Genomic DNA, 101,592 nt, shown 5'->3' on the forward strand with positions numbered 1-101,592 from the left:
TATATTCATCTTAATTCTAATAAAATGAGTAAAATATTAGAAAAAAATTGTTATAAAATCGTTTATTTACTTAAAAAAATTTATTTTTTTATTATAGAATAAATCAAAAACTTTAATTTTGCCTTAATTTTTTCTTTATTATTATTGGTCACGTCAATAAAGTTTAACTAAAGATTTCTGTTGAAAGCTAGAATTTAAAAAATAAATACTATATACTATATTTGAAAACAAGTAAAAAGTATATGAATTATTTGACAATTAAGCTCTTCTCTATATACTTTTTACTTTCTTAATACTTAATTGCCAAATAAATTATTTACTTCGAATTTATTTTCAAATCTAGCACATACATTTTTTATTCAAGTTTTTAGTAATTTATTTTTATATTAATTTCAATTTTAACCATTAGCAAATTATCAGTTAAAATTTATTAACCTGACTACAATTCTAACAACAACAAAAAAAATCAGGTAATATTAAAATTATTAATTCATTTCATACAATAAAAATAATATTATTTAAATAACAAACAAATAATATAACAACATATATTATTCTCTAAAATGTCTTACTCATCTTTATCATATATGGGAAGAGAATCTAATATTCTAACTCCTATATCTCTACTTCCATTTTTTCAGTCTTGTACATAAATTTATAGGATTTCAAACAAACATTACAAAAGAAAGTTCTTTTGAAGTGTTTATAAATGAGTTATTGACTTTAATGCTGACTCTACTTTTTTTTAGTACTGAAATTATATCCAAGTAAATAAATTTTAAAAATTTCACTAGAAGTTAAAATTAAAATATAAATTGAAGTATTTTATTAATATTAAAAATAACAAAACCGCATTCTATATTTGAAAATAAATGCAAAAATATAAATTTTTTAAGAAATTAAGCATCCTTTTAATAATTATTAAAAATCACTAACAAAACAGTTTTTTTTTTTAAAATTCATTGTAAAATAAAAGAGATTATGATAATTTTTTCAAATATTTGTATCAATTTAATTTTAGATCAATCTTAAATTAGAGAAATTTATAGATAGATCACCCTAATTAGAATCATTCTTAACTTCAAGTAGAAAAATAACTTATAATGTCATAAGTATATTTTTTATGGAATAATAATATTATATTTAGTTGAAATTTATAAAAAAAAATTATTTTACTTGAGGAAAAAATATAAAATATAAGATAAAATGAAAACGATAAAGTTGAAAGATATATTTTGGTATTATGAAATATATTAATTTACTCACGTGGAATGCATTTGGAAATTCTACCTATTTTATTAGAATTTAGTTTAATTATATTCAATTTCATATAAATTTGATTATGTAGAGTACTAAATTAACTTTTACTATATTTAAAGTATATAAATTTTAAATTTATAAATAAATTTCATAAGTTTTATGAATTTTAATCAAACAAAACACTATATAATAGTATTTTAAAAATATATTATTGTCAAATGTGCAACCTACAATTGTTATTACAAGTTGTTTATTGTATAAAGTTTGTTAATTTAGGGATTAGTTATGCATGTACACGTGGCTTTTTATGATAGAACTGAGTGTAACTGATCAGCCTATAAATACATGTGCATGTACTCTCGTAATACTCTAAGTTCAATAATAATCAGTTTCTTCTTCTCAAAGCTTTTTTTAGTTTCTTGATTGTTCTTCAGTTTATTTCATATGGTATCAGAGCTTTTTGCTCATTCTTTCCGCATTTCAATCTTAATTTTTTCTTTGAAACCAGTTCTTATCTGGGTTTTCTGATTCGTTTATAAGAATATAGTTTCTTTTCTTGTTCTTGCTATTCTTTCGATCAAGATTTGATCTTTGTGCAAGTTTTCTTTAATTCTAAAATGGCTACTGCTACTACAATCATTGATCCTTCTCACATTCTTTACTTACATCCCAATGAAAACCCATCTCTAATTCTAGTTTCTCCTGTGCTTGATGATGGTAACTATCACACTTGGGCGAGAGCCATGATAATGGCTTTGTTATCAAAGAATAAGCTTGCGTTGGTTGATAGTTCTTATGAAATTCCTGATCAATCTGATTCAAAGTTTGCTGCGTGGCAGAGATGTAACACCATGGTGGTATCTTGGCTATTCAATTCTGTCTCTCCTTCAATTCATAAAACTATTATTTAGTTGGATAATGCTTTGGATATTTGGAATGATTTGAGAGAAAGATACTCTCATGGTGATGTATTCAAACTCTTTGATCTTCAACAAGAATTGTACTCTATAGTCCAAGAAAATAAGTCTGTCAATGAATACTATGGAAGCTTAAAGGTGATCTTGGATGAACTATCCAATTTAAAACCCATACCCACTTGTACTTGTGAACCTCGATGTGGTTGTGGTGTTATGAAGACTGCCAAAAAATATCAAGAAGATGATTACGTTATAAAGTTTGTTAAAGGGCTTTGAAGACTCAAGATATTAGTAGGGTTTTTAACCTTGCTCTACAACATGAAAGGGAGTTTAATGCTACTGGAAAAGGAAATCTGACTGATTCAAATGTGTTTCTTGCTAAAAGTTCTTATGTTAGAAATGGCACTGTTAATCAAAATCAGTCTCAAAATGCTCGAAATCAAGGACATAACTTCAATGGTAACACAAATGCTAGTTAGCAGAATCAAAATGGGTTCAAAAGAAACTATCAATCCAATGTCAATATCTGAAAATATGGAAATCAACAGAATCTGAATCGACCTATCTGTACTTTCTGTGGTCTTAATGGTCATACTATTGATTCTTGTTACAAGAAGCATGGTTTCCCACCTGGGTACAAGACTAAAAGACAAAGTTATGTGAATATGATTGAATCAGAATCAATGGAGGGACAAGCAAATGGTAATTATGGAATTCCAGCAGTTAATGATGATTCAAATCTCAAATTCACAAGTAAACAATTGTCAAGATTAATGCAAATGCTTCAACAATCATCATCTTTTTTATCAGAATTCACAACCTCAAGTTAATGCTCTTACTATAAATTTTATGCCTGATACATCTGACAATTCAGGTATGCATTTCATTTCCTGTTCCTTTGTTTCTTATCCTCATGATGATTTATGGATAATAGATTCTGGTGCTACTGATCACATAGTATGAACTACAAAACATTTCTCTTCTTTCAAAATTGTTAATGGTGTGCATGTTAATCTATCAAATCATCAAAAAGTTCTTGTTACATATATTGGTCGTGTTCAATTATCTCCTGTTTTCATTCTTGAAAATGTTTTATGTGTTCTTAGTTCTCCATTTAATCTAATGTCTACTAGTCAATTGACTAAAGATGAACACATATACTTATTTCTTCATTCTAAAAACTGCATTGTTCAGGATCTCAAAACTTTCAAGACAATTGGTTTAGCTAAAGAAAATCAAGGTCTCTATCAACTTGTGATGCCCATAAAGAAATCTGATGACAAAATTTTTGAGAGATGCAATTCTTATGTTCAAACTGTTTCTAGTTCAAATTTATGGCATCTTAGAATGGGTCATTTGTCTAATGAAAGATTAGGAATGTTGAAGATTAATAATCCTAGTATTTCAATTTCTACTGAAGATCATTGTCAAATTTGTCATTTTGCTAAGCAAAAGAAATTACCCTTTCCTGTAAGCAACACTATTGTTAGTAATATTTTTGATTTATTGCATGTTGATATTTGGAGTCCAATGAAACAAGAATCTCTTGCTGGTTATAGATATTTCTTGACGATTGTTGATGATAAATTAAGATATACATGGATATTTTGTATAAAGTTTAAATCTAAAGTTTCCAATTTAATACAAAATTTCATTACATGAAACTCAATTCAATATTAGGGTAAAATGTATTCGTTCTGATAATAGTGAAGAATTTAATTTAGTAAATTTTTATCAGTCAAAAGGTATCCTGCATCAGACTTTTTGCCCGTATACTCCCCAACAAAATAGTACTGTTGAGAGAAAGCATTAACATGTTCTTAATGTAGCAAGAGCTTTAATGTTTCAAGCAAGTCTTCCTCTTAGTTTCTGGTCTGACTGTGTTTTACATGCTGTCTTTCTGATCAATAGAACTCCTTCTCCCATTATCGATAATCTTACACCCTATAAGATTTTATATAATCAAGAACCTAACTTAGCATATATTAAAGTGTTTGGTTGTTTAGCTTATGCTTCAACTATTTCTGAATTAAGAGGAAAGTTTGATCCTAGAGCAATAGCTGCAGTTTTCATTGGTTTTTCTCCTACAACAAAAGGTTTCAAACTTTATAACATGCATACCAAATCTGTCTTTATATCAAGAAATGTCTTTTTTCATGAAAACATCTTTCCCTTCTCAAAAGGTAGTTTGAAACAAAAAGATGTTACTCTTATTCCTACTGTTACTATGGAGAATCATGAGGATTATACTTCTGATAATACTTTAAGTATGCAGGAACAAAACACTGTCATGCCTACTGTAGACAGTAACCCTATCTCAAATCCACAAGAAAACACTTCTCAAACTACTGAACCAAATATCCTACCCAAACCAAACCAAAATTATCAAACCAAATCAGAAAGATCAGTAAAACCTCCTAGTCATCTTCAAAATTATATTTGTACCACTACAAAACAAATACATACATCACCTCATTCTATTGATCGTGTCATTTCTTATAATCACTTGAATAGCAAACACAAAGCTTTTACAAACACCATCACCACAATTACTGAACCAAAGAATTACAATGAAGCAATTAAACATGACTGTTGGAAAGAAGCAATGAAGGCAGAATTAGATGCTTTACAAAGCAACAATACTTGGAGTCTATGTGATTTGCCATAAGGGAAACAAGCTATTGGCTGCAAATGAGTTTTTAGAATCAAATACCACTCTGATGGAACCATTGAGAGATACAAAGCTCGATTAGTTGCTAAAGGATACACCCAGCAGTATGGAGTCGACTTTCTTGATACTTTCTCACCAGTAGACAAAGTAACAACAATTCGAACCATTTTGGCAGTAGCTGCAGCCAAGAATTTAATACTGGCTCAATTGGATATAAACAATGCCTTTCTTCATGAAGATTTAAATGAAGAAGTGTATATGACCCTTCCATAAGGCTTTGAATCATCGAGTTCTAATCAAGTCTGTAAGCTTCAGAAGTCTTTGTATGGCTTGATACAAGCAAGCAAATTTTGATCCTTCTTTGTTTATAAAAAAGAAAGGTACTTCATTCACAACACTTTTAATTTATGTAGATGATGTTATAATTGCCAGCAATGATCCTACTGAAGTAGATCAAATCAAAGCTTATCTTCATGATAAGTTCAAAATAAAAGACCTTGGAAATCTGAAATATTTCCTAGGATTGGAAATTGCGAGAAACTCAGAAGGAATAAATATTTCTCAAAGAAAATATGCTCTTGATATCCTACAAGATATTGGATTTACAGAATCAAGACCTGTTGCTACACCTATGCTTGCAAATCAGAAGTTTAATTCAGAAACAGCTATGCCTTTGAAAGACAATACTTCATACAAAAGATTAATTGGAAGGTTGTTATACCTATGCACCACAAGGCCAGATATTACTTATGTTGTACACTTTTTAAGCCAGTTTCTTGACAAAGCAACAGACGAGCATCTTCAAGTAGCTCATAGAGTTCTAAGGTATATCAAACAAGCACCAGGGCAAGGCTTATTCTTTTCAGCAAAGTCAGATTACAAAATGAAAGCTTTTAGTGATTCCGATTGGGCATCCTGTCCATTCACAAGAAGAAGCACCACAAGATTTTGTATTTTCTTTGGCAATTCTCTAATTTCATGAAAGTCAAGAAAACAAAACACTGTTTCTCGAAGTTCATCAGAAGCCGAATATAGAGCTCTTGCAGCTGTTACTACTGAAATACAATGGCTAAGATCAATGCTTGATGGATTGGAAGTCAGGCAAAATGAACCTACACCTGTGTTTTGTGATAATCAATCCGCAATCTATATTGCTCAAAATCCATGCTTTCATGAAAGGACAAAGCATATAGAAGTGGATTGTCATGTGGTTCGAGAAAAACTTCAAGAACAAGTTATCCACTTACTGCCTATAAGAACTCAACATCAAACAGCTGATTTTCTCATAAAAGCACTGCCTCTGTCGATGTTTTCTTCAGCTATTTCCAAGCTTTGCATACAAAACATATATGCTGCAGCTTGAGGGGGGGGGGGGGGGGGTGTATTACAGGTTATTTATTGTATAAAATTTGTTAATTTAGGGATTAGTTATGCATGTACACGTGGCTTTTTATGATAGGACTGAGTGTAACTGATCAGCCTATAAATACATGTGCATGTACTCTCGTAATACTCTAAGTTCAATAATAATCAGTTTCTTCTTCTCAAAGCTTTCTTTAGTTTCTTGATTGTTCTTCAATTTATTTCATAATTGTTGAGGCGTGTTTGAATTAAGTTTTGAGTTGTCTAAAGCAACAACAATTGTCTGAATGTTGAAATAGAGATCGATGTTAAACTCGTCGCTGATGCAACCCAAGTCGAAATAATTCTGAATTTCTTATGTGGTTTCTAATTGTTTAGAGTTGTGTTAATGTGTCTCTGAGATTTGTAAAAAACCAAGCAAATGCAGTAGCTCATGCTATGGTTACAATTTTTTATTTTTATGCTCGCTTTTATTCATGAGCAAAATTACATGAATTTGTGATTTTTTGCTTCATGATATTATGATTTAAGTTTAATGAAAATTTATTTGATTGATTTAAAAAATAATTTATAATTTACAGGAAAATAAACACAATAAATAATTAAAAAAATACAAGCAAAAGTGGCTTGATATAAATATTTTAACCGCTCAAGGAACAAAACCGAATTGAAATTAAAAATTGAAGATAACTTCATTTGTTTAATTTTGATTTGGTTATTATATCAATTCAGTTTGATATAGTCTGAATTTTTAATCTAAACTATTTTTAGTTCGATTCATATTAAGTATAAATATTTAATAGAATCGAACTAAATTAATTTTATATTTGTTTACTAATATTTTATTATGGTATAAAGTTTAAATCTTTTAAAATAGCTTTTATACAAATTAATGAATTTATAAACAAAGCAAAATAACCCTAAAATAAAAAATAATTGTAATTAAATAATCGGGTTTAATTTGATTTTGATTTTCTACGAAATTCATTTCATTTCGTGTTCGATATTAAGAAAATAAGAGTGACTAATAAAATGGGTAGAATGCATGACCTATTAGTAATACTCCCTCATTCTAAAATTGCCGGTCATCTTGTTTTCACTTTCGCGTTTGTCGTAATCTAACTTATTTTCTTTTAAAATTATTTATTTAATAAATAGATATTAAATAATTATATAGATGGAATTACACTGAACTAATTTTTGTATTGATATTCTAAAATTATAGCTGTTATAAGAATTTACTAAAAGCAGTTTAAAAAATGACAAAAATTGGTAAAATTGAGACTTCGAGATTTTAAAAAATAATTATTAATAATAATTTGAGATTGAGCCAAACTCTTACGAAAATGGTTAGAATTAATTATTGAATTGAATGGAAGTTTTTCTCTGTGGAATCGTCTTAGGTCTAATTCCTATTACAATTAGGTGGTTTGTGGACTTTTGTTGCTCTCCACGGTGCTTATATGCGTAATTACAGGCTCTCTTTATGCCCATGCATGCAGACGCAAAGATGAACAGAAGTACCACCGAAAGGGAGAAGCAAAACATTCAAAATCTTACTATCAAACAAAATCTTACTCTATTTAATATATATATATATATATATATATATATATATATTTAATATATATATATATATATATATATATATATTTCTTTTTCTTTTTCTATACATCCAAATAAAATAATAATATATAAAATAAATATTTTATATTTTAATATTAAATAATTAATATAATTAATAAATATATTTTAATTATTTATAAATTTAATATCTATATAGAGACATGTATGAAATCCAGATGAAGTCTAAATTTCTTGGTATTTGTATTTTACCGACGCAAGATTTTTCGATAAACGTTGATTTTGTTATCTGATTCGGGTCAATTTTGAACCGATCCTACGTTTCTTCTCCATGTTTCGCGCTTTTAATTCATCCGTACATGGGGTTTATCCGACCGTTCAATTCTAAAGAAACAGATAAGGGTGCAGGTTTGGACATTAGACCAACTACCTAATCAAACGACACAAAGTCACGAAACGTCATTGCAGCTTTAAAAAATATAAAAAATAAAAACGAGTCACTTTCGCGGGAAACTGTACCAACTGCTGACCTATTCCATCCGTTCTCTTTTCGTTTTTCTTTTTCTTTAAAAAAAAGAGCAGAAGCAATCATTATAAATAAATATCTAATGAGTTTTCCTGACGCAGAACTTTCCTGAGAAAATTCAATGGAATCAACAACAGCTCAACGTCGCCTGAAAGCAATCCGAGGCCATCTTATATCTTCTACCGTAGACGATCACAGCTCCCCTCTCCAAGCTAACCTCACCGCTTCGGAGTTTGTTCACAGTAAGCAGTAATTTATTTCTCTCTTTATAGTTCGCTAGTTACCTACTTCTTGCATATGATTTTTGAAAGCTGTTGGTTAATTATCACGCAGATCAAACGTACAGCGTTGTTTTACCTGAGAAATTGCAAACTGGAAAATGGAATGTTTACAGGTAATTCATTTATTTTAGGTATAATTTCATATTATACTGTACTGCTTAGCCATTTTTCACTTAATTTATTTCTGGTATATGCACAGGTCTGTGCGATCTCCTCTGAAGCTTGTTAGTAGGTTTCATGATCATCCAGAGATCGCGACATTACACGATAACTTTGTGTGAGTATATTTCTCTGATTTATTTATTCATTTACTTTATAGTTTAAATTGAAAACACTTATTATTAGTTAGGAGATAACAAATGCTTCCTTTAGTCTTCTTACTAATTAATGAGTATTTTTCAGTTTAAACTACTAAATGAAGAGTTCGTTAGTTGACGCTTTCAGTTTTGTGTATATAGGCGTGCTGTTGAAACGTTTCAAGATTACAAATATTTAGGTACACGAATTAGGCAGGATGGAACGGTTGGAGAGTGAGTTATTGATATTAAGGAAGCTTGTTCTGTTTCTTGGTTTTATTCATATATATGGAAAACAATTATGAAAATGAGGTTTTTTCTTTTTAACAAATGAAAAAGGTATACGTGGATGACATATGGAGAAGCAGCCACTGCTAGAGAAGCAATAGGTTCTGGCCTTCGTTATCACGGGATACAAAAGGTTTGTCTCCCTTTAGAAGTGTATTGGGAAAGTCTTAAAATGCAAGATTCAATCCAATTGAATTATTTTTAGTCATTTCACGTGTTTGGAAACTATTTAAAAACTATATTTTAATTCTTTCAAATAAAAAAATAATCATTTTGAAACAAATGAAATCATGCCATAAAACATGATTTCATAAGATTTAACTTATCTAGTTGAACTCTTGCATATGATTTATTCCAAACAAGGTCTAAATAAATTTGCATATGATTTAATTTGTACTACCTCTTGACTGTGCTACTAGGCTCTCCAGTTATACTTTTCAATAATATCTTTTACTTCAATTTGATGTACTCTTGTGAATGTTGTTGCTTCAATTGGTCTCTTTGTGTAACAGGGAGCTTGCGTTGGGATCTTTTTTGTAAATAAACCAGAGTGGCTGATTGTGGATCATGCCTGCGCAGCATATTCTTACATCTCGGTTCCCCTATACGACACCCTCGGTTAGTGTAATAAGCTTATTTCTGGAGGGTTCTTGCATGTTCTTACAGTATTTTATTTTTATTTGCAGGTCCTGATGCTGTTAAGTATGTCGTGAATCATGCTAATGTGCAGGCTATCTTTTGCGTCCCAGAGACTTCGAATGCTGTCAGTTTTATATATGCTTCCTTAATTCTTTCCTTTACTATTTGTGATATGCCAGCTAGGATTATAGCCTTTTATGACAGCATGCCTCTGATTCATGAACATTAACTATATGTTATTATTTTAATGCATGAAGCCGCTATCTGAATGATTCCTTCCAAGTCAAATCTCAACCTTTAGCCCGCCTTGCCATAATCGGGAGTATACGCGAAAAACGTGTCTCAACTACAGCCAACTCTCCTCTTTCCCTGTTGAAAAACCTTTCATTACCCCTCTTTATCTCTATGTGATGCATATTTCCGCAACATTAACAATTCATAATTTTAATATGTACTACCACAAAATTGTTCTGTTATCTATTTTGGGCCTTATAAGATACATATTTTTGTGTGCGAGTCGGTGATGATGTTATGGAATCCATAGAACGTGCATGTTACCCATCTTATGCGATACTTTATTAACAAATATGATGTGTCTTATTTTTCTTTCTTTTAAATTGCAGTTATTAAGCTTCCTGGCTGAGATTCCATCTGTCCAACTTATAGTGGTCTGCGCTTTTGAATCTCTTTAAAAGTTTCTTAATTAATTATGAATGAAGTTGTATTTAGTTCCAGTTCCTTGTTAACTTCTTTTGGTGACAGGTAGTGGGAGCTGTTGATGAACAGTTGCCATCTCTTCCTTCGACGTTTGGAGTCAAGCTCATATCATATATGAAACTGCTTGGCGAGGTAATCATTCTTTTAAAACTTACATTTTCTTATTCAGATATGTAGCACATTGCTTTTTTAAATTTTTACTTTTATGTTGAGCTCATTTAAATTGATAGCATGAGACACATGCACCAGATGGTTAATATGGACTTAGGTGGCTTTTGCTTGGACAGCTAATGAGTCAATTATTTACCTGGTAGAAAAAGAAAATCAAAACTTTACTACTTGTTCATCAATTCGAATGTGGGGCATAAAAACTTATTTTGCTGAAAATTTTCATTTTTTTGTTTTACTTTTGTTTCTTCTGTGCGTGTGGGTTGGGATGCGGGGTTCAGTGTATTTCTTATACAATTACTGGAAATTTTTTTACCATTTTTCAAAATGTTCAGTCAGACTAGCCGAGCTTCAAGTGGAACTTTGCTCAATTCATTACTATTTGCTTTATATGAATTCAATAATAGAAAAACTAATTCTCTTTTCTCTTTTCTATATAAAGTCAGGTAAATAGAAAAACTATTTGAAATGCCTTTCTTGCTTATAAAACATTCTGGTATTGTTTTCTTATTTATTTCATCTGAAGGAAAAAGAAATATAACAAAAGCTGCAAAAAGAAAATATAAGAAAGTTGGTCTGAAAGAATAAAATATAAGAAATAAGTGCTGAAGCGAAACTCTGCACCACCTTACAAACTGTTTTCTTTTAGGGCTGCAGTAACCGGCAGCCTTTCATACCTCCTAAACCTGAGGATGTGGCAACCATATGTTACACCAGTGGTACTACTGGGACACCAAAGGTAGGAAATCTTTTGTTGATTGAAACTCAAATACTCTTGTTCATTTCTTCAGCTAAAGCATTATGTTTATAATTATTTGTCTTTCTTTCTAAAGGGAGTTGTCCTGACACATGGGAGCTTAATTGCCAGTGTTGCTGGCTTCTGTCTAGCAATCAAATTTAATCCCTCAGATATGTAAGTTTTGCATTTAATTTTGTGCACAATGCAAGTTAATTTTACCAAAGTTGATATTAAGACATCTTCCATAAGAAATTTTGCATTTCTTATAAATTATGTTTGCTTTTCACAGTTATATATCCTATCTTCCTCTCGCACACATTTATGAACGAACTAACCAAATGGTGTTAGTTTACTATGGTGTTGCTGTTGGCTTCTATCAGGGGGTATGTGACTCAATTTATTGAGATCTTTAGTTGCTCTTTTGGTGTAAAGACCCTAAATATGTTACATCAATGAATGAATTGGGTGTGAGAATAGTATAATAAATTATAGTGCTTTATTTATTTTTCTTTTCACATTGTCCAAACAGGATTGCTGTGTGGCACCATCTGCTAACCTGATAAATTGATATTTGATAGCCATTGTTGAACTTCTGATTTTATTTTGTCTCTTCTCCATATTCTTCTTCTTCTTCCATTTTCATTGTCAGAACAACTGAATGGAGCATGGGATAATAGCTTGCAGAAAAGTGTTTCCAGAAAAAATTAGACTATAATAGTTTATTCACCATGTATTGATTCAATCAACAGCTTGACCAATAAGTTGTGAAGATTTTTAAAACAATCATTTTAATTTTAGTATCTTTCTTCTCTCCTTTACAGGACAATCTGAAATTGATGGATGATTTGGCTGCTCTAAGACCAACACTATTTTGTAGTGTCCCTAGGTTGTATAACCGTATATATGATGGGTAAGTTTGTAATAAAGGATAGCATGCATTATTTGGTTATAAGTTCTATACTCTACTTAGGCATGCTTAAAGTTGATTGATTATTACAGAATTACAAAAGCTGTCAAGGCTTCTGGGGTTTTGAGGGAGAGGCTATTTAGAGCTGCCTACAACTCAAAAAAGCAAGCCATAATGAGTGGTATATGTCATTGATTAGACTCTAGTTTACATCATGAATTTGGCTATACTTTTATCCTTTGTTGACGCCAGACAATACAAGACTTCTAGTTATGTATTTTAAGAATTCTGGAAGTAGGTAGAAAATGTTTGGATGCATGTTCATTCCTATTTAATCCTCTGCTATTTGTGTTCAATATGATTGTTTTCAGGCCGTAATCCATCACCAATGTGGGACAAATTGGTATTTAATAAAATAAGGGGAAAGCTAGGGGGGCGAGTCCGTTTTATGGGATCAGGTGCCTCACCTTTGTCGCCTGACATAATGGACTTTCTAAGGGTGTAAGTTCATATTGAGTCTAATTTATCATGTCATGTGAATATCTGTCTTCTTTACGTCGTTTTCATATCCGCAAGGGCAGGTGCTTTGGCTGTCAAGTACTCGAGGGATATGGAATGACCGAGACTTCCTGTGTGATAAGTGTCATGGACCTGGGTGACAATTTATCTGGTCATGTTGGGTCCCCCAATGCCGCCTGTGGTCAGTAATTAACTTTGGCTCAGAAATCAATTAAATCTCTTAGTGAATGGTGTATTTGTTGCATGTTATGTGCATGTGGTGACATCAAATTACTGGCAAAGGTTGACAAAAGCAAAATAACCTATAGATATTAGCTTATCTAATTCTTCTTTTTGGCCTGATAATTGCGCATGTTATGTAGAGTTGAATAGCAAGGGGAAACATGTCTAGGCTTGGACTGCACTATTTTATAAACGTATGTAGATATTATCTCTAATTTTGCAGTGCTAAAATGTTATACACTTTTTATGATTATACTTATCTGATACCATTACCTGTACTTTAGGGTTAGGAGTTTAAATATCTATAGCTGTAGTGAAGGGCATTGAGAAAGGGAGAGCTATGGAACTAAGGATGTGAGCCAATTGTAGGTTGCTTTCAAATGAACTATAATTTACTAAGTGAAACCTAGTGATGGAATGAAAAAATTGGCCATAGGCTTGAAGGATTAGTGTGATATAAACACTAGGACAAGAGGAAAGCTTTGTCAGAATTCTTATAAGAAGAGATAAGGATGTCATTATCTCATTTTGATGGAAAAGCTTTTAGTATAGCACCTTTTTACTCTGAGTCTATTGAGGATAGGTTTGTGATCGATTCACTGGCATCAAGCGATTCATGTGAAGGCTTTGTAGATTCACTTTCTGAGTAAACATAGTGCTACTACTTGATCATGTACCTGGTGAACACTTGTCAAGCATTTCAAAACTAAGCAACTAATTGGCTTTGGATACAAAAACAAGATAAAAGTTTCAAGTTTTCATATTGTAACTGCACAGTAGTCTCAGAATACCTCTTGAACCATGAAAATTATTAGTTACAGATTCTACATACTGCGAATATTAATAGAAATTCTTGAATTATGGAATATGCTTACAAGATGATTGAGTTTGATCACTAGTTCTTTCTTATTCTTTGATGGTCGTCTTAATATGATAATTTAGTTTTTATGTTTCCTCTTCAGAAATAAAGCTGGTGGATGTTCCTGAAATGAACTACACCTTAGATGATCAGCCATATCCAAGAGGAGAGATTTGTGTTAGGGGTCCCACCGTCTTCAAAGGCTACTATAAGGATGGTGTCCAGACGTATTAAATTTCATACACTTAGATTCTATAGCCAAAATGTTTCTTTAAACATTCAGTCTACCTAACTGCCTGCTTAATTGGACAGGAGAGAAGTATTTGATGATGATGGTTGGATGCATACTGGAGACATTGGGTTGTGGTTACCTGGAGGACGCCTTAAAATTATCGATAGGTCAGATTATGGATAAACTTCATCTATGAACTCTGACTTCAAGCAACATTGCATTCCTTAAATTTCAATTTGTATCACAAAAATCTTTACATTTTAATTGTATGCACGCTAAGTCCATTAAGCTTGATTTCGAGATTACTGCTAAAATGTGATGTGATATCATGCCAATATGAATTCTCTAAAGTTTAAAAATATTTAATCCATTTCAAGCTGTGAAGCCCTATTGTATTGCCATTGAAATTTTTCTGGAATCAGGCAAAGAGGATCTTAGTGTTACTAAAATTGAAGCACAACATTTTTGTAAGGGACTGCAGCGGGAAATAACTTGAAGTCAGGGACTTTTGGTGAAAGTTTAGTAAATTTACAAAGGAATTGACTAAATGGTTTTTGTTTATGTCAATCTAGTTGCCCGTGTTTTCTTATCCTGGAAGTCTTGTCCTTTGACAATGGCGAGGATATTGCATCAAGTCTTGAAATACTAGAGTTTTATTGATGCTTGATAGTCATTTTTTGACAGGAAAAAGAACATCTTCAAGTTAGCACAAGGCGAGTATATAGCACCAGAGAAGATTGAAAATGTATATAGCAAATGCAGATTTGTCTCCCAATGTTTTATATACGGTAAGGAAGATTGTGTTACTGTCCATATGAATGTTATTAGCTCTAATCTGTTCTCGGATTGGATTTGTTTATAGGTGACAGCTTCAACTCCTTTTTAGTAGCTGTAGTTGCAGTGGACCCAGATGTGTTAAGAGATTGGGCTGTGTCAGAGGGGATCAAGGTGGGTTTATTTATATAATTTTGGTTCTTTGACTGATTTGGTCTTTAGGGAACTCTTTGGTTCAATTACAGTCTTTCAGAAAACTTTTTCAAGCACTTAATTGCAGCAAGTTTGTCGGGATAAAAGCTAAATCCCTTTTTTCTCCTTTTCAAGCAAATTAGAATCACACAAGCTGCATTTGACTTGGTTCATGTGTGAAATAGGATTATTATAACATTAAGCTCTGAAAGACTTAATTTATTCCTTAGGCAGTAGCTATTAATAGCCAACCGTTTATGCCTACACTTGGTTTTCCATTGAGTATTCCTTGTTTAACAGATCAATGACTCGAATATCATACCACAAGATGTGATGTTGCTCACAGATATTGATATATTCAATATCTTATCATCTCAGTTTCATGAGGGTCAGCGTCCAATCTTTTTGAGTGCTTAGTGAGGGTGGCCTTATTCTTTCTTGACTTATTTATATTGAATTTTTGCACCTTGGATTTTTCCCCGTTTATACTTTTTTGAGATCATCGTTAGCCAAAAGAAGTGGTTTTGGCCGCTTTTTTCTTTTTCTCCTTTATGAATTCTTTTTTTTTGCATTTGCAGTATGATGATTTAGGACAATTGTGCAATGATCCAAGAACAAGGGCTGCAGTTCTTGCTGATATGGATGAGGTTGGAAAGGAAGCCCAGGTAAATTCTTCAAGAGGTTTGTTCTCTATCCTGTCACCGTTGAACACCCTTTGTTTATCATTATTTGCTTGTAATTATGCAGTTGCGAGGTTTTGAATTTGCAAAAGCTGTAACCTTGGTGCCTGAACCATTCTCTTTAGAGAATGGCCTACTCACTCCAACATTCAAGGTAATTGTTGCTGAATATTTTAAAATCTGGCCCCATCTTCAAATCTAAGAAGAAAAAATGTCAGGGGTTAAGGGTCCAACTGGAATTAACTGAATTATACATTTATAAGTCCCATGTCAGCATACTAAATATAGTAATTTAATGATAATTATAATTGAAAAATTTAGATCGACATTCTTTTGACAATTTATTTGAATTTTAATGAAACGATAATTTTTATGATGAAAGAAATAGTTAAAACAGGCCCTAAGGTTTAGGTTACTTACACAACCAATTGATTGTCTCCCTCAAATCTCAATCTCGAAAAAGAGGCAAAAGACAAAAAAAGAAGAAGGGGATTTTTGTTAACAAGGGGAATTTTGGCCTTGGTTTAACTTGCAAATCCTCATGAATAGGTTAATTGCTTAGCTATTACCTGGTCTGTTTAAGAGCTATGGGTTTTGGGGGAAAGGGTTTTGAAGGTGATTTAAACTTTCTCTTGGACGGTTTCCTGTTTATCTGGTTCTATTAGCTGGCTAGTGCAGTTTTTGAAGTGATGCCCAACTGCACCAAATTTTAGATCTCTAGATGCAAGGGGAACGTTCTTTATTTTTTTTGCTTTCTATTTTTTGTTTTGTTTCTGATCTGGTAATCTTGCAGATTAAGAGGCCTCGAGCAAAGGAATACTTTGAGAAAGCCATATCAAATATGTATGCTGAGACTGCTACCTTGGATTGAACATAACACATATGTTATGTGCCAGCTACATTGGCAGCACTAAGAGCAGCATCCGTTCCATTTATTGAGTTGTGGCAGTTTAAGCCCGGGAGCTCATTGTTAGTTTTCCAGATGTTCGTTGGGGAGATATTGCTCGTAGGCTTGCTGGCGTGACTGCATTCTATTACAAATTTCAAGTATGTCATTGATCTATTGACCAGAAAAATTCTTTGATGCGGGAACACATATAAACCGCAATATGTGTAAAGTATTTACTTGCCAATCCACGAACATTTCCCACTTCTTTTCAATAGGACATGCTGCTACGGTCCTAGAATTAGCTTAATCAAAAGCTTTTTGCGGATAAGATCTGCAGTCCTGCCACAATCATCAAGTGTGTGCGACATGAACATTACAACCATGCGGATGGTGCTTTCCCTGTTCATTGTTAAAGATCTCAGCTGTGTGGAAGCGAAGGAAGATTTTTCACATATAGAAAACTAACAAAGCTTAGTCCTACTACTTCATGCTGGATCTAATGGGAAGGATATTCCCACGTTAAACCTTGCTAATTTCCATGTCTTTATTTGCTCTCTGGGTACTGGATCAAAGCCATACACAATTTTAACTACACAATTTTAAACAGAAATTCTAAAGGACAAATATAATTCTGTTGAGGGGTATAATATCTACTCTACCTGTACAAATAGTTCGGTGATAGAAAGATTGAACTCAAGGCTCTTTGTTATTTGAAATTATTAGACATACAATAATAACATAAGATCGGAATCACTTTTTGACAAGTGGTCGCGTGTTGTTCCAAAGCCATTGTTGGGCAGGACTGTCAACATCAAGCAGTGGTGAAACCTGTATGATCTTAGGTCAGAATGCAAACTTTTAAATGTGCAATTAGAGACAACCTCAAACATTCATCTACACTAATGCATGTGCAATTTGGACAATCACAAATATAGCAGAGAGTTTGCAACATTGTTACCTTCTCCCAGACTTGTGAATGGTAATCATCAAGCCAATCAATCTCATTCGCAGAGAGCAAGGATAAGTCTACCAATTTAGTCTGCAGTGCAACCAGTAAAAGGTTTATGACTAGAACTATGGCAACATGGACTACAGTTAAATGGGAGTTTGAGAAAATGATTTCCAAGATGGAATTTATACAGTAAAAGAAAGCCACCGAAACTAATAATATATCGTGATTTTGGTTTGCTGAAGAACATCAAAATTCACGAGAAGGTTAGTATTACCAGGCAATTATTAGCATACCTGAATAGGGAGAAAAGTGAGTTTTTCAAAACCCAAATACTCTATTCCTCCAAAGCGATTTGGAGTGTCAGCCTCTTTCACATGCAGGAGATTCTACAAGGGGCAAAAATTAGCCATAAAGCAAGAAAGGACAAAGGCCAAAAGGATAAATGTAAACAAAGATAAGGCAACATCATATTCCAAGTCAATTGCACAAGAGAATGTCAAGTTAAAGACAACTATTCATGTGCCCATACAAAACTCATGCAGTTCGTAATTCGAAGGCTGTACTTAATGGATTAATCAACTAAGGTAAGCCTAGATTCCGTACTACATGAGACAGATCTTCTGAACCCCGAGAGTGTGCCAAGTAAGGATCACAAAATGAAAAACTGATAATTAGAACTCTGAAATTCTTTTCCTTTCCCTTAAAGGACCAAGAAAACTTGGGCAAAGCCAGAATCTCAAATTTAAGGGAGGGAGAATAACACTAATTCTATATTAAAAAATTTGAGACGGGTTTTAAGGGGGCAATCATAATTTTTCCATTAGGTATTATAATGTGATAGAAATTTTCATAATGACGAGGGGTGAATTGCCCTGGTTTTGCCCCTGCATCAAGCTATATAACAAAATTGAGAAGTTCCACAACCATTAAGTACAGATTTCAAATCTAAGAATCATTTAAGAGAGTTTGTAGGAGGGAAAAATGACCAAGAAAATCAAAAGAGAAGTCCTGCTGCCCAAGTATCTTCTCAACATCAAAGGAAATAGTGATTCCTCCAAGCCAGTCCAATAATGTAGAATGCTCGACCAACCACTACACATATAAATTCTCTAATTTCTTCTCATGGCTTCAAGTTTTGTATAGTAGTTGGCCCTCGCTAAAATTTATATGATGGTCCAAAGACTCATCGATGGATTTAATATTATAAGTAAGATGAATATCTTAGTCATTTAGCAGTTACTACAGTACCTCAATCCGAATGCCAAAAGCATGATCTTCATAATACCCTGGTTCATTGCTTACGATCATGCCTTTCTGCAAGGGGGTAGTATTTCCATATCGAAAGCTTATGCTTTGAGGGCCTTCATGAACATTTAATGCAGCTCCGACACCATGTCCAGTTCCTGAAAGATAGATTAGGAAAAGATTGTAGTTAGAACTCTACTAAGCTCTTTAAATAAGTCATCATTTTACGACCTTTGCAAAAAATTCCAATCAGCAATTCGGTCAATAAAAATGCAGGATAAGTACCATGACGATAGTCGAGCCCTATCTTCCACAAAGAAGAACGAGCAAATGCATCCAATACAAAACCAGGTGTATTTTCAGGGAAAACTGCCTGATCAAGAGCTATATGACCCTGCAATTCACAACTCCATCAGAGAACTTTAATATTTTTACCTGTTAACTGCAATAGTTCATACTGAAAAGTAGAACATTCAAGATGTAACCAATTTACATTGCCCACAAACATTAAATGAGAGAGGAATTTAATGGTAAAATATATTCTCCACAAGATCCTTTTTCGTTCAATATCTATAGTATACAAGGCAATCCGACAAAAATCCGGCACCTGCAGAACTCGGGTGAAGCATTCTTTCTCGCGTGGAGTAGGCTCACTAAAGTGCACAGTCCTGGTTATGTCAGTTGTTCCATCAACATATTGAGCTCCACTGTCTAATAGCAATAGCTTTTTCTTATCCACAACACTACAACTATCCGGTTCAGGTTTGTAATGTATGATAGCACCATTTGCACCAGAACCTGTAAGATCATCCCAAAAGTTGATACTGATGTAGCAGACCAGATACAAACAAATAACAATGGTTGTTTTGATAAGTAGTTATTCATAAGAGAGTAATGAGCCTATTTATACCACATATTGTATCAAAGCTAGTATCCACAAAACCAGCCTGCTTCGAACGGAACTCAAGAAGTTTCTCTGAAACATCTACTTCTGTTAGTTTCACATCCTTGTGAATTTCTTCTTCCAACCAGGCCCAGAACTGTGCTAAAGCAGCTGCATCCCTGCATATTAATATCTTAATAAGCCTACATATCATAAAGTTATTAGTCATATTTGCTTTTGCAATCAACAGTATATAGGCAGATATCTTTTCTTTTTCCCTTTTTTAATGAACAATAAGAATAGGTGCAAGTTCAAAATTAAATCCATATAAGCAAAAGAAGCATCAACTAGCTTCATCAAAGCTTTCATGCAAATTCTCAAAACTGCTAAGAAAGAAAAATGGCAATTAGTAAATAAAGCTGTTCTAAACATTACATCTTGACACTTGCAGAGCGTGCATACAGCACGAGACAGATGGTTCAATATTAACATCACAGTCGTGGACATACAATAACACAGAATATAGTCAAAATCATAAAATCAAGCTCTAACAAAGGATTTAGGCACCTTAAGTGGGAATTTCGCATGCCTTCTAGCTCAGCCGGATTCTTCACTGCTTTTGCTAGAGATATAGGTGATGCCCTATAAACTCCAGTAGGTCCCCAGGATTGACAATTGGAGCCATTATATTTATCATTCTTGCTATGATTTTTACTTCCAAAGTCTGCGAGATGTCTATCGCAGGCAGACTTGTAGGTGTTGACTATAGCAGCATTAACAGATGAAGTATCCAACCAAAGTTCAGTCCCTTGTGCAGCCAACCTGAATTAGGAGACCATATCTTAAGAGTATACAGAAAGTAAGTGTACAACTTCATCGGAGAAGGGACAAGCCTAAGGCCACTCCAGAAACAAATAAAAGAGTATCAGAATTTAGAGCAAGCCAGATATCTGTGATTCGGTATGGCATCAATTTGCTTGCTCTGATATATGGCATCGTTCATGTGTCACAGCCTATAATTTCACATACCTTATCCACTTAATTTGACAGTTTAGCCACACCCCACCTACAGAGGTGCAGACGTTTTTGTGCACATGTAAAACTAGGAAACAATGAAAATATGTTCTTTTCCGAGATAAAAAAGTGGAAACTGTAAACTTTTATTTGAGATTATGCAGCAATTTCAGAAAATCTTGCCACTGCTAAAGCATAAAGCTGTTAGACTGACCTTTCTATCTCAGAAAGGATGGTATCATAAGGCTTCAACTCAACACTAGCATTCTTCAAATGATTCAAAACTTCAGGTGTGACTTTAGAATTGTCCACAAATAATTTGGCACCATCAATCTCCACAATTAGGTATGCATACATAACTGGTGAATTAGGTACATCACCACCTCTCTGCAAAACAAAATCCAATTCATGATGTGCGCAAGTAGGATAGATGCTTCCAAATTGCCTTTGTTCTACATTGCTTCTGTTGTAGCAAAATCCCAAAAATATTAAACAGCTTGCTGATAATTTCTTCAATTATTATCTCCATTTCTTTATTTAAGCTAAATCGAAACTGTGCAATGTTGGTCTAAGAATATTACCAAGTTCAGAAGCCAGGCAATCTCATCAAGCATAGAAATAACTATTGCAGATGAACCAGCATCAAGAAGCAGAGACCTGAGGGTAGACAACTTCGAAACTACATCCACTCCAGCGTATTTAATGTCATGCACTCTTATTGGTTTGTTTGGAGGCTTTGGCCTTGGCTCCTTCCAAATTTCATCCACGAGATTTAAATCATACAAGTAAATCAACTTGTGATTCTTCTTAGATATAGCATCCTTCAACTCCTCAGCAGCATCAAAAGAAAAAAGAAACTGCTCCCTTCACAGAGTCAAAGATAAGGTGGCCTCATGAAATTAAAATGGTGACAAATGTCAAAGTAAATGCATATTTATAGTTAAAACTGGTAATTAGATGAAACAAAAGTTTGGGAAACAAGAAAGGGTCTAGGAGGAAAAGAAAGGTGAAAGCAACAAACTATTTAAAAGAAATGACAGAGACACATATTAAATGGGGCAGATGGTCGCAATCATTATTCAAACATATAATTTTTCTGGTAAAGGAACAGAAGAATAAAATAAGGTGCAGCAAGCCAGAGGGGGTTGAGAAATTGCTCACAGGATCAATACCAACTTTTGCTCCAGGAGGCAGTACATCATTGAGCCATTCAATTGTAGTTGGGATTCCTAGATTACCAGCCCGCATAAGGGTCCAGCTAGAGTTCAACTGCTTCTCAGCCTAATCACAATAACAACAACAACAACAACAACAAGAAAATGAACAGATTCATGTCCAGTTAGCTAATGATAATATAATCCCTCCTTTCAATTAACATAATAAAGTCACCGAAGCTTGGTCCTGCAAGAGATCTTTGAGAATGCAAGCCATAAAAGGTAAATTCTTCTCATACCTGAAGAAAATAACGACCATCTGTCCAAAGAGCTGCATTTTCTTTGGTGACAACAGCAGTGCCAGCACTACCAGTAAATCCTGATATATAGGCTCTCCGCATATAACATTCAGCAATGAATTCACTCTATCAACCACAATAAGAAGACATAATTAGAAACTATTAAAAGCTCTATAAAAACTCCAGCAAATAATTCAAATAAACATTACAAGGATATGAGCTTGACTAATAATACTCAAAATCCTTTCCATTATTGCAAGCCAAAAAAAGTGAGCTTTTATTTCTCAAAGAAATGGTGGAAAACAATAACAACTCATCTCAACTAAATTAAACACTAGACTTACCAAAAGAAAACTAAACTTAACCAAATTTACCTGATGAGCATCTTGAGAAGGTATGATATAGGCATCAATGCCAATTCCAGGCTTGGAAAACAGCTCACGAAGAGCACTTAGCTTCTCGTCAGGTTCTGATTTATTGGTGCTACTCCTCCGAACTTGAGAAGAAGGTTTGGCAGTGATAGAACTGCAATTATGTATAAAAAAAGGGTATCTTTTGATATTTGGAGAAAAGGACTTAGAGAGTGAACTAGAAAGAAAACGAGTATAGATAGAGCGAGAAGATTGAGTAAGAGAGAGAGGCTGCATCATCGGCGATGCTAGTGACTGCATAGTAACAAAAACTTATAGGGAAATTAGAGAGAGAAATGGAGAGAGAGAGAGAGAGAGAGGTAAAGATAAGGTCTTTCTTTTTCTTGGAGCAATAAATAAAGTTCAGTACTTTTGCAAAGGAACAAGATGAAACGACGTTTGAAGGAAAATGTAAGTACGCCTATACGATGACGTTTTTAGTAAAGCTTAAAAAGTTAAACCTTTTTTAAATACTCTCTGCGATCTTATGATCCTTTGTTGGATCCATTTTCAAACCTCAAGCCTTCAAAATTTCCAACAATGGCAATTATCACAGAAGAACCAGAACCAGAGCTGAGGCATAGAAAAGCAAAAAAGGAGCAAACTTTGTCACCCAATAAAATTCCAAAACCAAAAACAGAGACTAATACACAAACACCAAACAACCCATTTGTTTTCTGGTTTTACTTTACTCTTTCAGTCTCTTTAATCACTCTCTTAACTATCATTTTATCTTTTCTCTCTTCTTCATCAACAGACCCTAAATCCTTTTTTCTCTCACTTTCAGCTCCTCTGCGCCAACACTACTCTAAAGGACGTACCATCAAAGTCCAACTTGCTCAGAACCAACCACCCACAGAGATTTTCGCTGTAGAAAGTGGGAAGAAAGGTTCTTTGACTGAAAAGGTAGTGATTGTTCATGGGTTGGGTCTTAGTTCATTTTCTTTTAGGAAAGTTATTGACTTTTTGGGTTCTAATGGGATTCATGGGGTTATATTTGATTTGCCTGGAACTGGATTTTCTGATAAATCAATAGAAGTTCATGAAGAAAGAGGAAATGGGGTTTTTGAGAGGTTATTCGATGCTTATAGTTTGATTAAAGAGAAGGGTTTGTTTTGGGCTTTTGATAACATGGTTGAAACTGGTGAGATTCCTTACGAAAAGATTCTATCTCATTATAGTACATTAAAGAGTGTTGCCAAGCCTATTGTACTGGGTGGTGAAGAGGTGGGCAAGGTGCTAGGACAAGTTATTGAAACAATGGGTTTAGCTCCTGTGCATTTGGTTTTGCATGATTCAAGTTTAGGAATGGTAGCAAATTGGGTTTTGGAGAATTCAGAGTTAGTCAGAAGTGTTACTCTTTTGGATACTGGATCAAGGCCAGCCTTGCCTTTGTGGGTTTTGGAAATGCCAATAGTTAGAGAGATTGTTTTAGGGTCAAATTTTGCATTTCAGAGGTTGATCGAATTGTGTTGTTCAAAGGGGATTGGTGGTCTGGATTTGGAGGCACATAGAGTGATTCTGAAAGGTAGGGATGGGAGGAGAGCTGTTGTGGGCACGGGTAAGAAGTTGAATTCTAGCTTTAGTATTCCACAATGGGGTGGTTCGGATGGAATAAGGGGATTGCCAATTCAGGTGATTTGGTCTAATAGTTGGTCAATAGAGTGGAGTGAGGAGGGGCGTAGGGTAGCTGAAGCCCTTCCACATGCCAAATTTGTTTTGCACTCTGGTGGGCGGTGGTCTCAGGTGAGGATATACTATCATCTAATAGACTTTTTATTACAAAATATATGCAGTTTGAAGTGCATTTGGACTGCTTATCTTGGCAAACTTACACAAATTCCATATAACTTGTTATCATAGTACTAATTAGTGAGGTCAACCCATTTTTGAATCGGTTGAGACCCATTAGCAAGTGGGAGTCGACTGTTTTAAAAATGGGATTAAAGCTAGAGTCAGCTTCAGTGACAAAATAACTACTTGGTACTGTGTCTTGAACCAAATTCATGGCTGATCAGGTATAACAGAAAGACTAGGTGTATATATTTGCTTTCATGGTCTAGATGTACTTGCTTGGTAACTTGTTTGCATGTTCTCCATAGTTGATGAGCTGAAAGCAGATTTATATGTGCCTTATCAGTATGATCCTCCATAAATTTCTTTCATTGAACAATCTTCTAGAATTGAGATAATATTGTCATATATGGTCTAATTGTCGTAAAATTTATCCAAATTTATCATTATAAACATTTGAGTTGTTGCTGCCAGATTTAATCAACTGAATATGAACTTTAAGCCATGAATGTTTCCGACTAAAAGCAAGCAGAGATATTTCTGGACTTCAGATGGGAGTTGTTATCAAAGATCTACATTGGCTGAGAGTGGAGTATTTTTTAATCTGTTCATGGCTATATGGGGTTTTGATTTCAAATAGTGTTAGAAAATATTAATCTGACCTTGAAATCTAATTTTCTCATGATCTCAGTGCCTCAGCAGTCTTATTAGTACCCAACTTGACTCCTTTCTTTCACCTTTTTACACTTCCCTTTTATCTTGACCATAGCTTGCTCAAAGAAGAATGGTTGAATTGCGCCACTTAACCCAATATGTTGAAGAGGAAGGGTAATTTTTCTTGCTTGAAATGAAGCCGCAGTACAATAATAAATTTAAGCAAGGGTGTGTTTGATAAGTTTATAGATGTGCTTATATCATATTCTCCTGGGTTTCAATATGTCCAAGATAACTGGATTGATATCTTGTTGAACTAATGATCTTCTTCCCCTATGGGTACAAGGTGGTTTCAGTATAGAATTTATACCTCTTTGCAAAGATGAGAACAGTAGATACTTTTCCTCTTCAAACAATTAGTTGATTTAGTTGTTTCCTTTACATTCATTGCATCGGGGCATCATGTTACTAGCACATAATGTGCTTATATTTCAATAATCAATTTAATTTGTCTAGGCAGTTCCACTTTTTTTATTTGTGAAGAGTTATATTTAGATCACATTCATAGCCAAAACATATTATCGAGTTAATCATAAGGCTAGTATGTTTCTCAATTGCTTCTTGGATTACATAATTCACTCCTAGAATATATATTGAAATTCATCTTTATTCATGTATTCAGGAAGATGCTGCAGATGAGGTAGCTGAGAACATCATCAAGTTTGTATCCTCTTTACCGAAGTCGGATAGGAAAGTTGAAGGAGAATCTATACCAGAGCATATCCAGAAAATGTTTGAAGAAGCAAAAGAGGGTGACCATCACCATCACGGTCATGCCCATCTTCATGCGTCTAGCTACATGGACGCCTACGGCCTTGGCCATGGATGGGGCACTTGATTTATTCTCTTCTTCGCCCTGAAACTGAGATTCTCTATGGGTTCCCAATTAGGAGTGTAATGCAGGCATTTGCAGTATCTCTAGCGCAGCAATGCCCTCAGCTTGTGTGTGTAATATGCATTGTTGAAAGAACATTCTTCTGCAATGACCAACTTTTTGTAATACCAAAGATAGTGTATGCAACTTCATCATTGTGATGACCAGCTTCTATATTTGTCATAACTGAACTAATGTAATTTTATGAAAAATTTTCAGTAAACTTTGGGACATCATATGCATGTGCATAGATGGTGCATCACCAAACCCAAACGACACATACTTTTAATAAACGTCGTATTACCAAAACAAAAACGTCACTTGTTTTATAAAAAACGACAGCGGATACCAAAAGTACAACTGACGTCAATAGCTGGCATCTATATACTGGGGGGACTCAGTGACATCCACCATTCAGCATTTTCTGTTACTTTAACATCCTCCTCACGATCTCTCTATCTTTTTCTTTCTCTCTCTAAAAACGATGGGCTGTTGTGGTGACAAGGACGAAGAAGACGATTCAATTCCTAGTCTCACACGACACCTAAACTCATCCGAGATTTCGGGCGATACAACTACAATCACAATCTCTCCAATGAACTCTCACTTTGCAGCTCTCACTTGCCGAGACACACTCCGGTTAATCTTCGAGAAGCTTCCGGTTGCTGACCTGGCGCGAGCTAGCTGTGTCTGCAGAGTGTGGAAAACGGTGTCGTCTGATAGTGAAATTGTGAAAAATGCGTTTATGAGTCCCTGGAAATTGAAGGGTATAATAGGAGAACCTGTGTCTGGGAGTTTTTGGAGAGATAATGGAATTTGGAAATTTGCTATTTCTCATAAGATTGTTAAAGGTGATACTGTTGCTAGTCTTGCTGTTAAGTATTCTGTTCAGGTATAAAAGCCATTTTCTCTTTTCTTTTTCAACTTCTTAGTTGATTAAAATATGGAGTTTTACCCAATTAAAAAGTAAAAATGAAATCTTTTATCTTATATTTTAAGAGGGTATAGGAATGATTGTTGAGGAGCTTATTTTATACATGTTTTAGTAAAGTTTCAAATTTTAAAGTTTGGGTTTCTATTGGCTGATATGAACTGATTCTTGTAATTATCTTTACTGTCAAATTAGGGATTTTTAGTGGTTTGTACAGCTTTATTTTCTGTTTTATTTGAAGAGATGAGGTTATGCTTGAGGGGCTTACTTTCTACAGCTTTAAGTAGAATTGAAGTTATGAGAATAAGTTTGCTATTGGTGGAGCTTATTGTTACTATGTTTAGTTATTTCAATCTTGTTATCTTCTAATAATGATGAATGCCATGTAAAGAGTTACCGGAGCTGGATATATGCATTTATTGATGTGATTAGGTAGCGAAAACGATTAATAGAAAGTGGGTTGCTAATCAAGATTGGTGTAGGTTTCACATCAAACTGTATGCATTCACTGATTGTGATGTAATATTTGAGCTCCATTTTCTACAGAATTAAGTCTGTTTAGATAAAAGTATGGGCAATGGGGGTAATTGAACTTATGGGATGTTATGAACCTAGGCGTGAAAGGATAAGACACCTGTCTATCCTGTTTTTTCGGTAGATGTATAATTTAATGGTCAACTGGCTGTCAGCAGTATGTTGGTTAGGGAGGAGGATCAGTCTGCATAGCAATTTTAGGTTAGGGTGCTGATTTGTATTCAAAGAAAAGGTGTAGCCCAGCAGCTTATACTGGGGAGATTATATGATCAGCTGAAAGTCTGAGAAACAAATTGTGGGTGACATTAAACTACTCCAGATGTGTTTCCTATTTTTTTCTTTTATTATTTAAATATAAAAAAATTCCTACTTTGATATGGATAATTAACTTGGAAAGGAGGTTTGAAGGTTAGCTTATCAAGGCAATACCACATTAAGAGCTTGGAAAAGCAAAAGTAGCACCGCGAGGAGGGCAGCTGGGGATGAATTAGAGGTTTAATATTGGAGCTCTTTTCCTCTAACACAACCCCATCACAACCTTCTTATTCACTAAACATCCAACTTTCCCCAACATTTCTTTTTCCTTTTTAACTTCGTTTATTGGTAGACTATGAGAAGTTTTTACATTTCATTCATCTCCAAGTTCTGAGAGCAAATGGAGTAACATACATTTTCTTATTGTTTCAGGTTATGGAAATAAAACGATTAAACAACATGATGAGCGACCATGGCATACATTCAAGGGAGAGGTTATTAATCCCTATAAGCAATCCAAACCTTCTCATAAATGGCACGTGCTATGTTGAGCTGGATACCTATGCAAAAAGGGAAGTGGCAGTGCTGTATCTAGAGGGCAACCCTGGTAGAAATCTTAGTTGCTTGTCAAATTGGGGAACCTCAGACCAAGGCAAGAGAAGGATTCTCGACTCTTTAAAAAGAAGTATGCAAGTTGATGATGGAACTGCTCAATACTACTTGTCTATTTCAAATGGTGACCCCCGAGGTGCAATCACTGAGTTCTCTGAAGACCTTAGGTGGGAGAGGCAGGCGGGGTTGAGCTAGGTGAAAAGGGCACTGCTTTGATTCAGGGTTTTCACACTCCTTAAGAACATCTTGTTGAGCGAGCAAAGAGCAAAGTGTTAATATCATATATGTCTTCCTAAAGAAGAGTACACTTTGGTTCAACAGTAAAGCTGTACTCCTGTATACTGATGATGCTGAAGCAAGCCTGGAAATTCCTCCTGACATGGCCAACTTCAACTGCTTCAACTTTTTCCTTTATTGCATCTTAATAATGCCTCAAGCTAAATGTATTATTTGTATTTTGTATGTAAAGCACATAATCGTGGACGGACGGACTTTGAGTCATCTCTGTGGATTTGTATTTTATGAAATGAAAGGTGTCTTTGTCCACTTAGAATGTGTTATCACTAACAATTCTATGCTTGGTTCTCTTGTGTTTTTTAAATGTTTGTTTATTCTGAGTAGATCATCAGCTAGCTGGGTTAGACTCAGCATATATAGTTGTATACCTATTTAGGAATTATAGTTGTAATATTTTTCTATTTATTTCTTGTAATTATTCCTATATAGTTGACTTACATTTCCTGTAATTATTCCTATATAGTTGACTACCTTAAATAGGTCTAGGTATCTTGTATAAATACCTCGAGATATATGGAATAAACATAAGAGTGTTTTTCAGTCAATTGTTATTTTGGTATCAGAGCAAAAGAAAAAATTTTCCGCTGCCTTCTTTTGTTCAAACCCTAGCCGTCATCTAGCTGCAATGTCTACTAAAACTAACAACAAAGAGATTCCTGATAGTAAGAAACTCTTAACGGTGACCATTCATGAGACCTCTTCTCCAATCCATATTAAATTGAATGGTTCTAATTATTGTGTTTGGTCAAAGATTTTAGAGATGCATATTGCTGGTAGGAAGAAGAAGGGTTATATTACTGGAAGAAAGGTTGCACCTACAAAAGATGATCCGGGCTATGATGAATGGGAAGCTGAAGATGCCCTTGTCATGTCTTGGCTTATTAATTCCATGACTGATAATCTAATGTCGCACTTTGTTCAGTGTGGGACATCTAAAGAAGTTTGGGATGCGGCTAAAATGAGCTATCTTGATGTTTCTGACTCTTCCCAAGTATATGAACTGATGAAGAGGTCATTTCAATTTGCGTTAGGGTGGTCGACCTCTCCCAGAATATTTTAATGAGTTAAATTCAATTTTCATGGAGCTTGATTATCGTAGGCTCAATGACATGACATGTGCTGCTGATATTGAAAAACAAAGGAAGCGTATTGCAGAGGATCGCATCTATATGTTTCTTGCAGGTCTTGATCACAGTTTGGATCAAGTTAGCAGTCGTGTTTTGGCTACCTTCCCTTTACCAAGCTTGGAAGAAGCCTACTGTCACGACCCTACCCGTGGGCCCGTGACCGGCACTAGGGAATGGGTAGGCTTAAGGCCACTGAAACCCGTAGTAAGCCTGACACTCACTGATTTAAACAAATCTCATCTCAAATTAATATTATTAAAGCCACAATTTATCTTAACAGCTACATTCTACATAAATACTTCAGTCTGCCAGAAAAACTAGGCGAGACCTGAAACTCAGAAAATTTACAACTGATACATCTACTATTACTACTGCAGAGAATCTAAGATTTACCAATTTACATACCAAATCAAATACATCACCCGATGATGAAGGAGTCGGGTTACTGAATAAGAGTCGCGAGAGGACTAAGTCAAATCGAAAAATAAAAATGAGGTATCGGTCTAGAGTGAGTTAAAATCAAATAATCTGGGGACTATTGCAACCTTCACATGACATATTAATTATTCAAAACAATAAACCAATTTCTGAATGTAATTGCAATCATAATATATAATCATACACCATAATAATAAAATGATAAAAGGAGAGAGAGTAAATAAATAAAGACGTTTTTACTTTCACGGGACGTGTGGCTAAGTAGAACCCTAACCCCAAATTCTAACAGCCATTTTGGCTCTCTTAATCCAATAAGACTGGCGCCCCGAGAGCAATGCTCGACCAGGGACCTTACCTCCGGCAATTTACTCAAATTAGCCTAGAGAGCCATGCTCGACCAGTGCAACCCATAAAAATCTGATTACATGTCCATGATCATTACCGGTGCGCACGCGGTCCTGATGTAACCCATCAGGCGGCATGTTCTACGAAAGCCACATCCCCAAATCGAAATCATCACATATAATAAATATCATTGTATAATGAAATCATTCAACCATATCAAAATAACAATTAACAATTAAGAGTAAGACATCAGGCAACTCATGTGGAAAACTGATTATATTTGGTATTATTATAACATTACTATAATAATACTTATATTATCTTCATTAATTAATAGTCCAGTAAAATTATTTACATTGCGATACTAATAACCAAATTAAGCATAAACTTCCAAAATAGCATATTAAAATCAAACTTAGCAGTAGTGTAATGATTAAATGACTTTAACTCACTGGTTTAGGGCGACCTCCTAGCTCTGCTCCGGTGCCAAGCGAGCCGAACAAACGGACAATCTAGTCACGGAAAATAATTTATCAAAACGCTGAAACAATCGATCATTAATCCTAGGTCTAGACTCCTAGGACTGACTGTCTAAGAATCTTGACTCAGGAGAATTCTACCGAAAATCCGGCAGAACCTCCCCTACAACACGAACATTACCCCCCGTAAAAACGGGTCCAGGACCTGCCAGAAAAATACTCCAAATATCCAACAATTTAAACAACGGGAGTCGGGTCCCCAAACTTCACTATTTCCCGACTCCGCCACACAATACAAAAACACGACTAGGGCAGGCAAACTGACAATTATTTATGACTCAAAAATATCATCAAATACACAATACAATCAATAGACACACAAATTAAATCAAAGAATTTCCAAGATCAACGGCCAGAGAAAATTACCGAGACGCTCGGTCGACTCGCCTCCGGCCGCCGGAGTCCGATCGACGATCTGGACACACCATCGGACTCACAACGACGCGCTGACGATGATTCCCACTTCCGATTTTCGATCGACACCGATCATCGGAGAAATTCTTGACGATCACGACTGGGCCGATTTACAAACGGAGCCCGATCGCCACCAAACCGGTGCCATTGCGAAGCTTGAGCTGAGGAGAGTCGGGATATGTCCTCCGATCGTCCATCCTCCGCCGGAGCTCGCTGAAAAACCTCGGCTGCCTCCATTTTCTCTCTCCACTGGATCTTCCGGTTTCGGCCACCACCGCCGACACCGCCGCCGCCAAAACAAAGCCAAGAGCGAGAGGGGTCGATCGGCACCGAGATCAGCGATCACCGACGGCCGGGCGCCCGCGGCAAGGAAGCTTCGGCCATCTTCCTCCCATGAGCTGCCTTCGCCATTGGGGCCGACGCCTGAGCCTGGCTTGGCCCCCGGCCGTAGCTCCTTCTCTCTCTCCCGACCTCTCTTCTTCCCCGATTTTCTTTCCCTTCAATATCGACATTAGGCCCCCGAAAGTTTCCTTATTACAATTTGGTCCCTCAACTTTCTTAATTACTTACAATTTCATCTAGCAAGATTCCAATTTAACCCCTAAACTTTCCTTTAGCCTTTCAATTAAGCCCTTAACTAATTAATTTGGGCCAAATCCGAATTATTGAAAATACACAATTACAAAAATACCCCTGACCGACATATTTATTTACAAAAATACCAAGCTCACAAATTTCCATTAAAACCCCATAAAAATAACATTATACTTTCAATCCTTATTCCAAAAGAAATTTCCAATTTAGTCCTAACACACAATTAAATTAAATAATCAATTTCTAACTTAAAATTTAATACTACTAATCAATTATAATACCAATTTTCTCAAAATTCTTTTATAAAAACATCCTTTATAATTTCTTCCAAAATTTTTCAATATATAATTTTACTTATATAAATATGCATTTGGGAAAATTTTGAATAACCAAAATATAATCATTTCTCAAATAATTTACTTGAATAATTTCTTAAAATTTCAAACTAATTGGGTATAGAAAATAACTCATTATTAAATATATAAAAATTCTGGGTGTTACACCTACTCTTTAGTTCGTCGTGAAGTGCAGAGACAAGTCACCATGGGAACAGAAAATCATTCTGAGGCTTCAGCTCTAATGATCCAAAAGAGCACCTCTCAGGTGACTCATACATTCTGTGAATTCTCGCTTCAATTCTACACTCATTACAATAGTACCAGGCATACAATAGATGTTTGTTGGAAGAAGTATGGCTATTCGGAGTGGTATAAACTTAAACAAGCTGAGAAGAAAAATAAGAAATATACTCAGATTGTTGTTCCTGACACTTCTCCACCTTTTGCTTCTCATGTCTCTCAAGTATCTCCTCAATAAGGTAATTCTAGTCTGACATATGTTTCTACTGCTTCTAACACTTGGGTTATTGGTTCAGGGGCTACTGACCATATGACTAGTAATTCTTCTATACTTTCCTCTCTAATGTCTTCACCTATTAAGTCTGTACATGTTGCTAATAGGACTTCTATGCCAATTACAGAAGTTGGAAATGTCTCAATTTCTCCTACATTCTCAATGTCATCTGTCTTACTTGCCCCTAATCTTTCTAATAATATTCTTTCCATTAGTAAGATTACCAAAAGTCTTAATTGTTCTGCAATATTTGATTCTACTCATTGTGTCTTTCAGGACCAACGTACGAAGATGACGATTGGCATTAGTAAGGAAAGAGGAGGTCTTTATTACTTAGAAGGGGCTACAGAATTTAAATCTAAACCTAGCCATGGTTTTCAAGTAGAAAGAGAGTCGTTTGATAGAGAGAAGATTCTTTTATGGCATTGTCGTTTGGGGCATCCATCTTTTCCTTATTTAGAGTGTTTATTTCCTAAATTGTTTCACAATGTTGCTATCTCTAGTCTAAGATGTGAACAATGCATTTATGCTAAAAACCATCGTGTTCCTTTCAAAACCAGTTTCAATAAGACTTCTATTCCTTTTTCATGTGTTTATACTGATGTGTGGGGTCCTTTTTCTACTCCATCTGCCTCAGGCCATAAATACTTTGTGTCTTTTATTGATGACTGCACTAGAGTGAGCTGGGTATATTTGATGAAATCTAAAAGTGATGTTATACAGGTGATTCCTCAATTTTACAAAATGATTGTCACACAATTTCATACTCAAGTCCAAGTTTTTCATTCTGATAATGGCCGTGAGTTTGTAAATCAGTCTCTTACCAATTTCTTCCTAGAATATGGCATCCTACACCAAACAACTTGTGCCTACATACCACAACAAAATAGTGTAGCAGAGCGTAAGAATCGTCATATCCTTGAGGTTGCTCGGGCTTTAAGCTTTACTATGCATGTTCCTAAACGTTTTTGGGCTGAGTCTATCATGACTGCTGTCTTTCTTATTAATCGAATGCATGCTCGTATCATTAATTTTCAAACCCCTTTAAGGATGTTATCACAATTTCACTCTATTCTTTCTGCTCTAAATATTTGTCCTAAGATTTTTGGTTGTGTATGTTATGTTCATGTACACTCTATATATAGGGATAAGCTTGATCCACGTGCTCTTAAATGTGTTTTTCTTGGTTACTCTAATTCTCAAAAAGGCTATAAATGTTTTCATCCTCCTACAGGTAAATATTATGTTTCCATGGATGTTCAGTTTTGTGAACAAGTATCTTATTTTTTTGAGGATGTATCTATGATTCCTCTTCAGGGGGAGATTAGTAGTAAGGAAGAGGAACATTTATGGTTAGAAGAGAAGAAGTTGTGGATATCGAGTAAGGGAGAGAATTCAGCTATTATGGAGAATAATGAATCTTTAGATAATACTTGTTCTGTTGAGTTTGAGTCTGAATTTAATGAGAAAAAGGATGAAAGACCAGCTAGGTTATACCAAAACGGTTATACAAGAAGAAAGCAGAATGCCACTGTTATGCCTTCTCCTGACTCTAGTGCCCCTCTTGACGATACTACCATGCCATCGGATGACTCTTCTACTATTAATCCGGAGGTATGTGTTCCCTCTTGTGGAGACATAAAGTAAATATTAAACCCTTTGCTTGGGCATGGAATTAGGTATATAAATATTTTATCAAATATCAGAATACAGAAATAAAATAAGAAAAAGAATAGGGCCAAATAGCTTCATTTGATTATCATGAGATTATTATATCCTAAAACAGCTATAAAATAAACTTTGCAGTTGAATTCTATATATTATATAAGCTTAAATTTATTATATCATTCTTTCATGGTCTAGATTTTCTTAAAAGTAAACCAAATTTAGGTGCAAAGGAAGTTGCTACCTAAGTGCAGCCATCACTTCCATGTATGAATTGGACACTGTTAATCTTTTAGATGGATTCAAAGAAATCTTGGTCAAGTTTTGTCTGGAAGTAAACATCTTCATTTATATGATGAATGATCTCAGAATAAATTCCACATCTAAACTGGGTCCAAAAGAATAACAAAGAAAGTGTCTCACTATGCTGAGAAATGCAACAGTGCCTATTGACCAAGTCTATTTCTCTTACAAATCCTCATATTTCCTCTTATTTAATACATGTTTTAAAATAAATATATGGATTTGAACTAATGATTTTACATGAAATATAGTTTCAATATGCAGTAGCTAAATTAAATCAATTGATCACTTAGTTTGCCCAATTGAAGACTAATTGACTTGGTAGTTAGCTACTAGCTGTGTCTTTAGCAAATAATAATTTTCAAAAGTGTACCAACTTGCAAAAGCTTTTCTTTAATTTGTTTTCATATTTGGTTCAACATGAAAAACAATTATTTTATCAAATTCAAATAATAATTAAAAATTCTTTCAATTCATTTTATTTTTATTTGTTAAGAACACAAATCCTCTTCTTGATGTTCACACTTGTCAAATTCACATGAATTGACTATCACCAACCCTAATTAAATTAGATGAGTATCAGTCTTTTTCTTGGATGGTCAATTTCAATGACTTATGTAGAACAAATTAATAGAAGAATGATTCCCTTTTATCAAGAAAACCCAATGCCTTGTCCAACGCTATAGACCCATTTACAATTGTATACTTTATGCTAGTTTTTGTTCAATTATTACGGTATAATTGTATAACAAAGTATCTAATCAAGCTGTGATTGACTGTCCTAAGCAGGTTTGGTACCATTATATAATTGGGAGATAACCCTAATTTTTTATTATTTTTTTAATAATTTACACCATAGAAGTAAGCAAATTTCACAATATTAATTAATAAATAAATTCCAATACAAAAAAATTTCAACTTCCTATACCTTAATCGCTATATAAATATTATCCGTCGAACGATCCATAAATAAATTTATTTATATAACTTTAGTATTCAATTTTAAAAAAAAATTTAATTGATATTTTGGATCTTAATAAGTGTTATCCATCCATAGAAAGAATTTTAAAAGGGCTACTAGCTCTGTGTTCACATGATTGTTTGAAGAACAATTGCAACTATAGAAAAATTATGAATAGACTTTGTATAATTTATTGTGGCATCAATTCATAAGGTGGTAGATAGTATGAATTAGCATTACCTTTGGTTTGCTATGTCATTTTCAAATTCTAAAATTTTCACCTTGTTTAGTTATCTTTGTTACCAGATTCATATTGTGTTCACATGATGCTATTTACCCATTTACTGATCTGAAACAACTGTTGGCTATGTCCTACAAGGACAAGGACAACTTGGCCCTAATTAAGATCTTTTTTCCTGTTTGTTAGCCATCATTTTTCAGGAAGCAATCAAGCATGCTTCAACGACAACCCTGACTAATGAAGTGTCCTGCCATAGCCCACACATCACAGCAACAAAAGAGCACTTTGCCTTATCACGTGTGTGTCTAACTTTCAAATCACAAATGAAATTTTAATTCCTTTTTCATTTATCTTTTTAACAATTACAATTTTTCTTTTTTTTGGAAGGAGGAAAACGTGTATTTCGAACTTCATACCCATTTAGACCCATCCCATGGTATAAACGTTTTTAGCTAACCGACTGCAAGAGCGCTTTCTACTTCTAATAGACCATGAACTACATCAGAATTATTCTCAACAAGTCCATAATAAGTGATTTTATTTTTTTATTGGGTCCGGATAGAGACCAAAGATTTTGAGCAAGCGATCCGATAGCATAATTCAAAAGATAAAAAAATATAATTAATTTCTTCATATTCATTCCAAGTTCAAAGTACCATTTCTACAAATAAAAACTCTCTTCGTTGCTACATTTCTTTTTCATATAAATAGATATAGAATCTAATTTGATAATTACTTCTTTTCATTTATCGAACTTTCATTATGTCTTAGACTTGGATCATTAATCTAAAAAGAATGAAGTATAGTGTCTGTTTGCATTTGTGTCTTTATTTTTGCAAATGTTCAGTGTTTTCGAGAGATTGTGGTTCATAATTTTTATATTAATTCGTACAGTCCAACAAGAGTGGTGGGTTTCTTGATCATTTCTTGGGGAACATTTGATAGTGGATTTTCTTTATCTACTAAGACTTGCCATAGATGTGATTCTGTGAGGGGGGGGGGGGGGGGGGGGGAAAGGAAAAGAAAGTATCATTTTGTTTTATATTTTATTCAAATATGGACACTCGTTTATTTCTCAAAATACTGAAGAAATTGTAGAAATTCCAGAAGGGCTGCTGAACAAGACTCCCAAGAACAACTATTTCTTGAGATTAGCAGATTCCAGGTGAGAAGTGAAGAATCACAGAAAAATAAAATTAGAAAATAAAATAAATAAATAAAAAGAAACTTATTAACAAATTAGATTATTATTATCTTTTTGTTAATTAAGCTTTTAATCCACTGAATAGTTGACATTCACACATTAAAAAAATAATAATAATTTAAATGATACACAATAATTAATTTATAATATCACAACAATCATATCATAGACTAAATAAATAATCTGTATTAATGAATGAGTGAATTAGTTAATATTTTCATTGTGAAATTCTAAATAATTTGGAATTTGGGTCTTCCATCAATTACCCATATCATGTAATCCTTAATTTATTTAACTTAAAATTGGAGTGGAAGAGGGCAGCAACTTTTGGCACATATTCATGTCGTCTTTCACTTTGGAAAAGAAAGGTAAAATGGGCCGTCCAAAGAAGATTTCTAAATGGAAAACATACTGATTCCCATGGTACATTACCATGAGTGTTACGAGTAGGAGGAAAAAGGAAAGTTTAAAGGGTTAATATGCTTTTCAATTTTTAGAAGGAGAATAAGGAAACATGTTTGCACAAAACTCTTCCAATCAATTATTCATTACATTTCAATCCATCAAGTTAACAAGTTGATTTTATCATTTTCTGAAATGGGTTCATTACAAATTCTGAAATACATCTCAATTTTGAGCGCTCAAAGTTTTTCACATGAAATTGCATATAAGTATTATCTTAACGCAGCAAATTGAGAAAATAAAATATAGATCAATTAAGTAAAGCTTCAAACAAGTGCAATTGAAAGTGAAATACATCAGCCCTGAAATGGAAGGTAATCTATTTTAATGCTGAAGAGGTTCCAGAGAAAATTGAGAAATCATTCTCTCTATAGCTCAAGTAGTAGCTGCACAATCTTATTGAAGCAATTACCATAATTACACCATAATCTCCTATTTTATAATATCTCAATAACTTTCCTATTTCAATTATAATAATTAAATCCTCTATTTTATTTTTATAATATTCCTATATTACTGTAATAGAACCTATCCAATATGAACATTGAAGCTTCTTAGTCAGTGCCACAAACTTGATGCGAACCCCATATGCTCTTTATTTTCTTTTTTCTTTTTTCCTATAAAAACCAAACATAACCCTTCTGAGCTCACATATAACTAAAGCCAATTAAATAACTTTCATTAGTAATAACCACCTCTGCAAAATTTAGATTCTTTGTTTAGCATCTGAAGCAAGGCATCATGTTTCAGAACATAGTTGATGCCATTACTGGTGACAGCAATGGTAACAAGAAGATGAAATGTGTTAGTGGTGACTGCAAAAAGATCAAAGGTACTGTGGTGTTGATGAAGAAGAATGTTTTGGACTTTAATGACTTCAATGCCTCATTTCTTGATGGAATTCATGAGTTGGCTGGCCATGGAGTTTCTCTGCAACTCATTAGTTCTGTTAATAGTGAGCCTGGTGAGTTTCTTTTCTGTCTTTGTTTTCTTGTTGATAAATAGCGAGTTTGAGGTTCCAATTCTGACATTCACTTGGTGGTTGTTTCTTTGATAAAAAAAGAAAATTTCTTGTGTCCATATTAACTACAGTTTTTCCTTTTAATACTTTCATCAGATCCATATTTACTGCTTTCTTTATGGGATATGATTCAGTTTGGCTATAATTTACTGGGTATGTGAAAACCAAGTCAAATCATGTTACTGTAGAAAAGAAAGTAAACTAAGGAAGAAAGGTTGATCTTGTAGTTATCAGGATTTTTCAGTTGAAGAAAAGAGGATCTTGGATAGTTTCTTGGCTTTTGTTTTTATTTATCTGTTCCTTTTTTTTTCTTTCCAGGTTACATATTCATCTGTTTTCTGTTCTTTCTTTAAAATTACTTAAAAAGAGAAAGAACGAGAATTATACCATAAACCTAAAACAATACATTCTTCTTTCAACTTTATCCTCTCCTTCTTTCTTTCACCTTTCTTTGTTCATGAACTGAAAAAGCGAACTCATGTGAGCATCGCAGACACTTGCAGAAAGTGGTGTAGGACCCTCTTATGACGGTGCTGATCTGATTGTATTCATGGTAGGAATAGAAGCTGTGACAACAAAGAAAGTCACAGCCATGTTACTAGGCCACTTTTATTTTTTTAAAGGGAATAATCGAAGAATGTCAGCTGAGGCCCATTATTTTGGCCTTACTCTCAACAATAAGTCAATGACATAAACTTTGCAGTCAATCCATTATTATTTGCATTAGAAAATTCATGGCACAGCATATAATTACTGCATCTCCCTCTATTTTTCCAGTATCACTTTTTGTGTATATATATAATTATCAGATTTATCATTAGTTATTTGGAGTAACTGTTGAAAAGGTATAGTAGTATACCTGCAGTTTATGGTTAGCTTTTATCAGATTTTAATTTCTTATAATAAAGAGTGGGGTATTCGGAGAGACCAGGAAAATAATAATATTTTTCGAGCATGTTTCATTAAAAAAATTACCAATGTTAGCATGTAAAATGATGTCTCAGTTTAGCTTAGGAAGCAAGACATTCATATTCATTCTTCAATTCATTGACACATTCTTGATTGATGTTGACCATGGCAGCCTCTTATTTTTGGCTTTCTTGAAAAACCTGCAATCAATTATGTGTACATGTATATTGTTTCTCTGGTTGCATATCTATCCTGGAGGTACGGCCATATAATTATAATGTTGGAATTGGCATGCCATTTGCAGAGAATGGTCTGCAAGGAAAAGTAGGAGAGCCTGCATTGTTGGAGGATTGGATTACTACATTCACTCCTGCAACACCGGGCGATTCAGCATTCAGAGTTACCTTTGATTGGGATGATGAGATTGGAATTCCAGGAGCATTTATAATAAGAAATAATCATCACAGTGAATTCTACCTGAAAACTCTCACCCTGGAAGATGTTCCTGGCCAAGGCCGAATCCATTTCGTCTGCAACTCATGGGTTTACCCTGCCAAACGTTACAAGAAAGATCGCGTTTTCTTTACTAACAAGGTACCTAGCAACCATTTATGTACTCTGATGATAGTGTTTTTAAGTGGCTAGCTGAGTTGTTGAATATAACAGGCATATCTGCCACACGAGACACCAATGCCGTTGCGCAAGTACCGGGAGGAAGAACTAGTGAGCCTGAGAGGAGATGGAAAAGCTGAGCTCAAGGAATGGGACCGTGTGTATGACTATGCCTGTTACAATGATTTGGCAGATCCTGATAAGGGTCCGAAGTATGACCGCCCAGTTCTTGGAGGCTCTGATGACTACCCTTATCCTCGCAGGGGAAGAACAGGCCGAAAACCTTTAGAATCAGGTAATTGTATTCTCATGAATGCATTTGTCAATAAGAATCAGACCTTATACTGTTTATGACATTCTTGTATGATATTGTCCTAAGCAGATCCCAAGTACGAAAGCAGGCTGTCCCTTCTCCTGAGCTTAAACATATATGTCCCAAGAGATGAAAGATTTGGCCACTTGAAGATGGCTGATTTCCTTGCTTATGCACTGAAATCTATTGCTCAATTCATCAAGCCTGAGCTAGAAGCTGTATTTGACAAGACTCCGAATGAGTTTGACTCCTTCGATGATGTACTAAAACTCTATGAAGGAGGGCTTAAGCTGCCTGAAGGCCCCCTGTTAGATAATATAATAAAAAACATTCCATTGGAGATGCTCAAGGAAATTTTCCGAACTGATGGGGAGCGACTTTTCAAATTCCCAATGCCTCAAGTAATTAAAGGTATGATAAAGTTTCTGCTATGTTGCTGATAACAACATGTTTAAAAAAAAATTATCGTCTTGCAACCTTTCTGATGCCATTTAATTGTGATGTTCTGATTATTGGAGTAGAGAATAAGACTGCTTGGAGGACAGATGAAGAATTTGGCAGAGAAATGCTGGCTGGTGTAAATCCTGTCCTCATTTGTCGTCTTCAGGTACATCCAAGCTCTGTTAAGTTCTACTAATCTCCTATTGCTTGCCAAGAAAGCTGATGACGAATAGAGAAGTTAATCCAAAATGTTGCAATAGATTTTAAATCTTATTTCTTCCTTCTAGTCATCAGTTAGAGCTTGATGGTTTCTGAATTTGCTCATGTCTACTTCTGAACTTGACTGCAGGAGTTCCCTCCTAAAAGCAACCTAGACAGCAAACGTTATGGTGATCAAAACAGTTCAGTAACTGAAGAGCACATAAAGCATAACCTAGATGGACTGACCATACAAGAGGTAATGTTCTTTTCTTTTTCTTTTAAAAATTAAGTTTACAATCAAAATCAACTGTCACTGACCAATATGACAAACATTTTGATTGATAGGCCCTAGAGAACAACAAGCTGTACATTTTAGATCACCATGATACGGTGATGCCATACCTGAGGCAGATAAATGCTACATCTACAAAGACATATGCATCAAGGACATTACTTTTTTTGAAAGAAGATGGAACTTTGAAGCCAGTTGCCATTGAATTAAGCTTGCCTCATCCTGAGGGAGATGAATTTGGAGCCATTAACAAAGTATGCACACCAGCTGAAGATGGCAGTGTTGAAGGTTCCATTTGGCAACTAGCCAAAGCTTATGTGGCTGTAATTGACTCTGGTGTTCACCAACTGATCAGCCACTGGTATGAAACCCCCCTAAAGAGAAACAGGCTATCGGAATGAAAAGATTCATAACTTGAGTAGAGTTTCTGAATGTTTATATTTTCGTTGCAGGTTGCACACTCATGCGGCAATGGAGCCATTTATTATAGCAACAAATAGGCATCTAAGTGTGCTTCATCCGATACACAAACTTCTGCACCCCCACTTCCGTGACACAATGAACATAAATGCAGTTGCTAGACAAATACTCATTAATGCCGGTGGATTGCTCGAGTTTACTGTTTTTCCTGCAAAGTATGCAATGGAAATGACATCCAAAGCTTACAAAAACTGGAATTTCACGGAGCAAGCACTTCCTGAAGATCTAAAGAAAAGGTAAATCTTAGTCTACTGATATATCATAAATGATGTGGAAAGTTGTTTCATTTCAATGACATGTTACCTCTTTGTTATATTCAGAGGAATGGCAGTTGAGGATCCAAACTGTCCACATGGTGTCCGCTTACTGATAAAAGATTACCCTTTTGCTGTTGATGGACTTGAGATATGGTCAGCAATCAGAGAATGGGTGAAAGATTATTGCTCCTTCTACTATGAGACAGATGACATGGTTAAAAAGGATCCTGAACTTCAGTCCTGGTGGAAGGAACTCAGGGAGGTAGGTCATGGCGACAAGAAACACGAGCCCTGGTGGCCTAAGATGCAGACAAGGGAAGAGCTGATAGAATCATGCACCATTATCATATGGACAGCATCTGCTCTTCATGCTGCAATCAACTTCGGCCAATACCCGTACGGAGGCTACCTTCCTAATCGTCCTAGCATAAGCCGCAGGTTCATGCCAGAAAAGGGAACCCCTGAATATGAGGAGCTCAAGACTAATCCTGACAAAGCTTTCTTTAAAACTGTCACTGCCCAGCTGCAGACTGTTCTTGGCATTTCCCTTATTGAAATCTTGTCAAGGCATTCATCAGACGAAGTGTATCTTGGGCAGCGGGACACGCCCGAATGGACAACCGACAGTAAACCACTAGAGGCCTTTAAAAAATTTGGAAAGAAGCTGGAAAAAATCGAGGACAGGATTATAGAGATGAATAAAGATGTGGAACTGAAGAACCGTATTGGTCCAGTTTTAGTGCCATACACCTTGTTAGTTCCTAGCAGCGATGTTGGACTTACTGGCAGGGGAATTCCTAACAGTGTTTCGATCTAAACTAAAACTAGTACTTTCACTTTGCAGAATCTCATCATTTTCAAGTACCTAATATCTGTAATTCATAGTAGATGTTACAAGGAACAAATAGCTTGAGGTAATAAATTTCATAAATGATGCATACTTGGATCTTCATTTTTCTTTTGCTGATGTAATGTCCCCCCTAAATGAAACTGGTTTAATGTAAATGCTACTGTCAGAGGGAGGTTCCATCTGGGAACATAGAACTGCAAAAGCATGAAAGTTGATGACATTATTTCTAGCTTCCCCCACTTCTATTTAACAAATTTTCCTGCTGATATAGAACAGAAAAGCCAAGAACATGCTTTTTCTTTAATGCATGCTTCCGCAATCCCTAGTAATCAACTCTCAAATCATATTGGAAGTGGGAATTAAAAAAGCAAAAAACAAACCGACAAGGACATGTTGTTGTTGTTGTTTTTTTTTTTTTTTTTTCTGTTGTCAAGAATAACAGAAACCAACTGCAAGGCATATGTGGCCCGGGGCTTATATTGGTAATAATATATATAATAATTTTATAAACTCTATATATTTTTATTTCTTAAAATACAAAATCATTTATTACACTTTTTGCATTCAAATATAGAAAATATTTTTTCTAATTGATAATTCAAAGTTTTTAATAGTTTTTTGCTAAAACAAAGATAATTAAAAAATATAATACAATTATTCTGTTCAGATTATATTGTTTATATATAAGAACAAAATTATTAATATTAATATTAATAGTACTAATATTTTAAATAAACGATGTGATTTATAGAAACGAATTCTAAACAAATAAAATAAAGATATAGAATCCCAAAATATTAAATTAAGCTTAGAACCAAAAAAGAATTAAAACAAAAAATAGCACAAAGTTTTTCCACATGTATATAAAAAAATTAGAAGCCCTTTGCTTTTTACATTTTTATATATGTTAGCATACAATGGTGAAACCACGTCAGTATGCCACATAAGCATTTAGCACCAGCTGGCACTGATGCCTGGATATTTGATGACGTGTCTGCATTCTGATAGATGCAAAAGCATTAAGCACTGATTAAAACGACATCTGCATAGTGGGAGTTATCATTCATCGTCGTTTGAAGGCTGTAAATGGAAAAATAAAAGTACTCTTGTCGTTTAGCTTGGTTGAACAGTTGTCGAGAGTAAAATAACAAGTCATATGAATGAGATCAGTGGAGTAGTCGAGAAGTTTTCTGGGGTCTACTGATTCTGCTTCTCCGCCATTTTCACAATGGAAGAAAAACCCGCCAAATGACAGCTCTTTTCAAATTTTAGTTCAAAAGAAAAGAAAAGAAAATGCAGAGTCTTTCAATGCATCAAATGTTTTAAATTGGAGGCAAATTGATAAGTTAAAGCAAAGCTCGATGGAGAGTTCTCTATCGAAGTCTAGAACTTTCAGTGTAAGAATCGTATCAATTGATTACTACATGGCACCTCCAATCCCTAACATCGATATTTGTTACAGTAGCTTTCAAGGTACCAAAATTGCATTCCTCTTACAAATTTGCTTCGTTTTCGCCAAAATATCCTCCATTATATATGATAAAGTTGTTGAACTTTTGAAGGTGGGAAGGTGAATGAGGTTCCTGTTTTAAGGATATATGGCTCAACGCCTGCTGGTCAAAAGACTTGCTTGCATGTTCATAGGGTAACTCCTTATTGCTTCTCTACCTTTTAATTCTTATATCTTGCTATTTTTCTTTTTGGAATAATTCCGGCAGTGTTTTGATTTTGTGGCAAACACAGCATCTTTTTATTTATTTATTTATTTACTTCTTAAAAGCACAGTCGGGCTAGTTTTTAGAGTTTCTTGTAATTAAATGTTGTTCAATATGTTCATCTTGAAACTTAAGTTTCTAGGGATGTTTTAGTATATATTTACAGGGACTGAGTTGGATTAGTGTAAACGAAATTATACTAAACCACTGGCGGTATTTGCTTTGATTTGCACAATTGCTTGATTACTTTCTTTTCTTATCTTCGTATTATGTTTGGTAGCTGAGCAGTGAATATTCACTCTTGTAGGCTTTTCCCTATTTATATGTCCCATGTTCAGATATATCACTTCATCCAGATCAACAAGGTATAACTAAATTAGGAGTGGGTTTTATGGACTTCTTCTTCTTCTTTTTTTTCTTTCTTCCTGATTTTGTCTTTCATTTCACAAATAATGCTCAAACATGTACTCTTTAACTCGTTCGATTGTGCAGGTGATTCATACACAAATGCAATCTCTCTTGCCCTTGAAAAAGCTTTGAAGGTATGCTTGCATTGTTCTACTTTTGAGATGTTTTCTCTTTTGTTTTTTTTTAGCTCTTCTTTCCTGTAAATGTCTGATACTTTAGATGTGAAATGAGGGCATTTGGTTTGAACTTGCAGCTTAAAGGTAATGCTGGTTCAAGAAGACAGCATGTTCACGGCTGCAGTCTTGTACGAGCAAGGAAATTTTATGGTTACCATTCATCAGAAGAGCTCTTTTTCAAGATATACCTGTATCCAAATGGTTTCTTATCCATATTGTCTTGCACTTCTTTCTCTTTTCATAGTGGTTGGAATTTGCATTTATGGGCTCCTTTATAAAATCTTAGCTATTATCCACATGATGTCTCTCGTGCTGCCAATCTTCTTCTGGTACCATTTTTAAACCTGCCCATTGTGCTCATTCTGTGGTGCATTCTTTTCACTAGCATTTTTTGTTGATTTACAGTGACTGTCTTACTAATACCTCCTTATTTCAGGGAGGAGCAATTCTTGATAAAAGTTTGCAGCCTCATGAAGCTCATATTCCTTTCATACTCCAGTTTCTGGTAAATGACCTTTTATAGCCGAATTATTACATGAATTTTTTTAAAATTTATAGCTTATTAATATGAATGTCATTATAGAAATTGGCTATATCATAAGATACTAGCTGGTTATTTCTGGTATCATTTTGTTTTGGCTTTTGATATTTGACCACTTTGATGGCTTTTTTATTGACCTTTGTTCTTGGTTCTATCTAGCTAGTAGGATGAATTGTTGGATAATTATCAGTCAAGTTCATCAACTCCTGCTCTTTGTATTCTACCACTTTGGTCTGGAAAAAGATGAGTCTTGTTTGTTGGGACTTGCTGATTTGCTGTGGAAATGCTTCATGACATCTCCTGGAAATCCTGGTCAATAATGTGGGAGAGCACCAAGCCAGTAGTTTGTGTTGTTTGCATGTATAATTTTGGCTAACAGTTCTCTGATATCCATCCAAATGGTTCCTGATCCTATTAAATTTTATAGGAGAATGTAATTGTTTTAGACATGAACAAAGAGTTTGATTAGCTGCTCTCAACATCTTAACATCAATACAAGACAACTTCATTGCATGCTTGATAATATTGCTGGAGTCCACAATGCATGTGTTTGAAAACTTTTGTTGCATGCTGCAAAATGATTTAGTTTGTCTGTTGTCAGCCATCATTACTTGTTGAATTGTCTCATATATGAGATTCCTCTGTGGGTAGTTGAGCTTCTCTTTTTGCCAGATTGACTACAACTTGTATGGAATGAGTCATGTTCATTTATCAAAGATTAAGTTCCGTCATCCAGTACCTGTTGTTTGTACGCCAAGAAAATTTAATTGCAATCATCAACATGGACCAGTGAAGGAAAGTCTAACATGCTTGTCTGCTGAACTTGAGGTCATCTTTTGTCTTTTCTCATACCATGCTTTCAGGGTGCCTGGGAATATATTCATACTGGTTATGTTCCATAAAATAATTGTTTTTGATGTGATGTGTTCTTTTCATTAGGCAGGTTTGAGTGCTGGTGAGTCTTTAGGTTATCCAGTTTGGATATCTTCTACTATTCCAAGTGATTGGATGTGGCATTTCTCCAATGAATTGGAGGTTTCCTCAGATCAAGGCATCTACCACATTAAACGTCAAAGTATTTGTGAACTTGAGGGAGATGCTACTGTTGATGGTTAGCTTTGCTTCATAGTTGTGCCACTTAATTTATTGATTTCATGATTTGATTGCCAAAAATTATTAACTGTTTAGTGATTCACAGAGATTCTTAACCAGCAATTTAAAACATATACATCCCTCTCACAAACTTCTTCAGATGTGAAAATGGTGCAATCACTTATACCCATTTGGGAGGTTTGCCTGCTTACTGTCATGCTGTTATTCTATATGTAATCATGGACTCTTATATCGGTTGGCCATCCCTTTGTTAAATTTTCATTGTGGTGACACAGGAAGAGTATGAGAGAACGGGGGTGTATGAGGCAGCTATACCACCAGATCCTGGAAAACCACTTGCTGAGGATGTTTTGAAAACTCTGTTACATGATCTTGAGTTTGAAAGAACACTTGCAGAGTTGTGTAGTGAATCTGAAGAAAACTTATCTTTGGTTGGGAATAATGTAAAATCTCAGCCTGAATTGACATCTTCGACTGATGAAGAAATCTTAGTTGAAGACAGAAATATCAATTATAATAACGCAGAAGTGCTTTTGAAGTGTTCTACAGAAAGAGACATTATTGGAGCTTCATCACTACCGCAATCTCTAGGTGAAGAGGGGGTCGACACAACTGCAGGAAGGAAGGATGCATGTCAAGAAATGTCGTTTGCCAATGACGTAGTATCCTCTGGGACAATTGGAACATTGGATCCAAAGGTAGTTCCTTGATTAGTCTTTCCTACTCTCCAACTATAATCATATGTTTTACATTGTTACCTAAAAATATGAAGAAAGAGCTGTTCAGTCTTCCATTTTGCCTTCACATATTACATGGTTTAAGCATTCTTAAAATTCATTTGATTTCAGGCTGCAGATAAGGAAGCTCTGGGTCTTCTAAGGTGGCTTGCCACTTCTCAGGCAGCTGAAGACATAAACTCTGATGATGAACTTGTTCGTGAGACCATTCTGAGTCCACTGTTGCAAGCAACAATTGAAAAAGTTCTGGAGAAAGCTAATATGGATTATGAGAGTGAGTCTCAAAAGGAGTGCCAGGACATTCTTGATTCAATTGAGGATTTGTTCGACTTAGAGGGTTCTAAGGAGAAAGCATGTCATTCTAGTGATCGTAGCATTCATAGTCAAAGTTCATCAGAGACTGCTCAAGGGGATGCCTTGCTCTCTTCTATTGCCAAATCTTCTCGGAATTCATCAGGGATAGAGATTAAAGATGAATCCAAAAGGAAGTTTCGACACCAGGTATTGCAGACTGCTGGAACATGCACCACTAATAAGCGCAAAAGGAAGAAGTTATTATGGGGCTCTTTACCCATCTCGATGACCGAAAAAGAAAATGATGACTCAGAAGCTGGGGGGTCAAACATAGATAAAGCACATGTTTGTGAAGTAAAAATTTACTGCCGCAGATCTATAGAGGGAAATGAGAGAGAATATTCCGATGATCTAATGAAAAATTCAGGCACAGGTATATGTGAAGTAGGTGGCTTAGTTGGATCCTCTGTGCGGGATTTGATGAGAAGAAAGCGATGCCGCCGAATTCCTCAGCAGGATGACAATCCTGATGGAGCTAAAAAAGTTTGTTCACGAGGAGAACATGAACAGGGAAAGGTTCTCTTGCCAGAACAATTGGATTTCCTGGCACGGCATGGTGATAAACATGACGGAAAACCTCTTGGGTATGTGGACCTTAGGTCTTTGGTTAGTGAGAAACAAATAGAATTGCCCGAGGCTCATGATTTTAAATCTGTTCATTCTTGTTCTCACACATGCATGGAAGCAGCCAATGCATCCAGCAGTGGTGGCCCATTGCAGGCAATTTCTCATCCTTCATCAGCAGATACAAAGAAGGAACAATTAGACTTCCCATTTAAGTCCAATAAGCAAGATTCTACAATTGTCATTGGCCATTGTGAAACTAATAATGGTAAAGAGTTTGACTGCAAAGGCGTGATCTCTGCAGAAGCTATAACTTGTAGTGACCACAATTTCAAATCTGATTTATTATATGAAAACTTGGGGTATGAGGATATAAATTTGGCTAATGAGAGATTGGTGCAAAAGAAAGCTACTGGTCCATACAGTTTGTCAGATTCTATTATTGAGCATGGGATGTTTTCAAGAGATGATTACGAACATAAAAGTGGCTACGGGAAAAGCACTTTAGTAAAACAGTTAAATGAAATTCCCAGTGTAAATCCTAAGGGCATCGATGTGTCAGCTGACACATCTATTCTGCAGAATGAAAACTGCTGTGCTATAAAACCTGGTGGAGAGTCTGGTTTCTCTGTACATGACAGCTTCATATCCGTGGTTGGTAGTATAGAGGGAGGACCTGGAAGCTTAATCAGCATGACCTTCAGCAGGAAACCACCTATGGTGAACTGGAAAGATGGAGCTTCTGAAAATGCTTCATTTTCACCTGGTCTATCTTGTCACTCATCCCTCGTTAATAAGGACAACAAGCATGGAACTTCAGGTTGTACTTTCCTTTTTTTTTTTTTTTCATATTTAACCTCTCCTCTTCCCTCTGCTCTGGGTTGTTTTTGGTCTGGTTACAATTAGTGTACTTGGTTTATGTTTAGGGTTAAGAGGCTCTTAAACAAGCTTCGAGTTCAGAATTCTATTTTTCATGCCTGTTTCTTTTTTTTGTTGATCTGTTTGCGTGGGGTGGCGGTTGTGTGTGTATATGTGTGTTGGGTAAGAGAGGGGGAGGGGGGGGGTGGGGGTTGGGTGGGGTTTTCTTGATGTCTTTGATGTTGTAGGTCTGTTGGAAATTACTGCTGATTTATAATCTTTCTTTTGTTATCCCACCTTTCCAACTTCTAGAGAAAGCATTGGGTGAACTTCTCCCATTTTTCGAAGGGGACTGTCAAGAGAAGAAAGTAGTTCAGAACAAGGCCCTGCCAAACACCAACTCAAATGATCAGCAAGAAGCTATCATGGGTGTCCCAACTCACTATCAAAATGACGGCTCACTCTTATACCTTTTGACACCTATATATTCACCCCCATCTGCAGATTGTGTGTATAGATGGTTAAGATGTGACAATGAAGGTATGAGCTAGAATTTGCTTACCAAAAAAGTTTCAGGTCCTTTCAGATGACTTGCAATTTTCATCTAAAACCATAGTTGGGATTTCCAGATACTCATGGAGAGACTAATGTGCAGTCAGCAGGGCCTTTGTCCATTCAAGGTAGATATATTATTGAAATTCTTTTGAATAGGACAGCAAGTTTAAGAATCTTATTAGATGTGCTACTTTCTATAGGCTCTCCCGAGACAGGTTCACATGATTCTTCACGTGTTTATGGTGATAACATTTCCATGGAATTGCGCTCTGTATCTAATGTAAGACTTATAGAGGATCAAGTGCAACAAGAAGAACATCAAATTATTAATTCAGAGTTCCACCCTAATACTGATGAGCTTCAAAGACCATTGCATCACAAAGAAAATAATGCAAAACTAAATGCATGTACTGAATGCTCTATAGATTTATCTCAAATTTCGGGTCCAAATGAGAGATCAAGGCCTACTCCCCTCAGTCAAATTGGATTTCGGGATCCTGCTAGCACTGGTGCTGGGCAACAATTAACCATGTTAAGCATTGAGGTATTCATAACAGCACATATGATGTAATTTTTCCTGTATACAATGTATAGATAGACATATCTCTATCAACATCTTGCTTTTGGAAGGTTTGTTTGCAGCTCTAGCCTTGGTGACAACTGCTACCATGTGATATTTTATTATGGTTGGAAAGAATGTTAGTTATTGATTGGAATGCTATGCTAACAGGTTCAAGCTGAATCTAGAGGAGATCTAAGACCAGATCCTCGGTTTGATGCTATCAATACTGTAGCTCTTGCTTTCCAAAATGATAATGATTCTACTGTTGAAGTTCAAGTTCTTTTGCATAGTAACGAAGAATCTTATGCGAGGTATGAATATTACAGTCACACTTTTGGGATTTTCTGTACTATCTTTCTGTAGGTTGGTCTTCTGCATTTTTAATGAATTTGGATCTTCAATATACTGGTTGGGATATCTTGAGCACCATAATAAGTGAGATTGTACTTAACCTTATGCTACACTTGTTTGAGTTTGGGATTTCAGGGAAAAAAATGAAGAACATAGGTTAACCGAGATTGTACTTAACCCTGAAGGGTGTTTGTCTAATTTGTGGCTTATGCCATATGACAAATCTTTTACATGGTAAATAACTATTTCCTTTCTTACTCAAATGTTATTTGTAGGAGTTCTGATGGCTTATCTGTAAACAAGGTGCTTTATTTCTCTGAGGAGGTGCACTTGGTTACCCATTTTATAAGGATTATAGGTTCAGTTGATCCAGATATTTTAATGGGTTGGGATATTCAAGGCGGTTCTCTTGGTTTTTTGGCCGAGAGGGCTGCACATCTTGGTATGGGCTTACTTAATAACATTTCTCGGACACCATTAGAAGCCAACATAGGGGCTAGAGAAACAGAAATTTCTGATAAGGAAATACTTGCTACTATGCTGGATGAATCATTAGTTGCAGAGTCTGCTTTGGTAGAGCAAGCAGTAATTGAAGATGAATGGGGCCGAACTCATGCCAGTGGCGTCCATGTTGGTGGTAGAATTGTCCTTAACATATGGAGACTGATACGTAATGAAGTTAAGCTTAACTTGTATACAGTTGAAGCTGTTGGTGAAGCTGTTTTAAGGCGAAAAATTCCATCAATACCATACAGAGTATTAACAAAATGGTTTTCTAGTGGTCCTGGAAGAGCAAGATATAGATGTATTGAGTACATGGTACATAGAGCAAAATTGAACCTTGAGATAATGAATCAACTTGATATGGTAAGCCTTAAAAAATCTGAAGTACAATGATATTTGTATGTTGCCATTTTTGGGTTTGCTGACCTTTTTCTTTCTTGAAGAAAAAAGAATAATATGACGTGTTAAAGATGGTATCTGTGGTTTTATATTAGTCTGTCTTTTCTGCATCCAAAACAATTAAATAGGTGAGTCTTATGTGGGGTAGATTAGTTCTTATTCTCTCATGGCTATCACTTTTAACATGTGAGTTGATTTCAGGATTTGGTTGAATACAGAGGGGTGTTTTGAGTGAAATTTTCTTTTATGTAACATTTCTAGTGTATTCGTCTTGATGTTGAAATTTATATAATGGTTAAATAGTTAAAACAATTTGGCTGATATTTTTGTTTAATGTAAAACCAAGAGAAGCTCTTTCATAAATCCAGCCTTCTATGGTCATTTAGTTCATGGCCTGTAGTTTTCTCCCTCTTCTTACTTGAAAAAATTGTTTTTCAGTGGAACTTTTTTGACGATTGACATTCATTTACCCTTTACCTTTTGCAGAAGAAATATTACATCGTACCTAAGCCCTGTCGTACTTTTAAAAAAAAAAATATTTTTAATATTTAATCAATTAAGAAAGAAATGGTATTTAAGATGACAGAAGTAGAGTAATTCTCATGTTTTCTAGCTGATGAAAGTATAGTATTATATGAGAAAGAAGTATCTAGAAATTGTTGCTTCTTTTTCCTCTTGTTTCATAATTTATATTTTGGGTTCTTGATAGCTGATTTTGATCTTGACGTGGGTGGTTTTGCAGATAAATAGAACATCAGAACTCGCTCGCGTATTTGGCATCGACTTTTTTTCAGTTCTCTCACGAGGTTCACAGTACCGTGTTGAATCTATGCTTCTCAGACTGGCACATACTCAGAATTATCTAGCCATTTCTCCTGGGAATCAACAGGTTATTGCCTAGTAGACTTTTTACAAAATATTGCCTGATGGATGTTATAATACATTGCCTCCATGGAAAATGTGATTGAATCTGCATTTATAGATATTTTGACATATTTTTCTGCCAAAAGCTTTTGACTTGAGGACTTAACCGATGCTTGCTTTAAAAACCTACCCTCCTTTCTATATGATTATTTTATTTGCTTAGATGGGTTTTAGGAAGAAATATTATTGTGATATAGTGTCATCTTATATTCGCATACATACTTCAAGTTTCCTTTGAGCCAACTAATAATAGGTTCTTTTGGCATATGGCTTACAACTTTACATTCGCTTCCTTATTGTTAGAAGTTGTATTTATTCCAAATCACTTGGTTACTGGGCTGTTGTAGTGTATATAAGTGGATTGGACACCCTCTTTCTTTGAGCTAGCTTTTGAGATGAGTTCTATCCAAGCCCATTTATCATGGTATCAGAGCCGGCCTTTTTTCTGCAATGGTGGGTTTGGACCCGGCCCGTTTGCATGTCACGCTAAACGTGAGGAAGGGTGTTAGTAGTTATATTTATCCTACATCACTTGGTTACTGGGCTGTTATAGTGTATATAAGTGGATTGGATACCCTCTTCCTTTGAGCTAGCTTTTGGGATGAGTTCTACCCAAGCCCATTTATCACTTATCAACTCTGGACTAGTTGTTGTAACTGGGAAGCATAATTTCTTAAACTGGTGTTCCTTGATGTCATTTCTGCACTGATCCTGAGTTTTCTTCCAGCATACTCTATGGCATAGGGTGATATTGCTGCCTTTTCCTTTTTCTTTTCTTTTGAACTCATCCTGTAGTTTTGGGTTGTAACTGTCTGAATATTGACTCTACTTTGTTTTATGTAGGTTGCTTCTCAACCTGCAATGGAGTGCTTACCCTTAGTAATGGAGCCAGAATCTGGTTTTTATGCTGATCCAGTTGTAGTCTTGGATTTCCAGTCTCTTTATCCGTCGATGATAATAGCATATAACCTTTGCTTTTGTACATGTCTTGGAAATGTTTCATCTTCAAAGGTGAATACACTAGGGGTTAGTTCATTTTCACCAGATCCACGTGTTCTAGGGGATTTGAAAGATGAAATACTGCTTACTCCAAATGGTGTTATGTATGTGCCTTCAAAGGTAATTCATTTTGTTACTCTTTGTTTATACTAATTTGCCTTCACTAGTATGTCTCATGCATATGTATTTGTAACATGCTTTCCTTTTGTTGAGGATGCTTCGGTGTGGAATTGTTTCTGGACACAATTGTTATTGTTGATTAAGCTCAATGAAAGAAATGTCAGGCTGAAATGCTTCCATACCATTTATCTAATTGAGAGACTTCTTCTCTAATTCCTTTGCAAATCAATTAATTATAGCCTTCCACCTAGTCATTGCAATTATTACATTTCAATTCTGTAAAGCTATATGCAAGATGACTTGAGGTTCATTCTTAAATGCTGGTAGGGTGGAACTTCATATCAATTATTATATTTCTCACTGTCTCCATTATGTTTAACATACATTGATGATTGGGATGAATTTCATCCAAAGCCACTCAAATTGAACTTGACTTAGTGGCGCAACTAAACTTTGATTAGTTGCAGAATAATTATCAGAGTTCATAGCTGTCTGAAATTCGCCAGGAATCAATTTTGCTCGAACTACAGATGCAAAAGTGGAACATTAAAAGCTAAAGATCTATTTTCTGTTGTTTAGGGCCATTAATAGAGTTATAATGGATTGCCATGGCATGTTTCGGTGCCATTTACTAGAATATGCCCCTGGTGGCAGAAAATGGAAACTGAACTTTAATGATTTTTCAACAATATAGACATTGAAGTCGAGTACTCAGCTGATTGACCATTGGTGAAATTAACCCTTGTGAATTTGATAAGCTATATGCATAGAATTTAGTTGTACAAGGATAACGTCCTTTATAGGGATTCATAATCTGCTTTGAATTCATGTGGCCACTGTGATGGCAATCTTTGTTGCTAGCCTGTGATGTGGCCTAACTAAGTTTCCACAAGATGAGTTCTTGTCTTTTCTTCTTCTTGTCTGGTGCCAAAACAATTGACAACTGACAAATATAGAAGTAATTCTCTGGCAATTTATAAAATATCTAGATGTAGTTTTTGACAGTGCATTTCTGGTTGTAACTTGCTTATAATTAGTTTATCTCTTTTGCTCTCTTTTTCGCTAGTGGGGCCAGTACTCATATTTTATTCTGCAGTAATTGATCTGTTGTTAAAATTTCATTAATTTTCTGAGAGTAGCGCCTGTACTCTTTGTAGAAAAAGGGGAAAGGAAGAAAAAAATAAAGTCATGTCAATTCCTTGCATTTGCAGGTTCGTAAAGGCGTACTGCCTCGGTTACTGGAAGAAATATTATCAACAAGAATAATGGTCAAACAAGCAATGAAGAAGTTGGCTCCAACCCAGCAAGTTCTTCACCGGGTATGTCTGCACTAGAAAAATACTTGAACTGCTTATTCATTAAGCGCTTAGATATGGACTGTTAGAAGTATCTGCCTGACTTAGATAGTTTTTCTTTATATGAAATATGCTTGATTTAGATAGTTTTTCTTTATATGAAATATGCTTGATTTTGATAGTTTTTCTTAATCTACTGCTATGAAATATGCTTGATTTAGATAGTTTTCCTTTATTCCTGCTATGAAATGTTGGAGCAACCACTTTCAGTGAAAAATAAACTAGAAGTAGCAATATTTTGGATATTGAAGTCTAAAGCATCATTTTCCTTTTCCAATTGTTTTCCTTGTTATCTTCCCTGACATCCACATCTAATATTATCCTCTGGACCTAAATATATGTATTCTTGCAGGAAGCAAGATAAGTATTCTTATCACTAAATTTGATTCTGGACAAAATTATGGACTGCTACAAGATACAGTTGCATCATTTATCATGCTGCTTAATAACTTGTTGACTGTTCTTCTGACCATGTCGATTGATTATGCATTGATTCAGATCTTCTAAAACATTAAAATTTTCATATTCTTTTTCAGATATTTAATGCAAGACAGCTTGCTTTAAAGCTGATAGCGAATGTAACCTATGGTTATACAGCTGCTGGATTTAGTGGTCGCATGCCTTGTGCAGAGCTTGCTGACAGTATTGTTCAATGTGGCCGTAGCACACTGGAAAAAGCTATTTCTTTGGTAAATGCAAGTGATAAGTGGAATGCTAGAGTTATATATGGTGATACTGACAGGTATAAACTCTAGTTACTACTTTAGGGATTGAAAAATTTTGATGCTAATCCAATAAGTTCACAAGGCACAAAATATGGAGGACAAGTGTTGGATGCCTGACTTATGTTATTGTGATTTGTAATAAAATGTGGCATGTTTGTAGTGTTAGATTGTGGGAATCTCAGTTGATATTCTTATGCAGCTTCATTTACTTAAGACGTCTTGTCAGAGCCTCAGCAAAGTGTTCACTTCTTTTTCGCCAGAAAAGTTTCTTTTCTTCAGCAGTTTATCTGGAACCCTGTTCATATATTCGTCATAGATTTTGGTGACTGAAAGGTTAAACTTAGTTTACTAGCAATTTTCTTCAACATTTTAGTGTAGACACATGTCCTTGTACATTCTTGTAGTGGTTTTAGTGGTTGATGATGTCATTATTTTGAAGATGATTGTGCTATTTAGTTCTCAGTTTATTTTATTTTATCTCTCTTGCTTTGCGTTGTTTCATCTATGTTTAGGGTTTGTTTAATGCAGCATGTTTGTCCTTCTCAAGGGCCGCACTGTCGAAGAATCATTTCAAATTGGGCGCGAGATAGCTTCTGCTGTAACTGCCATGAATCCAGATCCAGTGACATTGAAATTGGAGAAAGTCTATCATCCATGTTTCCTCCTAACTAAGAAACGTTATGTTGGTTACAGCTATGAGAGTGCTGATCAGACTGAACCTGTTTTTGATGCCAAAGGTATTGAGACTGTTCGCAGAGATACTTGTGGTGCCGTTGCCAAAATGTTGGAGCAGTCACTGAGACTCTTTTTTGAACATCAGGATATCTCTGAGGTGGAAATGTGTACACTTTTACCCTGTTACTCTATCCTGCACCATAAAGTCTAAGCTGAGAATTCATTTTTAAAACTATTGAACCATTAAATCTGTTTTTATTAATCTTCTAACCATTTACAAAAATACATATTAATCAGTGCTTTCTCGATCTTTTTTTCCTGTTAGAGTTTCTCCAAGTAAATATTTCCATGTTTGGATACAGATTAAAGGATATTTGCAGCGGCAATGGACACGGATTCTATCTGGCAGAGTGTCTCTTCAAGATTTTATTTTTGCAAAAGAGGTTCGCTTGGGCACTTACAGTACAAGGGCAGCTTCATCACTCCCACCGGCAGCAATCTTGGCTACTAAAGCAATGAAAGTAGATCCCCGGGCAGAACCACGGTATGCAGAGAGAGTGCCTTATGTTGTGATTCATGGGGAACCAGGTGCTCGCCTGGTTGATATGGTTGTGGATCCTTTGGACCTTTTGGCTATCGATTCTCCTTACAGATTAAATGATATATATTACATTAGCAAACAGATAATTCCAGCATTGCAGCGGGTATTTGGACTTCTTGGTGCAGACTTAAACCAGTGGTTTTTAGAGATGCCTCGCCCAGGCAGGGATACTTATGCTAAGCGCCCATCATATGGTTCAAATCCTCAGCGAACTAGAATTGATTATTACTATCTTTCAAAACATTGTGTGCTATGCGATGAGTTGGTGAACGCATCAACACGTCTTTGCAACAAATGTTCACAGAAGGAAACTGCTGCTGCAACTGCTGTAATTGGAAGGACCTCTAAATTGGAGAGGGAGATGCAACACCTTGCAGCTGTAAGTATTATCTTGTGACTTGTACTGGAGTCATAGGGGTTAACAGTAGCTATAATTTCTTGATGTGTGGTGATGGTCCATTCACCCTAATGCATTTTGGTTGCAATAATTTTATTGCATGTCCACTTGCAATGGATAAGATATCAACAGCATTCCCTGATTTTGGATGAAGTTTGGAGTAGATTCATATGTTTTTGGAAGATGAAGTTCTTAAGCTTTTTTCTTTTTAATTAGCTATTTGGTATGTGCTGGCCTTGTCATTATATCAACTTCAGATTAAGGTCGTGTATTGCAAGTTTTCTTAATTCAATTAAATTAATGCTTGTGATCTAATCGTTCCTCTCTCTCTATTAATCAACAATCTTGATTCTCCTGCAGATATGTCGACACTGTGGAGGTGGAGACTGGCTTCTGGAGAGTGGGGTCAAGTGCACTTCACTTGCTTGCTCGGTCTTTTACGAGAGGCGTAAAGTGCAGAAAGAACTACAAGGTCTCTCTCTTATTGCTGCCGATAAAGGTTTCTACCCAAAATGTATGGTCGAGTGGTTCTGAATATGAGCACCTTGTACATCTCTTATATTGTATGAATGCATAATTTTTTTCAGTTAGAATTGTCCACCAAGCGGTTACTCTCTTGGGTTTATAATTTAATCAGTAGAGGCTTTTGACCCTCTTGTATAGCTGTATAGTTCTGCATTACTCGTTCAAGGAAGATGGACTGCTATTGTATCCTACTGTATTTAGATAGTGAAGTAATTATATCTGTCTGCATACATATAACTCGACCATTTCAACCAGGACATCGTAAGCTACTTCATTATTTGGGCTCTAATGGCTCTTCATCATAAGGGCCCAAGGCCTAATGTTCATTTTCCTCGCTGCCTGGGTGACCAAGACAAAAACAAAAAGGGTTTGAAGTTTAGGCTTTTTGAACTGTCTTTCTAATTCACTTTCAAATGCAAGATTTTGCTTTCTTCTTCTGCTCCTTCTTCTTGTTCTTATAGCTACACGCTCACACGCACACTCTCAGTAAAATGGGGCACAATCCAATCACTATACTTCTTATGAAACGCATCACTCAAGTCTCCAAAAACCCTAAAGCGGCAATCTTTCACCATCTATTCCATCACTCGCTTAAACCCTACTCTACCTCTTCCCCTTTACCAGACCCACCAAAACCCTCTTCTCTATCTGCTCGCATGAGCTTTGTTTTCGATCAAATTGATGCTATTGAACGTGAACGTGCCCAGAAAGATGAAACTCTTCAAAGAATTCGCGCTTGGCGCCATTCTAAAAATACTATGCAACCTCAGCAACAGAACCCAGAAATTATTAGTACTCAGAAGCCAGAAATATTGAGTTCTCAAAACCAGAATCAAGACTTTGAATCTGGGTATATGGATAGTGGTGACTCAAATTTAAATTTGTCAGAGGCTAATGACTCTGTTGAGCTGTCAAAGAAGAAAAGTGAGGTGGAGGTGGTTCATCCGTGGCCTGAGTGGATTGAATTGATGGAAAGGTTAGTGCAGCAGAACTACTTTGATCATAGAAGGAAAGATGAAGATAAAATGGTTCAAGATTTGGGATTTGAAGTACACGGAGTTGGTGATGATGTTGGAATTGATTTTAAGGATTTGAAGACTCTGCAGGATGCTTGTGTCAATTTTGGAAAAGACCGGTTTGATATCTTTAGGTTCGTGTAATTGCTGAAAATTAATCATTTTTTTCTTAGTTTATAACTTTTTCTTTAATTAACGATGTCACTTTAATCGAAGTGGTTTTAGAAGGGCTTTTTTTTTTTTTTAATTGTTGTTGTATTTTTAGTGTGTTGTTGCAAGTCTTATCACTTGGCTTGACATGTGATGTGATAGAAAATTGATTTCAGGTTGTTGTCGAGACAGGATATTCAGATTTTGGTTGGTTATGGATGCCCAAGTGCAGATAATAAGGTTGTTTTCTCTGCAAAACTTTTGAGAAAGCATGTCCACCTTGATGAAGGTGATGTAAGTATTACTGTCTTGTTAGTTGCCTATGCTTTGAAACTAATTTACCACTTCTCATGGCTCTCTCTCTCTCTCTGCATTATTTTGATGAGCTTGCATAATTGAACTGTTAATATAGATGCAGTTTATTTCAAGTGTACTGATATATTTTGCCCGTGCTTTGGTACACCTGGCTATTAAATGAAATAAAACTGATAATATGCAGTCTTCTTTTCCTGTTAAAATTAGGAAGTAATTTTTAACATATTTTCCCATGTGCTTTAAATATTTATCTTTAAACTGTTAACTTTCATATCACTTGATGAAAGGAATTGTTGATGTTTCTATCTGTATTACGTTTAAGTATGATACTTGTTCTTGGTTCTTTTGGCTTTCTATTTACCAATTTCTTCCCCCTCCCATAATGGTTTAAAGGGAAAGGGCTATAATTATTCAGCATTTTTTTCCAACAGAAGCATTATTTTATAATGTAGACTAAGACCTCCTCATTGGATAATATTTCAATTAATTATCAATAACAACTCTCTTGTTGACTGCTTATTCATATTTCAGGTTTGTAGTAACTGCAGTTTGAGAAGCTCTTGTGAAAGGGCGTATCTGCTAACCAATAAAGAGGACGAGGCCCGGACTATTGATATCATGAGGGTTCTTTTCACTTATGGTTTTGATCCTATAAATGGATCGGTAGTCAACAAGTCTCTTTTGAAACAAAAATCACTCAAGACTGTAGTCCGTAAATTACTTCATGAGGTTGTAAAGCTGAGTGCCGTTCCAATAGATCCCAATCTCCCCCCTCCAGTAATTAAAAAGCCCCCACCAAAGGTGAAGCAACCTCCTCCTACTCCAAAGAGACGAGTTGGACGTGATGATGTTGAGATGAAAAAAGGGGATTGGCTCTGTCCCAAGTATGTCACAGTTTATAATATTTTACTCGTCATATATCGTCATTCATCGATGTAAATGGTGCTAAATTTCCAAGGCCGCATACATTTTTAAACGAAAATTACAATTGAAGAGCTTTTTTCCTTGGGATATTTTTTATGCAACACTTTTGTTCCTTTGCAAAACTATCTTCATAAAACTTTGTATTTGTGGTATAATCCTTTAGCTAATCTTCTTCTTGTTACATTTGTTAGCTTTTGCATCTTGGTTAAGCGTCTGTATCTGACATGTATCATGATGCTCGTACGCATCCATGAAATGTCTCAGAGCAGAAGGCCTCAGAAAAGTCATCGCCAGGTGTTAACTGACTTTGTTTTCTAAATGTTGTTTCAAATTCAAACAATCATTGGCTGGCTTTGTTTTCTGACTTTGTTTTCTAAAACCAGCAGTGGTTACTCTCCTTTCAACTGTTAATCCATAAATATGTCCTGCCAGTTGCTAAGAATGTTGCACATATGTCTCAGGTGTGACTTCATGAATTTTGCCAAGAATACAGTGTGCTTACAATGTGACGCCAAGCGGCCGAAGAGACAATTGCTTCCAGGAGAGTGGGAATGCCCAGAGTAAGTTTTCCAAACTCGTCTTACCCTGCCTCTATTCTGCAATAGTCCAACTATTAGTTGTAGGTCTTCTGCAGTAGAAATAACTACGCAGTTTATTAAAATCACTAATGTGCCATTGGGATGGAAGGTTTCAAATAAAGGGAATAAGAGTGTGATTCTATTTTCGAATGATTGAATGAAGTTTAGCATGTCCTTTAGTTGATTAAAGTCATGAACAAAGATTGCAGTCATGAATGTGGTTGAAACTTATTTGGTATGGATTTGGGATTTCATCTTTTTGTAGATGTGTCAAATCTGCCCTTAATAAGTCTTTTTGTCTATGTTCATCAATCTAACTTCTATTCATGAATCTTATCCAAGAAAACCTATGCAGTCTTAAATCTAAATGTTTTCATTTCAAATCCATCTGTCCAAATACAACGGAAGTGTGTTCTGCAATTTGGATAAGGTTTGTCAAGTGGTACTAACAGTTGTCAGTTATATGTTATGGCAGGTGCAACTTCTTGAACTATAGGAGGAATATGGCTTGTTTCCATTGTGATTGCAAGCGTCCACCTGATGAATTTATTGAAAATAAAATGGAAGATAGGCAGCATGTTCATAAACCAAGGTTGGAGAAGAGTGCCAACCGTGCAGAAGTTTCCAATGCCTGGAATTTCGACTTTGATGACAATGAATCAGATGGGGCAGATGTTGCTGCTTTTGAGTATGCAGATCCATCAGCAATGGAAGAAGACTCTCCTTTACATGCTCAAGCTCAAGGAGGAAACTTTAGAGGGCTTGATGCTGAGCTTGACAGAGGCAGCAGAATTTCAAGAGGTCATGAAAGAGAATATTCTGAACCTAGTCATAATAGTCCTGGGGTGGGGTTTGATGATTTTGATGATGAAGATGACATTGACAGTTATGAGCTGGATACTGAAAACAATAGTTCTGCTCGGAATAGTTCTCGGAACATTATTTCTCAACAAGGGACCTCAGCATTTGAAGATGATGAAGACTTTGATGATAACTTGCATACTCATCCAAGGAAAAATCTTCCATCATACGTTAAGCCATCTAAGTCTATGCGTAAAAGGGCAACTTTCTCTGGTTCTCAGGATGATGAACTGGAAATAGATTCTGATGAAGAACTTTCAGTTTACCCAAAATGGAAATCTAGTCATGTTGCTGATGCTAGACATAAAAACAGAGGTAGAAGCCCAGCTGGTCCATCAAGGAGACTAAGTTTTGGGTCAGATGAAGAGATTGAGCTTGATTCTGATGGAGATGAGGACTTTGGCTCCGGCCAACGGAAAGGAAATAAGCAGGGTTTAGGCAGAAGGAGCTATCAGAGAAGTTCTGGTTTGAGAAATGCTTCCTTTTCTGGTTCAGAATCCGAGGATGATCAGCTATATTCTAGGGGAGATAGGTCGGGAAGGAACAAAATGGAAGCTGGTGGAAGACGTGACGATTTCAGAGGTCATGGTGATCACGCGTTTGCAAGTGATGGTAAGGGAAGACCGAAGGGTAAGATGGGTGACAAAAGGAACTCCTGGAATGATGATTTTAAGAGATCATCTCATAGGTCCCATGACAAAAATAGAGGACTGGGTAAGATGGGTGACAGAAGGAACTCCCGGAATGATAATTTTGATAGATCATCTCATTGGTCCCATGATAAAAATAGAGGATTTGGAGGTAATGATCATTCCGCAAGGAGGACGAACGACAGAGGAGGCAATTTTAGAAACTTTAAGGGACCAAAACAAGAAGGCTTTCGGAATCGGCAAGAAGGAAGGTCCCGTGATTATAACATGGATTCGGACAACAATTTTGGTGAGATCAGAAATAGCCGACGAGTTATTGAAAGGTAAACTTGGGCTGGTGAATGATTGACACCGTCAGACGTTCTTGGCATATTATGAAGATGACTGGCATTTCAGCTCCCAGTTTCATATTATCAAGTGACCGTATGCAGTCTTTACTCGGGAAGCCCGTGAAGTAAATACAATCATCTCCAAAGACTGTAACTAGCTTCTCCAGCCTGATCACTAACATGCCACTTCGTCGCTCAGTTCCAGTTCCGGGGTTGCCCACTGAAGAACTGGTATAAGCCTGGTATGACACAGGTTTTTGTCACCTACGAACTTTATCATAATATAGAAGTTTGTGCTGCTGCTGCTGAAACAAATAAGAAAATGATTGGTAGTCGATGAAATTCATGCAAACTAAAATGCTTCTGCTTCTCTTTTCCTTTACATTAGTAGTCATAGTTTAGCATTCACAGGTTACACCTCCAACAATACCAATAATAAATCTACTTCTTTCAATTTTTATTTCTTGGGTTCGTTTGTTCTTTGTTTGGAGAAGGGAAGGCAAATAATATCTAATAAATGGACAATAACATGAGGTCTTGGGCATTATACCACCATGATGAGTGGTGGCGGAACCTTTATTACACATTACTGTTATTATTTTTAAACTACGTACACGTGGACATACAAAATCAGGAAACATGATTCCATCATCTTCTATCCATAAAAATGGATTAGATTTCTTATCCTCTCTCTTCTCTCAAACTTCAGAGGTTTCAATGGGCTTTCACTCCTTTCTCTAACCCCTCCATTTTACCCACTATGGATACTCTCTTTGTTAATCGATGTCTATCTCGCCTGAAACTCTCTCCCAATCTCACTGTCCCTTCTTCATCACCGTCTTTCTTTTCCCATCAATTTCTCAAAACACAACCGCTCAAGCCAAGCTTCACTCTTTTCGCCATCCAAAACCAAGAAACCCAAAACCCGCTGCAACCCAGCACCCAAGATGACGAATCATACGGAGAAGTCAGCAAAATCATTGGCAGCAAAGCCCTCGAAGACGGCACTGGCATGGAATACTTAATTGAATGGAAGGATGGCCACACCCCTTCATGGGTCCCGTCCAATTACATTGCTAAAGACGTTATAGCCGAATACGAATCCCCATGGTGGACCGCTGCTAAAAAAGCCGATCACGCCGCTCTCTCCGAACTCCTCTCTGCCGATGACGACCGCGACGTTGATGCCGTTGACAGTTATGGCCGAACGGCGTTACTCTTCGTGTCTGGACTCGGCTCTGAGCCTTGTGTTAAGTTACTAGCTGAAGCTGGAGCTGATTTGAACCACCGCGATAACAGCGGTGGCTTAACGGCGCTTCACATGGCGGCTGGTTATGTGCAACCGGGAATCGTAAAGTTGTTAATCGAGCTAGGTGCGGATCCCGAAGTAGAAGATGACAAAGGCTTAACACCCTTAGCTTTAGCTAAGCAAATTTTAAATGTGACCCCAAAGGGGAACCCGGCGCAATTTGCGAGAAGACTCGGGTTAGAAAATGTAATTAGGGTAATAAATGAGGAAATATTCGAGTACGCAGAGGTACAGGAATTGTTAGAGAAAAGGGGGAAGGGTGATAAGGTAGAGTATTTGGTGAAATGGAAGGACGGCAGTGATAATGAGTGGGTCAAAGCTGGGGTGATCGGTGAGGATTTGATCAGAGATTTTGAGGCAGGATTAGAGTATGCTGTAGCAGAGGGAGTGATGGGTAAAAGAGTTCGTGAGGATGGCAAAAATGAGTATCTTGTTAAGTGGACAGATATTGATGAAGCCACTTGGGAGCCTGAAGAAAATGTTGATCCTGATTTGATCAAGGAATTTGAAGATGGTCAGGTTAATAATAATAATAATAATACTAATGGAGTTGGAAATCATCTGCAGGTCCATTTAGGTAATGATGGTGTTGGTGACCAATTGGAGACCCAATTGAGTGAAAATGGGAATGACAACTCTTGATGTAATTTTGTGATTGACAAATTTCATATTTGTTTTTAGGCAGAACAATGGTTTATGGTTTTCTTTTTCTTTTAGTTTATTTTAGCACATTTATAGTTGAGCCATGATCCCTTCTTTATAATTATTAATATTTCTTCTCAGAAAAACCCATCTTCAGAGGTCTCTCAGCTTTTCACTGCCTTTTCTATTTTTGCAAATTGAGGTCTTAAACTTTGTTTATGTTGCATTTAACTCCCTGTATCATTATTTTCATTAAACATTGAAGATATTCTTTTATGTGAAACACGTAATGTAATTAAATCTGCTTCTTCTTTTCATTGTCAGTTTGACATTGAATACATTCTCCATAATTTTCTCACCTAATTACACTTTATGGTTTCTTAAAATTCATTCAAAATTTAAAATTTGCTAAACTATGCCATAGATTTATAGCAAACAAAGCTGAGAATTAAAATATTTTATTATTATTTACTGCCACTTTAATTGCTTCTATAATTATAAAACGAAATTCTGGAAACAAACAAAGCATCCCACTTACATTGGAATAAAAACATGTGAAAGTTTATGAAATGCACGAATTCCTTTTTTTTTTTTTTTGTTATAAATAAAATAGACAAATGCTTTATAGTTCCAATTTCACACTTTCCCAACGTTTTCATAAGAAACTTGATTTTTCTATTTTTTTTTTCACTTTATTAATTTTAAAACTGTGAACAATGAAAATAAAAGTTATTTTAATTATAAATAGCATGATCTGTAATCTAACTTGTAAAAATCTGAAAAGTCTTAACTTCAAATTCACAATCTCATTATTGCTAGAGATTTTTTCATGGTGAAAGAAATGTAAAAGAATTGCTCACAAGTAAATAAATTTCAAACTTGAGTCGGATTTTATTATTTTAAATATAGACTCAAGCTTAACTATATAGAATTTATAGAATAAATATTTTGATTGAAATTAAATATAGTTTTTTACATATAATTATTTAGAAGGAATGGGTTTCTTCTGTAGACCTCGAGAAAAAATTCAAATTCTATATAAAAATTAATCAAGTTTTTTAAATTTGAAATAGAAGTGATTTAGAAAAAAAAATATATAAAAATTTAAAAATTTTCATACGGTTCGATAATATCTAAATCAGATATGAGTTAATACTCACGTCATTATTAAAATATTGAAAGGAAAAAAAGAATATTTTCTTTTTCTTTTCGAAAAACTAGGAGTATCTTGCTTGATAACATTTCAGATATTAGATACCATAAATCGTGGGTCTAACATTTTCACATTTGGCTCAAGAAGCCATATTTCTCAAAACCATGGGTAATAAACGAATTACATACAGATTGAGGGATCCTTCTAGCAATAACAAGCAGAAATTTCAAACTTAATCTGCTGCGATGACTCCATAAATTTCCAAATTGTGTCCACAAGATCACACCGCACAACACATTCTAATTGTTACGTGAACGGTGATTAACATATAATCAACCGCTAACCCTTGCAATAGAAATAAGAAAAAACAAAAGATGAAAAAGAGAAAATCAAATAAAAAGAATCTGATTGGCTGAGCCACCTTTATATTCAAGTTTCGCGGCAATGCCCCTCACTCGCTCTCTAAAAGCGCCTCTTTTTTAACTTAAAACTCTTGGTTGTTTCTCTCTCTACAAACTCGCTATAAAAGTATTTGTCTTTTTTCCGTCTATGGTCGGGACCCAGTTCGTCTAAGACTCAAAATCGGCGAGTTTACAGTCTTGGATCCCTGGATTAGGGCTTAAAAGTTAACATTTTTGAGGTTTGTTTTGGTTTTTAGGCACAAATTGACAGTTTAATTACTCTCTGTGTTCAAATGGCGGTGTTTTTTTCCTTACAAATTGGGCTTTTGAATTCATTTTTTAGTTGTGACTATTCCATTTGAATATTTTCTAGTGAAAATTTCACTTTTGGAGGATTCTGATAATATACGGCACCCAAATTAATTTTTTGAGTTTTGGGGTTTTTACATCTTTTGGCAGTGAATTTTTAAAAAGAGTTTGAATTTTTGGTCTAGTTGCTAATGAGAAAAAAGAAACTGTAACTTATATAAGCTGATAAGAGTAACACTAAGGTTAAAAATCTTATTATGAGTGGTTTTTGCTGAATTTTGTTTCATTGTTCACATTAGTTAATTATATTTTCATTTTGATGGGTTTGATTGTAAATTTGATGACTTTAAGCAATTTGATTATTAGATCCTTCTGAACAGATTCTCAATGCCACCAGCAAGAAAAAAGAGTGTGAATAAGCGGTCTCTGAATGATGTTTCACCTGGTAAAGCGGTCAAGAATTCAATAAAAAATAAGGAACAGGCGACTGGGGTGAGTACTATTAACTTTGTTTTATTGGAGCTTTTCCCATGTGCCGAAACTATGAACTGTAGTTTTTTGGTGTTTGTGTATAGTCATTCATAATTTTTGTTCACTGTTTGTGCTCTAATCGTTAGCTAAACTACTTGTCTGTGTACTTACCTTAAAACGCAATTTTGTTTATTTAAACTTAATGCGGTTACATTGGTTTCAAAAGAATTGTTTCGCTTTTAGACTTGTTTATGACATCTCTTTTGAAGGAAGATAAATATATTGCCCCCTTCATATATATATTTTTTTAAATTGACAAAGATATGTAATTTAAATTTTCAGAAGAGGAGATTAACTGATAAGTTAGGACCTCGATGGAGTGAGGCGGAGCTTCAGCGATTCTACAAAGCATATCGGGTCCATGGAGTGGATTGGAAGAAGGCATGTATTATATTGTTGTTATTGTCTGTTATCCATGAAACTTAATTTTAGAAAAATGAACCTATGTAGCATTCCTATTATTTTTCATTTTTAATTCCTGATTCTTTATGATGTTCAGGTTGCTGCTGAAGTGGCTAATAGATCTGTAGAAATGGTGCATGCCCTTTACAAGATGAATAAGGTACCCGCTTTGCTCGACTGCCACTGTGCTAGCTTAGTTGATTGCTAGAATTTACCGTATATACATCTTTGTTTTGTTAAGCACCTTCATGTACTCAGCACTTAACTTCAGGGAACAGCAGCCTATTTGGATGCCATTTCCTTCTTCTGGGATCATGTTGTTTAAGTGCTAGATCCTTAATTGGTTGATTATCAGGGGTGAGATTTTAGATGTGTAAAAGCTGGCTGTGACTGATTGGGTTAGCACCAAGTCTGACACGAATAGAGCAGTTTCCTTAAAGTTGACCGAGTCTGTACAGCTCCTACTCTCTCCCTCTCTGTCTGTCTGTCTGTCTCTCTCTCTCTCTCTCTATCTCTCTCTCTCTCTCTCTCTCTCTAGCACAAACACATGCAAGGGGAGAGACAGTCAGAGGAGTTTCAGACTGCATGTCATTGGTTTCATATCGCTAGTAGTAATACTGATTGGCCTCAATGTAGATCCATGTTATTGGTTTCCTAGGCTGAAGAGGAAACTAATACTCCAATCTATTTATAACTTGCTTGTATTTTGGCATTAATTGTGGGCTATTGCTTTGTTGATAAAGTGCCAAGCCTTTGTTCAGGTCAAGGGTTTCCTTTTCTCCTTTCTTAAGCTTTATTCTTTCATTATTTGTTCTAAAACTTTTTGAGAGAATTTGTTCAGTTAAGTTGTCTCTAGTTAACATTCTTATTTCTTCACATGGTTATGATTTTCCCAGGCATATTTATCCCTACCAGAGGGAACAGCTTCTGTAGTTGGCCTTATTGCCATGATGACAGATCATTATAGTACTCTGGTAAGACTGTACCATATGTTTTTAATATTCCTGCTGAAGCTTTTGATTGTCTTAGTGATTCTCTCTCTAATGTTTTTCTTTGGATGATGGTTGCTGTGCTACAAAAATTTGCTCATCCCCACATTGTATATGGGGATTGCTAAATTTCTATATAAGTTCTAGGGTCATGTTTGAATACGTTGTACGCACATGCATCAGAAATCAGATGTATAAGACAAAAATTGGGCTTAGTATGCTTCAGGGTAATGTAATAACAAGAAGAGCTAGTACACAGTATTGGTATCACTGGCCACTAGCCAGTGGGGGTATTAGGAGGGAGAATATGCAGTTTTATCTTTTGCATTTTTGGATGAAGTGGCTGTTCTCAAAACTTTCGCTCTGCACCCTTGTAATGTAAACAACCATAATATTCTCATGTCTTTACTCCAATTTTCCATGAATTCTTTCATTCGACCTGGAAACTCTGATTCTGTAGCACAAGAACTAGATGTTGGCTCTGCAATTTAGGAACTATAGTCTGGTCCGGTTGGGAAGGCCTGGTATTTGGATTATCATCTTCTGGTGTTGGGACTATCATCTAAATGATATAAGAGAACTGGACATTTGAAATTCTGCTAATTACATAAAGTAGCAACAGTGAAGAGTTAAATTTAGATTTACACCAATTACCTGCCATTGAGCAGACGGTGGATTATGTTATAGAGAAAATCAAGTACAAATGTGATTTGATTTGATAAATCTGTAGTAGTTCACAAACAAGTGGTGTTCATTTTAATCTTTTACTTGGTTGATTAGCTTGAATCATGACTTTGTGTCTATTGTGTGCTAATAAAGATAATATCATGGGAAATTGAACAATAGGAAGTGAGTGATAGTGAAGGGGAAAGCAATGATGTGCCAGGAATGATCCGGAGACCTCAGAAATGCAAGCGGGCAAAAGTTCAAGTTAGTGCATCAAAAGAAGTTCTCCTGCAATCTCACTCAATTGCATCAACTGATGGATACTTGTCATTGTTGAAGAAAGGAACTTTTAATGGTAACAGCCTGTTTATGAAGGACACTTTTCTGGCTATGTTGTTATTTGTCTTCCCTCTCTCTCTCTCTCTCTAACATAACACACAGACGCACTAGCTAACTATTTTTAATCTAAGTTTCTTCGTACTTTCTTTAGAAGTTCTCTTAAAATCAAACCTTCAGAGTTCAATCTATTCGTTGTTCAACTTGTTATTCGACTGTAACAATTCAAACCATAAATATCAATGTTAAATTAGAGCTATTTTCATAATTGTTTAATGTCTAGTAAGAGATGGACAAACAGAATATGAGTTACGTTATAGCAAGAGTAAATGCAAAATGTATATGTTGAAATGAGATACATAAACAAGGTGTTTTTCCAGTTCTAGAACTCTTCCATGATTTTATGTTTTAGGCATGATCTATTCATGTAACTGGCTTGTGTCTTCTAACTCCTTGCAACTTCATTTGTCGTGATTTGCTGATGACATGTTATCACTATGGCGTCAGCAACAATCAAGTTCTACTTTTGAGATAGTAGTACTATATAACACTACTTTGGATGGTAATGATCTAACCAAACGCAATTCCTTATATATTTAATTTAATTTTGTTGTGTGCTTGTGTTTGTTGTTTGTTTCGTATAAGAAAACAGGCCTGTCCTTGTTGAAAAGGCACATTGGACTTACATGTTCAAAGGAGCTATACACACTATTATTGTTAGGTTTATACCTTTATAGTCTAACTGACATTCAAATAGTCTCATATGCTAATCTAATTAGTATCCAGGTCAAGATTTTCCACTTTTAGAGAGCAGTTAAGTAGGCAGCATTCACATTCACAATTGTATCATAGATTCGAATCCCAGGGCAAAAAGGTGAAATTATGGATATCAGTATGGAATGCAAATTCCATGACTCACACCGACTAAAATTCCTATGAAATTGGAAAGTGCTTATGCAAATTGACATGCTGTGTTGATTCCTCTCATTCTTTCTTCCTTTTGCTAGTAAGTTTCCCAGTTACGGTCATTTGAATTTGTGTATAAGCTTCAATTGAAAGTTTTTCTTTGAAATGTAGTAAATATCTAACTGACTGAATAACAAATGCGCCATTAAAATCACTATAAGAAATTATATCATCTAACCCTGATTTTTTTTTCTGATGGCTTTCAAATTCACGCTAGGTGACCAGCCTCGTGCAGTCGGAAAAAGGACACCTCGAGTTGCTATATCTAGGGAAAATTTTGAATCACTGAAAAAGAAGGATCAGAAATCAGAGAATGATGATAATGATGATGAAGTAGCACATGTTGCTGCATTGGCATTAACTGAGGCATTACAAAGAGGAAGCTCTCCCCAAGTTTCTCGCACACCACATAGAAGAACAGAGCGCATTGAGTCTTCATCTGTTAGAGGCTGGGATAAGATGGTATTTAAAATACTGCTGCATTGAAGTATTTCATTATTTTTGTTGTTGATTAATTACTATATTAAATATGCACTGTATCCAATATGATTAAATATATGCACACTTCATTAGTTTCTGCAGTCAAAGTCATTTCATATGAAGCTTCATGATACTTCTGCGGATGAAGAATGGATTGAATGTCATACAAGAAGGGGAGCTCATAGTGGTACTTATGCCAGGGATACAAGCTCCTTGGCAGATATGGAAGGCATGGGCACTGTAGAAGTTCATCGAAAGGGAAAGAAGTTTTACGGACACAAAGTAAAAGTTGAAGAGATTTTGAACTGTCAATCTGATGATGGTGGAGAAGCTTGTAGTGGAACTGAAGAAGGGCCAAAAGTAAATGGTATAAAGGGGAAAGTTGACATTGAGGAGTTAAATGTGAAAATTGACAAGTCCTCTCCTCAGGTCAGAAAGAAGAGACGCGACAAACATTTCTCTGGAGGTAATCCTATTTTTCATTTCTGGTTGCAAGTTGTTAAGCATACCTGTCCAAATCAGCATTCTTGTTAGGTGAATGCAGAAACCTTACATAGATTGTCTTGTGTGTATTTTCTCCAAGCCAGAGACTCACGTGCTCGATTCCTTGATAATAAGATCAGTTTTGTCCTGAAATCTCAAATTGAAATTTTTATTTATCTTTCCCTGTGGGAATTGTAAATTTTCAATGCTAAGATTTTTAAGTTCTTATGTTTTGTTAAATATGTGAACTTTTAGCTGCCTAGTGTAGGATACATTCCTCAGATTAACACAGGAGGCATAGATAAGGAGTGTGACGAATGGGTAATATGGGGAATAACCTGATAGCATTATAAATACACACACACAAAAAAGAAAAAAAACATGTCAGAAAAAATTCAGGAAAATGTTCTATGTGCTGTTGTGTATAAAACTTGAATTGATAATAAATGTTTAGTGCATGTGCTGAGGATAAGGAATGCTGTTGGAAGTCTTCTGGCCAGAAGCTTTCGAAACAAATTCTGCTTTCCTACTATTTGTTTATATTTTCTTATAGAAGCAATTCCCTTTGAAAGGGAGCCCAGCCAAAATGTAAACCTTTTGTATTGGGGCAGACTAGACAATTGAGATCTCAGGGAGGTTCCAAGTTTAGTGACACAGTATCTTGTCAATATGATGTTGCATTACTTTTATTTTTCCTCAGAATTAAGAGTCTACATTATCTTTTCTCTCTCTTCTGTTTTTGGCTATTCCATTGGGTTCAGTTATCAAACATGCAAGCAAAGCTTAGCAGCCAGCTTAACTAGTGAAATATATTAGAAATTGACTCCTGCTTTCACCAAGGTGGAGTGTTGTTTAAGAGATGGTAGACTACTGTGTATCAGTGGTGTGTAGGCACTAGGCAGTGATTGGAGTAATAATACAGGGCAAGAACGTTACAAGTTCTACTTCTAAAGTGACCAGCTACATTATCTGGCTCTGTACTGTCATTTGAATTTTATCAGATCTTTCATATGCAATATGCTCTGGTATACATCTAATATTCGTTTTTAACGTTTTTTTTGCTTACTTCGCAGATGAGTTCTCTGCCCTGGATGCTCTGCGCACATTGGCTAGTCTTTCTGTGATGGAATCTGGTGAGAATTAGTGATTATTACTAGTATTTTACATGTTATGTACGGAGGCAGACTAAATTTGTGGACAACATAGTAGTTGACCTGAATTCATACCACTGTTTATATAGCATCTTATTATTTATTGAATCAGAAAATAATTTCATTTGCTTAGAGGGGTTAAGAAAGCATACTGGTGAAATTAACATTTGCGTTGTTCAATTTGAGCTAAACCTGACCAGTGATGCTTTTGCTCCATTCAAATTCTCAGTAAACCTTTTATTTTATATTGTAAGATGCACAATGCTTTAAGTAAAAATAATGAAGAAGGAATCAGACCATTAAAGACAGATTAGATTTAGGAAGAATACTGATGCCTACTTTATATTGTTGAATAAATATTATTATTACACTATTGGTTAGTGCTTCTTGTTTTCTGGCACTCTTTCCTTCTTGGCAGTTTGCTATATTCAATGGCTTGTTTCTGCACTTCTTCATCTCATTAATGTGTATTTTTCCAGGGATAAAAAGAAAATTTAGAGAAACCAAATATTTTCTTATATTATATAAGCTAAAGCTCGTTATGGCATCAAATCTTGCTTCATGCTTTTACTTAGGCCTATTTGTTTGTAGTTTTTGTGGTGACCAAGTTGTTATTAGATGCTCTAATCAGTTTTCTAACTTTTTGTTTTGCTTTTGTTTTTGATTTTATTTTTGTGTATGATCTAGAATCATCTGTCCAGTTGAATGAAGAAAGACCGGCAGTTAATATGGATGACAAATGTAGCATACCTGAAACTACATCTACTATCCATTGTAAAGATAGAGCTAAGCCCCTGAGGCGTAACCAAAAAGTACTTCATGGTCTAGGTGAAGTTGAGGACACTACCTCAAGAAATGCCAAGCTGGGAAGACACACAACAGCTTATGCTAAACCTGTCTCTGTTGCAAACAAACGGCCACAGTCTATTAGTAATAATACTAAAAAAAGAAAACGCAGTTTGATATCGAAGGTTTCATATATTTGTTTCTCTATTACTCAACTTAGTAGTTGATTTTATGGACAACATAAGATTTTATTCTTGTTGCAGGCATCAAATGCTGAAGCTCCAACAAATTCACAACTTAGTAAGCCATTGAAGGCTGAGGTATGCCTTTCTTAAATATCCTACTTATCCTTTCAATGTTTCAGTTAACTAATCCGACTGTCTAGTTCTTCTAGGTGAATATTCAAAGCAAGATTGTTCCTTACAGATGTGTGCTATCTGTTTATTATTTGCTTGCAGTTTGCAGGTTGTATAGTATACCTAGTTCTGCTTTTGATTTGATAGGAATAAATGTAATCCTGCTGGCTTTTAGCTGGATTGGACTTTGTTTGTCTAGGCAACCAAAGCATAAGCCCTTGCTGCATTTCCATATATGAATTTGTCGTATCAAGTAGTTAAGTTATGTGACTCAGTCTGGTTAGTTGTTGGCAAGACTTGCCAGTTGCTAGAAGATTTTATGGATTTGCTTTGTACTTTATTATACTTTTTTATGATCTATAGAGTAACTTCTTTCTCAGTGAAAAAGGCAAGGAGGTCAAAGCTTGCTATTCCTTGTGTGAAACATAATTTGTTGTATTAATACAGCTATGTTTGGATTTGAAGCGATTTTCGTATAAAAGCCCTCCAGTTCTGTCATATGGATTCTATGTGATAATGAAGCCACTGAAGTAATAAATCAAGCTGCAGCTTTACAATAATTACTATTTCAAGTAATTAATCCTGCTGAAGCTTGTATAGTAATTACTATTTAAAAACAGAACAAAAGATATGGTAACAGGCTGGGCAAGTCGCATTTTGTGAAAACATCTCCAACTTGAATTAGATGAGTCATTAGTTTTGAATTTGGAGCTAGGGTTGTGTGTTTTTGTGGGTGTACATTGCGTGCATACTATTCTTGCTGTAAATATGTTTTTTAGGTGTAAGCGCATATATAAATTTGATTGCTTTATAATTAGATTGTATTAGTTGGTGGTGTCAGGTTATTCTTTACTTTGAAAGTTGAACTGAATTTCTTTTTTTCTTCTCTGGACTTGGTGTAGACTGTGGATGAGGAGGAGATTATATCTACACTTAAAGGAAAACTGACCTGCCAGGCTTCTGCTGTATCTGAACAAGCAAAAGCAGTTGGAGTATCTGTGGGCTCTTTCAGTGGTGATCGGGCAAGTTCTGCAAATGATGTAGCAATATCAACAGAACAAGTTCCTGTTGCAAGCCAAGTTACCTTGCCAACCAGAAAAACAAGCAGACGCAAGAGGGATCTAAAGAGAGCATTTAATCCTAAAGATGGATATTCTTCTGAGAACATCCTCAAAACTCGAGTTAATAGATATTCCATCTCTGGGAAAGATGCAGTACTTCATTTTAAAGTACAGAACTTTGATATACTACCCTTTCATCCCATTTTACTACTGGTTATCTGATCTATGCATTTTCTTCTTCATCTTTTTCTACAGGAAAAGCTTTCTTCTTGTCTCTCATCTCCTATGGTTCGTAGATGGTGTACATTTGAGTGGTTCTACAGTGCAATTGACTACCCTTGGTTTGCTAAAAGGGAGTTTGTGGAATACTTAAATCATGTTGGGCTTGGACACATTCCAAGATTAACTCGTGTTGAATGGGGTGTCATAAGAAGGTGTACCTTATTTGTATTTTTTAAAAATCATGTTCGTCAGCATGTTTATGTGGTGGAAATTATGAACGCTGGTGAGACATCATCTTTATATTGTCTTTTCTTGGTAACGCAGTTCCCTTGGCAAACCTCGGAGGTTTTCTGAACATTTTTTAACTGAAGAAAGGGAGAAGCTCAAACAGTACAGGGATTCTGTGAGAAAACATTATACTGAACTTTCTACTGGTATTAGGGAAGGACTTCCAACAGATTTAGCAAAACCTTTATCAGTTGGAGAACGAGTAATTGCTCTGCATCCCAAAACCAGAGAACTTTATGATGGAAGTGTACTCACAGTTGACCATGACAGGTGCAGGATTCAGTTTGACTGTCCTGAGGTGGGAGTTGAATTTGTCAAGGTAGTCATAATTTACAGTATATTCATGCCATTGTTTCTCTTCTGATGTTTTTAGCATCTATTTAGATTCTGTTATTGTTTTTTTCTTTTTTTCTTTTTGCCTTCTTTTGGAACAATATGAAAGGCCTACATAAATTCTTTTATTTTGGTAAGAGTTCCTTCTGCTGTACTGATTCATACAATAGCCTTGTCATATTACATTTGGTTGTGAGATAGGCGAGTCTACAAACTGAGCTATTGCTTTGAATACTAACTTTGCTGCATTAAAAAGTCATCTTAAGTTGTTAATGAAGTAGATGACTGATTGCTAACTGTTGCCCAGCTTCATTGATATTTTTCACTTATGACCTCTATGGTATGATTAGCTATCTTCCCTTCGCGAATGACTTGAAACACTTTGTTACAGGATATAGACTGCATGCCCTTAAATCCATATGATAACATGCCAGAAGCTCTTAGGAGACGCACATTTGCTTTCATATCTAAGGAACTCCAAGTGAATGGGCATCCAACCAGGCACTTGGAAAACTTGCAGACTCCTGCAAATATGCTGGTAAAGCAGGTACAGGTCAGAATACGTATGTTATCAAATGTTAGTTTTCCATCTATGTTTGAAGTTCTATATTTTTTTAGTTCAGCTATCTTTTTATGACTCAGTAGTATCTCTATTCTACAAGTTTTTTGAGAATCAACTCTTTAAGAAGCTGATTCTTTTTTTTTTTTAAAATAACTTTTAACCAACTTATTTGCACAGGTGGACACAAAATGTCTACAAGTAAAGCCGGGATCTATTGACATTGTTAGTGCGCAAGTAGCTCATAGCCAACTTTCTGCAGCAGCACAAGTCCAAGCAAATGAAGTAGATATACGAGCTCTTTCTGAGCTGAATCACACTCTTGATAGAAAGGTATTTATTGTAGATCTGCCATGGTTATAGTTAATACATGATAATCCTTTGATTAGAATAATGTTTTTATTCTACTAGTATTTTCTAGAAGGATTCTCTCAGACTGTTGAAATTCGAAAGGTTAATTTTCTTTGGTATGTGATTCCATTTCATATTGCCTGCCAGTTTTGAGGTGATTTTTTCCTGTATCAAGACGTTTCATGTTATTAACTATGAAACAAGTTTGCCATTTCCTTAGAATAGGACACTGTTTTAATTTTCACATTTGCTTTCTCTGTCACTCTCTGCCCTAGCATGTTGATCCATATTGAGTATTTGCCTTGATTTGGAGCCATGGCTCTTGGTGTTCTTGCATACAGATAGGATTATTCTCCAAAAACTGCATTTTATCATGATAGTTTTCCCCCTTTAATGGAATTGTATAAAGCAAAGTGGATGGAACTTAAAAATTCAAATAATGACTTACTGGAAAACCAAACTGAGGGAGATTTCTACAAGAGCTGGAGCTTCAATGAATTTGACTTTGTGCTTGATGCAGTTATGTCCTTGCTTTCAAGTTTGCATTCTCTGTTTTAGACCTTTGATTGGTTTGCTATCTCTTGCAGTCCTCTTTTAACCCAGGCAATACCCTGCCCCCTTGGATGAAGCCTCCAGTGGACTGCAGTTTTTCCGGGGTCCTACCAAGTACTCATCATAATTTAGTTTCTCAAGAATCAGGATCAACTGTGGTTGAAATTGTCAGAGGCTCAAGAAAGAAGGCGCACACAATGATAGATGCTGCTGTTCAGGTATTTAGACTCTCTGCGCCACCTTACCAAAATGCCTGCATTGATTGGGAACTCAAAGTATGAACTTCTAAGTTTTGTCTTTTTGGTTCATTGTGGACCCAACGTGCCAGCTTAGAGAGAAGGGAGTGTAGCCCTTCCTTCTCTCCAAACCCCAACTCACTCATGTTAACTAGGCAATAGCTCTCCTTATTTATAAGAGTCCATAGTGCTCAGATTTCACTGTTTTGGAGTTCTCCGTACTCTAGTGTTAGCCTTCAGAAATATATTACTAAGCCAATGACTGGGTTCTTCAGATGCAAGGATAGGATTCCGCCATTTTGGCTAGTAGAACACCCTTTGCAATAGATGACTAATAATGTAGCAGTGCCTGTGACAGAATCCTCCCGTACATCCTCAGTGTGGTTCAAGTTTAATGTGATTCAAGTTTGACTTGTATGATATTTCATTTCAAGTTCTTATATATGCTAGCTCAGTGTCTTGTATCTTTTGGCCTATATGTGCTGGTTCTGATAACAGTTGTATGATGCTGTTTAAATTACTAGTCTTGAGTCTTAACTGCAGTGACCTCTATCACTTCTTTGATGCAATGACATTTCAGGCAATTTCATCTGTGAAAGAGGGGGAAGATGCTTTTGTGAAGATCGAGGAGGCTTTAGATTCTATTGATAAAAGACAAGTAGGATCAGAATCGAAGCTACAAGTAATTAGGTCTTCGGAGCAGGGCAATAGCATTTTACTTCATAACAATCAGTTGATTTCTAGCACATCAGAGCTTCAGGTTATCACTAATGCATGTGCGCCTAAATCACACGATAATAGTGAAAAAACTGAGGCAGTGATTCCTTCAGAGCTTATAACGTCATGTGTTGCTGCTTTGCTCATGATACAGGTGATATTGAGATTTTATATTATTATGTTTTTAAATTTCATATCTAATGCCCGTCCCTTTCAACTCCAAGTGAAGATTTTTACACCTTGGGTAGACAGTTAATTTGGTGCTTGTTTATTCTTAGTAGTATTTACTCATAATATGCAGACATGTACTGAGCGGCAATATCCCCCAGCTGATGTGGCTCAACTAATCGATTCTGCTGTTACCAGTTTGCATCCATGCTGTCCTCAAAACCTGCCAATTTATAGAGAAATACAAATGTGCATGGGAAGAATCAAGACTCAAATATTAGCTCTAATACCGACTTAAAAAATATGATGCCTTGTCCAATCCCCTTTATCAGCCCATGTACATATACATATATAAATAAAGCTGGAGTCTTGGTTTCCAGCTCCACATTCCCCCTTGTTCCTTTACCCATGTCCTCTTTACAATTTTATATAAGTTTAGGGAATCACATTCACATGTTACACCCATCTTACATTTTTCGTTTCTCATCTCATTGCAAGTTGGCTCCTCCCATTTTCATTAATGAAATTTTGACTTGCTCATTGTATTATTTTTAATTCATCACAAGGATTATAAGCTGTTCCAAATCTGCTCTGTAACAATTCTATTTTGTTTTTTTCTTTTTGAATTTGATGCATCTGTTATTATCGTGAAGGATCGAGCATTTCTACTTGAATTGATAATTATGATCTTAACGCAACTGGAAATGTAATACTGTCCATTCTAAGTTCATAATCAGAAGATGATGTCTCTCAATACGTCCATCTTAGCTCAGATGCAAATCTCTAAGTTTAAACCTCCACTTTTTCTTTCCCTTCCTATAATTAAAAAAATATTTAAAAATTCATTGCTAGATTCCTGACCAATTCCAGGGATATTATTAAAGATTATCAAAGAAATACAGTTGCCTCGTCCATATGAAGCTTCATGGATTCTTTGCATTTGCTCGCAAGAAATAAACAATAAAAATAAGTTTGCTAGGTGATATTTGCACATCCATCATAGTAGTAAACAAGCTCGCAAGTCTTTGAGATGGCTCTTTTGCACCAAGAGAGCAAATTCAATTTCGTTGTTCCTATACGCAATATGATATACATTTAATAATTTGAAGAATTACAAGATCACTGGAACATTGAACTTAGGCAGGGATATTAATCAATAAGAGTAATCCTGCGGTAGAATTTATAAGCTGATAATGCGCATCCCACCAATAGCATGTGCAGATTACTGTACTTTAAGCCTCATTTTCTGTTAGCACTAAACACGGCAGCTGGCAGCTGCTCCAGGAGCACAATTGACTTGATAATTTGGTTAAAGGGGGAAAATTTGAATACTCTCAATTTACAAATTCTTTTTTGCTCTCTGAATTTTTCTACCCTAGGAGGGTGGCAGGGCTCATAAGCATGAGGCCCTTCCAGTGAAGAGACTTAACAGAACAAATATGAAAGAAATGAACCTTCTCCAGAGTTACCAAACCAAACAATTTCACTTGGATCATGGTTATGTCTGAGCTAAGCAAGCAGAAACTTGAACACATCACTCACTGAAATGACCCCTTCTACACGTTTGCTGCCAGCCTCTACAATTAACAGTCTCCTTACCCCTGAAGGTATCATGCAACAAAGCAATTAGCAAACATTAGTACCACAAAAAAGAAAATAAGTGTTGCATCTTCCTCATCAACTTCAGTAATGTATCAATGAAGACTACTTTAGTAAGAATATACCAGGATTTGCCAACCGCTCCATCACTTTGTGTAGAGGATCGGATCCCAAACACATCTGACATCTCTGTCCATTGAAGAATCCATATGGCGAATTTGCATCTTGTCCCAATTGCAATGCCTAGTTTAGAAAAAGATGGATAACTATAATGAGTTTTCTATAACGCATATGCATCCACAAATGTAGTCCATTATTCTCCAAGTTACTTTTAGTTTATTGAATGCTCTCCTGATTATATTCTTAAAGTTAAACCTTTTCCATCAGGAAGCCTGTGCAGGCTCACTGTTGGTTGAGGCATTGGCAAGAATGTCAGTACAATTGATATCAGAGTTGTACAAGAAAACAATTCCAAGATTACCTGATGAATACTGATTTTATCAAGATGAATCTGAGCATAAGCTTTATCTTTTGCTAAAGCAGTAATGTCACTATCATGGAAACAGCAAAAAAGGTGTCACCATTGGCTTACCCATGCATCAGTAATATAGGATGCTGGAAAAGAATATACTGTAGTTACCTTCGTGAATATATATCAAGGAGTGAATCATTATCATCTACTATAGGTATTGAACTGACTTCAGCTGCAATAAACCATACAAAGCATAAGATGCTAAAGAGAAATCATATACTATCACTTTTGATAGAATTTTTGAAGTAATGGAATCCTTTTTCAGTGTGACTCACCCTGAACTAACAGAGATAGTGCATCACCAAGGGAAGCATTAGGACGCAACATGGCAAACGGCCGTACATTTGATTCCCCTATTTTTGGAACCCATGTACCTAGAGGAATCGAACAGATTGGCTGTTGAAGAACAGGCAAAGAGCTGGCAGAGTGTCTAAAATGCCTGCATATGCCTGGAATCAGGTCCATATGTTAGTAAACACATTATACACCCCCAAGCAATTAATCAAGAAACCTTACATTTTAGAATTCCAGACAGAGAAGCAAGATGCAGAAGCTGTGGAAATGAACCATCTCGTGAAGAAGAGTGAATAATGGGAATTGTTGACACATTGTTTTGCAAAATTTTTAAAGCAACATCTTTCAGAGAATCATACGGCCCAGCCTGCATATTACAGGAGACGTTGAGATAACCCAGTGATATGGCAGATTATAAATACCAGAAAAGAAGAATGAGCTCCAAAAGGTCTATTTCTTATCCAACTTGTTTGTGCTAAGCCTACCATCTGATAGGAGCATTTCAAGTCAACTGGCCAATTATTAAAACCGCCTACCTTATTTACAACCTGGAAAGCCACATGGACATCAACTAAAGAGCCCAAAAGAATTATGAAGCTTTAGAATGAGATGTCGCCATATATTACAATAATAGTCCTATAAAATGCTCGGGAAAAATTTGAACTTACAGGGAAGATTATTTTCCAGTCTAGAGCATGGTTTTAAATAATGGCCAACACGTGACATATTGCCCATTTCGTAAGAGGATTTTGACCTTCCAATATGTTATAGGGGATTTGGTGACAACTCAATTTCCTTAAGTTTTTCAAACTCTACTTCTGTTTTCCAACTCATTCTCTTCCTTTTACTTCCAGTAAAGAATGAGACGGTTCACTAAAGAGTCTTTAGCCAATATTTTTCTAAATTTACTCATTTAAAAGGGAAATGTTCTTAAAAATTCACAATAGCAGTGCTGTTTTGGTCCAATACTGTGGGATTCAGTCCATTACTGTTGCAGCATTTTCAATACCAATATGGTCCACCGTACCATTATTTGAAACCTTGATCTAGAGAATCTCAGAAAGAACCTTTGGAAGAAACTTACATGGATGAGACTTCTTGGATATGCTCTCCCATCACCATCAATCTGTCGGTTAAGATGTAATTTACCCTCCTTCCAAGCTGATATAGTATGCGTCTCTAATTCTTCCTCTGTCAAATTAGATCCATGATTCCCAAGCTGAAATTCATGGCTTTATAGATGTTAAAGATCTCCAAGAGCACAAATGCAGAATATAGACAACAAAATATCTAGATATTCTATATATAACTCAAGTTTCATAGCTTACAAGGACATGTGTGATGCAAGTTCAACAAGTGTATCCGTGAACATAAGAAAATTTACATGGGGAATATTTATGTATTAACTATGATGGTAAAAGCCACCTAAAAGCCACAAAAACTTTTGGTAGTCAAAGCATGATAACAGTGGCCAAAAAACTATCATGCATGCTAACTTAACCATTTTTCCATTAGCTTGTAAACTGTAAGCCGGAATAATAAGCAACATGGGGTTCTAATTCAAGTAAAGAACCTTCAGCAGGCCTTTTCAAGTATGGCCAAGAAAAAAATACCATTTTTAGTGATTTTTCCACAGGAAATGAAAACGAATTATGTACATGAAGAGAAATATTTTAAATTGCAGTTGTTTGCCAAACATTCACCCATTTAGACAACAGTAAAAACGACGGCATAATCAATTTGAACTTCTTTTAGGGGATAACTGTAGATATCACCACAGAAAATGACAGGCCATACAGGCATTCCAGACCTCAATGGAGTTATAGTTTTGTATTTCACCAAGACACACATTTCATATTTGCATACATTCTATTTTCTGAAGTAAGATCATAACTGTTCATATTCTTCTCAAATCTCAGATCATAAATTCTCCTATTGCTATTGCAAAAGATAAATAATCAAAAGAGGCAAAATACACACCTCCCTCAAAATCAAGATGAAGTCCAAGGCACTAAGAACTCCAACAAACTGGCCCTTACAAAAGTCCCACAGAGGAGCCAGAGGGACACCCTGAAAGTAGATTAAATATTTAAGAAAAAAAAAGCTGAGCCAACATCGACAACACGTTTGGCAAAAGTGCATGAAGAATTAATGAGCGGCCAAAAAGATGATAAATTCAGAAATTTTAGAAAAATAAAGGAACGTCGGCCTTGTATATCTGAGGCACTTTGGATTGATTTCAAGAGAACAAAAGCATGTGCTTGTAAATGTTGTACTAATGCCTGTACCTGTTCATATAGAACGTGAAATGCTTGCTTAACTGGTAAATTAACATCCAAGGCAATAACCTATAAAGGTAACACAATGTAAAATATGAGCATGTCAAATGAAAACAAATGAAGATAAACTGATGATCAAAAGAATATCTCCGAAGAAGGTAAAGCATTCAAACCTTGCCTGACTCTGGAAGTAGCTCATATGCAGTATGTGTAGACAAGAAAGCAGAAAAACGATGTCGAGAGACCTCCAAATCCGCCTCTGATCCCCTTGGGGATACTTCCTGAGAAGCATCGCCAAACAATGTGACCAACATCATATGAAAGAAAAAGACATAGAATAAGAGAGATGCGATAACTACAAGTCTAAAATGCAGAAAGGTCCTCCCATTTATCTGACATGTTTTTCCAAGAGAATACAGTGGCTCAATATCATTTCTTCAGTAAAATTTAGTGTTATGACTATCCCCTGTCCAGAGATCAAAATTCTTTTATAGAAAAAGTGTTCTTGCCTGGACTCAATCCCATTACTTTCTTGTAATGGCCCCAAAAGAATAAGTCAGAAGCAAGGCTTTAAGCAAAGAGAGGAGACAAAACAAGAAAGTCACAGGATTCCTTTACCCACAGACATCTCAACCAATTGATTTGGCAAATTGTTAATTAAAATTAATTGAAATAATCCATATAGTACTGCTATTCCTTCACATCTCTGATTCTCTATTTTTTCTTGCTTTTATCTTTCTACCCTCCTTTTTTCCTATTTGTAGATTCATATTCCTCCAAGAAAATCCAAAGACTTGACATGCTTGCATGCATGTCTATAGTGAACCATGTGTGTATAGAATGAAGAGGCAAGAATATTAGAAACATATCATATGTGCATATTGATGTAAACTAAGACATGTAGTGTATATATACTAACAGATCCAACCAAAAAACCAGCCACTACAAATCCTTATCGTATAAGGTATAAAGAATACATGGAACAATCGTGATAAAGATGAATTTATGATGACAAGATGATATGGTTATATGAGTATTTAAAATTTTACCGGACGCAAAAAAACTTCATCCAGCTCCATATTCGATCCAGCTGTCTCAGAATTAGGAATTGGTGGAACCATATTTGGTTCCCTAGGTAAGAAAACAGTATTTACTACCCCATAATTCCCACTGACAGAGGGCTGGTGCTCATCATATCGCCATTCTCCATCAACAAAAAACTTGTACTGCATGTAAAGGGACACAAAATCTGTTTATCAGTAAAAATGCCAGAAATAAACATTCATTTGGTGGATTAGATAAGAGTAAGCACGCTAACATGGAAAACAATTACCAACATGTCAACATGCAATGCGTTTAACATTCTATCAATACCAGTAATTAACATTGTACCAAAATTAAAAAGAAATCCATAAAAGTTACATCAAGTCTGATCAAGCTGCCGAAACATAATTTGATTCTGCAGCAAGTTGGAACTCTTACAAAAAAGTATTATCATTTATCATACTAAGAAAATTAGACATAACTTCAAAACAATGACCAAGACTGAGATACCCAATCCACAGGCCAGAACCCTTCTATTATAAGACCAATGTTTGGTATTTCCATTTTTATGCCTATACATATGTACAAGACTTAATTGTACTTTAAAGACCTGCTGCACTATTGCCACAAGCAATTATGCTACACAGATTCGCTGTAATGTAAAAGAATCTGATGGCGCTTTGGCAATAAATAAAAAATTCGCATCTCATATTTTTTCTTTCCATGCCAAAAAAAGTTAAACAGAAGTTAGGTATATAAGTCCTCTTTGATAAGTGTTAACTCATTACCAAACAACTATGATTCTATACGTGCAATGAAAATATTTCAAGCAATACAATAACACTGAATTTAACTATGTGCATAGCTTAATTATGCTTTGACAAGCTGAGTTGAGCATGTTAATAATATTATCATAGTAACTAACTAACCTGATGATATCCTGGGGTTAAGCTGCAGATAACTTGAAAAACAGTGGGGCAACCCTCCACAGGGGACATGGGTATGTGATCAGTCCATCTGTCCATAAAACAATTTCATTCAAAACCGGTATCATACATCTAATACAATAGAAAACTGAAGACTAGAAAACCATGTAGACATTCACTAACAGAATTAATCCTTCAAAATTATTTAAAAACATAAGAATATATCAAATTAGTAACTCACCCAGTGAAGGTGCCACTCAGAAACACACTCCTCCCCCCATAAGGCCATACAAAGCGCAAAGGAAGCACTCCAGTACTACCATGACCAGTATCTTGACCAGAACCAAACATTTCCCTCCAGACAATAACTTATGTAAATATTACCCAATAATCAATACTAACACACAAAATGTAAATTATGCAAAACCCTTATAGATTTGTCTAAAAAAAATCCAAATAAACTAATTGCTAACAGTACCCTCTTCAAATATACTAATTAGGAAAAATAGTACACCAACCAATAGGGATCCTCCACAATCTAGCAGAGGACCCCTGACTTCTTACACATGGAGTACCACCAAATCAAAAACCAGACCCTAAAACTTATCAAAACCAAACCTTTATTAATCTCGTTATTAACATTCAACGCAAAGGCACTGAATTTGAGCTCAAAACTCAAGAATTCCCTACATGCAACACAAATCACAGCTCCTTCTATTGAGCAATTCAAACACCAAAGAGAAACCAAAACCCCACAAACAATTCACTAAAATTAGTCTCAAATCAAGCTTTGATCTGGTTCAAGAAACGAACTTTCAAGCTGAATCGAATCTGGGAACTTAAAAATCGAAAAGTGGAAAAGGAATTGAGTGAGGAGAGAGCGGAATCAGTGGTAATTTAGAGAGGGATTAGGGATAACAGAAAAAATAGAGAGAGGAAAACCCTAAATTTGACAAAGAGGATAGATTTAAGGGAAATTTGACATTGTAATTGTTGGATCTCAAAAGAGATTCTTTTTTGGTTTTATTTATTTATTTATTTTTTCAAGAGCGAAGAGAATCTGATGAATTAACAACTGAACAGAAAAAGAACACAAACTACCAAATTCCTTTTTCTTCTTTTATATATATATTAGAGAAAAAAGCGCACAGAAAAAAGTAAAGAGGGTAAAAAATAATTACTCATCGCAGTAATATCTGGGAAGCATTGTTACATGGAATTTTCTTGTTTTAGAGAAAGCAATAATTATAGATTCATTTAGGAAATGCCTGATTATGTCAAATATTATTTTTTTTCTTATATAAATCTGCTCCTTTTTTTTTTTATTAATTCATTGAATATTAATGATCTAGAAATAACAATGATTTGGATAATTTAAAATATAATAATAATAATAATACCTAATCAAATTCTGAATAGTATTTAATTTATTTTTAATATTTATCATGGATTTGAAAAAAAAAACTCAAATTTATTATTTGCAGATATGGAATACCTGCAAATACTCGATACCCATTTAATAATATCAAATGTTTAGAGAAAAAGAAAGATGTTGCAAAATTGAGGAATTTGGGTTGGCAGTTTGATTAGATCAAATGTTGATGAAGTAATCGTTAAGTTGGCCCCTGTGATTGAAATGTGTTTTACTATATAAAGGGTTGCCATGTCTAATCAACATTCTTATGCATCTCCGCCACTATTGGAAGAGAAAAGGTGGCTGGCTGCCTTTTCATTTTCTTTTTCTAATATATTGATTTTGAATATAAGGAAATAAGTATTTGTTTTATCCTTTAAACTCCCAGAATTTTCTAATTAATTTATGTAATTATTTCAACATTTAAAAGACAACCTGCTTAACAGTTAATCTCAAAAAGACAGCATGAACATTTAGTTGATAATTTGAGGTAAAGTGTGTGTTTTATTTATAAATATTTTGAATAATAATTACTAATGATTAACCAAGTTGATACTTTTTACTTGATTATGACAGCCAAACCCAAGTAAATTTAATTGCCTCAAACTGTAGTGAAAGGGCAAATAATAAAAATAAAAAGTGAAAGAGAAAATGTGCTTAGGTGTCAGCATTCAGGACAAGAATGTCCTGAATCGTCTGAAAGAGTGATTTCAAGTGATTAGGTCTGGTAGTTAGAGGGCAAAGAATAGACCTTCATTACCCTCCTCAATCCCAGATTCCTATCTAATGATTACACCCACTGTTATTTTTCCCCCCCTCCCAATATCTCTTCTTCAATCATTTTTGGAAAGCAACAGGACCTTTTTGTTTCACTGCTTCAATAAATTTGAAAGAGAATATATAATATTTTAAAAGAGAATCAATTAATAATAATTTAACATTTAACATGTTGCTGGTAAGGGCATTGCTTATGGAAGAAACATCCTCTGCCCTTGCCTGCTTCTGCAACAGACAATCTTAGCAGCTGCACAGAGTCTGGAATGATATTTGTCCATTAAGACTACAGTTTTCACCGAATCAAAACTGACAGTTTCTGTGACATATTCTCAATCTTTCCACTGGAGGTGCAAATTATAACAATTCTAAATGCTTGCTACCAGTGACAAAGATAGTAAATGTGTAAGGAAGCAGAAATAATGTGGATGGGGGGGTACAACTTACAGTTACAAGCTAACAATCAGACATGAGAGAGTGATAAATATGCCTGAGTTGTTTTGCCACATCAGTAATTTCTGGTCTATCCTCTTCATCCTTGCGAGTGCATTGCATGGCAAGCGTTAGAAAAGATTTCAGCTGTTGCTCTTTCTCAGGCCATGGCCCCTCTTCAAGAATTGCTGGGTCTATGATTTCATTGAACCTTTCATTCTTTATTTTGGCTTCGACAAAAACTACCAAAGCATGAGATTCGTTAGTTGTCGGAGAACGAAGGATTGGTCCGTGGCCAGTCAGAAGCACCAGAAGGACTACTCCAAAACTATAAACGTCAATCTTCTCATTGAACATTCTTTTCATGAAGTATTCAGGAGCAACATACCCAATGGTCCCTGCAACCTCATCCTCTATGTGGGTTTCACCTTCAGGAATTGAAATAGATAGGGAAAAACCCGTCACTTTAGCTGCACAGTCTTCATCTAGCAAGATACTTGCGAGCGAGATATCTCTATGAACAATTGGCCTTGGAAATGCAGTATGGAGATAAGCAATCACACTAGCCACATCGACTGCAATTTTCAACCTATCTTTCCACAATAAAGCTGTTTTCTGAACGTAATCCTCTAGAGTTCCTTTCTCTGCGTATTCAAAAACTGGAATGGGAATTTCGGACTCTAAACGACATCCTAACAATTTCAGAACATTCCTGTGGACGCTCATTTCTGATGCAATCACAATGTCACTGACGGGGTCTTCGCTAGGATGTTTATAATCATACTTTTTCACAATTACAGGACGATCTCGGATAAGACCTTTATACAGGCGACATGTTCCATCAATGTAGAAAACATTATGTTGAGAGTAACTATTTGTTGCATTCTGAAGCTCTTTAACGGAGAAGCAACGGACAGGATTACCTCTGCCATTATTTAAGGCAACCGACTTTTCTAATAGGGATCTTCCATTTCTCATTAGCGCTTTCTCATACTTGCTGTCTCCGAAGCATGAAAACATATTTGCCTATCCTGTCCGCCAAACCATAAATTCACACACTGTAAATATACCCAAAAACTTCTGTCTAATGTCTTGAGCTGATCAAAAGATGAAAAATCAGATTATATTAAAACTAGATATATAGTTCATGATGAAATAAAGATAAGATGATTACCCGTTTGCAGCCAGATTATTTGATCTTGGAGAAGCATGCAGCGGAAAGAACAGAGACAAAAGAGATGCAGTTATGTTGATGGAATTGATGGTCAACCAGTTGCGGCTAAACACAGCTTTTCATGGATTTGTTTAATCATGAGAAGTGACCAAGTTGTATTAATTAAAAATTTCCTTAGGTTAGTAGTTTAATTTTGCAAATTGTATATTGAATAAATCCCACCAGATTTTTCCAAGTCAACTATTTATAATTACATCTCAAATGATTATGTATCAGATATTGATAGATATGCCTGTCAAGGATTTAATATTGTCTTTATTCTTGATTATAATCAATAGCACTCGTATTAGATGAATTATTGTCTTTGCGACGAGCATAAAGAAACAGTTATATAGTTCATGGCTAGTTTGACCTCTCACAAATAAAAGTTTTTCTCTAGTTTCCGTCCATGAAGTTTAATTTTTTTTAATTATGAATAAACAGTAATCTAAATAATTTCTCAAGAATCCCAATAGTAAACTTAAGTGCTAAAAGCTTCCAGTTGCTGCTCCTGTCCATGCCCTGTTGTCCACTTCATTGTACTTCTTTATTTGATTCACCTGAAAATCCATCTCCTGTTTAAGATTTTCTACAAGAGAAATCAAACGATTTCGGTTTGGTCAAAATCAGTGAGTAGCAAACATCATTCCTATGTTCTGATACTCATTAAAAGAACCTGCCATAATGTCCTTGGCATGGCAGTTTACCTTGATGAATAGACATATGGAAAAATAGGACAATTTGGAGACGTATTTTCATGCAGTAAGATATTTGAGGCTCTGATTTTTCTATCGACTATATGCCTGGGAAACGTAACATGAACACACACCACTACCCAATAGCTATATCTGCTACAATCTCAACGAAGATTGAGGATTTTAGTAGACTCTGAGAAAAATTAAGTTTAGTGATCAATTATATAATATGAAGCTGGATTAGTTTATTCAGGAAGAGCAGAGAGAAAATTCGAAATGCTTGTTAACATAGACATGGTAACCAAATCAGAAAGTGATAAAGATGAAGGAATGGGGAAAAATGTTGTTGTAAGAGGGAAGCACTAACAATTAGAAATAAGAGAGATAAAAATGTCTGAGTTGTTTTGCCACATCAGTAATTTCTGGTCTATTCTCTTCATCCGGGTCAATGCACTGAACGCCAAGCATTAAAAAAGCTTTCAATTGTTGCTCCTTTTCAGGCCATGGCCCCTCTTCAACGATTATGGGGTCTATGGTCAAGTCAAGCTTCTGCCGCGTGCGGGTTAAAAAAGTTTCCAGTTGTTCTTTCTCAGACCATAACCCCTTTTCAACAATTAAGCTGCCTATGATCTCATCAAACCTTGCATCCTTTAGTATATTTTCCCAATTACCTTGAAATGGTTTTTGGTCAGTCAGAAGAACTAGAAGAAGTACTCCAAAACTAAAAACATCAATCTTCTCATTGAATATTCCTGAACGGACGTACTCAGGAGCAGCATACCCGCAGGTTCCTAGAACAAAATCCTCTATGTGGGTTTCACCTTCAAGAATTGACATGGATACTGTAAAATCCGTCACTTTTGCTACATAGTCTTCGTCTAGCCAGATATTTGAGAGTGTAATATCCCTATGAACAACGGGTCTGGGACATGCAGTATGGAGATAAGCAATCACATTAGCTGCATCAACAGCAATCTTCAACCTACTTTTCCACAATAAAGGTCGAAAACTTGCACTATCTGTTTTGTAGATGTAATCCTGTAGTTTTCCTTTCTCAGCATATTCAAAAACTAGAATGGGAATTTCGGACTCTAAACAGCATCCTAGCAATTTCAGAACATTTTTATGCCTGCTCATCTCTGACGCAAACACAATATCATTGATAGGACAAACTCTTTCATGAATATTATTACGGTATCTTTTCACAATTACAGGACGATCTCGCAGAAAGCCCTTATAAAGTGTATGCCATCCTCCTTCATAAATAACATTATTTTGAGAGTAACTATTTGTTGCAGTTTGGAGCTCGTCAACGGAGAACCAACGGATAGGATTACCTCTGCCATTATTAAAGGCAATCGACTTTTCTAATAGTATTCCTCCATTTCTCATTAGCGCTGTCTCATTCTCATCCATGTTGTCTCTAAAGCATGAAAACATTTTTGCCTGCCCACCAAACCAACAAATTCGCACACTACAAATATATACCAACTCCGACTAGTGTCTGGGCTTATCAAAAGACAGACAAAATCAGATTATACATTCATTCAAACGCTTTTCCATATCTATCTTCTTTTTCCATGCTTCCCAAACAATTGAATTGTAAACTCTCATACGGATCAATCAGCATCAAGTATTCAGTATAGTTTAAAATTGATTTACCAGATTCATGATTTAAAAAGTTCATATGTATAGAATGGCAAATTCAATTCGACAAACATGCATGTGCATATATTAAAACCAGATATACATAGCACTTGAGGCTCAGTTCAACTTGGAAGTTTGAGGTCTTAATATTTACTTAATATTGAACCAATAGCTCCCTTTTGTTTTTCAAAAGCCTACCAGTAATAATGGCTTTTATTCTTTTAGCATTTCTATAATTTGAACACTTTTTGTCTACAATATGTCTTATTATCTATTTTATCTGTAGGTTAATTCATTACAAATTACAAATTCATTTATATTCATGACTAATCATATTAGAAATTCAATTGCATAGTCCTAAACCAACAAACGAAGCAAGTCTGCCTGGGGAGATACTTCTCTCAGCCTCAGGCTTATGGGCCTGAGTGGACATTCTGAGACCTAAATTGGGTGTGATGACAGGATTAAAGGCCTTTCCATTAAACAGAAAATTATTTCTTCTATTTCTTCAGATGCACCGAGCACCACGCTAAAGCAATAAACATCATTCCTCTGATCTAATACTCACTAAAATCACCTGTGGAAAAATACTCGGGTAGTGCAATGAGTCCAATTGTCCCTGCCACAATGTCCTTGGCATGGCACTTTACCTTGATGAAGAGACAAAGCTGGAAAAATAGGACAATTTGGAGACATATTTTCTTTCTCAGGCCATGACCCCTTTTCAACGATTGCGAGCTCTATGATCTGATCAGACCTTGCATCTCTTACTTTCTCTTTGATATTTTCCCAATTACATTGGAATGGTTTTTGGCCAGTCATAAGCACTAGAACAAGTACTCTAAAACTATGAGCATCAATCTTCTCATTGAATATTCCTGAACGGACACGTATTCAGGAGCATTATATATACCTAAAGGTCCCTGTTAAAGCATCCTCCTCTGTTTGGGTTTCACCTTCAGGAATTGACATGGACAATGAAAATTTCATCCCTTGTAGCAAGATATTTGAGATTTTAACACTCCTATGAACAATGATCTTGTAAATGCAGTATGAAGATAAGCAATCACATTAGCTACATCAACAGCAATCTTCAACCTATTTTTCCACATTTGCATTGTCTGTTTTGTGAATTCAATCCTGTAAATTTCCTTTCTCTGCATATTTAAAAACTACAATAGGAATTTCGGATTCTAAACAGCATCCTAGTAGGGAGAGTGTATTATTTATTAAATATACTATTAATATTGACTGAATTATTTTTATTACTATTGACACTTATAATTAAGACTATACAGTTTCTCTTTTCTTTTTTTCTATTCATAACATATGATGGACGAAACCTACTTAAGAACTTGTCAGCTAGCTTATCTCTCTATTCATTCCAAGAAATACTCATTTCTCTCTGTTTGATGATACATCATCTAGAAATTTGATAACGACAATAGTGAAGATAAATTTCTTTGTATAGAAGTAAAATGACCAAGTAATTGCAGACTTTGAAAAGAGGTAGAGAAACAATCAACACTTTTCACTTCCATTGCCACAATAAAGTAATTGTAGAAACAAACAGCGGGAAGACCTTTTATTAAACCAATAATATTCTTAACTGAGATCAGATGGCACAAGAAGATAGATAAATATGTCTAAGTTGTTTTGCCACTTCAATCATGGTTGGCCTTTCTTCAGCTGAATCATGAATGCATCTAAGTGCAAGATCTCTAAAATCTTCCAATTCCTGCCCTTTCCTATTCCCTGCTTCCTCTGCCACAATTATGGGATCCACCATCTCCTTAAAACCACCCGTTTCAATATGTTTCTTCACATGATTCACTAGAAGAAACTGCTCTCCGGTTTCTGTACGGGAGAAATCAAATGATCTCTGTCCGGTCAGAACAACTAGCAGTACTACACCAAAGCTATAAACATCACTTTTCTCATTGAAATAACCTGTAGCCAGTGACTCAGATGCAATGAGTCCCATTGTCCCTGCCATAATATCCCTGACACGGGACTTACCTTCAGGAATAGACACACACAAGGAGAAATCGGACAGTTTGGCGACATAGTCTTCGTCCAGTAAGATATTTGAGGCTTTGATATTCCTATGAACTATAGGCCTGGGAAATGCAGTATGTATATACACCACCACATTAGCTATATCTGCTACAATCTTTAACCTCAATTTCCATTTTACAGGCTCAAAATGGTCATCGTTGCGATCTATAATTCGATCAGCAAGAGTTTTTTCCTTTGCAGATTCAAAAACTAGTATCGGAGATGGAGTTTCTAAGCAGCAACCCAACAGCTTGATAGAATTTATATGCACACTCATCGCGGACGCATACACAATCTCATTGATTGCTAATTGTTCTACTCCTACTTCAAGAAACTTCTTAACGATTACTGGGCGATCTTGAAGAAATCCCTTGTATAATTCAAAGTAGCCGTCCAGCTTTAGAACTTGCTTTTCGTTGTAGTTTCTTGTTGCTTTCTCAAGCTCTTCCGATGAGAAGTTTCGAATAGGATTACACCTTCCATTGCAAAAGGCAACCGACTTCTCTAATAGCTTGCTTCCATTTATCAAGAATGCTTCTTTCACTTCCATATCTTTCTTGGATCTCAAACACTTCATCATCTTGCCTTTTCTAAGAGAATGTAAAGAAAAAGATACATGCAATAATACAGTACGGAGCGATAGAAAGAGATCTACTTGATGTAAACGCTTGTGCTAGATATATATAATAATAATAATACCAGAAATCGGTTGCTTGTAGAAATGAAAGTCTCGCCCATTGACAATAATTTTAGCCCATAGACACATTCTGATAAATAGCAAAAATGCAGAAACGCGTATGAATAAGTCAACAAGGAATTTCCACTTTTCACATAGCAGCTTTCTTGGAACTTCCGCTGCTTCTAAATTTTCCTGCTTCGTATGTCTAGCCATCTAATCCATTATCTAAAACTCGACTGCATAATGGCAAAACATAAACAGAGTGGAAATGCCATGTTCATTTTCAAAGATTCTTTTAACATAAATGCCATCAGTTTAAAGGCAACAAATGTTAAACAGCAGCGTGGAAGGCCCCTTTAACTTGAGGGCCTGTCCTATTTGTACCTTTAATACATTGAGACATATACGATAAATAATTTTATTCCCTACCCATGTTCTATATGGGGTTCACTTTAGGAATAGGTGTGGATAAAGAAGAATCAGTGAGCTTGGGAACGTACTGTTGGTCCAGCAAAATGTTTGAAGGTTCGATATATCCATGAATAAAGGGAGGAGAGGACTTAACTGTACAAAAAGAAATTTCTTGTATTAAATAAATCTTTAGTACAAATTATTTGTACTATCACACAGTAACACATTCCTCTCATACTCACACTCACTTTGGGCACACACCTCAATTATAACTTCACATTTAATTTTTTGGTTTTGGTACATGTACCCACATTAAGGAGCAAGCTCCTTTTATAATTTGTGGAGTTGGTTATTATCCACTTTGTAAAAGTTCGTTTTTCTTCTTCTTTTTTTAATTATTGAAAATTCTAGAGAGAGAATTCTCTAGAACTTGAGAGAGAGAGAAGCGGTGATTTTTAATATTTTCTTTCATCGACTACTCTTTTTTAATATATGTCTACTCACTGTATCAAGTTGCCCTCTAAAATCCTCAAATTTTATACTACTGATTCCTTTAGTAAATATATTTGCAACTTAATTTTCAGTCTTAATATACTTTATTTCTATTTTTTTATACAAGACTTTTTCTCGTACAAAGTGATAATGTATTTCTACGTGTTTGGTTCTTGCGTAGAACACTGAATTTTCAGTAATGTAAATAGCTGACTAATTGTAACAATGCAACTGCACCAAGTAATTAATAGTTTGATGAAGATACTTCATAAGCTGCATCATCCATGTCACTCTTGAGCTGCCATAGCTACTGCGTGATACTCTGATTCAGTACTTGACAATGATACTGTCTTTTCCTGCACCAAGAAACAGGCCCCGATCCAAGGCAAAACACATATCCTGTCGTTGAACACCTTGTATCGCAATCTCCAGCATATTCCATATCACTTTACCTGACATTTAAATCGACAATCTCAAGTATAGTGACCTCGTTTGCTACAGTTGTAGCACTCACCATTCTTGCGATAGCTGGTTTTGTCTTATGATTGATAGTTGTGGTGAGCTCCCCTTTGTTCAGCTCCTTTCTTGATGATGTTTTTGCCATCCTTCCTGCTTTATTTTCCTCCACTTGATCTCGCAAGTATATGGAACCTTATCCTTTTTATTGTTGAAGAGGGCTTTCTCCTCTTCTTTGACTGATACTTTAGACATTTGTTTGTCTAAAGTTTCATGTTTGCTAATATATTTTCCAACTCATTTAAAGACGACTCCTTAGACTATCCATGAGTTGCCGTGATAAGCGCAGTAAAATTGAGACATAACCCGTGAATTATGATCATCCTCATTCTTGTCTTCATAATTTAATTTTGAGGATCTAATTTTGAAATTTCTTAAATAAGGAACAAAATTCATATAAGAAAGTCTGGTTTTCGAGGCTTTGGGTTATAGGCCTTCGCTAATTGGTTTCTTGTCTGTCTCAATCTGGTGGAAGGGCGTATGTGCGTTTTTTTGGTAATCTGGATCATGGTAAGAACTTGGACCACATTATGTTCTTGTGTTGGGAAATATGGAAAATGCGCAACGCATTAGTTTTTAAGCATGATGCCCCGAGCTCGGTTGATGCATCCGTAGGAGCTCTTAGAAGCTGCCTGGAATTTAAGTGTTGTCCCTCTCTGTTCCCAGAGGCCTCATCTCGGTCCCAGATGGAAGATAACTCTGTTGGTCTGAATGGCTGGCAGAATCCGCCTATGGACACTCTGAAATTTAATGTTGATGTTGCTTTCTCCATTAGGGAAGGGTATGTGGGGATTGCTGCAGTGGTCAGAAATCATGACGGCTAGTGGTGAAGGGCATCGCTCGTCGGTTGGTTGCTAGTTAAGCTTTTGCTGGTGAAGTCTTAGCACTAAAGGAGGCAGTTCTGCTAGCAAAGGATATGGGCATTTCTTCTGCCATTTTTGAGTCAGATGCAAAGGAGGTGATCAGAGCAGTTAAAGATGTTTCGGGGGTTGTGCAGTAGGAAATTGATGCAATAATTCTGAAGATTTCTCTTATTTGTAATAACTTCCCTTTGTTTGTGTTTAGGCATATTCTTAGATCTTTCAACTTTGAAGCTGACTTTGTAGCAAATGCTATTCTGAAAAATTGTGTGGCTCAGATCGGGTGTGTAATCCCCCTAGACAGTTGAGGGTGGTTGCTTTTATCTTCTGATGCTTGTAATGGCATCGTTGGAAGCAATGAAATCCAAAGTTTGTTGAAGAAAAAAAATAAAAATAAATAAATAAATAAAGAAGAAGAAGAAAGATTATTAACATAAGAAAACATGTACAATGTGTATATAAATATATCATACCACCAAAACTCTATTTATGGTTTTGTGGTTGCTTATGAATAACAGTTTGATGCTTTTGTTGTCTACTGAACCACTTACCTTGATATCGGAACTTTTCTTGCTATAATATGGCCATTTGTACAGGGAAAAAAGCTGTTTTGCATATTCAAGATCAAACCTTCATTATCAGATTGAACATCTACAGCAACAGTAGAATTAATACATGCTCTGGTTTACTATATTAAGGCAATCCTTACGGAAGAAACATATTCCACCTTGCGCTGCTTCTGCAAGAAACACTCTTAGCAGCTGCAAAGTCTGGAATGACAATGAACAGTTAGGTTCAGTGACCAATTATATAACACATTCTCAATCTTTTCACTGGAGATACAAACTAACAAATATTTTTCTCTTTTAATATTTCCAGCAAAAGTACCATCCCACTTCAACAATTCAGAACCATCAAACGCAATCGAAAATGCTTACATATCAGTAATAAAATAAGAGATTGAAAATATGTAGGAAGCAGACATATTATTGATGAGGGCACAAACTAACAATTAGAAATAAGGGAGTGATAAATATGCCTGAGTTGTTTTGCCACGTCAGTAATTTCTGGTCTGTCCTCTTCATTCTCGTGAGTGCACTGCATGGCAAGTGTTAAAAAGATTTCTAATTGTCGCTCTTTCTCAGGCCATGGCCCCTCTTCAAGAATTACGGGGTCTATTATCTCATCAAACCTCTCATCCTCTATTTTTTCTTTGACAAAATTTACCAAACTGTAACGTGCAGTAGTTGTCGGAGAATGAAGGATTGGTTGTTGGCCAGTTAGAAGCACCAGAAGAAGTACTCCAAAACTATAAACATCAATCTTCTCATTGAACATTAGTGTTTTGAAGTATGCAGGAGCAAGATACCCAGGAGTTCCTACAACTTCATCCTCTATGTGAGTTTTACCTTCGGGAATTGACATGGATAGTGAAAAACCAGTCACTTTCGCGATATAGTCTTCATCTAGCAAGATATTTGAGAGTGTGATATCTCTATGAACTATGGGTCTTGGAAATGCACTATGGAGATAAGAAATTACACTAGCTACATCAACTGCAATTCTCAACCTAATTTGCCACAATAAACTTGCACTATCTGTTTTGTAAAAGTAATCCTTCAGAATTCCTTTCTGTGCACATTCAAAAACTAGAATGGGAATTTTTGACTCTAAACAACATCCTAACAATTTCAGAACATTTTTGTGCACGCTCATTTCTGATGCAAACACAATGTCATTGATAGGATCCTCCATATCACTTGCCCAATAATACTTTTTCACAATTACTGGACGATCTCATAGAAGAACATTATACATTTTATAGGATCCATCATTGTAAACAACATTATTTTCAGAGAAACTGTTTATTGAATCTTGAAGCTCTTTAACAGAGAAGCAACGGATAGGATTACCTCTGCCATTATTTAAGGCAATCGACTTCTCTAATAGTCTGCTTCCGTTTCTCAATAGCACTGTTTCATCCTTCTTGCCTTTAAAGCATGAAAACATATTTGCCTGTCCACCAAAACCACACATAAATATACCAACTCTACTGTTTGAGCTGATAAAAAAACGAAAAGTATACGTTCTATTTTGTACCCTTTTCCAATCTTTCTTGTTTTCAGACCAAGGAGACATAATATGGATCAATCAGCACTAATATTGAATATGGTTAGAATTGGTATTTATAAATATAAACTAGAGAGAAATTTTATGACTAAAAGGTTCATGTTTATAGAGTGGCAAATTCAATTAAGCAAAACATAATTGAGGATGAATTAAACATAAGATGTACCTGTTTGTAGCCAAATTATTTGATCTCGGAGAAGCAGCAGAAAGAAGAGACAGAAAAGAGACGCAGTTTTTAGTAATGGAATTTGATGATCAAAATGATTGGCATCATACTAGAACTAATGAGAAGTTGCGGCTAACAAAAGCTTTTTACGTATTATTTTAATTGTGATAAGTAGACGGATTTAATTAAATTTTCTTAGGTTATCCAAGAAGGCAGCTTACTGAAATTGTAGATTAAAGAAATCCCACCAGATTTTTCCAAGTCAACTATCTGCAATTACTTTTCATATGATTATAGTAAAAGTTGATGGTATTAATCTCTATTATACATAAAAAGGAAATCGAACGACTATCTTGAAAAGGTTCATAGAGAATTTATGAGGATATGAAATTCTCCCTTTAGCTTTCAGGGAAAAAAGGTGTTTCAGCCTCATGTATTGCTCTTGAAGAACAAAAGCATAACACATCATGTATAAACCAGCAGATAAAGACTGAGGGTCATGGCCTCAGATCCTGCTATCATCACAGGCCTCCAAGCTGACATTAGGAGCAACCTTTCTTCCCTAAGGAAGAAATGTCACTTCTACTAATGCTAGATCAAGGAATAAGAACGTTATCATAGAGTTTAGGATCTAAGTACATAGCTATAAGACCGTTAGCATCAATTGTATATATGAGGGCCATATTCATTCAATAGAACTCATAATCTTAATCTGTAAATCATCAGAATTCAATACAACAATCACTTTCATCTTTTTCACATGGTATCAGAGCAGGTTTGATCCTGCCATCATCTACCCAGCCTCAATCACTCAAAACTCTTCATAGCCATGTCTTACAGTGACATTACCAAATTAACCAATATCACATTAAAAGGCAACCAGAATAATTTTGAATGGTCAAGAGCAGTATATATAAGCCTGAGTGGTAGAAAAAAATTAGGGTTCATCACAGGGACCCGATGCAAGCCACAGCCTAATAACCCCAATGAGCCATCGAAGGAAGAAATTGAAGCAGCAGAAGAGTGGCAGACGACTAACCACCAGGTCATGTCACTACTCACCAACGCCATGGAGCCTCAGATAGCCAGACTGTGCATGCTACTGGCTTCATCACAGGCGATCTGGGACAAAGTCAAAAACCTGTATGGGCATGACCGAAACTATGCTCATATTTTCTATTTGAAACAGGAACCGTCCCAAATACGACAAGGAACTCGGACAAGCACGAGCTATGCTATTGAAGTCCTGACTCGGTGGGAGGAACTCCAGAGTTACCTCCCACCTACCACAGACCAAGAGGAAGCACGGAGAAGAGAAGAGCAATATCTAGTATATACCTACCTGGGGGGGCTCGATTCGAGCTACAAAGCCCTTCGATCTCAGATTCTGTTATCAAATAGCCTGTCTAACATCGATGTTGCCATAGCAATAATCCAACAAAAGGAAACAAGACGAGCAACGATAGGGACTACAGGTGGTTTAGAGAACACAGAACACGCTTACCTCTCGCAAAACCGCGATGCAGCCCGAGTGCGAGGAGGGCCTGCTAACGCCGAGAGGTGCAGTCACTGCCAACGGCAGGGGCACACTCAAGAGCGTTGTTGCCACCTCCATCCGCAGCGTCGGCCAAGCATCCACAAAAATGACAGAGGAAGAAACGGGAGACAGGAAGGAAGAAACAAGTTTGGCGGCATGGGTATGTCAAACAAAAATAACCCTAGTGGTTATTAAGGGGACGATTCTGGTAAGGAAACATGTGTCGGGTCGGTATATAGTGGGTCGGGTTCTTATAACTTAACTCAACCCGACTCTCATAGTCCAACCCAACCCAACTCCTTTGATCCGGCCCGACCCAACAACACTAATTTGACCCGGCCCATGAACAGTGAATCGACCCGATCCTTATGGAGCGAACCGGCCCAATCCGGTTCAGGTGACCCGACCGGGTCCGACTTCCTCAATTGGTCTGACCCCTCTCCAACTGAAAAATCCCAAATTTCGCAACTTATTACTCAGCTTCAGTCAATTATTCAGCCTCCATATTCTCGTGGATCAGGTTTGGTATCACAAAATTATATGAATTGCTTAAATAATCCCTTAAATTGGATTCTTGACTCTGGGGCAATGGATCACATGAAATGGGACGCCACAAAATTGTGAAATTTTGTCCTTACTAATTCCAGTCATGTGACCATCGCTAATGGACATCGAGCCAAAATCTCTGGTTTTGGCTCCTTAAAATTGTGTCATAATGATATTCACAATGTTCTTCTCCTACCAGATTTGAAATTGAATTTATTATCTATTGGTAAGATCACCAAGGATTTAAATTGCAATGTTATTTTCTCACCAACTTCAGTCTCATTTCAGGATCGAATCATAGGGAAGATGATTGGTGAAGGCCACTTCGAGAATGGCCTCTACTACCTCATAAATTCTCCCAATCAGTGCCTAGTCTCATCCAATCCTGTCAGTCACGATTTTTTGATTCACCAGTGGTTTGGGCATCCATCCGATCATGTTTTAAATCAGCTTTTCTGTTCTCAAAATCAATACTAGCTATTGTGACATTTGCAAATTTGCCAAGCATACTCGATTACCTTTCCCTATTTCCTCTACTACATCTGATCAAATGTTTGATTTAATTCATTCCGATGTTTGGGGACCTGCCCCCGTTACTTTTTATAATCACTTCCGCTATTTTGTCACCTTTATTGATGACCATTCTCGCACCACTTGGGTATATTTATTAAAAGAAAAAAATGAATTATTTTCTTGCTTTATGAAGTTT

General features: G+C 35.7%; 14 protein-coding genes across 29 annotated transcripts; 8 read left to right on the forward strand and 6 right to left on the reverse strand.

Annotated features, from left to right (window-relative positions):
• Window positions 1-8,394: 8,394 nt before the first annotated feature.
• Window positions 8,395-17,070, forward strand: LOC8285566 (long chain acyl-CoA synthetase 7, peroxisomal). Of its 2 annotated transcripts, NM_001323768.1 has the most exon segments (23): window positions 8,395-8,562; window positions 8,654-8,714; window positions 8,801-8,878; window positions 9,060-9,131; window positions 9,237-9,318; window positions 9,698-9,803; window positions 9,872-9,948; window positions 10,448-10,492; window positions 10,587-10,673; window positions 11,359-11,448; window positions 11,543-11,622; window positions 11,738-11,831; window positions 12,270-12,358; window positions 12,448-12,536; window positions 12,727-12,856; window positions 12,937-13,055; window positions 14,059-14,182; window positions 14,268-14,354; window positions 14,872-14,975; window positions 15,050-15,135; window positions 15,732-15,818; window positions 15,901-15,987; window positions 16,627-16,951. In NM_001323768.1, coding segments are annotated over 23 exon segments (2,073 nt in total). In that variant the 5' UTR covers window positions 8,395-8,441; the 3' UTR covers window positions 16,705-16,951.
• Window positions 17,071-17,219: 149 nt separating this feature from the next.
• LOC8285567 (aminopeptidase P2) lies at window positions 17,220-22,940 on the reverse strand. Its single transcript, XM_002512337.4, has 13 exons — window positions 22,644-22,940; window positions 22,270-22,395; window positions 21,978-22,097; window positions 21,398-21,673; window positions 21,031-21,203; window positions 20,370-20,624; window positions 19,830-19,981; window positions 19,527-19,717; window positions 19,205-19,313; window positions 18,923-19,077; window positions 17,968-18,060; window positions 17,681-17,761; window positions 17,220-17,550 (listed from the first exon to the last, which is right to left on the reverse strand). Exons 1-13 carry the CDS (start codon window positions 22,938-22,940, stop codon window positions 17,473-17,475), a joined length of 2,106 nt encoding a protein of 701 aa, XP_002512383.2. The 3' UTR covers window positions 17,220-17,472.
• Window positions 22,941-23,195: 255 nt separating this feature from the next.
• LOC8285568 (protein AUXIN RESPONSE 4) lies at window positions 23,196-26,297 on the forward strand. Its single transcript, XM_002512338.4, has 2 exons — window positions 23,196-24,425; window positions 25,810-26,297. Exons 1-2 carry the CDS (start codon window positions 23,220-23,222, stop codon window positions 26,023-26,025), a joined length of 1,422 nt encoding a protein of 473 aa, XP_002512384.1. The 5' UTR covers window positions 23,196-23,219; the 3' UTR covers window positions 26,026-26,297.
• A 169-nt stretch (window positions 26,298-26,466) lies between these two features.
• LOC8285569 (F-box protein At1g55000) lies at window positions 26,467-28,939 on the forward strand. The gene is made up of 2 exons (XM_002512339.4): window positions 26,467-26,953; window positions 28,214-28,939. Exons 1-2 carry the CDS (start codon window positions 26,546-26,548, stop codon window positions 28,586-28,588), a joined length of 783 nt encoding a protein of 260 aa, XP_002512385.1. The 5' UTR covers window positions 26,467-26,545; the 3' UTR covers window positions 28,589-28,939.
• Window positions 28,940-38,394: 9,455 nt separating this feature from the next.
• On the forward strand, window positions 38,395-43,313 carry LOC8285570 (probable linoleate 9S-lipoxygenase 5). The gene is made up of 9 exons (XM_002512340.4): window positions 38,395-38,799; window positions 40,070-40,359; window positions 40,432-40,672; window positions 40,760-41,101; window positions 41,212-41,297; window positions 41,481-41,588; window positions 41,678-41,985; window positions 42,077-42,340; window positions 42,425-43,313. Exons 1-9 carry the CDS (start codon window positions 38,577-38,579, stop codon window positions 43,176-43,178), a joined length of 2,616 nt encoding a protein of 871 aa, XP_002512386.1. The 5' UTR covers window positions 38,395-38,576; the 3' UTR covers window positions 43,179-43,313.
• Window positions 43,314-44,345: 1,032 nt separating this feature from the next.
• LOC8285571 (DNA polymerase zeta catalytic subunit) lies at window positions 44,346-58,606 on the forward strand. Of its 5 annotated transcripts, XM_048380300.1 has the most exons (24): window positions 44,356-44,684; window positions 44,774-44,856; window positions 45,234-45,291; window positions 45,419-45,468; window positions 45,588-45,700; window positions 45,797-45,839; window positions 45,947-46,015; window positions 46,724-46,879; window positions 46,991-47,162; window positions 47,250-47,341; window positions 47,440-47,862; window positions 48,013-49,639; window positions 49,990-50,217; window positions 50,307-50,357; window positions 50,433-50,776; window positions 50,963-51,105; window positions 51,421-52,012; window positions 52,791-52,937; window positions 53,816-54,091; window positions 55,303-55,410; window positions 55,983-56,188; window positions 56,700-57,003; window positions 57,209-57,826; window positions 58,205-58,606. In XM_048380300.1, exons 1-24 carry the CDS (start codon window positions 44,573-44,575, stop codon window positions 58,376-58,378), a joined length of 6,189 nt encoding a protein of 2,062 aa, XP_048236257.1. In that variant the 5' UTR covers window positions 44,356-44,572; the 3' UTR covers window positions 58,379-58,606. The 5 variants fall into 5 exon arrangements, 4 of the variants coding, with proteins under 4 accessions (XP_048236260.1, XP_048236258.1, XP_048236257.1 ...); XR_007217707.1 differs by lacking the exon at window positions 58,205-58,606 and having other exon boundaries at window positions 44,347-44,684; window positions 56,684-57,003; window positions 57,209-57,281; XM_048380301.1 differs by lacking the exon at window positions 53,816-54,091 and having other exon boundaries at window positions 44,355-44,684.
• An 89-nt stretch (window positions 58,607-58,695) lies between these two features.
• On the forward strand, window positions 58,696-63,652 carry LOC107260763. The gene is made up of 5 exons (XM_015714997.3): window positions 58,696-59,519; window positions 59,712-59,829; window positions 60,382-60,734; window positions 61,236-61,334; window positions 61,828-63,652. The coding sequence occupies exons 1-5, from the start codon at window positions 58,861-58,863 to the stop codon at window positions 63,188-63,190; spliced, it is 2,592 nt and encodes an 863-aa protein (XP_015570483.1). The 5' UTR covers window positions 58,696-58,860; the 3' UTR covers window positions 63,191-63,652.
• A 148-nt stretch (window positions 63,653-63,800) lies between these two features.
• LOC8285572 (signal recognition particle 43 kDa protein, chloroplastic) lies at window positions 63,801-65,289 on the forward strand. The gene has a single exon (XM_002512342.4). The coding sequence runs from the start codon at window positions 63,953-63,955 to the stop codon at window positions 65,141-65,143; it is 1,191 nt and encodes a 396-aa protein (XP_002512388.1). The 5' UTR covers window positions 63,801-63,952; the 3' UTR covers window positions 65,144-65,289.
• Window positions 65,290-66,561: 1,272 nt separating this feature from the next.
• On the forward strand, window positions 66,562-79,216 carry LOC8285573 (protein ALWAYS EARLY 2). 6 transcript variants are annotated; one of them, XM_015715114.3, is made up of 19 exons: window positions 66,562-66,936; window positions 67,387-67,498; window positions 67,820-67,918; window positions 68,037-68,099; window positions 68,836-68,913; window positions 69,775-69,949; window positions 71,114-71,358; window positions 71,479-71,842; window positions 72,933-72,992; window positions 73,698-73,981; window positions 74,060-74,116; window positions 75,055-75,381; window positions 75,469-75,647; window positions 75,760-76,042; window positions 76,448-76,633; window positions 76,796-76,948; window positions 77,554-77,736; window positions 78,335-78,625; window positions 78,773-79,216. In XM_015715114.3, the coding sequence occupies exons 2-19, from the start codon at window positions 67,394-67,396 to the stop codon at window positions 78,935-78,937; spliced, it is 3,297 nt and encodes a 1,098-aa protein (XP_015570600.1). In that variant the 5' UTR covers window positions 66,562-66,936; window positions 67,387-67,393; the 3' UTR covers window positions 78,938-79,216. The 6 variants fall into 6 exon arrangements, with proteins under 6 accessions (XP_015570600.1, XP_015570599.1, XP_015570598.1 ...); XM_015715113.3 differs by having other exon boundaries at window positions 66,564-66,936; window positions 67,373-67,498; window positions 71,470-71,842; XM_015715112.3 differs by having other exon boundaries at window positions 66,565-66,936; window positions 71,470-71,842.
• Window positions 79,217-79,639: 423 nt separating this feature from the next.
• LOC8285574 (sucrose nonfermenting 4-like protein) lies at window positions 79,640-86,415 on the reverse strand. Its single transcript, XM_015715133.2, has 13 exons — window positions 85,555-86,415; window positions 85,317-85,404; window positions 84,393-84,569; window positions 83,517-83,624; window positions 83,353-83,412; window positions 83,045-83,134; window positions 82,149-82,283; window positions 81,287-81,431; window positions 81,046-81,219; window positions 80,879-80,942; window positions 80,720-80,789; window positions 80,364-80,481; window positions 79,640-80,240 (listed from the first exon to the last, which is right to left on the reverse strand). Exons 1-13 carry the CDS (start codon window positions 85,662-85,664, stop codon window positions 80,149-80,151), a joined length of 1,431 nt encoding a protein of 476 aa, XP_015570619.1. The 5' UTR covers window positions 85,665-86,415; the 3' UTR covers window positions 79,640-80,148.
• Window positions 86,416-87,753: 1,338 nt separating this feature from the next.
• On the reverse strand, window positions 87,754-89,187 carry LOC8285575 (non-functional pseudokinase ZED1). The gene is made up of 2 exons (XM_025156184.2): window positions 89,108-89,187; window positions 87,754-89,030 (listed from the first exon to the last, which is right to left on the reverse strand). The coding sequence occupies exon 2, from the start codon at window positions 88,951-88,953 to the stop codon at window positions 87,958-87,960; it is 996 nt and encodes a 331-aa protein (XP_025011952.2). The 5' UTR covers window positions 88,954-89,030; window positions 89,108-89,187; the 3' UTR covers window positions 87,754-87,957.
• A 1,023-nt stretch (window positions 89,188-90,210) lies between these two features.
• LOC8285576 (non-functional pseudokinase ZED1) lies at window positions 90,211-91,257 on the reverse strand. The gene has a single exon (XM_002512346.2). The coding sequence runs from the start codon at window positions 91,255-91,257 to the stop codon at window positions 90,211-90,213; it is 1,047 nt and encodes a 348-aa protein (XP_002512392.2).
• Window positions 91,258-93,103: 1,846 nt separating this feature from the next.
• LOC8285578 (non-functional pseudokinase ZRK2) lies at window positions 93,104-95,732 on the reverse strand. Its single transcript, XM_002512348.4, has 2 exons — window positions 95,581-95,732; window positions 93,104-94,136 (listed from the first exon to the last, which is right to left on the reverse strand). Exons 1-2 carry the CDS (start codon window positions 95,730-95,732, stop codon window positions 93,104-93,106), a joined length of 1,185 nt encoding a protein of 394 aa, XP_002512394.3.
• Window positions 95,733-96,910: 1,178 nt separating this feature from the next.
• On the reverse strand, window positions 96,911-99,403 carry LOC8285581 (serine/threonine-protein kinase ZRK1). 6 transcript variants are annotated; one of them, XM_025156174.2, is made up of 4 exons: window positions 98,801-99,399; window positions 98,605-98,661; window positions 98,418-98,520; window positions 96,911-97,913 (listed from the first exon to the last, which is right to left on the reverse strand). In XM_025156174.2, the coding sequence occupies exons 2-4, from the start codon at window positions 98,641-98,643 to the stop codon at window positions 97,510-97,512; spliced, it is 546 nt and encodes a 181-aa protein (XP_025011942.1). In that variant the 5' UTR covers window positions 98,644-98,661; window positions 98,801-99,399; the 3' UTR covers window positions 96,911-97,509. The 6 variants fall into 6 exon arrangements, 5 of the variants coding, with proteins under 5 accessions (XP_025011942.1, XP_025011941.1, XP_048235779.1 ...); XM_025156173.2 differs by having other exon boundaries at window positions 96,911-97,970; XR_003078117.2 differs by lacking the exon at window positions 98,605-98,661 and having other exon boundaries at window positions 96,911-97,274; window positions 98,801-99,403.
• Window positions 99,404-101,592: the final 2,189 nt, after the last annotated feature.

The sequence above is a fragment of the Ricinus communis genome, chromosome 10 (genome assembly GCF_019578655.1).
Source record: "Ricinus communis isolate WT05 ecotype wild-type chromosome 10, ASM1957865v1, whole genome shotgun sequence".
Classification (NCBI taxonomy): Eukaryota; Viridiplantae; Streptophyta; class Magnoliopsida; order Malpighiales; family Euphorbiaceae; genus Ricinus; species Ricinus communis.

Excerpts from the sequence above, each read along its gene's own strand:
- LOC107260763 (XM_015714997.3), top strand. The coding sequence starts at position 58,861 with ATGGGGCACAATCCAATCACTATACTTCTTATGAAACGCATCACTCAA. Across the intron at positions 60,735-61,235 it reads GGGGATTGGCTCTGTCCCAA|GTGTGACTTCATGAATTTTG; the intron begins GTATGTCACAGT and ends CATATGTCTCAG. Across the intron at positions 61,335-61,827 it reads GGAGAGTGGGAATGCCCAGA|GTGCAACTTCTTGAACTATA; the intron begins GTAAGTTTTCCA and ends ATGTTATGGCAG.
- LOC8285570 (XM_002512340.4), top strand. The coding sequence starts at position 38,577 with ATGTTTCAGAACATAGTTGATGCCATTACTGGTGACAGCAATGGTAAC. Across the intron at positions 38,800-40,069 it reads TTCTGTTAATAGTGAGCCTG|AGAATGGTCTGCAAGGAAAA; the intron begins GTGAGTTTCTTT and ends TGCCATTTGCAG. Across the intron at positions 41,298-41,480 it reads TCCTCATTTGTCGTCTTCAG|GAGTTCCCTCCTAAAAGCAA; the intron begins GTACATCCAAGC and ends ACTTGACTGCAG.
- LOC8285575 (XM_025156184.2), bottom strand. The coding sequence starts at position 88,953 with ATGTTTTCATGCTTCGGAGACAGCAAGTATGAGAAAGCGCTAATGAGA.
- LOC8285568 (XM_002512338.4), top strand. The coding sequence starts at position 23,220 with ATGGCAATTATCACAGAAGAACCAGAACCAGAGCTGAGGCATAGAAAA. Across the intron at positions 24,426-25,809 it reads CTGGTGGGCGGTGGTCTCAG|GAAGATGCTGCAGATGAGGT; the intron begins GTGAGGATATAC and ends TCATGTATTCAG.
- LOC8285576 (XM_002512346.2), bottom strand. The coding sequence starts at position 91,257 with ATGGATGAGAATGAGACAGCGCTAATGAGAAATGGAGGAATACTATTA.
- LOC8285569 (XM_002512339.4), top strand. The coding sequence starts at position 26,546 with ATGGGCTGTTGTGGTGACAAGGACGAAGAAGACGATTCAATTCCTAGT. Across the intron at positions 26,954-28,213 it reads CTGTTAAGTATTCTGTTCAG|GTTATGGAAATAAAACGATT; the intron begins GTATAAAAGCCA and ends TTATTGTTTCAG.
- LOC8285567 (XM_002512337.4), bottom strand. The coding sequence starts at position 22,940 with ATGCAGTCACTAGCATCGCCGATGATGCAGCCTCTCTCTCTTACTCAA. Across the intron at positions 19,982-20,369 it reads ATGCGAAATTCCCACTTAAG|GGATGCAGCTGCTTTAGCAC; the intron begins GTGCCTAAATCC and ends ATTAATATGCAG. Across the intron at positions 19,718-19,829 it reads TAGCTTTGATACAATATGTG|GTTCTGGTGCAAATGGTGCT; the intron begins GTATAAATAGGC and ends ATGATCTTACAG.
- LOC8285574 (XM_015715133.2), bottom strand. The coding sequence starts at position 85,664 with ATGTTTGGTTCTGGTCAAGATACTGGTCATGGTAGTACTGGAGTGCTT. Across the intron at positions 84,570-85,316 it reads TAACCCCAGGATATCATCAG|TACAAGTTTTTTGTTGATGG; the intron begins GTTAGTTAGTTA and ends CTTTACATGCAG. Across the intron at positions 80,482-80,719 it reads ATAAAATCAGTATTCATCAG|GCATTGCAATTGGGACAAGA; the intron begins GTAATCTTGGAA and ends TTTCTAAACTAG.
- LOC8285572 (XM_002512342.4), top strand. The coding sequence starts at position 63,953 with ATGGATACTCTCTTTGTTAATCGATGTCTATCTCGCCTGAAACTCTCT.
- LOC8285573 (XM_015715113.3), top strand. The coding sequence starts at position 67,394 with ATGCCACCAGCAAGAAAAAAGAGTGTGAATAAGCGGTCTCTGAATGAT. Across the intron at positions 69,950-71,113 it reads GAAGAAAGGAACTTTTAATG|GTGACCAGCCTCGTGCAGTC; the intron begins GTAACAGCCTGT and ends AATTCACGCTAG. Across the intron at positions 72,993-73,697 it reads TCTTTCTGTGATGGAATCTG|AATCATCTGTCCAGTTGAAT; the intron begins GTGAGAATTAGT and ends TGTATGATCTAG.
- LOC8285581 (XM_048379821.1), bottom strand. The coding sequence starts at position 98,259 with ATGGAGGATCCTATCAATGACATTGTGTTTGCATCAGAAATGAGCGTG.
- LOC8285571 (XM_048380300.1), top strand. The coding sequence starts at position 44,573 with ATGGAGAGTTCTCTATCGAAGTCTAGAACTTTCAGTGTAAGAATCGTA. Across the intron at positions 47,863-48,012 it reads TTGGAACATTGGATCCAAAG|GCTGCAGATAAGGAAGCTCT; the intron begins GTAGTTCCTTGA and ends ATTTGATTTCAG. Across the intron at positions 50,777-50,962 it reads TAACCATGTTAAGCATTGAG|GTTCAAGCTGAATCTAGAGG; the intron begins GTATTCATAACA and ends CTATGCTAACAG.
- LOC8285578 (XM_002512348.4), bottom strand. The coding sequence starts at position 95,732 with ATGGCAAAAACATCATCAAGAAAGGAGCTGAACAAAGGGGAGCTCACC. Across the intron at positions 94,137-95,580 it reads ATTGTCGATTTAAATGTCAG|AAAAGGCAAGATGATGAAGT; the intron begins GTAAAGTGATAT and ends ACATTCTCTTAG.
- LOC8285566 (XM_048379806.1), top strand. The coding sequence starts at position 9,247 with ATGACATATGGAGAAGCAGCCACTGCTAGAGAAGCAATAGGTTCTGGC. Across the intron at positions 11,449-11,542 it reads GTACTACTGGGACACCAAAG|GGAGTTGTCCTGACACATGG; the intron begins GTAGGAAATCTT and ends TTCTTTCTAAAG. Across the intron at positions 15,819-15,900 it reads AGGTTGGAAAGGAAGCCCAG|TTGCGAGGTTTTGAATTTGC; the intron begins GTAAATTCTTCA and ends GTAATTATGCAG.